The following is a 144,179-nucleotide window of genomic DNA, read 5'->3' as shown; positions in this document are numbered from 1 at the left end:
CTATATTCACAATTCTTTCACTCATTTATTCAACAATTTTTAAACTAAATTCCTGCTATGTTCCAGTCATTTATAGGCTTATAAAGATATAAATGTGAATGGTGGTTTTCTTCTCTTAGCTAAAAGTTTAGAGATAAAATAATTACAAACCAGAGTAAATGCTATGAAGGAAGCAACGTATTGAGATTTACAAAATTTAGAGCAGACTAGGTCCTTCCATGCCTCAAAGCTTTCTGAGCTCTGCACTGCCTGTGCAATGAGGCCAGACTCCTCAGTATGACATTCAAAGCTCTTCACAATACAGACCCCGCCTAATGTTCCCGGTTTCCATTTTCTCCCATACTCCAGGTTACATGAAAGCATTCACCTCTCCCTAGGCATGGATATACAGTTGAGCCTTGAACAATGTGGGCATTAGGGGCACCAACTCACCACACAGTCAAAAATTCATCTATAATGTTTTCTCTCTCCCCAAACTTAACTACTAATAGCCTGCTATTAGCTAGAAGCTTTACTGATAACATAACAGTTAATTAACACATAATTTGCATGTTAGATGTATTATAGTCTGTATAGTAAAGCTAGAGAAAAATGGTTTTTAAGAAAAATTTTTAAAAATAATTTATTTATATGTATTTTGCATCATTCATTTTTTTACAGTGTTTGCTTTCTTAAGAAAAAAGTATGTAGTACTATCCTGTATTTATCAATATCATAGATTTATGCCATCAGTTTACAAGAAAATCCACAAATAGGTGGACCTATGTTGTTCAAACTCAAGTTGTTCAAAGATCAACTATAATGCCAAGAAGCTCAGAGCTTGAATAACCTGTCAAGAGGGAATTTGTTGATTCAAGCAAGGCAGAGACAGTCTCATGCAATGTATGCTTTGGATGGTAACTCTGCAGAGAGGGATGTGCAGGATGACACCGTCTGGTGGAAGTATAGGACCTGTTAGGAAGCACTGACAAGGCTTCTGCAAGAGAATGGCATAGACTGAAATGTCCATGGCAGTGGTAGAGCTATGAGAAACTGAGATGGTCTGTTTTCTGGGACTTGGTCATGGATTGACTGTGAAGAGAAAAGCAAATGACTCTTGCCTCCTGACCTTGACGACATTAGTGAGTTGTCAACAGAGGCAGTAAAAGTAGCAGTAAAGTGGTGTTAAGGAGCTAACATTACTTTAATCAATATATAGATTCTTCCAGAGAAAAGTCAGAAATAATTTTTTCCTCTGGGACTCACCAGAATCTTACAAGAAAATGATTCAGACTTCTTGGAGGTGGTACTCTCACATAAAGGACATGGTGAGGATTATCTCATAAGCCTCTAACCTGGGGTCTCAGAAGGGTGCCACAGAGGCTGAACTTAGCTCCAGACCAAAAAGGTACTTTATTTTCCACAGAATTTTAAATCAGAGAGTTCCTCACAAGATTTCTGATTTCCAGCTTCTTGTTAAAAATAAGATCTGCTTACGGTCTTATATGACAATTGGCTAAACTGAGAGGTGACTCTCTCCTTCCCAAAGCATCTGCCCCCTGGTTGGCCATAGACCCCACTACTGCCTAATGTGCATCCAGCTGCAGACTGAGAAGTCCTCCTACAGAAGTACTTTGTAGAAGGGTCCTTGTGCAATATATCCAGGGTCTTCTCAGACTGAGACTCCACAGCATACAGTGAAGCTGTAAATACAGTCCCTGCTTGGATTGTAGTGGCGCTGATGTGCTACCCCAAATCCTCCCCTGGGTGCCTGATCATTGAGTGCTCCAAGTCATAGCTGTTCTTCTGTGTTCCTCTCCACCCACGAAGCATGTGCCAATGTGTTGGAATCAAGCCCGACGCTCTACCCCATTGCAAGGAATCCTGTAGACTACCTGCAGTCTATCCATTATTTGCATGCTATTGGTAATAACTTCAACAACATTAATACGAATAATTTTAGAGCAATTATCATGGTCCAGACATTCTGTCAAGGATTTTATATGAATACACAACTCCTTCAGTGACTCTGAGGGGAGATATTATTATTCTCATTTTATAGATGTGGAAATAGAGACTAGGTAAAATTCTTGGTTTCTACCTTTAAAGAACTTCTGGTCAATGGTATATTTTAAAATAAAAGTGGATGTTTCTTCTTATGAGTTTTGACTCCTTTCTCATCTTTGCCAATTAAGGTCCCTGATCTGAAAGCTTCCAGTCCCAATTTGTGTGTGTGTGTGTGTATTTCTGAGATAGTATTGATTTTAAATATTGTTAATTTGTGTAAAAATCATGAATTATTAATTCATATTATTTGTTGTGTTTATAATGCTTTGAATTTGCATTGTGAATTTAAAAAATTGGACACAAGTCTCCTTATGAGATAGAGAAGTCTTTTTTTTATTTTTTTTATTTTTTTAAAATAAATCTTATTTTTATATTCTCCATACAATTGCAACCCCCTCATTCTGACCCCAATTCCTCCCCTCCCGCCACCCACCCCCCCAAAAGTGTCTCTGGTTCATAGTTTTTTGTTGATTTTGATTTTCACTTTCTTATAGTTATTCATTTTCTTGGTCCCTTATTTAAGTTTTCTAGATTCCTGCTATGAGTGAGACCATCCGGTATTTTTCTTTTTCTTTCTGGCTTATTTCGCTGAGCATGATCCCTTCCAGCGCCATCCATGTTGCTGCAAATTGCATGTATTTATCTTTTTTGAATGCTGAGTAATATTCCATGGTGTATATGTACCACATCTTCTTGATCCAGTCATCTATTTTTGGGCATTTGGGCTGTTTCCAAAGCTTAGCTATTGTAAACAGTGCTGCTATAAACATAGGGGTGCAGGTGTTCTTTGGAATTGATGTTTCTGTGTCCTTTGGGTAAATACCTAGGAGTGGAATTGCTGGATCCTATGGAAGCTCTATGTTTAGTAGGTCCAGAAATCTCCACACAGCTCTCCACAGTGGTTGGACCAGTTTGCACTCCCACCAACAGTGCAGAAGAGTTCCTTTTTCTCCACACCCTCGCCAACATTTGTTGTTGCTAGTTTTTTTAATATGTGTCATTCTCACTGGTGTAAGATGGCATCTCATGGTAGTTTTGATTTGCATTTTCCTGATTACAAGTGATGTTGAACATTTTTTCATATGCCTGTTGGCCATTTGCATTTCCTCTTCGGAGAAGTTTCTTTTTAGCTCTTCTGCCCATTTATTCACTGGATTATTTTCTTTGTTGTTGTTGAGTCTCAACAGCGCTTTGCAGATTTTTGTGATCAGTCCTTTATCATTAGTGTTGTGTGCAAAAATGTTCTCCCAGTTGGTGGTTTTTCTCTTTGTTTTTGTTATTGTTTCTTTTGCTGTGCAGAAGCTCTTTAATTTGATGTAGTCCCAGCTGTTTATCTTTGCCTTCAATGAGATAGTGAAGTCTTAAGAGCAAAAATCACATCTTATTCATGTGACTGCTCCAACCAGGCTAAAATGGTAGAGCATACTGCAGGCCTTAGAATAATGTTGTTTAGTGAGACATCATTTCATTACAATGTTGATGAACTGAAGTTATTCGAGGACTCCTTTCATTGTACATCTTTTTGTTTAAAGTCATAGTTTTCCAAGAATGTATGGAGGACATTAACTGAGGACTTACTGTGCTGCATGGAGTGGACAGTTTGTCTTGTACCGTCTAGATTCTGGGTCTGTGCCTTTTGCTTAAAAACATGGCAGATTCCTTTTCCTCTGTGTCCATCAAACTAGTTTGGATAATATTATGGAAACTCTCTCTGAGGCATCAGAGCTGATGACTGATTTTTAGATACTGGATCAGCCTGCGTCCAAGGCCTCAACTGATAACTTCCATATAGAAAAGGTCAGTCATCAGAATCCCACAAGTGTGAGGACAGGGACATATTCAAACAGGTAACCATGGTTAGTTTAGAGCAGTGGATCTGAACCAGGTGTGACTCCCCTTCCTACACCAATCCCTCAGATACTGTCTGCATATATTTTTGGTTGTTACAACTTAGGGAGGGAGGATCTACTGACATCTAGTGGGTAGAGGTGAGGGAGCCTATTAACCATCTTACAATTCAAATCCCTAAATGTCAATTCCATCCCTGAATGTCAATTCCATCCCTAAATGTCAGTAGTATTGAAGTTGAGAAACTCAACTTGAGCTGATTTTCTATTGCTGCTATAGCAAATTTCCATGAACGGTAGCTTAAAATAAGTTTATTGGGGGTGGGGGTGGGGTAAGAATGAAGAGGAAAGGAAGCACAATGGATTATAGTAGGCTATAGTGGGTAGAGGTAAGGGAACCCATGAGGATCTACCCACTTCTACCCACTATAGCCCAGGGGTGATTTGATGGTGGGTGCACTAGAGTGTTAGTACCTGATGGGGGTATCCTAATATTACCTCAATTAAAATAAATTAATTTTAAAAAGACACAAGAGTATTATCTTATGGCTGTGGGCATCAGCAAGTGTCAGCAGGGCTGCATTCCCTTGTGTTTACAGCTTCTGCAGGCCACTCAGAATTGTTGACTGGCTGTTGCCATCCTCCATCTTCAGAACCAGCAATGTCAGGCCAAGTGTTTGGGCTGCCATGTTTTTGTTCTCCCTCTCCTGCTTCCCTATTTCACTTATGGATCCTTATGATTATGTTGGTTCTACCTCACAATTTTCCTCTTTTCAGGTCATCTGATTAGCAACCTTAATTCTATCTGAAATAATCCCCCTTTGCCATTTAATGCAACCTATGTTTGGAGATTAGGACATGGGCATCTTTGGGGGCTATTTTTCTACTGGCTGGAGAGGTTCTATCCTATCCTACAAGTATTGATCACAATCTACCCTAAATCAAGTGCATTTATTGGCATTATTAAGATCAATCTTCAAGTCATTTAAATAATGTTCAAAAACCATGATATGACTTTGAGAACTAGGTGTGTACTTCTCAAACTATGAAATTTACTTAATTATTTCTTCAATTACAGTTATTTAATGACCAAGGCCTGCTATATAAACTTCAGTGGCATTATTTCCTGAGACTAATAGTTAAGGGCTCTAGGATTAATCACACCTGCTTCCCTATGTAGTGACCAGGTGAGGGGACTATACACAAAGATCAATAGACAATGAAAATCAATGTGCCTCTTCACTGGGTACCAGATGCAATGACTCCCAATACAGAGATAAGCGATCCAAGAGAGACTTCAGTCTGCTTCCCAGAAAATTCAAGACACTATTAAAAATTTCCTACCCAGTTACAGGTACAGTGGTGGAGGAAGAAAGACCCTGGCTGGGTCTTTCCAGAGAAGAATCCTCTCTTCCCGCCTCCCACCCAGTTCTGCCTGAAACAGGGAACAGGGTGTGTACACGTGAACAAGCAGTAACTGTTTTCTGCTCCCTTGGACCAACACAGAAAATTAGGCTTTAAAAAAAGGCTAGGGCCTCCCTGGTGGCACAGATGGTTGAGCACCACACTGTGAAGCTGTCTGCAGCCTGTGCAGGGTGGATTCGATCCTGGCCAGCTGGGGAGAAACCCACATGGTGCAGCAGACCTCTCCTGCCTCACCCGCTGCTCCCCTCAGCAGTGTATTTCAGTCAGTCTGCCTGTTCTTTTCCCCGCTGTCTCCTCTCACCCTCCTGCACATCTGGCCTGTACCCCGGTTCTTGTATAAATAAATAAATCTTTAAAAAATAAAAATAAAAAAAGGCTAATGTCAGTTTAGGGCCTGCTGGAGAGCCATTCTAACCTTAGGAAGCAAGCTGTAATTCAGGGACCAATGGCAAAGGAACCTCGGTTACCCTGAGGTTACCTGTGGTGGTACAGAATGGGGGTGGGCAGGGCACCCGTGGCAGAATAGGGACTGAACTCAGTACTGTGGCTGGAATCAGGGTATTCCAGTGCTGGCTCATCTCTGTCTGGGGCAGCTGCCTCCCACACCTTGCTCAGGCCAGGCCTGAAGTCCCATACCTGGTGTCCCATAGCCTGGGGTTCCAGTTCCTTTCAAGTAGGGCAGGTGCACACAAAGTAATATTACCTAGAAATGCACCTGCAGATCAGTGGTGGTTATTTTAGGAACACGTTAGGGAAATAACACTGATTTCCAGCATTCTCTGGCTTTTGGTAGTAAAACCCTAGTGCCTGGCATGTCACACAGACCATGGTGCTGTTGCCATCTCCTGGGCTGTCATGTGAGCCCAGAAATAAATTTGCCCTTGGAGCCAGCAATATGATTTATCTGAAAGAAAGTCTATAATGAGCATGTGCTTCAAATGAGAGAATGTGGATCATACTGCCAGAGCCCAGCCTGTTACACTAATGCTCTGGAGGGAGGTAGTGTGAAAATCATTTTTATTAAGGGAATGGAACACACAGGGTGGAGAAATGGAACTTGCTAGCAGCCAAAGGTCTCATATCCCTTCACCTTCAATTTGCAAGTGTCTGGGATGCCAGGCACAGTTGGCAGGGACAATTAGTAGGGTGGTGATGCTGGTGATGGCCTTGTGGACTGTCTGAGCCTGTAGAAAGACCTTCCTTACATCTGTAATTTGCCCAAACTTGCTTTCCCTGGTTCTCTTTGCTCTGCATAGATGGGCATCAGGATGGACCAGACTCTAGTGCCTCCACAGTGTTGGCAGGTAGTGCTTCAGTTAAGAGGCTTGGTGGGGGTTGGGTGGGGGGGACTGCTGCCTTCCCTCTCCCTGTCATTGTTCAGGCCCCACCCTCCTGATCTCCACCAGCATGCTTGCGTTTTATTTGCCTTGGTGCTTTATATCAAATCACTGTGATAAATATACCAATAGCCTTCTACCTAATTTCTTGACCCTCCCTTGGTGCCTGAGGAAGAAAAAGACAATCCCTGACAACTGGGATCTGGTTTAGCACCCACACATGGAGCACCCACATCAGACACAGGCACTCTGTGGCTGTGATGGAGCTAGACAAAAACAAGGTCACTCCACAGTCATGGCCGAACACAGACAAAAATAAGAACAGTGTTCAAAATGCAAAAGGGACTAAACATTCATGTACTCTGAATGAGTGACTGCTACTTCTTTACCAATTGCATTTCTAGCCTTTCTGTCTTCTCACCTTCAAGATGAGAATTATAAAGATACACAGTTATATGTTAGCTGGATGGTATCTAATCTAGGGGGAAGACCTGCTTCTTTAACTTTCAACTCACCTAACAAAGTTCTAAGTCCCAAGTTCTGCTGTAAGTCCCATCACCCTTCCACTGAGCTACCCCACATTTCTGCAATGGTCAGTACAAGCAAACTACTGGGTGCTCCCTGACTGGGACAGCTGCCATGTGCTACAGTCTGATCTCCACGCAGCAGCGCGCAGATCCTCCCAGTGCAGGTCATGTCGCTGTTCCCAGAAGTTCTGGGACTTCTGATCTTACTTTGAGCAAAACCCAAATTCGTTACCATTGCCCACAGACCCTATGTGACTGATGGGAGACAGAAGACCTCTTCCAAGAATTCTTTTTTTGGTTCTTTTCTCTTCTAGGTCATTGTTTTGACAGAAGATGGCAGAGGAGGAAAAAATTGGAAGTAACTGCAGCCCTGGAGCCACAGGCAACTAATTTAGAGTATACTTGGCCCTCAGATCCATGTCCTACCAACTCCCAAGACCATGGCCACCTAAGGTTTCACACAGCTAGTAAGTAGTTAGATGGGATTTAGATCAGCTTCTCTCTTCTTCCTGTCCCAGGATGAACAAGAGCAAACCCAGCCTTGCCCTGGCTGGGTTCTTATATCAGAGGGTCCAAGGGGAGCCCCAGGAGCCTCCGCACAGCTGTAGCTGCCCTTCCTCACATGCACTCATGTTGATTTCAGCCTCAGTTTCCATGTTCGCTTCTCCAAATTCTTGCTACTGGAGGACTCTCCTGGATGCATGTCTATGTCCCTGACTTCTTCCTTGAGTCCTGTTTTTCAAAAAAAAAGTCAATCTATCTATCTAACCCAGTGAAATGAATGTTTGTTTACAAAAGCCAGCCCTGTGGTCCGCCAGTCAGAATGAAGATAGTGTATTGAAGTGGACACCTGTGAACTCTCTGGAAGAAAAGAACAGCCTGTCTCTCTGGGAGGCATTGTGTTTCTAGGAAACCCACATGGAAGCTCCAAATATGTCATTATCTGCTCCCCAGCATTTACCAAAACAGACATTCATTACAAAAGGAATGCATATCTATTGTAGAAAATATAGGCGTTTGATAAAGGAATAAAGAGAAAACGCTGGAATCCTATCACTCTACCACAGATATGTGTGTGTATTTACAGCACTAGAGTCACACTACTTCCTGTGTACAAGGTATATACATAAACCTTGTACATAAACATGCAACTGGAGTTATATGTTTTATATATTGGCATTTAAATATATTTTGCTAGTTTCATTTTTAATAGCTGGCTAATGGCATTATTTTGTATAAATCAGTACTTTCTAAAATTTGGGTATGCTTTATAATTGCTTGGGGGAGCTTAAACATTTTTGTAAATTCCTGGGCTCTTTTCCACACATTACTGTGTCAGAATGTCTGGGTTTAGAACCTTGCGTTTTTATTAAACTCCCTAGTGATTCTGACACAGCCCCATTTTCAGAACCCCCATACCTGTGTGCTGTTGTGAGCAGTCAGAGGAGGAGGTGGGCTCAGCATTCCTGCAGAGGCAAGAGCCAGATCCCTGGGAGGTCTGGGTTCTTGCTGCCTTTCTCCTGGAGGGTGGTGCAGAACCAACATCCTGGAGTTCACAGAGGAAAGAAGACCTGGAAAAAAGGAAAAAGTTATTGAAATAGATTAAGACCTGCTTCTTCCTACCTGTGACCTCATTTGATAACTCCTCAAAGGACAACTCCACTGCTGTTTTGCATGTTTAAAATAATTCTACCACAAATGCCCTATTTTTTTTTTTTCCTGTGAACACTTCTGCAATTTCTTTCATCTTTTCAACTCCTTACTGAAGACTGGGTCCTACTGCTGTGTCTGGGTGTCTGCTGTGAAAAGACAAGTGTCATCTTTGTCGATGCCAGCTGAGAGGCTCCCTGGAACCTCACCTTGGAGTGCTGGGATGTCAGCTCTAAGCTACCACGGGGCTTTAGATTTAGCTTAGTGACTTGAGGTGATGGCCCCACCCGCAGTGCTCTGCCCTGCCTGTCCTCCCAGCTTATTCTCCTTTCAGGGTGTCCCAGCCCCATTGCCTGTGTGAACGTCATCTTCCTGACCCCACCTCATAAAGATTGTGACTCATCAGAGCTTGGTGGCTTCAGGGGATTCCAAGACCCAGGTCATCTTCGGACATCAAGATGAGTTTCAACCCCATCCTGTGGTACCAGTACTGAACATGGAACTTTGAATTCCCTGTTCCAGTGAGGACAGGGGCACTGGTGCCTGCTGGCCTGCAGCAGGGGGAGGCCCAGGCTGTGTGGCCTGGGGAGCCAGGGATCTGCCACTTCCCCTGCAGCCCAAGCCTTCCAGGCTTGGGGTGCTGACTCATGCCTCCACTGACCTCACTGTACAAGAGAAACCCAGCATTCTAAGTCCACTTCTGCTTTCAGAATGTTTCATTCTAACTTCACTCAGTGGATGGTGGATTAAGCCCTTGTTCATGGCCGCAGGCAGACACTGAGTAAGAAAGTAGCTTCTTAAATGTTGTGCGTCAAGGGCTATCTGCCTAGGCCTTTCCCAGCCGGCTCCAGACCATCTGCACGATTAGAGCTTTTTTCTTTGAGTCAGAAGCATTGGCTCTTGCAGAATTTCCACATAAATACCCACATCTTGAGAGGAATCATGCCTCGGGCCTTTCTCACCAGTGCATCTGGGGGTGACAGCGCATTAGTTGACAGGCAACAGAAAGCAATGGCTTTTTGAATCAGACCTCACAATTTATGTGCCAAGTACTAGGTATTTTCATATGCTTCATTTCATTTAATTTCATCATTTCATCCCCTCATGAGGCAAATGTCAGTATCTGCATGGTGCAAATGAGGAAAATGAGACTCAGAAAGTAAGCAGAATGCCTGACACTGCTCATGTGGGGTCTGGGTTTTGCCCTGGGGTTTTCTGACAACTTATCATATGGGACAGTGGTGACATTTGCCTGCCATCACCTACTTCTGCTTCCTTTCCTCTCCTCAAAGTCCCAGTGCTACATTTACTGTAACCAACATCTTCTCCCTAAAGTTGACTCTAGTTTCACCCCCTTTTTCTTGAAAAGAGATGAACTGAAGTTGATGAGTAGGAGGCCACGGTATTTCTGAGGGAAGGCAGTGGGCCCAAGAGGGGCCTATGTGAACAATAGCTGTTATAATGGGGCTTTCAGGGCAGGGTGCGCACAGTGCCTTGCATTTGTCTCTTAATCAGCCCCTGGTGTATTTGGCTGGTTCCTGCCATTGAAATCTCGTAACACCCTGAATAAAGAGCCATTGTGCTGCTTTCCCAAACAGAATGGGGCCTGTCATCCCAAATACAGAGAGGAGACTTGCCTTTTCTGTACAGAGCCACTGTCCCTGCTGGTCCTTATTCTCCCACAACAGTTGCAAGCAGGTGCTACCAAGGGCATGAGGTGATGCAGTTGGCAGCCCCCAGAAGGTGCTGGGACTTGATGCCCTCTTGGAGAATGGCCTGATTACTTACTTTAAACTTAAACCTTCAATCAAGTCCTTGAGTGGAGGGCACCTGAAGCAGCAATGCTCTTAAATAGGGCTTCTCAAACCTCGGTATGTATAGGAATCACCTGAGGCTCTTGGAAAACTATAGGTTTGGATTCAGCCTGTGATTTTGCATTCCTAACAAGCTTCCAGTGTTACTGATCTGGGGCCATGTTTTTGTTTTTTTTTTTACGAGAAAGGACTTAGAGACTTGTCCAATAACGTCACTTTGACCTTCAATCATTTATGCCTGGAGCTGCAGTCGAAATTACATTGTCAAGAAGAGTAAGTTTCATTCAGAAATGATCCACCTGATAAACATGCAAGGAGGGTCTACTAGAGTTTGGGAGTGACGATATCACAGGGATGATGACAGAATGTGCCTGACTGTAACTATCAGGTCTGGGAGGCAGCAACTAAGCTAATAACTTGGGCACAGTTGTAAATGAGATAAGTGGAATAACAGGGAAGTATTTCCCAGGAGCAGGATCTTGGCAAGTGCATACACTGCTGAAAGAGGGGTAATTGGTGGGCATCAGAAGAGAAAGAAAGGATGGGCAATGACCTGGGCACCCCAAAGGAGCCACAGAACCAGAGGGGGATGGGAACTGCTCTGTTCCTGTACTTGATATTTCACACAGAACCTGGGTTTTTGATTAGTCATCATGCAGAGTCTCTGTGGTTTTACTCAGTTTAAATACCTCTCCCTACTCCCACCAACTTACCAGTTGTAACACCAGCAAGACACAGAGCAGATTCTCTATGGATCCGGGCAGATGGGTAAAGGAGGATTCCTGGAGCCTTCAGTGACTTTTTCAGGCTTTTTATGATCTTTCTACACCATTTGTAGTTAAACAACCAGGTACTGGGCAGGCAGGGAGGCCTGGGGGCCAGTAGGCTGGCAGGCCTCCTAGTCCCTGCAAATCTTCACTCTTTCTGGGCTCTCTGGCGCTCTCTCGTGGTCTCTTTGCCAGTCTCTACTGTGCTCTGTCATCCAGTCCTCTGCCCTCGTGCCTCTGCTGCTGCCCTCTGTGATGCCGCCCTTATATATGCTCAGTCGCGCCCACTCACGCACGCCCACACCATGCTGCAGGTGGCGCCATCAGCACTGCGTGTAAGACCACAGGTGTCAATCGTTGATGCTAATGGTGGGAGGGCAGAAAAAACTCAGTAATGTCCATTTATCCTACACCATTCCTAGGGTTCCCTGAGGTTGCCAGAAGAATTGACCTGGTTGCAATATTAACCCTACCCTTTCAGCTCCTACTAAATTCATACATCAGGACAAGATGTTCTTGTCGCACCACTGAACTTCCCAGCAAGCAATCTATTTTTGACTATTGAATCCCTTGCACAATCCCAGGGGTAGGGCCTGGGGACCATACAATGATATCACCCACAACCCAACATATCCCCTCCTTTTTTTTCAGAGAATTTTCCTCAAGCTCAATACCCAGAGGTATTTTCCTTCTCCCTGAAGCAAACTTATGGTAGGGTGAATCTATGGGTGATTAGAGCTCAAACAAAATGCTGCCGTGTTTTAAAATACTAAATAAAAATTCTTTAAGAAGATCCCAACTGGCATTATTATTCTTTCCACTCAAAATATGAGTAAAATGGGGCACGGGTATGTGTTGTAACCTCCCTAAGATCACTTGGCTGGTCATGGCCAGGCCTCCGGGGCTCCCTTCAGTGAAAGTGTTAGTATGCCAAGTGTTAGTATGCCTGGGCTGTGGCTAGGAAGCTGGGAGACCAGTGGTGTCTTTAAGTTTGTTGGGAAATTTACTCACCTTCTGGGCCCCAGTGTCCTCTATAAAAGGAAGAATGTGGCTCACTAGGGCTCTAACTCACAAGGCCCTGGCAGGCACAAGTTGTAGCTGTGGCTCTTTATCCATGATCGCTTAGGGTTGGGTTCAGGCCCCCTTGCTACACTCAGGGAAAGTTATGTTAAAAGAACTGCTTTGTTGAGGGCTGCTTCGCCTCACATCATCTTCCTGCCTGTTGTCATGCTTCATTCTTTCTCTCTTAGCTTTTGCCATGGTTACCTCTGAAGCCCTGAATGCTGTTTCTGCTCTCTAGTCCAGCCATCTTGTGACATTCATCTCACATGCCACTTCCTCCCTGAGACAGTCACAGCCTCTGCTTTCAGGGATTCGTTCAGCAGAATAAGGCACCTATAGCCAAAGATGACTTCTGATAATAAATCCTGAGGATTTATGGCAATGATGGGACACTCAATTTTTTAGAATCCTTGAGTAGGGCTTTAAATCCATCTTACCTAGATGTGAAAGGATAAGGTGGGTCAATTTTACATCTTGATCGGGGAGGAGAGGGTAAGGGATGGATGATGTAAAATTGAGCCACATATTCCACTGAGTGAATTCAGATTAAGGATCACGTTGCCATTTTGCTCGTGTTCTCCCTGACCTGCAGCCTGTCTCCTCAGTAATGGGGCTCAGCCACATTCCTTAATATTCACCACCCAAAATATTCACATAGGGTATTCATATTGTGAAAGTCTGGTAAGTGGGGATTCATTTTAGCACAGAAAAGCAAATTTCAGTGTTATATAATTCTCTACCCCCAAAAAATTTCAGGGTCATTTCCACAATTTGGACTCCAACAGCAGCTCAGCTCACATTTTTTTTTCCCCTTCAAATTAATTGTGATAACAGTTGTGGAAATAAGATACTTTAAAAATTTCTAGGTTCCAAATGTATTCATCAGGAATACATTTTACAGTGGTCCAAGATCGGGGCTGGACACTGCACTCGTGGTTGGGGATATTGGTGAGTGAAACAGGGTCTTTGGCTTCAAGAAATTTATAGATAAAGCAGCACAGATGAGGGTTCCAGATTTGCACATGTGTGGAGGGCACCTCAGAAGAGGAGGAGTCAACAGCACCTCTTGTGTCTAAACAAGTTTGCAGAGGAGGTGACATTTGAGTTACACTCTTGAAAATAGTCAACAGGCACAAAAGGAGAAGAAGAGGTTTCCAGGCACAGAGCAACAAATAGTTTGTATTATTAAAATGTAAGCAAGGGGAGTTCCTTTTTCTCCACATCCTCGCCAACATTTGTTGTTGCTAGTTTTTTTAATATGTGCCATTCTCACTGGTGTAAGATGGTATCTCATGGTAGTTTTGATTTGCATTTCCCTGATTACAAGTGATGTTGAACAATTTTTCATATGTCTGTTGGCCATTTGCATTTCCTCTTCAGAGAAGTTTCTTTTTAGCTCTTCTGCCCATTTTTTGACTGGGTTATTTTCTTTGTTGTTGTTGAGTCTCATCAGCTCTTTGCAGATTTTTGTGATCAGTCCTTTATCATTAGTGTTGGGTGCAAAAATGTTCTCCCAGTTGGTGGGGTTTCTCTTTGTTTTTGTTATTGTCTCTTTTGCTGTGCAGAAGCTCTTTAATTTGATGTAGTCCCAGCTGTTTATCTTTGCCTTCACTAACACTGCTTTGGGTGATGTGTCTGTAAAGATGTCTTTGATATGCAAATCACGTAGTGTTTCACCTATATTTCCTTCTATGTATTTTATGGTTTCAGGTCTTATGTCTAGTTCTTTAATCCATTTTGAGTTGATTTTTGTGTATGGTGTGAGGTAGTGGTCAAGCTTCATTCTTTTGCATGTAGCAACCACTATGGAGAGCTGTGTGGAGATTTCTGGACCTACTAAACATAGAGCTTCCATATGATCCAGCAATTCCACTCCTAGGTATTTACCCAAAGGACACAGAAACATCAATTCCAAAGAACACCTGCACCCCTATGTTTATAGCAGCACTATTTACAATAGCTAAGCTTTGGAAACAGCCCAAATGCCCAAAAATAGATGACTGGATCAAGAAGATGTGGTACATATATACCATGGAATATTACTCAGCATTCAAAAAAGATAAACACATGCAATTTGCAGCAACATGGATGGCGCTGGAAGGGATCATGCTCAGCGAAATAAGCCATAAAGAAAAAGAAAAATACCGGATGGTCTCACTCATAGCAGGAATCTAGAAAACTTAAATAAGGGATCAGGAAAAAGAATAACTATAAGAAAGTGAAAATCAAAATCAACAAAAAACTATGAACCAGAGACACTTTTTGGGGGGTGGGGGCCGGGAGGGGAGGGATTGGGGTCAGAATGGGGTATGTGCAGTTGTATGGGGAAATATAAAAATAAAATTTATTATTTAATAAAAAAATAAATAAATAAAATATAAAAATAAATAATTAAAAAAACTGTAAGCAAGGGACTGCTGGTAACGAATTAACAGCATGTTCTCAAAAAAAAAAAAAAAAGAAAGAAAGAAAGAAAAGCCTAGCATCTGCTGATTTTTGTGTTTGCTGATTTCCATGGTATAAATGCTCCCAGTATGGTTAATTTCAAGCTAAGTAAGCAGTATCACTGAATATTGGCCTGGTTGGCAGGAGACATGCTTCTTTGTTCTTCATAGGACAGTGCTAGCTCCACAGTATGCAGGGTACAGAAGAGGCTGAAGGGTGTTAAATTTTGCCAGTAGAGTAATAGTGTAATCCCTATAAGAAGGGGAAGTTCCAGGTTCCCTGCCCCACCTAAGGAAGGGTGGAGCTGAATAGCAAGGGGAAGCTCAAAAATACTTAAGAGAGAAGGAAGAGAGAAGGCTTGGAAGAAGCATGTGGAGAAGAAATATATGAGGAAATCGATTTCACTTCTTGACCTTGGACTTGTACCAGGAATTTGGGGAACATGGAAGGAGCGCTTGGAAGAGATGTGGGTGAGAGTGAGCAGTGGGGAGTCTGACAGTGGCAGCCTTTGAGTTGTGTTTTGATTTTGCTCTTTTCCTTCCAGATTTCTTTCCACCTTCTGCCCCTTTCCTATGGTTCCACACTAGAAGGTGCCTTAGACTTGTGGCAGGCTTTTGGGCCTCAGTGGTCCTGCTTTGGGCCAAGCTTTTTTTGGATGGGCATTTACCCACGAGGGGATGGGCAAATTTGGGTGTTTAGATGAAAACTATTATCTTCCAATTGCACACTAATTCTATTTAAGCTCTTTTCTATTGAAGATCTTATGTACTAAGAGTAAAAAAGATGCTATTTAGGGTGTGCAGGTTTAGGGGTCCCGGGGTACCCCTCAGTCTTCCACTAACACCAGACTGCAACTTCACTAGAACACAACTTTAGTGCAGGGAGTTTGGTCTTTATATCCCTGCACGTTATCATCAGTCTGGCAAAAAGTAGGAAAGCACTCAATGAATACTGTTGAAAGAAAGAATAAATGGAGGATAGTAAAGGCCTATAAAGTGTTTAGATTTTAGCCTCCATGGAATGTTTCTAGAGCTGAAGAGGGCCATGATTAGTTTTGAGATTTATAAAGATTGTTCCAACAGCAGTAAAGGGGAGTGGCAGGAGGTAAGACTGGTGGCTTTGGGAAGTACTACAATTATCCCAGTAGTAGTTAATTGTGAGCTGAACTAAGGCAGGGTATATGGGAATGGAGAAAAAGCAGTGATTTAAAACAGGATCTGATGACTTCATTTGCATTTGAGAGCAATCACTTTCAAGCAATATGAACAATGGGACTTTGTCTTCCCCCTTGAATTATTTTATTGTTTCACTTGAATTGTTTCATTGTCTAATCCCCAGTTCACTGATTCTTGCCTTCACCTGATCAGAAGTTTCTATGGCTCATACTAGGAGGGTGTGCATAACTTTTCTCACAATCCATTGGGCAAAATTCACATGATCAGAGCTAACTATAAGAGAGGCTGAGGAATACATAGTGCAGCTGTGCCCAGGAGAAGGGGTGAGGAGGGCTATGAGTGAGCAGTAGCTGTATATACCAGAGAGGGGAAGTCTAATTCTAGACTTCATTATTAGTAGGCTCACTTGCCTGCAGGCACAAGGCACATTTATTAGTAATAAGAGTGTTGTTTTAATCTCCCTTCTGTCATCCTTTGTTTTAAAGCTCTGTTCAAAGCTCTCATGGGGAAGGGAGAGGCTATTTTTGGACCCCTCAACTCCAACATTTGGTGCATGGCCTTAGAACACTGAGAAATAAAACATAGGAGTTGAATAACAATTGGGATGAGTTTTAGATTTTAATTTCCTTTGAACCTTAAATCAAAAGGGGAAGAAAATGATTTTGGACTTGAAATCCTTTGGACTTTAATATATTTGGACTTTAACTTAATCACTGAATTTAATCATTGAACTTTTTCTCAGAAACTTCATGATGAGAAGGCGTTTATATTCAAATTCAGGATATCTAATAACTGGTATTTTATTACTGGAACATCTTAAAGACAATTAATTTCATTGCAGAACATATAATAGTCTTTATTTAGAGTGACCATATAATTTATCACCCAAACTAGGATAGTTTTGAGAAAGAATGGCGGTTCTATTAATTTCACTGCGACAACAGGTATAAACCCAGATTACCTTGCGTGAACTGGGATGTACGGTTCTTTAGCTATGTTAGACAATGTGGAAGGACATACTTAGGAAAGAGAAGTGGAACAGGGAATGAATTTCCACTATCGTAGTAGACTTAATTAATGAAGATTTTCTGATCCATATAAAATCCCTGTGGGGATCAATTCCAACAGGTCCACTAGGGGAGGGGACATAGGAGGTCTCACAAAGGAACTGTACCAGTCAGTGATCATCCAGGCAGGGAAAGAGGATGAACAGTAGGCACTTCAGATAGAGAGAACTCACAGCAGGAAACTGGTTACATACATGTTGGAGGACTGAAAAAGCAGAAGCCAGGGGCTTTCTGGGCAAACCAAAGGGTTGAAAGCAAATCATTGGGAAAGCCGGTAGTGAGTGCTTCTTCTCCACTCTTGCTGTTCCTTTCACGTGGAGTTGTTACATTTCCAACTTCGATTTGTATTTCAGTCCCCCAAAGTGGGTGGAAAGGACCGATTAAGAATTTGGGGAGAATAAACTAGGCATGCTCAGCTCAGCCTTCCCTTTCTTTTGGGTGTGGGCTGCTCGTAGGAAGCTGACATGCACCTTTGCCCTTCCATGTGTAAGTCTTACCACTTTACTCATAAACCTAATACTTGTTGGTGCCTGCTCTATTCCAGGCACTATTCTGGTCCTGGGGATACAACAGTGAACAAAACAGAGAAGCTTGTCTCAGGGGAGATATAGACAAATGATAAACACACCAGTAAGCACATGACATGATGTGTCACAAGGTAAGAAATGACACGATGTGTTACAAGGTACAAAAATGCTACTACCAAGAAAACCACAGAGAATGAGGAGCATCAGAATCACGGGGCTGACAGCTGCAGCATTCAACACTGGGTCCCGAGGCTCACTTAGAAGGTGCCATCTGAACAAAGATTTGAAGGTAATCAGGAAGTTAGACAAGCAGATATCTGGGGGAAGTACATTCCCAGAGGAGCAAAGGGATGGGCAAAGGTCCTAAGCTTGTGTATGTCTGGTGTTGTCAAGGTTCAGCAAGGAGCCAGGGCAGCAGAGTGGAGCGGGCGATGGCCAGAGTGAAGGGGCTGAGGCCTGAGTGTAAGGGGGAGTGGCACGGAGGTCTGCTGAGATAAATTTCTAGGTTGTAGATGGAGCCACTCCTATCTGAGGCGCCACATCAGCAAAACAAAACTTCTGTGACTTTCTTGATCCTGCAAATTCTCCCCTAGACCAGAAAAACAGCTGTCCAGTCAGTCACTCCCCAAAGTCAGGGCAATTTTCTTGTTCCTTATTTTCTCTTTTTCTTTTCCTGTCTTCCTATTCCTTATCCTGCAAAAAATTCCTGTCTTCTGCAGCTCTCTGGGCCGTTGAGAATGAAGACAGCCCCCACTTCATGAAATATTCAGAAAGTTTGTTTGCATCATTTAAATTGTCTTCTTTAATAATTTTTAACAAAAGCATGCCAAAAAAAAAAAAAAAAGACGTGCTATTTGTCATCCACACTCAGAAACCTAATAAATGCCATCGCTGTACTTCTGTACTTCAGTTCAAAGTACAGACTAATGATGCTAGCCCCCAGTCCTGGGTGTCCCAGGGGGTTGTATGGGGAGGACTCCAGGTTTCTGGCCCCAGCAGAGGCAGGAATAATCACCAGGTTCATCTGCTGAGGTGTTGCCTGCAGCAAAGTCTCAACTAGCATTGCCTATCACTAGTGCTTTAACCAGCTTTGCAAACAGGTGCCTATGGTCCCTGAGCCTGCCCACCTCGCCTGACTTCAGCTTTGCCCAGGACAGCAGCATTACAGCAGTGACTAGTGCTGTTGGCAAATATGGGAGCACTGTTTCCCTTTAAGGAAGCAACCCTCACATGTGACCCCTCTGGTGGGTGGAGGGCGTGCCCTTGAGAATTCTTCAGAAGGTCTGCAAGGTCACGACTGTTTCTATAGCAGCACTAAGAGGCCATTTGCTTTTTCACTTTAACTCTCATGTATATAGTGAGATTTTTCAGAGATTACGTGGCACATTACAACACAGCAGATTGAATGTAGAAGCATATTAAAATACCCCCCTTTTTGCTAACTGCATATTTGTGTGAAGACTGATTTTCTTTATATATTTCCATCAAAACAACATATTGCAACAGATTGAAGGCAGCAGATACGAAAATCCAGCTGTCTTCTATTAAGCCAAACTTGAAGAGATTTGCAAAAAGTTAAAACAATATCACTCTTCTCACTACATATTTTTTGTGGGGGCAAATATAGTAACTTCTATATGAAAGGCATTTGTGTTAATACACAGTGATTTTATTATTATTTTAAATTATTGTTATTATGAATATTTATATTATAAATTATATTATAAATTATTGTAAATTTATAAATTTATAAGTACAATTTTTTAGCTTTAATTTTTATTATAGTCAATATCAATGGATGGGATTCATTCATAAATAAACACAAAGGGGATCCTGAGACCAAAAAGGTTGACAAAGCTTTTCTGGAGAGTTTTGATGTGATCCCTCAGGATGGCACGATACAACCTCAGAACACCTACTTCTTCAGAGATGCCCTTGTCCCAGACTTCCCGGACACCTGGCCATCCTTCCTGACTTGATTCTCTTTGGGTATTTACAAGCTTGCAGAACTGCTTTAGTTAAGTTTGTCTTCCTGGAAAAAAAAAAAGTCTACTCATTTAATCCTGAGTAGAAAGAATACAAATTAAAGTGACCCTAACAGATATGTGGACAGTTGCAAGAAATGATAAAGTTGGACTCCTGTGAACATACAGTTGTCCTCAAGGACAACCCAGAGCAATTGGATGGAGGCAAGCAAGGGGAGCCTGCACAGTTTGTGGCCATGAGGAATTTGGGTTCAAACCACCTGACAGGGCTTGGATCACTGGCTCTTTACTTCTGGTTTGTTGAAGAGTAGCTCTAGAACCACCTGTGCCGGAAGTCTCTGTGTTGCTTGCCACACACAGATTTCCTTGGTAGTCCCACGACCCAATGAATCTGAATCTCTGGTCTTGGGGATGTAGAAATACTGCTTTTAACTCCTTGGGTGATTTTATGTTGCAAGCAGGCTTGGACCATTTGATCAGCCTCCTTAAAAATCTGTCAGGTGGTTATGAAAATGTGTGCATTATGGAAATGCCCTTGGCTGGGTCCACATATTTCTCTTAGCCATGTTCCAGGAGTACCCAATTCTGATTATAAGTTCTTTGAGATTAGGACAGCAACACCTCCAATGCTTTCATTTGTTTGCAATTCATTTGTTTGCAATTCATTTGTGCTCTTGCAGTAAACTCTTAGCAAGGGCATCCTATGCTTCTGCACCCTGAGGGATAAGGATGGCAGACAGGATGGGGACAAGGAGATGAATTTTGGGGAGGATATGGAAGTGGGGGCCAGGAGTAAAACCTAAGAACTCAGGTCCCCTTGACAGGCAATAAGAGAACAGAAGATGGATATTGATTTCTGCCAATCCGCAAGGCTCTGTGGAGGAGCCAAGATGTTTCTGCAGATTTTGAAAAGTGTGGCCATTAATATTCCTACTACTGGATGATGATGATACATGCTGCTCTGAATGATGAAGAGCAACCCAGAAGGTCTCTGTTGTCTCAGGTGTGTAGCTAAGATCCAGCTGATGACTTTCCTGTTTCTAGCCAGGTTCTCTTGTCTATGCTGCTTCCAGAAAAATTTTTCTAAAAGACCGAAAAAAAAACAGTTTTAGAAACTTTTTATTGTGAAATATAACACACATTCACCAAACTACACAAAACATACATATATAGTTAAATGATTCACTGTAAAGTGAACACTATTATAACTGCCATCCAGAACAAGAAATATATAGGTCCCTGCCAATCACTCTGCCTCATGGCACCTCACAAACTCAGCTCTCCCCTCCCACAAAGGTGCCCAGCCTTGGCTTTTAGAAAAACTAATTCCCTTGCTTTGCTTTAAGAGTCTTCGCAGCTATGTATGTATCCCCAAACAGAGTAGTTTGAGTTTGGTGTTGTTTGAATTTTATATAACTCAAATCATATAGTATCTTTTGATATCTATCTCCTTTGCCATTATATTATGCCTTTAAAGATTATTTTCATGTTCTGGCTAGCAATTGTGTTTTTTTTTTTGTTGTTGTTGTTGCTATAAAGTAAACATACATCCCATTGTATGAAATATACCACAATCTATCTATCAGGTGTATTGTTGGTGGACATTTGTTTTGCCTCCCATTGAGGGGTTATATAATCAATGATACTATGACCTTTCTTTCATATATTTCATGGTGATGCATATACACCTCTCTATATGTGTACTCAGAAATGGAGTTTTGAATCATAGGGTATATACTTCCTTAATTTTATTATTTACAATTTTATCATTAAAGGAACATACTCTTACAACAGAATGGTTGTATTTATTATTCACCTACCAGAATAGGATGAGCATGATCAATGCTTCACATCCTCGTCAGCACTTGATGTTTTCAAAGTTTTAATTTTTTTGCAAATTTGGTGAATACATATCAGTATCTCATGTGGCTTACTTTCTCCTGACTTTAAAAATATAAAGTATCTTTTCATAAGTTTGTGGCCATTTGGAAAACTACTTTTCTGAAATGAAGTCATTTTTCTATTTACTATTATTTTTTTCTAATTGATTTCATGAGTTTGTATACATTCTAACTAGAATTTGATTAGGTATATGTGTTGCAAATATTATTTTCCATTCCTTGCCTTTTAAATGTTTTTTAAAAAGAATTTATTTATTTGTTTGTTTGTTTGTTTGTTTATACAAGAACCAGGGTACAGGCCAGATGCACGGGAGGGTGAGAGGATTCACCAGAGACAGAGCAGGGAACAGAACAGGCAGACTGACCAAAATACACTGCTGAGGGGAGCAGTGGGTGAGACAGGAGAGGTCTGCCCCCGATGAATAGAAGTTTCTACTCTTGTGATCAATTTTATCAATTGTTTCCTTTAAAAGTATTTTTTCTTTGCTTATTAAGAGTTCTTTTCCTATTTAAATATCTTAAAGATATTCTACATTATTTCTTTAAGGTCATTTTTGCTTTATTCAGTTAGGCATATACTCCACCTGGAAACAATTTTGCCTATAATCCAATTGGCTTCATTTTAATGTTTTTCCATGTTTTTTGCATTATGTGTTGAAAAGAACACCCTTTCCTTATTCCTCAGAATGTTACTTCTGTAATAAATCAAGTTCTCTTATAGGTGGTCATCATTTTCTAGACTCTTTCTGTTTCACTTAATAATTTGTCTACGCTGGAGCTAATACCACAAACTTTGTTATTATTGAACAGCATTTAATTTCCTCTAGACTTACTTGCTATTGTTTCATATGAATATTAATATTGAGTTGCCCCTGGGAACCACTTAGGTGTCCATGAGCAGTCTGAAAACCATAGGACCAATTGTTCCAAGCCAACATTCATGCCAACATTTTGTAAGCATGGAATTGCACTTTCAAGATGTTAACTGAAGCAGCCCCGTTGTGGATAATGCATTTTTAAAATGCAATTGCAAAGAAATGAGGCATGGGTTTTTCATGTTTCCAAAGTTAGGAGATTGGAATAACCAGCTCCCTTCAACCAAATGCAATTGAAAAGCTACAGGGAACATTGGTAGAGCTACATCGAATATGAGGTATATTCAAAAGATGATAAAAGTACTATAATTGCCAACATGTTTGTAGCTCACTTAAGATATTCTGGAGAAGAATTTTTTGCTAAAATTATTTTTGTTTTCGTATTTTTTCAGCAGACCCAGACTGTGATCTTTTTCATTACTGTGGGTGTGGAATAAAGAGGAAAAGTCATTTCTGTTTTTCTGTATACAGAGTTGTATAAATGAAGAGAGGGAGAAAGTTTAAGCAGCATATTTGTTTGATTTAAAAGGAATACTTTGTTTCTCATGATTGATCACAAATTAAAGGCAGTAAAAAGGTGTTACCATTGTTTGAGATCCACATTGTCCTGAAAGCACAAAGATTTTTACCATTCATATTTGAGTTAGTTCAATAAAACGGAAACACCTATCTTCTTTAGTAGTGTGGTTAAATATATTATGCCCTCTACTCTTGTGATCCCACATTTCCACCTGTGCCCAAGGTCGCACGGTAATGTGACCATAGATATCTGACTTGGTGTGGTTAAGTAAGCACCTGTATGACATGTGGCACTGTGGTGGCTTCTCTGAGTCCACTGGGTACCCGAGGCTACCAACAGTGACATGACAACACTAAGCTTCTCATTTTCTCCAAGAGCTCAAACTGTATTTTGCAATTGGGAAATGATGTTTCTCTGACTTCATAGTGATAGATGACAAGTTACACCTTTTAAAGGGCAAATGACTAAGCACTTGATCAGAGTCATCGGTATCTGGGGAAGGCGTTCCAGAAGCTCTGAGTCTCTGGATGTAATTTGAGCTTTTGCAATCTCAGAGCTTATATCTGCAAAGATACTTTGCTCTAGCCATACTCTTCCCATCTGACAGAGGACAGCTGACTGAAATGATTTGCCCAAGGTCATAAGACTAGCAATTACCACTGGTCTCATAATTTAAACCATGCTTAGCAAATATATGAAGTGAGGGTTCCAGAATCCACACCAACGCAAAGCAAGTTCCATTTTGATGGCAGCTTATCTTGCAGCAACTTGTGCCATGATCTTGTCTCATTCTCAGGGAGTGAGACATAGCATTACAACAACTACAAAATCACACCCACTGCTTTTAAAGAGCACAAAGCCCCTCACTCTATTCTCTCCTTAACTTTCAAAATCTACTGATGGATACGGTAGACATGTAATATCTCTTGTAGATCAGAACTTGAAAGAGATTGAAAGCATCTGTCAAGAGAACCCAGGCCCCCTGTTTTGCCATCTAGGATACCCGCCAGATTTTGCACTGTTAATTGGATCCCATGCAGGCAGCTATTTTAGCAACAATTCTGTGGGTCTTCAGTGGCACATCTTGATTTAAAGTGAAAACGTTGAAAAGCACTTCTCAGCCACTCAAAGCTTCCAGTGTTGCTCATGTTTGGCTGATTTGACAGAGGGGAAGCAGCCTTCAAAACTGTTGTATAGACATAAAATGAGATTATTCAGGTACCTCAAGTTCAGAGAATAATTTTCAGAGAGATGGTGAGTGAGGAGTGTAGTTTCTGCCTATAGAGATGCTTTCCCTAAAGTCAGATTGAATTGAAAATAGAGTTTATGGAAAAAATGCCACTGTGACCTTAATCATGCAGTCTTTGAGTTGACACCATAATGAGGAATGGAGTGCTATTAAAATATACTGCACATTTTAATGAGTCTACTAGCAGTAAGCCAAAAAAAAAAAAAAAAAAAAGATTTAAGCTCTGAATAATTCTGGGAAGGAGGACTTTGCCAAGGAGATTTTAATGTCAAGAATGTATGTGAGGCTAAAAATAAGAAGCTCACATGCATCCCAGAATTGTGGGTGGGGATGTATATATAATCAAATTAAATTATGCTATTTCCACTTATAGAAAAATCTGATGGCAAAAATTGACTAGAAAACATTTAGTCATATTTCACTTGGATTATGCTTATAAATACCAAACTCTAGACTTGTCAAAATAAGCCCACCAGCATTTTCCTGCTGAGGTGTGAGATAGACAATGATGCAGCATGCAAAAACTATAAAGAGCTTATAAAAACATTGTGCCTGGAAAAGCCACAGGAATTCAGTAACCAACTAAGAAGCAGTAGAGAGTTCAGAGGGGAAAAAGTGTTGCTGAGGAGTGAAGAATGGAGTGAGGAGCCCAGAATGATTTATATATTGAATGCAAAGGGAGGCACTTACAGAGAATTTCAGATTCATGAGGCCCAGGTCCCAACACTCAGAGACCAGGTCAAGGGTACATGACTTTTGGGCACTATTTATTTTCCTAGTAGAGAAAGTACCCTTCAATTTTGACTTTCCCCTGGAAGGCCAGTAATTGTGCTCTTTTCACTAAGAATTTGTTGATACAATGGGCCTGTGAGGTTGGCAGCTTCCAATACACCCATCTGCCAACCAAGGCCATCTGCAGAGGAGACACTAAGCTCCAATGCCTGAAAATGAATTTGCTGGCATATCAAGGACAAACATCTTCTTGGCTAGACCTACTGAAACTCCAACCTAAGAATAGGAGGAAAATCTAGGCCTAGTTAAATCTTTTATTTACTTTTTAAATTGTAAGTGGAAAACTCATGTCAACCCTGCTTCTTTAATCTCCTTCCCTTGCCTGTTGCCTTAGCTTGCCCAAGCCTAGACTCTGGGCCAGTGATACCACTGTTCATTGGGTTTGGTGCTGACCAGTGAGAAGGAGGGCTGGCAATGGTGAGGACAGAGAGGCCACCTTTCTTGGCTGGCTTGAATAGATGGTGGCTTCATATTGGCCAATATTTGCTGAGACAGGCGACAGACACACTGTCAGGATGTGTTCTTTGTTCACCCCCCAAGTAATGACAGGAGCAGGGTGAAAAAGTCAGCTCAGCTTCCATGCACATGAACAAGGTGAAGAGAGGAACCCAAGCCGATGGGCCTCAGCCAGGCTCACTGCTCCAGCATCTAGATGAATTCTGGCTTGGACAGAACCTTCATCTTGTGCCTCTCAGTTTTCTCCCAACATGTCATTCTGGAATCCTGTGATCTCTGTTCCCTAGAGAAAGAAGACAGCAAGGAGGGAAAATAATGTGTCCTGATGAAAGGGAAGTGGGATGTTAGGAGAGATAGTTATGAAAAATGTATTAAGGATCAGACACCATGCTAGGAATTTTACATATAAGATCCCCATCACTCACAAACCTCCTTCCCACTGGTCAGTATCAACTCCCAGTGGACAAAGACATTGTTGTTCAAGAGATAGGTATTAACCCAATTTTAGAGGAGGAAATTTAATTTTAGAGGAGGAAATTGAAGGTTAGGGAAATTATTATTTTTTTTAAGTTTTTTTTTATTTTTAAAGATTTATTTATTTATTTATTTATATAGCACTGGGTACAGTCAGAAGCGCGGGAGGGTGAGAGAACTCACCAGAGCCAGAGCGGGGAGCAGAGCAGGTAGAAGGACCGAAGTACACTGCTGAGGGGAGCAGCGGGCAGCAGAAGGGATCTGCGCGCCATGTGGGACCCTCCTCTGGTGGCCGGGAAGCAGCCGGGGATCGAACCGGTGCTGCAGAGGCCATGGGCAGCTTCGCAACCCAGCGCCCAACCACTGCGCCACCGGGGAGGCCCAGGTTAGGGAAATTAAATAACTTGCCAAGAAAACACATAATTATGAATCAGCAATGTCAGGATTTGACATGGCCACTAGCCTCAAACCCAAGCCTTAAATCATTCTACTATTCTATTTCCAGGATTTCCCCATCTACTGCATATCCCTTGTGCAGGGAAACAACTGAAAAATAGCAAAATGACTGAGTAGTTGTGGGAGGGATCTAATTTCAGCTCTGCTATTCACTGTTCATATAACAGTTCATACATCAGTGTTCTATAATATCACTTGTGAGTCTCAATTTGTAAAATGGTAATAATGTTGTATGTCCTGCTATCACCCAGCATTTTACTGAGGCAATTTATGGGGCAAAGTTTTGATCAAAAGAAAAATCTTCTATATGTGACCTAATTAAGATGGTGGTTGTAGGTGACCTGAGCTTGGGTTTGAAATTGTTATACTTTTCTAACCACATTTGCGTCATCTATGACTTTCTGGAGAGGTCTGGAATGACGAAGACACATGTCTGAGCATGTCTGAGTCCCTGTCTGTGACCATCAGCATGTCTGTCCCAGCCAAGAGAGCCTCGTACCTTAAGGGGAAACAGATGGAGCGGCTGAAGACACAGTAGATGAGAGGGTTGATGGCACTGTTCAAGGCTGGCAGGTTCTGGATGATCACAGAGGCGTAGAAGCGCTCCCTGGTGTCTGGAAGGAGGCTGAAGTTGTCCAAAATGTCAAAGAGGAAGTAGGGACTCCAACAGCAGATGAAGGCTGGGGGAAGGGGAAACATTAACCTGATAGCAAGCGATAGTTTGAGGGGTTTCCCTGGTTTGCACTGACTGGACTTCAACTAGTAGGTTACTAACCACCTGGCATCTATCAGAAATATTTAGTACAGTTGTGTGTGTTCACATTAATGTCACATTTGTTTAAACACATGCACATATATACATACACCTGTACACATCCACAGACACATTTCTAAAACAGAAAATTCTCTGGAGTTTCTCAATCTGTAAAAGTCACAGTTGTGACTTTTTATTAAAAGTCTGGGACTATGTCAGGTGTGGCCTTAGCCTCTCATCCCCATAGTGGAGAAGAAAACCCAGCAAAATCCTTTGGAGATTCTCTGGAGAACAGGAAGCATTTTGAGCAAATAGTGACTCCTCATTTTAGGCAAGTGGGGAAAGGCAGTGTCTAATGTTTTTGAAGCATAGTGTAGCTTAATCAGACTGTTCTCAATTTTCCTTTTCATTTCTAAGTTAGCCACTACAGAAAATACCCACCCAATACCTTTCTCCACATCCATTAGCATGTGTGAGATCTTATTTCTGTTTGGCTCTAAATCCTCAGAGAAAACGGGTGGGAAGCGGAGACCCCCCCAGTGTGACAGTTTACTTAGTAGGTCACCTTGATTAGACTGTAGGATGCTCAGACAGTTGGCTAAAGATTATTTCTGGGTGCTTCTGTGAGACTATATCTGGAGGAGATTAAAATTTGAATTGCTAGACTGAGAAAATCAGATGCCCTCCCAATGTGAGTGGTGGACCACATTCAATCCATTAGAGGCCTGAATAGATAAAAGTCTCTAATTGACTCTGTTCCAGCGAGGCATGATCTCCTTCTTCCTTCAGACTTGCTTTCCCATAAGAATTACTCCATCAGCTCTTCTGGATCTGCAGCCCTTGGGACTACTCAGTCCCAGAAATAGCAATAGATACGGGTGGTGGGGTGTGTGTGTGTGTGTGTGTATGTGTGTGTATGTGTTTTCCTGGTTTTCCAGGGGCTGCCAGTGGCGCTGCATTGGGCGGCAGTCCTCCTCATGTCCTGTACATCCTCTGAATGCTCAGCCTTACTTATAATTACCCCAGTCTAGAAAGCTAACTCTACTTTATATACGAACACAAATGGTTTTTAATAAATACTGATTTTTCCAGAAATGCAATCCCCTTGTAAATAGAGGAAAGATTGCTTTAATTTGGAACTTTCCCAGGACTTGTTCACTTGCTCAGAAAATCAAGTGACTGACAAAAATAATCATTAGATTTTTTATATCTCCATGAAAAACAGGTGTATTACTTTTCATTTGCCGTTTTTATGACCTGCAGGTGTAACCATTTGAGTCTTTCATTATTCTTCTAGTGTAGCTGGGCCCAGTTATTTACATACTGAAATTCACATTGTTTTTCCATAAATTATTTCCTTTCTATCCCTCTTTTAAATTATTATCTATTGAACTTTTATGAATTATGCTAGGTAGATAGTATTATGTATACATTTCAATTTAGGATGGTAAAAGGCACTAGGAATTATTTACCATAGAAGTGACCACTTGGGGCTGATGAAACTAGTGACATGGGCTGACCTTCTTGGGCACATCCCTGCTCTCTGACTGAACGAACCCCCACTGCCTGGGCATATGGTTCTTGAACACCAAGGTATGTGCTGCCTCTGGAACACATGTATGAGATAGATTTTTTGCTTAATATCCAGCAAATGTGTATCTGTGTTTCTGACCATCTGGGAAGGCTAGGGGGGTCTTTGATCTACTTCAGAATCCTCTGGGAAAGGATTTTGAGCCTGGTGGGTTGTATAAGATTTATCCCTGGTCTGCCCTCTGAGCTGTTTTGTACCTCCATTCTGCTGACTGAGTCACACTGCTTGTGGTATAGTTGGCATTTTGAGTTGTGTTTTATAAAGGTGCGACCTGCAGCTAGCCTGGGACTTGGCTTTCTCAGAGCTCCAAGCGCTGCATTAGGGGAAGGCAGGAACACTATTTGAGCTAAATTAAAAAGGAAATAGCACAATTCCTTTTCTTTCTTATATATCCTCATTAATTTATTCGACAAATATTTCTTAAGCACCTAGCGTGTGTAATCCTTTAAGGTCTTGTTGATAATAATGTAATGAACACAAAAGCAAAGTCATTATTCACATGGATTTGTTACACCAGCAGGGGAGACAGTCAATAAGCAAATCAATATGTAACCTGTAATGTCAGGTGGAAGCAGGAACTATGAAGAATAGGGCAAGCGCTAGATGAAGGCTCTTTAAGACTTGTCAAGGAGACCTTTCTGAGGAGGTAACATTGTTGGGAAACAAGACAATGTTGGGAACAAACTATACCACCTTCTGGAGGCAGAGCATTTCAGGTGGAAGAAGCAGTGCATAGTCCCCAAGGTGTGGAAAAATAGCAAAAAGACCAGTGCAACTGGTATAGAATGAGAGAAAAGGAGAGTGGTGGGAATGGGGCTAGAAACTTGGCTGGGGTCAGATCACACAGGTCTGGGAATATGTGGGATGGGTAAGGTTTCATTACCAATGTGTGAAAAGTCATAGGCAGATTTGCAAACTAGTGGTAGTAGTAGCATCTGATTCATGTTTTTAAAAGATTTATGTTGGGGCTTCCCTGGTGGCGCAGTTGTTGAGCGCTGGGTTGCGAAGCTGCCCGCGGCCTCTGCAGCGCCGGTTCGATCCCTGGCCACCAGGTGAGGGTCCCACATGGCACACAGACCTCTCCTGCTGCCCACTGCTCCCCTCAGCAGTGTATTTTGTCGGTCTGTCTGTTCTGCTCCCTAATCTGGCTCTGGTGAATTCTCTCACCCTCCCACACTTCTGACTGTACCTAGTGCTTGTATAAATAAATAAATAAATATTTAAAAAAAAGATTTATGTTGGCAGTTTTACAGAGAAGGAATAAGAGAAAACAGAAGACTAGTTGTAGTTTTTTAGCAAAAGTGAGTGGCAAGAGCTGTATAAATGTTAAGATAAGGTTGGATTCGAGATCTGTGTTTAGACAGAGCCCTAGGCTTGCCTATAGACTAGGTATGTGGGGTGTGAGAGAAATGGAGTAACAACTGATGACCTTTAGGTTTCTGGTGTGGACCTGGGTCAAAGATGGTGTTGTTGACTGAAATGGGCACAAGAGAGGAAGGACTGCATTACAGGGTGGAGGAGAGCATGCCAAGGCTTCTGGTGTGTCATGTTGAATGTGATCAATATATTAGGAATACAAATAAAGATCTCAAGCAGAAATCATAGATAGAATTTTTAAACAAAGGAAGTGTTCTGAGAAGGAGGCACTGGTCATGTTTTGCTTGGGAGTCAGTAAGATGAAGATTGAGCATTGTCATTTGCCATTTTGGAGGTTATAGTAACCTCGATAAAGGTGATTTTTATTGAAATACCAGGAAAGAAAGGTAATAGAAATCGGTTACAGAGAATGAGAAGTGATAGTGGAAGAGCTGTTCTCATAAAGAGAACAATAAGGTGTATCTGTTACTGAAAAGTTCATCGAGGGCCCTAAAATAATATGCTTACGTGCATAAGATCCAGCCAAAAGGGGGTTTGCATGGAAGAGGAGACCATTGGAGGAGCAAAGAAAGAAATGGGGCTCAGGGCTAAAGTGAACACTTTGGATTTAGAAAGAAGCAGAGACAGCTTATCTATAGCAATTGGAGAAAAGACAGAGCACATGGTAGAGATGCAGGTAGGTGGGCGGGTTTGAAGGAGGGAGGATGAAGAAGTTGTATTTTAATTACCTGTATACTTTCTTAGTGAAGAAGGTCATTAGCTGAGTGAAACTAAGAGAGAGGAAATTTTGAAGGTTTGAGGATAAGAAAGAATGCACACCAACCTGACACATATTAGCTGGTCCAGAAGCTATATTTTTTTCTGAGATGAGGGTCTTAATATTAGATAAAAAAAAAGAAGGGAAAGAAAAGGGACAAAGAAAGGAGAGGAGAGAAGAGAAGATGGCCATTAGGGGGGGCTTTATAGTAACCCTAAAATCAAACTTCTCCTAGAGATGAAATGCCACTGCTGTCTTCCTTTTGTTCATGAACTTTAGCCCCAGGGGCAAGTATGTTATAAGGAAAGCAGCAGAATCAACAGGGTGAGGTTAGTATCAGCTATAGGTCATTATGTCCTAATCATATTTTCTCTAAATTATCTGCCTGTGTCCTCGGTGGGAAACCATATTCACAAAGAAAGGGATTTGGAACCAAATGTTGGAACTTAAAGGAGTCAAAGAAGGACTGATAAATTCCACAAGTCCATCTACAAAAAGACAAAGGTAGATATGCCCACAAATTCCTTTCTTGTTTGGGCTCTCTGTCCCCAGGTTCTAGGAACAAAAGTTGCTTTTGAAAGATTCACACAATTCTGCAACACAAGGAGGGTCGTTGCTTACCTAGAATGATGACAATGCTGTATCTGATGGCCTTGATTTTTGCCTTTGAGATGAGCCCTCTATTGTAGCTGGTGCACAGCTTTCCATCTGTAGATACAAAAGGTGGAATGACCAAATTGCTGTTTCTGCCAGTAAGAAGGTTAAAGACACAGCTGCCATGGGAACACTGTCTCCTGTTCACCTATAACCAGCAGACATCCTCAGATACTTTCGGAGTAAACATGGCTATGGGATGGATACCAGAAACAGCTCAGTTTGCAGCTTCATATAAGCAACTGCTTTGGGACATCTAGACTGTCTCAAAAGGCTTGGCTGGATGCCCTGAATCAAGTGAAGTTGGAATTAGCCATGTGGCCATAGGAGGCAAAGCTATAGCTGTTCAGCAACCTCAGACAAAGTCACATTCCAACAAGAGTTACCCCAGGCCAGGCAGAGATTTTTGTATATATTCCCAAACAGAAACCTGGATACAATTTTAGTCCTATGTTGGTGGTTGCCTGATGGTAAAACATTTGAGGAGTAAATAAATCTTAGAATACCCTAGAATATGAACTTGATGAAGATAGGGATTTTATATCCTCTAAACATAGAGAGTGACTAACAAATATTTGTTGAATGAATTAATACAAACCTCTCTCTAGCTAAGAATAAATAGGGAAATAAAGGTTGGTTAGGATGGGCAAAAATAGTGCAATGACTCCTAGTAAAAGGAGTGAAAGGATAGCAATTTGGGGGATGGAGATGCTAGGTGGAGATGCTCTTTATATTTTACAAGAACTTTACCATCAGGGATACTGTCAGCCCATGTGGCACCTTTGTGAAAATTGAGGCAAGGTTACCTTCCTCTGGAAGGATGCAGCTCTGCCTGAGAGCCCATCCTCAGTGGGAAGCATGGCCAAGATGCCAGTCCTACATACCCTCAGTTGGGTGCCACTGATTAGGGCTCAATGGCATAAGCCTAGGGGTGGACCAGGTCAGAGGCCCACCCAGGATGCCTGAGTCAGATGGTGCAGGACAGCTGTCCACTAGAGGCCATCTGCTGTGCTCACTTGTCCTTACTACATTGTCTAGATTCTACATTTGACATTTATGTTTTATTGAGGTAACATTGGTTTACAACACTGTATGTGATCCAAAGGCATAAGATCACACCTCCTCAGAGGTATGTCACCACCGAGGCCCCCTGAGCCCTTCACCACCTTCCACTGCGCCCCTGCCCTCTTGCTTCCCCTCCATGTCCCTGCCTCAATTTTCCAGTCAGTTGAATAGGTTTGTTATCAGTTTGGTTTGCTCTGATCTTTGTTAATCCACAATGGAAGCTGGTCTGAAGTTTACCTTTATATTATTCTACCTCTTCTCCAACCCAATCCAAGGAGCACAGCATGTCTATAAGAGATAAGAACTGAAAAAATAGGCTTAATTACATTTCATGTTGTCTAGGAATTTCAGTCCAGAAGGAAAGATAACACTCCCCACAAGGCTGAGTGAGATGACAGGGATGCTAACGAACTCTGCAGGGAGGAGAGAGCCATGTCTCCATGCCCACCGCTGCTCAGGGAGGCTGTGAGGCAGGTGCAGAAATGCCAAAGGCAGAGCTGGGCTCTGGGCGTGGGATCAGGAAAGACAGAGACAGCAGGAAAGGCCTCAGCAGAGACACAGTAACGAGAACATGTAGGTTGTGTTTGAGCCAGGCTGAGTCATCTCATTTGAAGGGGGCCTGAAAGGACGTTAGTTGAAGGGTAAGGAAAAGACCTAAGGACAAAGAGGATAGACCATGAATATCTTAGTGAGGAGTTTGGGTTGAATTACTGAGGCTGCTGTAAGCCAGGAAGCTTCCTAGTGTTTTCACAGTGTAAACATTGACTCATGGTAAAGGACAAACTATCACCAGGAATAATGGGAATAAGGGGCTTTTTATGTGCAATGAGCTGATGTGCTAATTATAATTGACTTTTTATTTCTTAATGTATGCCCTATAAAGTCCCTTGTAGGCACTATTTGGGCCTTCAGATTATTCTTTGCATTTTTAAAAAATTTTATTTTTATATTCCCCATACAATTGCAACCCCCTTATTTTGACCCCAATCCCTCCTTTCCCTGCCACCCCCCACATTGTGTCTCTGGTTTATAGTTGTTTGTTGATTTTGATATTTTCTTTCTTATAGTTATTCTTTTTCCTGGTCCCTTATTTAAGTTTTCTAGATTCCTGCTATGAGTGAGACCATCTGGTATTTTTCTTTTTCTTTCTGGCTTATTTCTCTGAGCATGACCCTTCTAGCTCCATCCATGTTGCTGCAAATTGCATGTGTTTATCTTTTTTGATTGCTGAGTAATATTCCATGGTGTATATGTACCACATCTTCTTGATCCAGTCATCTATTTTTGTCCCTAGGTATTTACCCAAAGGACACAGAAACATTAATTCCAAAGAGCACCTGCACCCCTATGTTTATAGCAGCACTGTTTACAATAGCTAAGCTTTGGAAACAACCCAAATATTCTTTGCATTTCTCAGAACATGAAACCTCAGTTGGATAAAGGAAGCAAGAAGAAGCATTGACCAATTTACAGCAGTGGTTCTCAACTGGGGACCATATGCCCCCTCCCCCCAGAGTTACATTTGGCATTGTCTGGACACATTTTTGGTTGTCACAGTTGGGGGTGGAGGTACTCCTGGAATCCAGTGGATAGAGGCCAGGAAAGTTGCAATGCCTAGAACGGACCCCACGATAAAGAATTTTCTGGTCTAGAACACCAAGGGTGCTGAGGTTGAACAACCCTGATTTCTAAGGTGGTGTTTTGGAAAGGACATGGGTTTCAAGCCAATTGCCTACCATTCCCAGCCTCAGTTTCCCTACTTAAAAAAATGATATGCAAAATACCAAACTCATAGAGCTATTTTGAGGATTAAATGAGAATAATATATTCAGGATGCTGATTCCCATGCTGGGAAGGTGATGAATTATTAATTGGGATAAATGAGGTTTAAACAGTATTTCAGGAGTAATATGAACTGCCTTTATCCAACTGAACAGAAGGTACTGGGTACATTCAGACAGTCTATTATACAATGCTGTTACCTGTATACATGAATTATGTACCTCAAAAAATGATTGGGGTGGGATTATAACCATGGGCGGCAAGGAAAAAGGGCCTCAGATCAAATTATATCCTTTCAAAGTGTCCCCATTTGCTGGAGTAACAGCTGACTCCTATAAAGTATGGCTCAGAAGTCTTGGTTTCCGAAAACTTCTCAAGAATGACATTTGTGCTCTGAAATTTATTTAAAATAGAAACTTGTGGTACTTTCCACAGGGCAACTGGGGTGACAATATAATCAACTACCTGCCCTTCGATCTCCCAATGCGATCAGTGAAGAGTCTTTAATCTGACCACTCTGGGAAATGCAAAGCCTCCAGCTTCTAAAGATGGCTCTTCAAAGAGAGCTGAGCTACAAAATGCCATAATTCTCCTTTATTGGGAGATAAAAGGATTATTTCTACTCAGGCCTTGGCCCTGAGCTGGAGTGAAAAGCAGTTAAATTCAGCCATCACTGTGCTTTAATAGCTGGTGTAGCCTGGAGCCTGCAGGTTCATTAGATTTGGACTGGAAGCAACACGCTACCTTTGGATGTTTTAGTTCAAGGGTGCATCCCTAGTGGGGGCTCCTGCTGGAAACGTAATCTCCAAGGACCAGTGCCTGCCCCATCACTTTCCCAAAGCTCCATGCCCCTTGCAGAGACATCTTTTTGTGGCCATGAACACCTGATGGGGGAGCGGTTGATATCTTGGGATCTTAAAATGAGGCAAAATTTATTCCGGGCTGTGGATCTATCTGTGGCCTTACAATGACTACAGGTGATTTGTTTGTTAACAATGAAGTCTAACAGGCAACATTTTAAAATAAATATTTCTTCATATGTTGGCAGGTTTATATACTTCAAGTTGATTAAAAATACATTTTATCAGTCTTGCCTTATTTCTAAAATTTTTAAAACTTGAAATTCATTTTTGAGATTTGATCATTGCTGTATTCTCTATCTACAAATATAACCTGAATGTTAAATATTTTAGCACATGAGCTGCTTAGCTGCGGGATTTTTGGCTGCTTCCTTTCCTTGTATTTTTTTTTAATCCTTTGACCCTCTAGCAAACTGGAGGTCACAGCTACATATGAAGATTTGTGACATAACTCACCTAACTTACTGCCTTTTCAGTTCTTCATCTCAGGTGGCGCCAAGAACTCTGACAAACTCATAACAATTATGGCAGACAGCTTAGATGTTCATCAAATTCATTGCTTTTCCCTTGGGCACACAGCTAGACTACATTTCCCAGGCACCCTTGCAGCAAAGTGTGGTCACATGACTAAGTTTTTCTTAGGAAACATGGGAAGAATCCATGTGTACCATTCCCAGGCCTGACTCAGATAATCCATCAGAGTAATGGATTGATCTCATCTTGATTGTCGATGTTGAGTGGTGCCTTATCTGCCATCTGTTAAACACAGCCGGAACATCAGCTCAAGTCTCTGAATGATGGATGTGGGACAGTGCCCTTCTCTTTCACCTTTGTTGTCAACTGGATTTTAATTGAGCAAAAAGTAAAATTCTATTTTGTTAAGGTTATAGATATTTGGGGGTTTTCTATGTTATAATTGCTAGTGTTTCCTTAATAAAAGCAGAAATTGATACCTCATTTGCAGTATTGTCCTAACAAGAAGCCAAAACATGTGGCTTTGGCTTAAAGTAGACAGGCAGCATGTGAAAAGGAAACTGACACTGAGGCTGGGACACTAGAGAGCCATTTGATGGAAATGTCGCATATGATGCTTGGGAAGGCAGGCTGTGTCTACTTTGCCTAGCAGCCCAGGAATAAAACTGTTGCATCAGTCAGGGTTCTCTAAAGAAATGGAAACAACAGGAGATAGAGGAACATGAGGAAGTTTATTATCGGAACTGGCTTATGTATTATTGGGGTGGAGAGATCCCATGACTTGCCATCTGCAAGGTCTAGGAGAAATAGAAAAGTTAGCAGTGCAATTCAGTCCAAGTCTAAGGTGTGAGAACCAGGGGAGAAGATGTGAAAGTTCAATCCAATGGCTGTAGAATCAGGCAATGGAAGGTGTAAATCTTAGTTCAAAGGTTCAAGAAGCAGGAGTACTGATGTCAGAGGGCAGAAGATAGGAAGATGGATGACCCAGCTCAAGCAAATTCTCCCTTCCTTTGCTTTTTTTGTTCTATTCAGGCTCTCAACAGATTGGATGATGCCCATGTACATTGGGGAGGACACTCTCCTGCTCATAGTTTATGGATTAAAATGCTTTCAGAACTACCCTTGGAACATACCCAGAAGCTATGTTTTACCAGTTACTTGGGCATTTCTTAGCCCAGTGAAGTTCACACATAAAATAAATCATCACAATTAGTAAACAAAATATTAATAGTATATGCTGATTGTTACCACTATGTCTAGCAGGGTATTAGAAAAACAAATCACCTCAGACAAGCACTGGTTGGTTTTTGAACAAAGCAAAAGCAAGTTAAAAATTCTAAGATTTAGAATCTTGCAGAGTTGAAACTGTCAATTGCTTCTAGCCTCCATTGTACCAGCTACATACTTTGTGTAGCCCAATGCATAATGAAAATGCAGACACAGCATTAGAACAAACCTGTACACCTTCTGAGCATGTGGGCCCTGTGCCAATGAGGCAGATCCCCCAAAGAAGCTCACCCTGGCCCTCAAGTTAAACTATAACATTGAAAGATTTTAACCAGCAACGACCCATTAAAATTCATTCCTGAGATGAGATCAAGCTAAAGATGTGGCCTCTTGTCTATTATTTCAAAGGCCTCAAACTCTTCCATTAAGTTGAGAGGCAGGGATTAGGAGAGGAGGCAACGAGACGAATCAGACCTGAGAATTTTGCTAAAAATGACGTTGTGTATATGGTTGCTGGAATATAAAACTGATGAAGCAACTAGACCAGGAATCTATTAAGTTGTTGAAGAATGATATTGCCAAACAAACCTTGAGTTTTTATTTCCGTAAACACTTCAGAAATATCAAACTTTAAAATTTTTACCAATCCTGTGGGTGGAAAATTATATGTAACTAAGGTTAAAATGTGCACTTTCTTGACCAAGGAAGTTGAAAATCTTATTTTTGACTATTCCTGTTTTCTGCTCTGTGAAATATCTGTCATATTAATTTTTTATCTGTTTATCATTTACATCTTTTAAAATTGATTTTTAGGAGTTCTTCATATATTTTGGATACTGATCTTTCTTGAGGCAGTTATGTATTGCAAATAGCATCTCCCAATTTGTCATTTGACCTTTGAAATCAAATGTATCCATCATTTCTTTTATGCTTTTTTAAAAAGAAATCCTTCCTTATTCCAATGTTTAAAAATATCACCCTAAATTGTCTTTTAAAATGTTTGAAGTCTTATGTTTTACATATTAGTCTCTAGTTTCCCTGGAATTTCATTTTGCCTGTGGATTGAGGTAAAGATCTGATTTCATTTCTTTCCATACATTCTGACACATGTCAAGTTCTCATATGTGTGTATGTCTACTTTGGGGCTTTTTTATTTTCTATTTATCTGTTGTATTGTGTCAGTACCACATTCTATTAATCATTCTGACTTCATGACAAATCTTAACATTCAATGTAGTAAACCTCTCCTATCTATATCTCTCTGTCACTTCTACATCTCTAGGAGTGTCTTGGTTATTCCTGACTCTGTTTTTCACATATATTTTAGATTTGGCCTGTCAAGCTCAATAAAATATCCCATTTCAATTTTCAAAAAGCTGCAATAATCTGTAGACCAATTCGGGAGAATCTACATCTTACTACCCAAGAATATGGTATAAGCTTCATTTATTATGTCTTTTGCTAAATGTAATAATTTTTAAAGAAGGCTTTTACTCACAATGACTGATAAAGAAAGGCTCTTTATCATGGGAATTATCTTTTTTTTAAATTTTAGGTAGCTGGATGTAAATAGGACTCTAATCTAGTTCCTCACCCCATCTACCTCATTTGAGACATGTAACGTGGCTATAGCATGGATCACAGCACATCTTCCAAGCCATAATGACCAGATGCTATTGTACATTATATTTTGCCTGTTTCACAGGTACACCCCCTCAATCCACTGTCTTCATGCAGTCAATGCTCTGTTTCTAGAAGTGGACACCTCTGCGCATAAAGAGCTGGCTGCTTTATGATTTATAACTTACAAGATAGGAAATCTCCTCGTCTACATCTTGCCCTCCCCTCTTGTTTATGGGAAAGTCTTTAGATTATTTATTAAATAGTTCTTATTTATCATTCTTTGTGGGAGTAAAAATAGACACATTTTCCAATAATAAGAGTGATTCTTAAACTAATGATGACTTGAATTTTGCAGCTTGTGTTTACAAAGTGAGCTTCTGTCCACACTAATCACTGTTGATGTCTCCTTGCTGATGAGTAATAATCCTGGGAAGCTAACACAACTGGAGATTCTATTTACCAGCCAACTCCAGAGCTGCTGCAACAACAGCCAGAAAATCAAGTAAGCTCCATTTATGAATAAGATACTGAAAGTACATGGACTTTTGAGACTACCATCTGCCTCTTTGTAAAAAGGGGTCACTGATGTTGTTATAATGGTGTAAATTACTAAAAATTAGGTGTAATAGAGATAGAAACTTGTATTAAAGAATAAGGACTGAATGTAGCTGTTTCCACCTCTCAGCCAGGCCTGAGTGACAGGGGAGATGCTTGGATTCTGGCTCAAAAACAATTCTGAGGTACTCTCGGCTGGCAGCTTGGTGAGGCCCAAATCCCCCTTTTCTTTGCCCAGTGTTTAGGGGGACAAAGTGGAGAAGACAGAGGCGACCTGGGACAGCTTTAGGTGCATCTGAGGTGCTGACTGCTCCCTGATTTAACAGTGCAACACGATTATATCCAAGAAGCCCAAGCTCATATTTGCTAGAGGAAAACCTCTGCAGAAGCAAAATTAGGCAACATTTGGACATTGCAGACTGGAGACGTACCTGAGTAGTTGGAAATCACCATCTCTTGGACTTTGCTTTTAACCCAAATAGTTCGGATCACAATGGTATAGATGACACTGTGGAGAGGATGAGAAAATGTTAAAAAACCTGAGGGTAATATTCCATTGTGTATATGTACTCAGCTATCAAAAAAGATAAACTCATGTGATTTTCAGCAACATGGATGGAGCTGGAAGGGATCATGCTCAGCGAAATAAGCCAGAAAGAAAAAGAAAAATACCGGATGGTCTCACTCATAGCAGGAATTTAGAAAACCAAAATACGGGACCAGGAAAAAACCTAATTATAATAAAGTAAAAATCAAAAGCAACTATAAACCAGAGACACACTACTGCGGGGGGGGGGGGGGTTGGAGAGAGTAGGATCCAAACAAGGGGGGGGGGGTGGGAATTGTATGGGGACTATAACCAAGATGAAAATGCATACATTGTGCAAAAATGACAATGATGTAAAAATATATATAAAATAAAATAAAATAAATAAAGTTCAGATCAGGAGGCACACACACACACACACACACACACACACACACGCCGGGGGGAGCCCTACTCTGAAGACACAGAGAGGACTATCACTACTTCCCTGAGGGTGAGGTTTTGAGGGAAGGGTCTCTCAACCATGCCTGCATCCTCTACTTGCAGGTTATAAAATCACAGTAGAGTGCAGCTTTTTAAATGAGTAGGCAATGGCCTTGTGAAGTTAAATAATTCTCTAATATAACTCAGATGGTTAGAGGTATAGGTGGAATTAACATCCAAAAACAGGATATAGGGTCAGAAAGATTTAGATTTGTAACCAGTGCCACTATTTGCTGGTTTTATGACCTTGGCTTCAGACAGTCTTCACTGTGGCCCCATGGTTCCCTAGTGCTGTGTTCATGCCTTTTTATGATTTTTCTCCTTTTCATTTTGGTGGGGTCGGTGACTTGTTTCTAATCAACACATTGGGTTGAAGGCGATGGGATATCTGTGATTACATGAGTCCAGCACCATCCGGCAAGTGTCCTCATTGCTGGCTTTGAGTAAGCAAGTGCTCTGTGTCCTACAGTTCCAGGAAATTATTTCTGTAAGGAACCCATGGGAGCTGGAAAAAGATCCTTCTCTGGTTAGTCTCTGAGGACACCTCACCATCACCTTTTTGGTGGCCTGACAAGCCCATTTAAACTATGCCAAGACTCCTGACTCACAGATAGTAAATATATGTTGCTTTAAGTTACCAGGTTCATGATAATTTTTTACTCAGTGATCAATAACTAAACAGTGAGTGATGTAAGCTGAGTATTTCTGATAAATTTATATGTTGAAATACTAATACCCATGTGATGGCATCAGATGGACCTTCAGGAGGTGATTAGGTGATGAGCATGGAGCCCGTGACTGAGACTAGTGCCCTTATAAGAAGAACACTCACTGAACTCCCAGCTCTCTCTACCGTGTGGGGATACTGAAAAGATGGTAGTCTGCCATGCGCAATCTCGCCCTCACCTGATCTTGGACTTGCAGCCTCCAGAATTGTGAGAAAAAAATTTGCATTGTTGATAAGCCCCCCACTCTATGGTATTTTGTTAGAGCAGTCCAAATGGATGATGACCCTGAGCCTCAGTTGTGACTGTAGAATGGAGTGAATCTAGAAACCTTTAAAAAGGATTTTGTTATCAAATGGGACATACAAAGTGCCTAGCACAGTTTGAAAATTAGCAGATTTAATGCATGTCATTTTCTTTTCCCTCTTCCCAATCTTTCACATAATATCATACCTATGCATGCATGACATAATATATGCCTAACATGAAAACAATGTTTATGATTCAAAAGCATCACCAAAATTTGTATCTTATATGCCTTTAGATAACTATGAAAGTATATACCCTTCTTTAATGTTATGATATTTCAAATATATTAAGCATTTTGACTAAAAATTTTGGAACAAAACACTGCTTACTTTTAAAATTGTACAAACTCACCTCTTGAGAATCACTGGTTTAAAAAAAAAAAATCAGAGCACTAGTTAGTAGTAGCTGACCAAGCTCTAATTGCTTTCAATGATCTTTGGAATATGACTTCATCACTGTGTGAAATTCATTTTTATTCTCACTCAGCAAACCACTCTGAGTGCTTCAGGAAGGCTCAGGTTCTTTATGGAGCACCCCACACTTTTTCATGTACTTGCCTAGGAATTTTCTGCTCTTTTGGAAGAAAAAAATAAGAAAAACATGGTGAGTCTATTCTTTACAAAAAATTGATTATTTTTAGAGGAGGGGAACTTCTTCCCAGGTAAATATAAATACAAGAAAATGTTATAACTAGCATGAAATGCAATTACCATTGCAAACCCAGGGCTTAATTAATCAATAATTCAAATATTTATTGATCATCAACCACATACACAATGGAAAATTAAGAAAGGTCATATGTGTTAGGGGTTTAGAGAAAAGTCACCCCTTCTCATCTACTTAGGTCCAATTAGGCAAGTGGAAATTCAATAACAGAGTTACTGTTAGCCCAAAAACTCTTAACAAGTAGAACACCACTTTCTTTTATTGCCCAAACCAGGCACATATCAGCTTGTAACTCATGCATCAGAGACGTCACTGAGTTTTCTTTGTTGCCTTCTTCTCCCTCATTTCTTTCATCTAGGTAATCAGTAAGCTTTGTGGATTGTCCCTTCAAAATGTCTCCCTAACCTGTACCCTCCTTTCCATCCCTGCTCCTCAATATCAGTTCAGACCTTTATAATCTTTTTTAAATATTTTAAAAAAAATTAATGCTTAAAAAAATTTTTTTCTGTAGATTTTTTGTGTGTGATAACATTAGTTGACAAGACTGTATAGGATTTAGGAGTATAGGCCCACAGCTCCTCACAGGTATGCTACCAAAGCATACCCACCACCAAAGCACCTATGATCCTCTACCACAACCCAGTGGGCCCCCTCCCCCCTCTTCCTCACCCCTAACCTTTTTTACATTTTAATGATTTCCATTGCAGTAAAATAAACACAACATAATATTTAACAAGTTTAATCATTTTTATGTGTACAGTTCAGTGGCATCAATATTTGGACTGTTGTGGAACTTCACTGCCATCATCATGACAAGCTGAAATCTTATACACCATAATACAACAATACAAAAGCTTCACTAATTTAAATGTCAGTTTTGCACAGAAGCCAAACTAACCTTCTCTGTATTGTCCCAATTTTGGTATATGTGCTAATGAAGCCACCACCCCTTACAATCTTTTGCCTGATTATTGCCACGATGTTCTCACATGTCCACTCTGCTTCCATCTCACCACTGGAACTCCAGGACAGGAGGTACCCCTTGACTCAAAATCCCTCCAATCCCTCTGCTTTCCTACCAGATGATATCCAGTCTATTAAACAGAACCTCCCACAGCCCACTGCTATCTTCCTCACCTTTACCATGGTCATTCTGCCTGCCTCCCCCTCCAAGTGTCTCAATGTCTCTTTCCCTATGTTGACAGGAACAGTCAACAGGAGCAGGCTAAAGTCAGTGTACAGTCTGACTCCACAGACTGTACACTGTTGACTTTAGGTGAGTGTGTATTCCAGTATTTCCCATCTCTTTGTGTCTGCTTTGTTCTTTTCTTGAAATGAATTTTTAAGCCCATTCTCCATGCATCCTTTCGCATTGAAACTCTCCAAGTTGCCTCTGTTCCCCAGTGATAATTAGCTTGCCTTCTTTGAGACCTCCATGATGGCATAACACTAGTTACACTTATTGAACTGGTGAAAACACACACGCACACACACACACACTCACCTGCACATCCATATATATAACATGCATGAGGGACAATGTGCATGATGGTCAATAAACTGAAAAAGCACTGTTTCTTTTCTCTACTTAAGCTGGAAATTAAGAGTGCACTCTTACTGAAAAGCAACAAAATCAAATTCAGGGAGTCAAGTGTGATTAAAAAAGAAAGAAAGAAAGATCTGAACCTTAGCTCTGAGAGGTAGGAACTTGTACCAAATCTTTCCAGGAACTAGTTAAAAAACAGATTCCTCACAAAATTCCCTCCGGGCCTGGAGGCTCAAGGAGGAGTTGCTGATAGAGGCCAAGTTCCTTAGAGAGAAGCTCTTTCTTTCACAGGTGCCTGACCATGGAAGAGTGAAGCTAATGACCGCACTGGGAGGAGATGCTCAGAGGAGCTCAAGGACAGAAGGAGGTCACTCTAAATTGCCATGGTTCTGCTCCCCTGGAGGCAAAGAGCAGGATTTAAGGAGATCTTAGTGCAATGAGGGCTGAGTGAAAGCCACTTGTAAAATCATCCCCTTAATCATCAAATGATACTTTGCTTTTTCCAAGGACACTACAAAAAGGTACAGGTTTGGCTACAGGCACATTTGAGAAATCCTGGTGGGAAGCAGCAGCTTGAATTAATGGGGGCAATTTCAGACAGTGAAAGACCCACAAGATAGAGCTGGTGAGACAGCACATTGTCAGCCACGTGGTTCACAAGCTCTATCTGCCCTGCTGAGCAGGAGTTTTGACTGATTTTATGAGCTGATGGGAAATCAATCAGGAGAGAAGCAAGGACACGCGCTGCCACTGGAATCGATGCGTCCATTGCCTGTGACAATCTGGAGCTACTTTCTTCAAAATGTTTTCTTACCATTGCAACTACCTTCTTTCCGCTTAGATGTGCTCCTTTTTTGTGACTTTGATTGGTTGCCAAAATAACCTTATTTTTCCTTCACATTTCCTTCCAAAATGACCATGGTGGAGAGGAGGGCAGTAAGTTGAAATAAAATGTAGATATTAACTTGTTGACTCAGCAGAGATGACTGAACCATCTCCAACAAAGTTAGTGAGCTGCCTTGGGGAACTGTCCGGCTTCTGCTCAGTTTCACCTCTAACGACAGCAAGTCATGCAGCTTCTCTGTTATTCCAAGTTTACTGGGTGAAAAGTTCAGGGGCTGTTCTATGTGATGGATAACTTTTTTCCAACTTTAGTATTTTATGAGACTAAAGATGAGGAAAGAACAAATGATTCCTGTAAGGCCAGAAACACTTGAAAAATATCCCACCCTTAATAATAAATAAATAAATATTGAAACAACAAGATCTATTTTTAACCTTTGGTCCACAAAGACTTAATGGAAAAAATGGTAGTAACTGCTATTGAGTTGGGGGATGGATGGAGCACACCTTTTCTAGAGGGCCGTTTATGAAGATGCATCAAAAGTCTTAAAATGAACATCGTTGGTCTAGCAATTCCACTAAAATGAGTTCTAAGTAAATAATCACATACTCAAGAACATGAATTTTAAGTAGAAAAATTCTTATCATAGCATTATTTGTGATATCAAAAATCAAAGATTGATGGTCTTCACCTAGGGGAAATTGTCTGATACCACATAGCAGACTAGGGACCCTGGCAGAGCACAGGACTGGTGTGGCTCATGTGCACACTCAACATGCCAGGTCCTGCAGTCCCCTGCCCCACCCACAGACATAGAGGCCACATGACCAAGTCAGACCCTGTGTTGACCAGGTGGATGTGGTTTTATCAACTTAAAGACTATTTATGTCCCACCTTTGGCTTCAAGATGAATGGAATGTCCTATGGCTTGGTTGCGAAGGCCAGCCTTTTACCCTTGCCACTGGAAAGAGCTTATTGCTAACTTCTCCCTTGTTGGTATTTCTGTCCTTTTCATTCCCCGTCCTCACACCCACTCTGACCTCTGGTCACAAGGAAACCTGCTTAACAGCATAAGTGTCAGCCACCTAGCATAATGCCTGTCAGTTTTCACACTCAGCAAATGTCAGTGCCTTCGTTTTTATACTACATTGGAGACATTGGGCTTAGCACATTGTAGCTTCAGATAAAATTGTGTGGCCTGGCCAGGTACCCCAAGGACTCTGAGAACAATGAGTGACTATAGGAGAGGAGAGCAGTAGCTGGTGAACCAACAAGTTCTTTCCACAGGCCTTGCTGGCTGGCCTCTTACCTGATGATTATCAGAGGGATGAAGTACACCAGGAAGGCCACGATGGTCATGTATGGGGTCCAGTAGGAGTCATCAGGCCACAGGGCCCAGCATTGCACTTCACCATTGGAAAGTTTCCTTTTCCCAAATATTATCAGGGTGGGAATGGAGAACAGGAAAGAGAGGCTCCAGGCAATCATGATGAGGAACTTGGCTTGCTTTTCTGCTCAAAGGAAAGGGAGGGATGCCTGGGTATCTGGAAACCCACAGCATACTTGGAGCTCACAGCAAAAATGATCACTGTCTGGGAGAAACTAAACCTTTCAGGGCCTCAGTTTCCACATGTGTAAATGGGGTTATCAGGACCTGCATATGGGACTAATACAAAGAGCAAAGAAAATACTCATTCAGAGTTAGCACATTGCCTGGCACCAGATTCCATGCTCCCCAGTTTCTACATTCCTTGTTCTTCTATGATTTTCCTGACTTGCAAGATTGATGTATCCATTGTTATAGTATTAGGGAACTCAGTTTGGATCATACATATTTGATAGGCTACTGTGCAAATGTGGTCTCCGGTTATCTTGCCCATGGATGGAGTCTTTGTTTTGTCTGAGATCTTTCCATTGTTCTGGGAAGCATGGTGACAGTGTTTGAAATTTGTTTGCCAAATGGTAAGGGACCTTCTTTTTTTGAACAAAGAGGTAATTGTAGAACAGAGAAGGAACACTGGGCTTGGCTTTGGAGAGCAGGATTCAGTCAAATCAAACCCTAAAGCATGGTAGCTATGACCTTTCATAGTACATTTGGCCTATTTCAGACATAACGTTCTGACCTGACTTTGGGAAAACCACTAAGTCTCGGTTATTTTCTATAGTGGTATTAAAAAATATACTCTACAACAAATGGTATACTCTTCAACAAATGTTGTTGAGAAAACTGGAAAGCCACAATCAAGGAAAGGAAAGTCAGACTACAATCTATACCATACACAAAAAGTAACTCAAAATGTATGGAAGATTTAGATGTAAGACCCGAAAGTATAAAATATGTAGGAGAAAACATAGGCAAAATACCCAAGAGCATGGACTTTAGGGATGTCTTTGGGGACTCAACTACAATGGCCAGGGAAACAAAGCCAAAACCAGACAAACTAATACATCAAACTAATACACTTCTGCAACGAAATTATCATTAACATGAAAAGACACCCTATTGAATGGTAGAAAATACTTGCACATCATACATCTGACCAGGGGTTAATATTTAAGATCTACAAAGAACTCATACAACTCAACAAAAGGAAAACAAATAACCTAATAAAAAAAGGAGATAGGATCTAAATAAACATGTCTCCAAAGAAAACATAAAGATGGCAAACAGGCACATGGAAAAAGGAAGGGCCAAATGGACTGAGATGCAGGTTTATGGGTGCTCTGGTGCTGGGCATGTGTGATGCCATCCAGCTGAGAGTGTGTGAGCCTATATTCCTAACTCATATATTAGTGCAAATCAGTGTTACCTCAATAAAAAATTATACAATTAAAAACAACTTTGGTAATGCATTCATATGTAATATATTGATTGCATATATAAAAATGAGTTTATAATATATATGCTGCTTTATAAGCCAATTAATTATTCTATAAAAATAATTGTGACAATCTTTTTCATGTCAAATCTGCATCTATGCGAATGGCAGTCACATTTTTTCATACAAGAGTCTTTCTTCCAATATAATTTTATCTTAAACCCAGTGCAGGACATCCAGTCTGAAGCTGGATGACAGCCAGAACCTTCCAAAGGAAGGTTGGAATAATTCCACCTGCCCTGGAATAATTCCACAAAAATGAGTCCTCTGGGGATCAGTGTGTGAAGTGCAATTTGAAAACCACCCATAATAGAACATTTTTTTCCATGGTTACACCAAACTCCATTTTTATAGCCAAATAATATAGCCTGTTATTTAGTATTTAATAGTTTCCAATTATTTTTTATTATACATAACCATATGCATCTCTTATGTATCCATATGTATCATCCTAAAGTTATTTCCTAAGGAGGAACATTTAGAAGATTTTGACAAATGTTGTTCAATTTCTCCCAGAAGAGTCTACAGTTATGATTCCCACCAGGGTATCCTTCCCAACACTAAGAGGATTGTGCCTCTGAATCTTCTTTTCAGGTTTGTATGTTTTCTTATCCTGATGTTTAATCCTGCAGTTCCAGCTGTACAAAAGAGCACTTCTATTACTTTTTGTTTCTTTTTTTCTTAGTAGCTTCTTTTATGACCTCTGCCTTCATATGTTCTTATTTCTTTGCCAGAGTTACTTATATGAAGGATATTAGCTTTTTGCCCTTTTATATGCAGAGGTTTCCTTTTCTGTCATTTTGCTTTTTTTTTTCCTAATTTTTTTTTTTAATTTTATAGAGGCATGTTTATTTATTTGTTTGTTTGTTTTTTGTTTATACAAGCACTGGGTACAGTCAGAAGCGCGGGAGGGTGAGAAAATTCACCAGAGCCAGAGCGGGGAGCAGAGCAGGCAGAAGGACCGAAGGACACTGCTGAGGGGAGCAGCGGGCGGCAGGAGAGGTCTGCGCGCCATGTGGGACCCTCCTCCAGTGGCTGGGGAGCAGCCGGGGATCGAACCGGCGCCGCAGAGGCTGCGGGCAGGTTCGCAACCCAGCGCTCAACTGCTGCGCCACCGGGGAGGCCCTCTGTCATTTTGCTTTTTAAGTACATTTACTATATATATCATTTCTATAAAGAATTTCAAATGTTCCCTGTAGTAAAACTATATACATTACCTTTACTGTTTTTGCTATTAGTTTTATTTCTAGAAACATCTTTTCTTACTCAAAATCATAAAACATTTTATTAATTCTCATATTTTTTCATGTTTAAAATTTTTACTTTTTTTGAGACTCTACCCACAATATGGTGGAATAGAGAGGTTGGGATTACCCTCTCCCTTATAAACTACTATAAAGAAATTCACTCATGGAAGACCCAGATGCCATCCCATTGATAAGAGTCCCAGGACTTTCCCATGGATATCTTGAACTAAGATTGATATCAGAAGGAAAAAGAAAAAATATTGGATGGTTTCACTTATAGGAGGAAACATAGGGGAACCAAATAAAGGATTATGAAAAAGAAGACAAAACTAACAGCCAACTATAAATCGGAGACATTCAACAGGGGAGGGGGAGGGAGAAGGATTAAAACAGGGGCAGGATAAGCACAAGAGACCATGGTGATGGTTCACGGGAGTCCTGATGGTGGGAATTTTATGGAGATTACACCTGAGAGGAGGAAGCAAACTGCACAAAAATGAATAATGACATAAAATATATATAGAGAAATTAAAAAAAAAAATTGATGGTCTCTGAGGAGAAGTGAGAGGAAGTCAAGGTTGGGTGAGTGGATACCCCAGCAGGCTGGGGTTGACTGCAGAAGCCACTTGTGAAACTCTAAGGAGTTCTAGGAGAGTGGGCACAGACCTGCCCTGGGGCAGTGAAAACTCTGAGGTGCAGACCTGGGAAATTGGGATCTCTTTAGTCCAAAAGGACACTGAAACCTCCTTTTCTTCTTCCCTCCCTTCCTCCCCTCCTCTCTCCCAGAAGAGATCAAAGAGAAGTCAGGATGAGCCAGGTCAGACTCCAGGAAAAGCCAACAGCAGAAAGGAGGACTTGTGAGATAACTCTTGAATGCCTTGGGGAATTACACAAACAGCAGGCAGTTATTGCAGTCCTGCAGAAGTGGCAGCAGAGTGGGGGTGGGGTGGCAATGGCCAGTGCTGGAAGCCACAGTGACAAGTTAGCATATGCTTGTCTGCCACTCTCTGGCATAGCACTGCCTCCTGGCCAAGCACAAATTAGACCCAGAGTATGAGCCTGGTAGTCCAGACTTAGCTCCTCTCACTGGGAGATCAGGCAGAGAGAAGCAGGGAGGTGGGGTAGGAAATTAAGACAGCCTAAGCACAGAATACAGCCTGCTGCAGAATGAAAGAAGAGGAGGTAGAGGTGACTAATTCCATTCCTCAAACTGAAATTGAGTATCAAAGCCCCAGATTCCCCAGCTGACCCTTCCTTAGGCCTAGGTAAATAAAGAAGAGAAATAAACAAAACTGAATTCCCAGTACCCCAGACACGTGCGTGTGCACATGCATGCACACACAGACACACACATGCACACAGAGTAAATAAAGTGACACACATGCCTAGAAGCAAGGGACATCTCAACACAAGATGGAAAAGCAAAATGAGGACAGAAGTCCTGGGACAAATAGACAAGCTACAGAAATAGAGGTCCTATCAGACTAAGACTTCAAAACAATATTGAAAATACACCAAACAAGGATTTCCCCAAATTTAGCCCAGACACTCCGCAGGCAAAAAGAGGATGGAAAAAAGTGTTCAGAATCCTACAAGACAAGAACTGTCTTCCAAGACTATACTCTCCTACGAAAGTGCCATTTAAGTATGAAGGTGAAATAAAGGCTTTTCCAGACAGAATTGATGGAGTTTACCACCACCAGACCTGCCCTTCAATAAATGTTGAAGGGAGTTCTACAAAATAAAAGAAAAAATGAAACACAAATTTCTGAGCAAAATGGCTAGCAATACAAAACCCAAAGCATGAGCAAGAATATTGAGTCAACAATAAAACACTAAGGGGGAGGAAGAAATGGACAAAACCTTCATAGTCAAATGTCAGAAGGCAGACCAGCTCATAAAGGACTTAGGACACAGGAATTAAGTAAAATGCCCTTGGTAACAACTAACTAAAGATCCACAACACAGATGCACAACAACAACAACAACAACAAAACAAAGAAACTGATAGAAAAACTAAAGAAAGCTACCCAGAAAAAGCAAGGCAGAGAGAAACAAAAGAAAAAAAGAAACAAACATAAAACAATCAAAAACAAAATGACTGACAATAAACAGTTCATTCAATAATCATCCTAAATGTGAATAATCTGAATTCACGGATTAAAAAGACTAACAATGTGGGTGAAAAAGTTTTAGGTAGAGGGGGACAAGAAATGGAAGGAAGTGAACCATTTATTAATGTAACAGGGTGGTCCCCAGGAAAGGGGGAGTTTCCAGGTTCCCTGTCCCACCCAAGGGAGGGTGGAGCTGAACAGGGAGAGAAGAAGCTGCAGAGGAGACTGAGGAAGGAAGCAGGATGGAGCCAGAGGAGCCCTGGAGGAGGCACATGGGGCCAAGAGACATGTGAAGAAACTGCGCTTGCCTTTTGTTCGTGGACTGGGTGACACAGATGTGGGTGAGAGACCCGAGGGGAGGTGACAATGGAGGCTTTGATTTTGATTTTGATTTTGCTCTTTTCCTTCTGGGCTTGTCTGGTTGTTTCTGACCCTTTTCTGTGGGTCCCCACTAGAAGATGCTTTGGACTTGTGGCAGGCTTTGGGGCCTTGCCCTGGGCCAATCCCATTTGGATGGACTTTTACCCACGAGGGGACGGGTAACTTTGGGTGCTTGATTTAGAAACTAGATTCTTTGCCTTTCCTGTATTGTTTCCTAATTGTATTAAAGTTCCTTCCCATTAAAGTCTCATGTTTTGTGTTAATGCGGCAGATGGCAGAACCCTATATAGAATAGAATAGGCAGGTTTGTGGGGTTTGGGCTGCCCCTCTCCCTGCCCTGTAACATTAAGAGGATAATAGTAGGGAAAACAGTTTCATCCATACCCACGCCCGCTTACCTGATTAAGCTAGCTTACCTCCTTGCAAGAACTTCATGGGGTAAACGATGGCATGGTATCTGTCAATGCTGAGGGACACCAGGACATAGGTAGAGGCATAGAGCAGCACAACCTGAAGACAGGAATAAGAGGGGGTACATGACTTCATAGAGGTGAGGAAATGCATGTAATGGGAAGGATATTTGTGCTTTTTAGAAAACCTCGACACTGAACCGAATGAAGGGTGAGCTTTGGGTTAGGAAGAGTCATTCCACTGACCAGGAAGCAAGTCGCTCTCCTTGGTGTGGGAATTTCCCTTGTTAGTGGTGACGGGTGGGGGTGCTCCCCACTCTTGCTCTTTCATTCTGTTGGCTTCTTGAGGCTCTACATTTCAGTATCAGTCCCTCTTGACATTTGCATGGTACATTTGTTTGCAAATGACTTTTAAAGCTTCACTAATTTTCTTTGCTACAATTGACATTCCACCGTAATCAGAATAAAAGTTCAGTTTCCTTTTATCAGTGTGAGTTGTTGAGAGGTGATAGCATGGTTCCAGGAAACCCATATGCTGTTTGGAATCATTTATCATCATCTGTGTGTCACCCTCCGAGCTCCCCTCACCACTCACTTCTCTAGCAGAGCTGCTTGCTAGGGTCAGTCCCTGGGTCTCCTCTTCCTCCTCCCCACTCTCCTTTTTATTAACCTCCCCCATGCCCTTTAATTATCCTGTGTACAGTGCTACTTGCATATTTCTGCAGGAAAGGGAAATGGGATGTAAGAGGTAAATATCTCTTGCGGAAAAGGCTACTCAAAATGCAATTAAATGAAATACCTCTAAAGGGTGGTCAAGGTTGGAAATTTTCAGGTGACTCTGAACCTCATTTCTATCAACGATATTTCTGTTTTGTAAACTTTAGGTCAAATATAGAAGATAAAAGAGTAACTCACAGGCTTATGTCTTAAGTCTAAGGATGAGTGTCTGAATTTCTTCTAAAATGAAATAGAAATATCAAAACTGGCAATAATTTTGTGTTGAATTTGTACTTTTTGTTCTTTTCCTGGCTCAAATAGTAATTTGCTACATTATTGTTCTTTATTAATCTTTTTATATAACACTATCACAAACACACCCCTGCACTAGTGTTGTGGAAGGTGCCACAGGAGGGGGTAACTGTCAGAGAGTGAAGATTCTCTTTGGGGATATGAAAAGACATTCTTCTCTTGCTAAAAAGGTGACAAGTTGACAGAGAGAGAAGTGACAGCCAAATTTAACAATAAAAATATCAGACAGTTGTTCCCTTAGAGATAACGGGACCTTCTATGTGTGGCTCATGAATTCACTAAGGCTGCCCACACGCAGTTGAGGAGGTGGCATCAAGGAAGTGGGAAAAGAGTTCCTGACGGCAGCAGAACCCTGTGGAGTAAAACTTCATGGTGAGAAGTTCACAAAAATCTGTGCCATCGCCACTGGGTTAAGCCAGGGGCTCATACAAGTTTGGAATCTGGAGCAGGAGGAATGGCAGCAGAGGGTTGCCCCAAGGGCAGGGAACAACAAGAGATGCATTGGAGACACAGTCAACAAATGCTTAATTTCAGGGGTCTTCAAACATTTAAGCAGAGTGAAAAATTAAGATTAAAGGTGTCTCAGATTGTCTTTCCTGTCTTGCCTCTTCTCCACAAAAATCAATGCCAGAAAACAGCACAAAACATGTTTAGAGCTCTGAAAGAAAAATTATGATCCAAGAGTTTTATAAATATCATTTCAGTGATAAGGAACAGAATAATTTTCTTAGATATAAAAAAAGGGATGAAAATATAACATTACACTCTTTATGAAAAATTTTCCTTGAGGAAATATTTCTGCTGATGGAGAGTAGTTTCAATATCAAGAATTCAAGAAGAGGGAAAAAGACAGAATGGTAACAATTATGGTAAACAATGAGTCAGAAATACAAGATACTTGCAAAATAACTGAATATGCATTTCAAGTAAAAAATTGGGGGAGTTACATGAAGGGAGAGTAAAGGAACAAGTCATTTTAAATTTCCATTTAAGCATTTTAAAGATCACTTTTGCTTTTTATTTTGAGATATTAAATTTAAAAATTAAAGAGAAGTTATCACAGTGAAATAAAAATGGAGAAAAGTAATGTATTAGTTTCCTATGGCTCCTGTACCACACTGCCACAAACTTTGTGGTTTAAAGCAACTTAAATCCATACTTTCACAGTTGTGGATATCTGAAGTCTACAATCAATTATACTGGATCAAGAAAAGGTGATAACAGGGCCAAATCTATCCCTTCCAGACAGAGGCAGCTGCCATCATAAATGGGGACATATCAATTTCATCGCCCCTGTCCTTGGTTACAGTGTTTTCTCCTCTTGTGTCTGTGTGCCAAGTCTCCCTGGCCTTCTCTCTTGTAAGATACATGATGATTACATTTGGCCCCAAATGGATAATCCAGAACAATATCTTCATTTCAAAATTCTTAATCACACCTTCAAATCCTTGTATGCCATATGAGGAAATTTTTTAAGGGTAAGGATTTGGATAACTTTGAGGAGGCCATTTTTCAGTCTACTACTGTTAATAACAAAGTAGTCAGGGAAAAAAATAGGAACTTTTTAAAATATTTTATTTTATATAATTCTTACATCATTTTTCATTTTTGCACAATGTATGCATTTTCATTTTGGTTAAATTTCCCATACAATTGCACCCACCTCCCCTACCCCCGTCTTTTGAACCTAATCCTTCCTCTCCCCGCCCTACCCCCCGTAGTGTGTCTCTGGTTTATGGTTGCTTGTTGATTTTAATTTTTACTTTATTATAATTAGGTTTTTTTCCTGGTCCCTTATTTAGGTTTTCTAAATTCCTGCTATAAGTGAGACCATCCGGTATTTTTCTTATTTCTGACTTATTTGCTGAGCATGATCCCTTCAAGCTCCATCCATGTTGTTGCAAACTGAATGTGTTTATCTTTTTTGATTGCTGAGTTATATTCCATTGTATATGTACCACATCTTCTTAATCCAGTCATCTATTTTTGGGCATTTGGGTTGTTTCCAAAGCTTAGCTATTGTAAATAGTGCTGGATAAACATAGGGGTGCAGGTGCCCTTTGGAATTAATGTTTCTGTGTCATTTGGGTAAATACCTAGGAATGGAATTGCTGGATCATATGGAAGCTCTAAGTTTAGTAGGTCCAGAAATCTCCACACAGCTCTCCATAGTGGTTGGACCAGTTTGCACTGCCACCAACAGTGCAGAAGAGTTGCTTTTTCTCCACACCCTCGCCAACATTTGTTGTTGCTAGTTTTTTTAATATGTGCCATTCTCACTGGTGTGAGATGGTATCTCATTGTAGTTTTGATTTGCATTTCCCTGATTACAAGTGATGTTGAACATTTTTTCATATGCCTGTTGGCCATTTGCATTTCCTCTTTGGAGAAGTTTCTTTTTAGTTCTTCTGCCCATTTTTTGACTGGATTATTTTCTTTGTTGTTGTTGAGTCTCATCAGCTCTTTGTAGATTTTTGTGATCAGTCCTTTATCGTTAGTGTTGTGTGCAAAAATTTTCTCCCAGTCGGTGGGGTTTCTCTTTGTTTTGGTTATTGTCTCTTTTGCTGTGCAGAAGCTCTTTAATTTGATGTAGTCCCAGCTGTTTATCTTTGCCTTCACTATCACTGCTTTGGGTGATGTGTCTGTAAAGACATCTTTGAGGTGCATGTCATGTAGTGTTTCGCCTATATTTCCTTCTATATAAAAAATAGGAACATTTTTAAAAATTCAACACAAAGATTAAAGCAAATTGGCAGAAATAACATCAAACACAATTTGTCACAATAAATATGCATGGCTTAAGCTTCTTCCCAAAATCCAAATATATACTAATTAGAAAGTAAACATCTAAAACTAAATGATTCCCAAAGCTTAAAAATAGAGTAATGGTCAAAGATGTATCTAACAATTAAAAGCTAAAAGGAAGCATTCATTAAAGTCAACTAAATTAAATTCAAAGCAAATAGCATTGCATGGGATAAAGGAATAATTTATATAGATGAAAGATACAATGTATAATAGCAGTGGAATATTAAGAAGCCTACATGACAAGTATATGCAGATACTACATGCATATCTAAATACATATGTATAATTAAATATATATCTTTATATATATGTATATAACTCAATGATCAGAATTTTAGAGGGAAAGTAAATACCTAGATAGAAATAATTTTTAAGAATAATACATATTATTGTTGAATTCTAGATAACATTTTAAGAAATTGTCATATACTTAACAACTAAGAAAAGAGACTCCAAATAGATTCCAAAAAGTGGAACTTAAGCTATTCAGATATTTTAAACAAGTAATGATAGTTGAAATTAGTATCATGGCTATTTTCTTTAACTACAATTTGGAAATTTAAACATTCTTGTAATTAACTTGAGTGAAGAAGGAAATCAAAGTACAATTATAGTCAATTCATAAATGTCAACAATGAAAATTTAAAATATCAACAACATATGGGATGCCATTTGGAGAACAGATGGCAGATTTGGGACATATGTCTGAATTTTCACTATCCCATCCCTAAATTCTAACAAAAATGACCTAGGAAATATAAAATAAAAGAAAATCTTGCAGAGGTGTGAGGCTTAAAAGCAGGAAACTTGAAAAAAATTACTTAGAAAAATGCTACATTGGATTCCTTTAAAGAAAGGATCCTTGGACTTTCATAAATTGGTATAACTTATTCTTTAGAACAATTTTAGATGTACAGAAAAAATCAAATAGATAGTATAGAAAGCTGCCATGTTACCCTCCTGTCCCTTTTACTAACATCTTACATTGGAGTTCATTTATTAAAATTGATGAATCAATATTGACACTTTATTATTGGTATTCCAATTAAAGTTGCTATAAGTTTCACTCTTTGTGTTACATTCCATGGGTTTTGTATATGATGAGTCACTTTTCTTTTGCTGCTTTTAAGATTCTTAATTTTTTTTTTGCTCTTTTTATTTTATGACACATTTAGATATGGATTTTTTTCAAGTTTCTCTTCTGGTGTTTATTGAGCTTCTAGAATAGGTAGATTGTTATTCTTAAAGTTTTGTCAGATTTAGCCAGTAGTATTTGAGATATTACATCTATCATTTGCAATAAATGTTAAGCATTTCTAAACCTTTTCTTTCTTTTCCTGTGGAATTCCCATTATGAATATATTGGTATACTTGAGGCTGTCTTATAGGTCTCTGAGGCTTTATTCAGATTTCTTCATTCTTTTTTCTTTCTGTTCCTTTGGTTGAATAATTCAGTCCAATGGGCTCATTTTCAAGTTTGCTGATTCTCTCTTCAGCCTGCTTAAATTTGCTGGCAAATCCCCCTAGTGAAATGTTTTACTTCAGTTATTATACTTTTCAACTCCAGAATTTCTATTTAACTGTATTTTATAATTTCTAAGTCTTTATTGTTATTCTCTACTTGGTGACACCTAGTTTTCATAGTTTCTTCTAATACTTTACACAAACTTCCTTTAAGTTTTTGCACATATTTAACATAGTTGATTAAGAGTTTTTTCAAGTATACCAATGTGGGGTTTACTTAGGAACAGTTTCTTTTGATTTTCTTTTTATCCTGTGAATGGATCATACTTTATTACGCGTCTTGCATTTTGTTGTTGAAAAGTTACAATTGGATTTGTACCTCTCTCTGGGGTTTGTGGTTGTTGCTGTTTTATTATTATTATTATCATTATTATTAGTTTTTATTTAGTGAGTTTACTAAACAAATTCTGTAAAGTATGCATTCTTTGTCCTGTGTGGTCACTAAACTCTCTACTTAAGCTTAGTGATTGGTTAATAAATTGAATAGCAATTTTCTTAAGTGCCCGGAATCAATGTCTCCTAGTCATTGCAGAGTGACTTGTGTGAGTGTTAAGGCATAATTTTATCACTCAGTCAGGTGGCTGACAACTTTGCCTTTGCCTTCACTTTTTGCCTGCACAAAACCTCAGGTCAGCCAAAGGTGATTTTGTAGGTGTCTCTGTTTCTTCCTGAGCATGTACACAGTCCCAAGAATACATTCAGTTTTCTAGAATTCTTAATATGTCAGAGATTTTCAAATCCCCTATGAATATTTCACTACCCAGTTTATGTTTTCAATTTTCTATTAGTTTATTGTTTTCCCCAACTTTTATTAATCCTTTTGACATCTGTGGAGTTAATCAATTGCCTGTAATTGTTTTTGACAAATGTCCCCAGGGAGGAGGTTTATCATTGAGTCAAATAAAATACAGACAGCCTTGCAAGTGGGGTCTTCCAGAGAACCACCAGACATATTGAATTATGACACTTTACTGGGAATGAGGCTTTTCAATCCTCTAGTCCTCTTCTTCTCTGTGTAGTGGTGCCAGACTCTGTTTTCACTGTGAGCGCTACCACAGAGCTGGAGACTGGATGATGAGACTAGTACAAGCTAAAACCCCACAAATAATATTTTTCTTACTGAGATTCAGGCATTTTATTGACTAAATGCTCCCTGGATTATTGAAAACCTTTGATTAATCTCCAGAGTGGTTAAAAATTGGATTCTGAAAATTCTGAAGAGTTTTCTTGTTTCTTTTATGGAGAAAAATATTGCCGTTTCTTATTCTGTCATTTTTGCTATGTCATCAAAATATATTTTGTATTATTTTAATACTCATTGGAAATACTGTTAGAAGAATGTTACTGGCATAAATAATTCTGAATCAACATTTTAATTTAGTAATTAGGAAAAAAACAGGTTTTGTTTTTGAAAAATGGGCAGATAAATGTGGTAACCAGCTTCTAAGATGTCCCCAGTGATCCTTGCCTCTGGTTTTACTCTCTTTTATGACTCCCTTCCCTTGTATTAAATTAGGTGTGACATGTGTGAGTAATAGAATAATGTGGAGGTGATGATATATGACTTTACAGACTAGTTCATAAAATATATTGCCGTTTCCGCATTGGTCCCTTGAATTTCGTATCCTTGCGAAAGCCAGTTGCTGTCTTGTGAGAACCTGTGGATAAGAATACCTGCAGAGAGGCCCATGTGAAGAATGAGAACTTATCCAAAATCAGCAGGAACTTGCCAGCTTCATGAGGAAATGACCTTGAAAGTGTGCTCAGGCACAGTCAAACCTCCCAATGACTATAGTCCTACACAACACATGTAGTTCTCGTGATAACTGTTCACTAGGCCTGCCAAGCCACACTGTTTCTGAACTCTACTCTTGACCAACAAAAACTGAGATAAGAGGTATTTCTTTTTCTAAGCCACTAAATTTTGGTGTGACTTGTTTCTCAACAAATGATACAGCAAGCAATTGATCACATTTACTTAAAAGGGAGCACAAATCTTCAAAGAGAAATTGAAATATGTTCTAAAAAATTATCCCTGAGAAAATACCAGCCCCGGACAATAGAGGCAGGTCTTTCACTTCTACCCAATGTTCAAGGTTTTGTTCAGAGCACAAAGAAGATTGCAATTGTAACTATTCTGTACCATTTTCTGAGGATGGAATAACTCCATTACCAAGATCTGAAAATGATAGAATAAATGAGAAACATAATCTCATTTATGAACATAGATGCAAAAATTCTAAAAAAAATCTTATTAACAAAAGGAATCTAGGAGCAGATGGTTTTTCTAGAAATGCATTATAGGTCTACGAAGCTACAAAAATTTAGACCAGAAATACCGGCATCAGAATTGAAATATGTTATTGAAAAATAACTTTAAGAACCCAGAAACAGGACATAATAAACCTAATACCAGTTATAAAATAGTCCATTCTTTCCATTCTTAGTCAAAGTATCTTAACCTATATTACATACATATGTGGTATATTAATGCATTTAATTATGTAATAATATTTATATGGCATATATGTAATAATTTACACCAAATATATTTGCCTAGTTTTTATATATTTCACACTGAAACATTTGACAGGCAAAGCATAAACACATTCAATATAAAAAAATAGAGTACAGCAGTAATTCAGAAAATACCAAGTTTCTTGGTTATACAATAACTGAAAGTAGATAATTTAGATAAAAAGGCAATTTAGAGAAAAAAAATTAAAATATATTTTTAAAAGTCCAACTCAGATGGTAATATGTGAAAAGCAATTTACAACTACTAGAGTATTTTAACTATTAGAGCTAAATTTGAAGAGTTAAAGTTAGAACACCTATTCCTATTTTCTAACAAAATGCCTAAGTTCATCGAAAAGAATGGTACCTGGTGTCAGTTACTTTTGGGGAGTGGAGAGATGGTAAAAAAAAAAAGCGACAAGTTTTATGAAGATTATTTACCTGAATGTTTGTCCTCTCAAAATTCACATTGGAATCCAACCCACCAAGCAAGAGTGTTAGATGGGGACTTTGGGAGATAATTAGGTTAAAAGGATGGAGCCATTCTGCTGTGATTAATGCTTTTAGGAAAGGGCCTGAGAGAGCACCAAGCCCCTTCTGCCAGGTGAGGAAGCAGGAAGTTTGCTACCTGGAAGACAACACTTACCTGACCATGCTGGGCCCTGAGCTTGGACTTCCAACCTCCAGAACTGGGAGAGATAAGTGCTGTTAGTAAGCCATTTGTTCGATGATATTTTGTTATTGCAACCCAAATAGACTGTGCTTGCTTCGGCCTCACATATACCAAATAGACTAAGGCAGAAAATGTCAAAAGTTTAATTTTGACCCTAAAATTTTACTTACTGCTTAAAATATGAATGTTTATGTCTTGTTATTGCTTATTTGGCTTCCTCTATGTATTATTTTTTGGCAAAAAACCCCACATTTATAAATCTTACAAATTTTACTTGTCTTTTCAACTAGGAGGGAATGAGCAGTTTTCTTGCATAAAAGTGCAGGATTTATATTATTTTCCTTAAGAAGAATATTAGAGCTAATTTTGGTGTCAGTTCGCCTCATCACATTTGGAAGGTACTACATACCTGCAAGTAGCGGACCCCCCGGCAGACCAGGTCGGGAGCCAAGAAGTCTCCGGTGACTCGCCAAATAATATCTGTCAAGATGTTAACCAATCCTGTGAAAAAGTCTAACACAAACACACAAGTGGTTAATTTTAGTCTCTCAAATTTGCAGCTGTGCATAATAGAAATGAATTCCTGAGGATTTTTTTTTCTGATTTATCAGGTGGCTGTTAATGAAATAAATTAAGGCAAGGCAGGAGTTGCTTGGCTTTCATTGGGTTTGTTACACCTCAGATGTAATCACTTCAGGAGCATTTGGTAGTGACTGAAAGAAAATCACACTAATCATAGAGTTAATCTTTTTAAGTCACAAAAGAAGTTTTAAAGGGATTTAGACCTATATTAAAGCCAGGGCTATATGCGTATTGATAAAAGCCAAAATGAAAGGGAAATGTCTAACAAAAACCTCTCAAAGGTCCCCTTTCTTCACCCATTAGTTTATAACTTGGACCTCTTGTCACCTCTCTATCATGAATTGTAACTCCACTCTCCCCAGGTTCCCTTCTTCCTTCTTTCAACATATGCCTTTGGAAAAAGTTTACTGGATGACCTATCAATTGAATTAACTTAGTTGGTTAAACGAAGGACCCTAGGCCAAGATCTGATGCCAGGATCAGAAATTTTGTGTTCCTGATCATCTATACTCATTTCTATAACAGATTTTGTAAGTTGTAAATATTTCTATAATGAAAATGATAAAATATACTGCTCACCTAGAAGCTCTCTCCTACCCTCCATGACTGATATCACTTGTGATCCAGAATCTTCTACAAAACACAGCTATAGTTATTCTCTACTGATTGATGGATAGGACTGGAACTTAAGAATATATAAGCAAGAATTCACTGACTTGGGGTCACTTTTTTGGGACGTGGGAAGTACACCCTTTCCATGACGCAAGAGGGCTGTCACACTCATTGCTAGGGTAGTTTTTTAGAAACCTGGAGAGTGATGGTTATTACTGAGAAAAATAGAAATGGCTGAGTTGTCCTGGTAGACAGTAGAGAAAAGAATAAAAAGGTGGAAGGAAGTAGGCATGCTGCAGTGGTTACAGTATGTGGTCAGAAGATCCACTAGAGAATTCTCTTCTATGGCAGCATTCAGAAGACACATCTTTCATCAAGGCTACCAGAAATACACTGGTGAAGAAGCTCAGTGGTCACTTGTATCTGCCTGCAAGGGCAGATGGTAGGAGAGGTGGCCACAGAGTCAGGGCTTATGACACTATGGGAAATGTGTGCCATGATCATTATCCCCCATTATCTATGGTTATTCATTTGGGTGACTGGACACTGAGGAGAGAGAAATATTTAAAAATTTTGAGGAATGTTAAGCACAAGTATCTATGTTGACATGATACCTAGAGATCGGAAGTGTCATTAAGCAGTTATTATATCCTTGGTAAGGATGTATTTAAAGTATCTAAGGATGATTTAAAAACTATGAGATAAGTTCCCCATTTTATAGATGACTAGACTAAGTGAAGTCAAAGAATTTTCTTAAGATTTCATAGAAAGTTAGAGGTTACCCAGTTGTAGTGCCAGCAAGGCACAGAGCAGGTTTTCTATGGTCCGGGTAGACAGGTAAAGGAGAGCCCTGGAGCCCCAGGCTTTCAATGATCTTTCTACACCATTTGTAGTGAGGCAACCAGGTTCAGGGCAGGCAGAGGGGCTGGGGGGCCAGGAGGCTGGTAGGCCTCCCAGCCCTCAGTAAATCTTCACTCTTTCTAGGCTCCCAGGTGTTCTCTCATGGGCTCATCCTTGGTCTCTACTGCACTCCGCTGCCAGGCCCTCTACAACCATGCTCTGCTGCCCCACGCCTGTGACGTTGTCCTTACATGTCTGGCCTACCGGCTCAGGCACGCCCACTCACTACGCCCACACCACGCTCCAGGTGCCGCTATCAAGCCTGTGTGTAAGAACACAAGTGTCGATATTTGATGCAAATGGCGGGAGGGCAGAAAAACCTGATCACTTCCGTTTACCCTACACCAGGTTTATAACCCAATTTCTTAGATGCCCATGTCCATGGTCTCCAGGCTATTCTCTATGTGCACTAGCAGAAACTGTTAATTCCCCTAGTGAGGGAAACCTGTGGGGCAAAGGGTATTCTGGTTTCTTGTGGCCAGTGCAGGGAGTCAGGAATGTTCCCACTTCCCCACAGCATATTCTCTTGGGCTTCCCCTGAGGCTCCCAACTTGCTAATTTTGGAAGAATATCTGGAACAGTAAAATGGGCTGACAAAATATCCCCACAACACACAGCAACTTGAGACCTCAAGGGAATATGATACCTGTAGGGTAGGTAAAAGGTATCAGGCTTTTCTGCCCTCCCGCCATTAGGATGGATGATGGAACCCTGTGGTCCTGAGTGCATGCCTGATGGCGGGCACCTGGAGTAGGGTGTGGGCATGCGTAGGTGGGTACACCTGAGCTAAAAGAGACTGGTTTATAAGGGTGGTGCAGCAGAGTGCGGTGTGCTGGTAGTGCGGTGTCGAGGGTGGAGGAGTGGAGTGTACGGAGGAGTACGGCGACTACAAACAATGGCGAAGAGCATGTGGCTGCTAGAACTGTTCATAAAACTACCCGGAATGGGTTGGTTGCCTTACAATACCATAGGAAAGAATGATTCCACAGAATCCAACCGCAGATATGGAAGATCTTCCTCTCAAATAGAGTTCAAGGGCCTCCCCTGGTGGCGCAGCTGTTGAGTCTTGATCTGCGAGGCTGTCCGCAGCCTCTGCAGCACTGGTTTGATCCCCGGCCACCGAGCGAGGGTCCCACATTGCATGCAGACCTCTCCTGCCACCTGCTGCTCCCCTTAGCAGTGTATTTCGTCAGTCTGCCCGTTCTGTTCCCCACTCTGGCTCTGGTGAATTCTCTCACCCTCCTGCACTTCTGACTATACCCAGTGCTTGTATAAAAAAAAAATCTTTAAAAAAAAATAGAGTTCAAAATTGCCTTGATAAAGAAATTCATTGCCCGTGGTCATCACTACACTACACTCCCTGTGATTTTTTTTCTTTTCTTGTCTCCTTCTCTCTCTTCCTCTTTTCCTCCCTCTCTTACTTTCTAATGCTTGTTCTATCTGTTCTTTTTTATTTCCCAGATTAGTGTACAAGTATGAGGCTCTGTCCCCTTTTTATCTCCTCACTCTGGCCATGGCTGCCCTTTAATCTCTTTTGGCCCCTTCTAATTACAGAACCACTCTACCCTTAGAAATTGCTTTTACTCTAAGAACTGAGGAGGCAAAACTTCCCTGTCTGGATCTTCGTAGATAACACCATCAAGTCTGAGCCCTCCAGCTCAGTGTGAAAGCTTTCCACACCTGGCAGTGTCTACCTCCCACCAAGTGAGCACCTGGCATTTTTATATTAGACATCCTATCAATCACATCTTGTGTCTTTGATATGCATTCCCTCTGCACAGAATGGTCCCCCTCCATTTATCAGCCTATTGAATTCTTCTTTGTCTTTTGATTTACAGCGAATATAACCCCTCTCCAGGGCTTTCCTTGACCATGAATGTGGTGTGGTCCATCACAGATGGTGTGTGGCCTTCCCAATCTGTCTCTTCCTTTGGTTTCTCCATAGGTAACAACAATTAGAAGCATTGATAACCACATAGGAACTAGAATAAAAGTGTTAAAAGGTGAAAAGAAATCTCATGGCAGTTTTGGGGAGTAAGAGAAGTTCTAATGGAGAAGCTCAGGTTTCAACAGGTTCATGAGAATTGTGGGTTGCAACCTGAACAAGTGGGAATTTCATGAAGTGTTTTCCAGCAGGAATAGCAGAATGAGCAGAATGCACATTGGCATTACTTGGCTATTCTCCTTTAGTTTACGTATTCCTTAACTTAAAAATAATGGGAAATAAACTAAACATGTGTCTCTAAATTTAAGTAGCTATATGAACAATTATAATGTATTCCAACAAAATTTCTTCCTTGCCCTGGAGCTCAATCTTAAATAAGCCCATATCTGTGAATGGAATTGTGCCATAGCATTTGTTATTTGCTATTAGGCAAGTGATGCTTTATCTGATCAGTAAAAAGCCATTTAGCTACCTAAGTAATTGAGTATATTGCAAATAAGCTGTTCCTAAATGGTAATTAACAGGACCTTCGGAACAAAGGGTACACTTTAAAGACTTAATTGCCTCCATGTAGAACTCCAGCTTTAAAAAATCAGTTCAGTGAAAGATTCTAGAAAATGATAATACTCAGAAAAGCCAACACAGGCTCATAGCAGGTTTATTCCTTGGGTGGTTTCTTAAAATATAAATGTGGATTCGTAGATGAAGCGCTACTATGGGTGGAGTGGGGAGCAGCCAAGAATGAGGTAATACCTGAGTAAAACTCTGAAGGATTGGTAAGGATACATCAGCTGAAAAGGTTGTGAAGGACATTGATTGTACCGAAACAGCAATGAACAAAGTTATGGAGACAAGAAAAATGAGATGAGAGGGTACATGATTTATGTATGTGAAATAAGTTGTTGAAGATTAAAATAGAAGCTGGAAGTTCCAGGAAAGGGACTAGAAAGACATGAATCCAGACTTTTTAGGGTCTCATGTGCTAACTAAAGGATCTTGCCTTTTCCCTATATACTCTGGGAGATATTGAATGCTTCCATATTTAAACATGTGTTTTAAATAAATCTGGAGTTATTGTGAGGTAGTTACAACTTGGTGGTTACAATAATGGAATTACCATTCAGAATTGTTAGGAAACAGTGCAGAATTCAACAAGAAGATAATTAGTACCCGATTTATGTCAAACAGGAATAAAGATATAGAGAAGGATAGAAATTTGAGATACAGTTTTTAAGATAGACTAAGGAGGTTTTGGTGACTGAGTACCAGATGTTTAAATGGGGGGTAAAGAGAGTAGTCTAAAATGTTTTATGGGTTATGGGCTCTGACTTGGATGTGTCTGCTAGATTTTGGTGCCTTCAACTAAGTCTGAGAATAGAGGAGGAAAACTTTACTATATATGGGCAGTTTTCAGTTATTCCAAATAAAGCAGATATGAATATTCAAGTATGAAATTTTGCATGAACATAAACTTTCATTTTGCTAGGATAAATACCGGTAGCCATATCCCCTCCATTTTGTAACAAAAATATTTCCCTAGCCTAAACATTAGGAATAAATGGTATTAAACTCTACCCACACTTTGTTCTCTCTTTTCCCTACTTCTCTTCATGGTTAACTGTTAGCTGGCTCCAATTGCATTTTTGGGAAACTGGGAAAATTATGTTACATTCCTAATAAAATTCTCTGTGTCTCTTTGAGGTTGGTAGTGGTATGAGACACAAACATCTGCTGATTGCTGAGAAAATACCCTGCTGGGAAAGTCAAACACTTTGACTCATGTCACACAGGCAGCCCTGCACCTCCTTGAACCCGAAAATGCAAAACCCCATAATTACCTCACATTCCTTCCCCTCACCTTATACAATCACAGCATTTCTGTTGTTTGGGAGCCACTTCATCAGGGTGCTAACCTGATTCCTGACTCCCTTGATGGCCATCTTGTACAATAAATGTTTCTGTGTGAAGACATTTCTCATGGTTCAGAATTTGGTTTTCTGGACATGAGAGAAAGACCTGATTTGGTTGTTTACTTACCCAAGAGTAAGACTATTGAAACATAGCTAAATACATGTTCAACATAAAAAACTGCTCAACAGTTTTCCAGAGCCTCTGTACCACTGTGTATTCCTTCCCAAAATATATGAGAACTATAGTACTTCTGCACCTTTGTCAGCACTTGGTATTGCCAGTCTGTTTTCTTTTAGTCATTTGACTAGGTGTATAGTGGTCTCTCATGGTTTCAATTTGCAATTCCCTAATGGTTAGCTATGTTGTTGCTTTGGTCATTCTCAGTCTTTCACAGCCTTTGAATTCTTCTTTGGATACTTTATTAGGTGTGGTCTGAGGGTTTGAATGCTCTCCTTTTCTCTTTCAGTTGCCTCTGTTTTCCTGCAATATCATTACTGCTGTGCTCAATGCTCAATGCAGCAATTGGTAGTTGCTGAGCCCATTTTGTCCCAGCTCAAGCTTAATCTTATATTAAACTATTTGCCTGGGCCTTAGGGTGAAGCATTCTCAGTGTTTCTATTTTCCTTCCATGGCAATCAAACTCCTGCCTGTATCTGTGTTTCGTGTGGGAGAGAGAATGTGTGCCCTTCCCCAATGGTTGGGAGACCTCTAACAGTATTGAAGTAGTTTCCTGAACCCAGTCATTTTACACCTCCATCACCAAGAGTTGAGAGGGTCTTACTGATTGCTAATGTATGTTTCTGTATGATTTGGAGGCAACAGTATTTGGTCCCACAGTGGCTTAGGGGTTTTGATGAGAGATGTTACTGGGCAGGGAGCCAGCATTTCATGTCTTTCCTATAGTCATGGTCTACAGCTTCCTGTGTACCTCCATAGTCTCTGTAGCAGCTCCTCAACCTTGCCATCATGGTTTCACAGAGAAGACCCAGCCACATTAACCATCTCCTTCAAATGTAGAGTAAGATAATGATTACAGAATGAAGGAAGTGGACCATTATTGGACATTTTGATCTCCAAGCAGATTTCAGCAAGATCTCTACCAGATTGTAAGCTCCTGATTGGCAGTGGCCATGCCTTCCCTATGTGTAAAATATTATTCCTTTTCATAGTGCCTGTGGAGATACTTACTGATTACTAGTTGAAGGAGGGAATATTGGCCGTTTAAACAGATTTGCAAACCTCTTTAAAATGCAAAGGCCTTTGATGTACAGAGAACTCAGCAGAGAAAAATTAAGTCACCATTTTCCACATTTATACTTGTTCTCAGTTGCTGCTTGTTTTCCCCTGCAGAACAGAACTATAGGAATAATGGGTACCTAGCAAACTGAGAAACTTTTTTTCTTGACAAGTGAGCAGCACAAATGTTTGCAGCACTGGATAAGACACTATTGAATACAAACACAGTTTTTATGGTGATACTGACATTTCTGATAGTGGAAGAGCCTTTTATCTCTAACTATGGTGTTATGGATGAGGTATGTTCTGGCTTTCTTCGAGGTATGTTGGTTGAACACAAGACTGTATTTTTTATATTGTTAAGGGTCCCTCTCTCTCCACTTTTCTATTTGAACAATAAAATGCTTGAGCATGCTTTAAATGGAGCAAGATTTGAACACCTTATTTGAAAATTTGCTTAATGATAGAACTTGCATTGTCCAACCTGATGTCAGATACTTAATTGCCAATTAAAATGATTTCTCAAAACATGAAGTTGTGTCTCTAAGTTTGGGGTTCATTTTACAATACTAATATGACTAGCTAAGTTTAATGATTTAAACGGTCAACTCCTTAGCTCTTTGTTAATCCCAGGAAAGTGGCCTGCACCTCAGCCATTACTGCTCAGTTAGGTAAATAATCATCACATTTATTCTCATTAGCACACTCTCTTCATAAAAAGCTTTGTTACCAAGATTTTCAACTGGTCTTAACAAGTCGTAAATGTCATTAGTGTCTCCCTTTCTCCATTGGTCTACCAAGCAAATAAAAATCAAGTGTCTAATTAAATAAATCCAAGTCCTCCTAAAACCTATTCTCTTCACTTATATACTGTGCAAAAGAATCTCAGAAGGTGAGGCAAAGTGTCTGGTCTAGGTCTTTAGTCACTGTTAGATGGTGACGAGTTTTAGCACACATAGATGCAGACATCAGGTTAAACAAGAACAAATCTTTCCTTGAAATATGAGAAAAGAAGGCATTAAGTCACTACTACTTTTCTCCTCATTACACTTTAAGGGGAATTCTTTGGTAACATGGGGGTAGGTATCATCACTGCACAATATGGGGCACAAACAGACCTGCTGCAAACATAAGAAAGTGCAATTCAAAACCACAGTGAAATACCACTCATGCCAGTGAGAATGGGCCATGAAGAAGACCAGAAACAACAAGTGCTGGTGAGAGTGTGGGGAAAGGGAAACCCTCTTCCACTGTTGGTGGGACTATAGCCTGGTTAGCCCTATGGAAAGCATGTAGAGGCTTCTCGAAATATTAAAAATGGATCTACCATATGACCCAGCAATTCCAGTGCTAGGTATCTAAACCTGATGGATATAAAAACACTAATTCATAGGGAAATATACATTTCTATGTTCACTACAGCACTATTTACAGAAGACATGCTCTGGAAATAATCTAAGTGCAGAAATACAGATGAGTGGGTCAGGAAGGTGTGGTACATTTACACAATAGCTTTTTAAAAAAAGAAAAACTCTTTCCAGTTGGAACAACATGGATGGAACTGGAGGGAATTTTGCTAAGAGAAGTAAGTCAGAAGGAGAAATATAAATACTGATGGTGTCATATGTGGACTGTAGAGAAGCAAAACAAAGGGTCAAATAAAGCCAAACCAATAAAAAAAAAAACCAACATAGAAATCTGTCTGTAGAACTGAGACTATCAGATGGGGAGGGTTGAGAACAAAGTGGGGAGGGCGCTCAATGGACTATGGTGGAGGATTAAGGACTATGGGTGTCTTTGTGGTGGAGGTGGTGTGGTAACAATACCTGAGGGGGGAGATCCCATACTTCTAAAACACAACCAAAGTTCTACATGAATGTTACATCAAAAAAAATTTTTTTTAATTATCTGGAATATTTAGAAATTCAAATGAAGGAGAGGAGAAACCATTTATAGTTAGTCAAGAGATGAATTCTTTGAATAGACTCTTTCCTTTGCGGTTCTTGTTCAAGGAAAAGCGTGTTGTAGCAGATTGAATGGAGGTTGCACCTTGCGGTATGGCATTCTCTCATCTAATTCTGCTGCAACCAGGTGTAAGTCTGGCAATAGGAAAGTGAGGCAGACATGGAGATACACTGCTCAGATTCCTCTTCAAGACAGAACTCACAGGCCAGGTGCAAGGAATGTAGTTTACTGGCATCCTAGTGCTTTTAGATTCCTCAAGGTCTCCTTCAGCTTTCTAGTTGAGAGCATGCTATTTTTAGTCTAAGCTCTGCAAATGATTGTGTGAGGTGTAGGTAGAGGCATCTAGTCATTTCCATCTAACATGGGAATCCTTTAATGAGCTGGCAAACTGCAAGTTTGCCATTATCCTCCAATGAATCTTCTTGCCCAATCCTGCTTCCTCCCTTTTCTTTTCATAAGTGTTACCTCCACCCAAACCTTGGCATATCTAATTCTGTTTCAGCACTGGTTTCCCAGAGAAACCAACATACAATAGGTGGTAAGGCAGGAAGGGGCACAAGATCATTTCCTTTTCTAAAAAAAGATGGTATTTATGGCTGCCTCTTTGCATATTCTGAGGTCTTAGCAAAAATTCTCTTTGTTCGAAAATAAGGCCACTGAGAAAACAATCAGGATCTAGAAACTACTATGGATGATGACATTTTGCTCAGTGTCTGTCTGTCATGCAGCCTCTGTGCCTGTGCTTGGGGAGTTTGGTTCCTACTCAAGGTCTGTCAGAATCACTGATTCACTCCTTGGAGGATGTCTTTCAGGACATTTTACTGATGTAAATGTCCTATATGTAAAGTTCCACAGAATCACTGTTCTTGATGAGGAAACATCTTGCTGTGCATGTCCTTCAAGATAAGATAAATCATATCTGATCAGTTTTTGCTTTTATTTTCACCTCTAGGGATCCCAGAATGAAATATGCTCAGTTGCAGTGACTTTGTAGTACCTCCATGTCTAAATTTGGGACTCGTCTTTCTTTGTAGTTATGATTTAATATTTTACACAACCTTCATATTTTATTTCGTAATTTGCATTTTACTGAGTCATTTTTACATGTCTGCAATGTATGCAGAACGAGTCCTGGAGTTCAATGGCAGGGTTTTAAAGCTGCCCTGACACGTGATCTCTGTGCAATCTTGGGCATGTTACTAGCCACACTGAATATATTTGATATCCACTAAGAAAACAATGATAGGGCCTCCCCGGTGGCGCAGCAGTTGAGCGCTGGGCTGTGAAGCTGCCCGCAGCCTCTGTAGCGCCGGTTCCATCCCCGGCCATTGGCGAGGGTCCCACATGGTGTGCAGACCTCTCCCGCCGCACCTGCTGCTCCCCTCAGCAGTGTACTTTGTCACTCTGCCTGTTCTGCACCCCGCTCTGGTGAATTCTCGCACCCTCCCACGTTTCTGACTGTATCCAGTGCTTGTATAAATAAATAAATAAATCTTAAAAAAAAGAAAACAATGATAATTAATATACTGACTGGCAAAATGGAACCAAGCGAATACTTGAGTGAATAAAACACAACAAAGGTTAGTTATTATGAGTGGTTCAGGGGTTGGGCCACTCTTTGTTAACAGGTATGTTGTTTGGGGCAATTCTTTGCATTCCAGGAAATTTGACATCCCTTTACTGAGTGATAACTCCGTATGCACTGCCATTTCCATATGTCCCAGGACCACCTCTGGCAGAAAATCACTGAAGTGTGGAAGGACATCTGGGCTTGGATTGAGATCTAACGTGGCATTCCTAGACTAGTCTCACTTAACACTTATCATGATTATGCCTCTGACCCTTTCACACCAATATATCCTGGTCTATACTCTCATTGTGTTTAGCTAATTCCATACCTGGGGCTGAAAATACAAGATAAGCCTGGAACATCTTGTTGAACATGAAAATAAGGACGTGTCCAAAGAATGTTGAGAAACATTTCCAAAGGAATAAAAGCCAGTGGTGGAGCTCTCTGGCCAAATTGGCAGTCTATGCATCAAAATTGATAGCAACAAATTATAACCCACTGAATACAATAAAACTCTAAAAGTACTTAATGATGTAAATAAATAAATGGATGAACAGAGAAAGCTCTTTCTTACAGGAGAGGTCAATGAATAAATATAGTAGCAAGACAGAATTAGAAAATTATCATTTGGAAACTTTCATAGTATTGATTCAGGCAAGAATCTATCCTAGGTGTTAACGGTTTTGAGTGCAGGTTTGAGGAACTACAGGAAATTTATGCAGTCTTAAAATATCTGTTAACTGCAAAGGGAAAAATAGTATCTTAACTTTGGATAAACCTGGCAATAATATCACTAGTACTGAGACATATTCTGTTTCTCCTGTTATTTTATGCTAAGAGGAAACACAGCAAAGTGTTACTATTCAGGATAAGTAATTTTGTAGTATTCCTCCCAAAAGTGCATAACGTAAATCTAATCAGGAGAAAATATAGAACAAACTTAGATTCTAGACTTTACTGTTTAAAAATATTTATGTCAGGCCTCCCTGGTGGTGCAAGGGGTTAAGACGCAACCTATGAAGCTATGCGCGGCCACTGTAGCATGAGTTCGATCCTGGCCAAGAAGCTACCCACATGGCACAGCAGACCTCTCCTGACTTGCCCGCTGCTCCTCTCAGCAGTGTACTTCAGTCAATCTGCCTGTTCTGTTCCCCACTCTGACTCTGGTGAATCCTCTCACCACCCACACCTCTGACCTGTACCCCAGTTCTTGTATGCATAAATAAATTTAAAAAAAGTTATGTCAAAAAGCACAATGAAAGACTAAAGGCTTTTCCAAATTAAAGAAGATTAAAGATATAAGACAACTGAATATGAAGCGTGATCCAGGATTTTGTTTGCTATAAAAAATACTCTCAGGACAACTGGTAAAATTTCAAGCAGGTTTGTAGCTTACACAGTAGTGCATATTTAGATGAATATATGGATGGATTAATGGATGGATGGACAGAGATAGGTAAGTAGGTGATAGATGAATGAATGGATGGATGGATGAATGGATGGATGGGTGGAGTGAGAGAGGAAGAGAGAGAGAGAGAAATGGTAAAACAAATGAGAAAAATGATGATAATTGAAGAATATAAGTATAGGGTACATGGAGATACTTTATACTATTTTTTAAAATATTTTCTATAATCTAAAATTATGCCAAAACAAGAAGCTACAACACAGTGTCCTAGTTGGAAGGACATGTGAGTGGTTTCTCACTCCTCAAGGGGCAGACCCTATTCAGCACTGTGAATCTGGCCCAGTACTGTATATGTAGGAAACATGATGAACAAGGCTATTACATTAGAAAATGAGTTTTATGATTGTTTTTTTTTTTCTTTTTACACTAATGTAGTCCTTATTGGCAAGTTACTATACAATGCATATGTTAATTACAGACTCAGAAAACGATTTGCAGGCAGTCAGATATTTGTTCCTTAGGGCCCAAGAGATACTGTAATTTCACATTCTCTGGTGGTCTGGCAGGCAGTTTAGGATTCAGATGTATAGATGCTATTCAAAAACAGTCACAATGGCTAATACATTATGTTTCTAATGTGCTAGGCATTGCTCTAAGCATTAGGTATTTTCTTGAGGAAATACCATGCATTGTTGACCTCTTGGTGGCTGGCACTGAGCCATGTGCTTTAAGTGCTTTACTTAATTGAATCCTTATGGAATGTCCCCAAGATGAAGAAATGATATTATTGCCTTTCTTCAGACAGCTTCAGTGACTGAAAGAAATTATGTATATAATCATGCCTGACCTGACCTTCATTGTTTGTTGAGACTGTGCCTGACTATCAATTGCAATGTTGGTTCGATAATAATGTCCCTGCTTCTAAGATTTCTGTACTTTTTTTTTGAGTTTCCATGGTTGTACAGCACCTTACAACAAATCCTTTTTTTTAACTAGGATTACAATGCATGGTATTTCCTCAAGAGAGAAATAAAGTTAGTGGACTTTCAGTAATGTGTCAGAAACCACAGAAATAATAAATGGTAGAGCCAGGATTTGAACCCAGCCCTTCAGAATTTGTCATTTGGTTTTGTAGTTTTCAAAGAATAATTTTTAAGTGTTTCAATGGTTGAAAATCAACATAAGAAAAATATTTTGTGCCACAAGAAAGTTATATGAAATTCAAGATTCAGTATCCAAAAAATAGATGTTTATGAGAACACAGCCATGCCCTTTGCTCTCATATTGTCCATGGCTGCTTTCAATGGGTAGCTGAGACACAGATCGTATAGTACAGATAGACTGACATGTTTAATATCTGGCCCTTTTCAGAAAAAGTTGACACATCTCTGCTCTAGATCTTAGACCCATGCATGACTTTTCCATTATGCCCAAGTCCTGATTAATCAAGATTGGTTATGACTTGGCAAAAATTCCAGCGTTCTTGTGGAATTATTAAATTGCCATGAAGGTTGCATTGCATTGGCTTACATAGGACAGTGTTGAAGGTACCAGATGGGAACAGATTCCTTCCTTTAATATTAACAAAAATCCAATCTCACTCTCTTTCATGTTCAAAAGGATTTGATTAATTATGTCATGAAGGGGGAAAGCAACTCATGCTGTTGGTTTGGGCTAGCTGGCAAGTTGAGCAGCTGTGATTACAACTCCTGTCCCCATGTCTGACAGCCTCCCTAAATGCCTGACCTTATCTAATGGAGGCTGCAGAGTTGGAGGTTGAAGCTCAAGTTTTTGAATCAGAGACCTGTGTTTGTACTGTGGTTCTGCACTTGCTAGTTAACTGACAAACTAATTCTCTAGCGCTGATGCCTAAAGTCACTTATTCATTCGACAGTATTTTCATTTTAATGGGGATATCAAACAATGGCTCAGGACAGCTTCCCTAGTAAAGGGATTCCGGCAGTGTGGAACAGAATGGGCTGGCACCTTGCCGAGGTCACACAGCAAAGAGACGGTAGAGCTGTGAATAAAACCCAGTCTCACACCCCTGCCCCTGCCTGAGGTTGCTGCCATACCAGGAACTTCTTGCCCCATTTTTGAGCTGTGTTAGCCCCCATGGGCTGAACTGAGTGTGAAGCAGCTGTGGTGTGAGAACTAAAGAGTGTTTGCTCACTGCCAGAGCTGGTGTGAAAAACAGCAGCCCCAGGAGGCTTGATCAATAGATATTATGCAAATACCTACAGCAATAACATTCTCTTCCATTACCAAGCTAACAGTCCCAGTGAAGTGCATGCCTGGATTATGACAGTTTTATTTTTCCTGGTTTGTCAGACCAAAATCAGGGCCTGACTGATGCCCATATGAAAGTATAAAAGGTACATGACTGGCAGAGGCCCAAATCCTTTTTCTCTGAATTAGAGGCCCTTGCTCCATGAACTGGCAAGAGCCCCAGCTCTGTGCACATCAATTATGTTCTCTGGCCGAGAGCCTTGCTGAGCAGAGCTAGGCAGTAAACATGCTTGGAGCTGTAATGAGCCTCATTTGCAGTGCTGTCCCTATAGTAAGGAAGCAGTGAGGCCATGGTACTCAGATTCTTCCCCTCCATCCCTTCTTTCCCTCCTCTCTCCTTCCACCTGTCACATCAACTGAAGGATCCTGGAATGTCAGCATTTATTACACTTTTGTTTGTAGTTTCGCAAAAAAAAAAGGAATTCTTCATCTTCTAAAATTGAAATTAATTGCCAGTATGAACACTTACTCTGCTGGATGTCAAAACTTAATTGCATCCAATTAAGTGTTAATTCTTCTCCTGTCTCTATAGCCCTCTTTAAATTCTAGAGAGCTTATGTAGCATAAAATTGTGTGTGTGTGTGTGTGTGTGTGTGTGTATGTGTTGTTTAGGGGTCTGGTCCTTGGTGTCACCCCTTATCTTCCTTGGCATCTACTGAGATTCCCCCTATCCCATCTTGCCTTTGTCATCAGATTAAGGCGACACATCCCTTGTTCCGGAGGAAGGGGCCTTGAGGCCACAGGCTCTCTGCCACAAAAGCACAGCTCTTGGTCACTTAGAATACATCCTCTATCCCTGCACCAGGCTGCAGGGGGCAAAGATTGTGTATGATTGTTTTAGACTCTGCGTAAAGACACACAGAGACATTTCTTTTCACTTTCAGTTATGGGAAGTAGGGAAGCTCCAGGGCCTCCCTCACTGCCTGGACCTTCTCCTGAGAGAGTAGCAGAGTGAGTCCCAGATCCGCTTGCTCGTGATTATCTCTGACTGGTAGGTCCCCTTCCATTGCCACTCCAATATTTGTCCTGAGTTGGTTCAGGGTTCAAATTCTCTTCAGCAGTGTCCCATGGCTAAGCTGTAGTCTCCTGCACATGCTTTCCTCAGTCTGTCCCAGTCTGGATTCAGGAAACCTGACTTCTTTTCTTGCATATCACTTGAAATTCAAAAGCCAAGAAGTATTTTCTTTACATATTCCTTTAATAACCTTTCATTGTGGCAATGAAAGCCTCCTAATATAGTTGTCTAAATGCATGATTATGTAATAATTGAAATGTTACAAAATAAAGGGAAAAAGCATTGCTTAAGAAGCAAAAATATATGACATTACTAGATTTGTTTTTTTACTGCTTGCAGTCTTTCTTAACTAAAATTCTAGAAAAAAAGAAAAACCCTCTGTGGAAAATGATTGGAGTCCTCATCTTTTCCATTTTTCCAAGATTGGTACCCTAAAGAAGGTGCCAAGGATAATTCTCAAGGGTAATTCTGGCTACATAGGTGAGATATAGTTTATTACATCAATAGATTCCTTAGGGAAGTGATTTTTGGAGTATGGTCTGAGGGCTCCTAAGGGTCCCTGAGACCCTTAATCTATAGGGTCAAAACTGCTTTTCATAATAATACTAAGAATTTATTTGCACTATTTGCTTTGTTTTCTCATGAGTGCACTGTGGCCTTTGGAAAAATTTGCCACACAAACACCAACAATATGTGTACACATAGAAATCAGATATACAAAAATTTCAGTATGAGAACTACCAGATAAATGGTACTATATAAAATTTAAAAGTATGTTTTAAAAAAATCAATCAGAATTGTAATTTGGTGAGATTAAAAGATCACTCTCTAACTGACCAGTTAAAACCAGAACAAAATAGAACTTTTAAAAAAGAAAAAAAGTAATAAAGTTAGACTCTCAATAAATGTTCATTAGAGTGTTTAAACAGAAGCTTAGAACCAGATGAAAAGAGAACTAGTAAGCATGAAGATAGATCTGAAGAAATTACTCTAAAAATAATAGGGGAGACAAAGAGGTGGATCAAAGAGAAGTTAAGAAACATGGTTAATAATGAGAAAGCCCAACAAAAATCTCATTGGAACTCTAGAAGGGGATGATACAGAGAATGAATGGCTATGAGTTTTCTATGATCAATGAGGATGTCACTCCTCAGATATAGGAAATCTGACCAACTCCTGGTTTTAAATACCCAGTACTATTTTGAGAAAATGCCTCAGCTTTAGGATGATGAAATGATTTCACAGAGGTAATGGATGTTTTGACTCACAAACCAAATGGTCTCACAAACAGAAAACCTTGGGGAACAAAGCTTTTTGTTGGGGCACCTAGAATTTCAAACACAAAGAAGTCATGGGGAAATTTTATCTGAGTCCAAGATCAATGCTAGCAGGAAGGCCTGGCCATTTAATTCACTCTGACAGTTTGATGAACATTTGTGGAACCTGTGCCAGATGCCAGGATCAGAACTTTCCCCAACTCCTCTGCTCTCCCTGTTCCTCTTAACCTGAGGTTTACTGCTCCGTTGTAACAGGTGTTCAACTCACTTCCAGGACTAAGAAGGTGAATACTGGCTTCAGAAAAGAAGAAAAAGAGAGCACTTAAACATAAAAATACAAAGTGTTTGCACTCCCACTAGCAGTGCAGGAGAGTTCGTTTTTCTCCACAACCTCGCCAACATTTGTTGTTGCTAGTTTTTTTTTTTTTTTTTGCCTCAAATGACATTTTTTTTATTAGATAATAAATTTTATTGTTATATTCCCCATACAATTGCAGCCCCCCCATTCTGACCCCAATCCCTCCCCTCCCGCCCCCGCCCCCTAAAAGTGTCTCTGGTTCATAGTTTTTTGCTGATTTTGATTTTCACTTTCTTATAGTTATTCATTTTCCTGGTCCCTTATTTAAGTTTTCTAGATTCCTGCTATGAGTGAGACCATCCGGTATTTTTCTTTTTCTTTTTGGCTTATTTCACTGAGCATGATCCCTTCCAGCGCCATCCATGTTGCTGCAAATTGCATGTGTTTATCTTTTTTGAATGCTGAGTAATATTCCATGGTATATATGTACCACATCTTCTTGATCCAGTCATCTATTTTGGGGCATTTGGGTTGTTTCCAAAGCTTAGCTATTGTAAATAGTGCTGCTATAAACATAGGGGTGCAGGTGTTCTTTGGAATTGATGTTTCTGTGTCCTTTGGGTAAATTCCTAGGAGTGGAATTGCTGGATCATATGGAAGCTCTATGTTTAGTAGGTCCAGAAATCTCCACACAGCTTTCCACAGTGGTTGGACCAGTTTGCACTCCCACCAACAGTGCAGAAGAGTTCCTTTTTCTCCACACCCTCGCCAACATTTGTTGTTGCTAGTTTTTTTAATATGTGCCATTCTCACTGGTGTAAGATGGTATCTCATGGTAGTTTTGATTTGCATTTCCCTGATGACAAGTGATGTTGAACATTTTTTCATATGTTGGCCATTTGCATTTCCTCTTCGGAGAAGTTTCTTTTTAGCTTTTCTGCCCATTTTTTGACTGGATTATTTTCTTGTTTTTGTTGAGTCTCATCAGCTCTTTGTAGGTTTTTGTGATCAGTCCTTTATCGTTAGTGTTGTGTGCAAAAATTTCCTCCCAGTCGGTGGGTTTTCTCTTTGTTTTGGTTATTGTCTCTTTTGCTGTGCAGAAACTTTAATTTGATGTAGTCCCAGCTGTTTATCTTTGCCTTCACTATCACTGCTTTGGGTGATGTAAGACTAATCAATACAAAGTAAAAATCAAAATCAACAAGCAACTATAAACCAGAGACACACTATGGGGGGAGGGGGAGGGAGGGGCAGGGAAAGGAAGGACTAGAGTCAAAATAATGGGGGAGTGCAATTGTATGGGGAATATAACCAAAATGAAAATGCATACATTGTGCAAAGATGAAAAAAGATGTAAGAATTATATAAAATAAAATATTTAAATAAAAAATACAAAGTGTTCAAATAGAAAAAGAATATATCAGACAAATACTAACTGAAGGAACAATGCTATTGCTGCATTAATATAAGATAAAAATCTTTGAAGCTAAAAGCATTACTAGAGATAAAGAGAGTTAATGAATTTTGATGAAAAGTTCATTCATCAGGAAGATGTAGTTAGAAGTTTTATCCTGTTAGAATAAATAAAACATTAATATAATTACAGGAAAAATAGAGAAATCTACGACCACAACTACAAACTTTTAGCTATTTATAGATCAAGTGGAAAATAATTACTAAAAAGAGTGAATCATACACAGATTTTGTGATTGTGGTGTATACAAAGCATAACCAGTATTGCTGAATTGAGTGGACCAGGACATTGTAGATTTCATTATTGTTTTATGTATTCATGAATTCATAGCTATAAGATTTTATTTTTTTTTTTTTTTTTTTTTTTTTTTTTATAGAGGCGTGCTTTATTTATTTGTTTGCTGGTTTCTTTGTTTGTTTTGTTTATACATGCACTGGGTACAGTCAGAAGCGCGGGAGGGCGAGAGAATTCACCAGAGCCAGAGCGGGGAGCAGAGCAGGCAGAAGGACCGAAGTACACTGCTGAGGGGAGCAGCGGGCGGCAGGAGAGGTCTGCGCGCCATGTGGGAACCTCCTCCGGTGGCCGGGGAGCAGCCGGGGATCGAACCGGCGCCGCAGAGGCCGCGCGCAGCTTCGCAACCCAGCGCTCAACCGCTGCGCCACCGGGGAGGCCCGCTATAAGATTTTAGATAGAATATAATTCCCTGTCCTGTTGATATTGGTCTTGGCCATGTGACTTGCTTTGGGCAATAAAATGTATGAAGACATGATATGATACAAACACAGTCTTGAAACATACTTCTGTAGTTGCTTTGTCTCTTGAGCTTCTACCACCATGAGCACACACCCCAATCTATCCCCCTCCAAACAAAGTGGGAGACATATGACACATACTGAAATCACATCCTGATGCTTAAATCCAAGTCCAACTTAGTCTAGACTCAGCTGACCGCAGATCATCATAAAAATAGTTACCATTTTAAACAACTCAGTTTCAGGTTTGTCAGGTAGCACTGTTGTGCAAAAATTTTTATCAGCAGTTTCAGATAACTTCCTAAGGGTACATTATCAAAACCTTTGCTATTATTTCAAAGAAATGAACAGAGAAAGATGTTTCAGTATTTTGAAAATTAATTCATAAAGCATTACTTTTCACAAGCCCCATTATATTCTTTCTCGATACTAACTGAGAAAGCTTTCACTTTTTTTAGCATCTATATCCCAATCATCACTCACTTTATCTTTTGGGGGAAAGAAGGGAGATTGGCATGGAGTTTGCGGGGAACGTGTGTGTGGAACCCCAATATATTCATCTCTTCAAGCATTCATTTATTCATTTATCAAAGTCAACAAAACAGAGGAAAGGAAAAGAGCTCTGGGATCAGAAATGAGAGGAATGGCCTGACCATGAAGAACACAACTATTTGATCTTTGTTTTAGCCTTGGCCTCCAACGTGGTCTTTTCCCTCAAACCTCTAAGGTCTCCCCAAGAAACTTGGCTATCTCTGCCTCGATTATGGCTATGCAAGAAGACTGGGAAGGAAGGATGGTGTTCATACAACCCAGTGAGCCTCAGTGGAATGGAAAACAAGAGTCCTATTAAAGTTTTATTGATCACCTATTGCTTTTCTTTCTCCTACATAGATTTCTGCTACTGATGACAATATCTAAATTACTCTTCACCAAGTAGGTCTTAATCGACATGGTTTAGGTGGTGTTGGCTCTGTTCTCCTCTCCTAGAATGCTCTCATGCCTCAGGATTGGCTAATCAGAGTAGCCCATCTCATGACCACTGTGATTGGTCCCTCGCTCTAAGGATGACGATATAAACCTTGTGCTGTTGGAGTCCCTCGTGGAGAGAGGGTCTCTTCAACATCATCTCAAAGGAAAAAACAGCTTTAGCAGGGAGAGGTCAAGCAAGAGGAAAACAGATAAGGACAGAAGTAGATGACAGAGAACACAGCTATAGGTGGATGTAGGTTTTCAAAGAAACTGAAATCTAATTGTGATGAAACTTCATGGCTATTTAGTCCAATTTGCTGGGAAATACAGTCCTCTGAGAAGACTTATTCCATCTCATTCTAAAGGACAAGAAATGAAAAATCTAATTTCAGATTGGAGCAAACTCTAATGGGATGTTGCTATTTCAATTTCCACATCTTTCCTGAGGACAGTCATCTATAATCAAGCCGCTTTTTCTTGTGACTTTTGAGAGAATATACTTTCCCCAGTACTAGCAAAGGTTTATTTTTCAAATATAGAGATTTGGCATGCCAAGGCTGTAGATTTGTAGGGTGAGTTAAGCTTTGAAGAGATTGCACATTGTCGTGTATTCAAAGCTTGACATGTGTTCAGCTTTGAAATTGCCATGCATATTTGTCATCTAAGTGCCACCTTATCCTCCATACTGTCCCAGATCTACACCTGCAAATTAGACTACTATTTCCATTAGTCAGTTGTCATCAAATTCTAGCTCTACATAATTTTTTGAATCTGTCTACCACCTCTATTGCCATTGTTTGGTTTAGAGCAGCATTCTCAGCCCTCACTTTGCATCAGAATTATCTAGTCAACTTCAAAGATATACTGATGCTCAGGAGTCACTCTAAGAGTTCTAGATTTAGTTGCTCTAGAAAAGTATTCAGGAACCTGTAGATTCAAAAGCTTCCCAGCTGACTCTAACATCCAACCAAGGCTGAGAACCGCTGGATTTGAGGCTAACTTGAGATCTCCATCATCATTTTAGGATTATTCAAATAGTCTCTCTCTTATGTTGCCACCTTGCCTCCTCTAATCTGGTTTCATACCTATATGCCCTCAACACCACAGCCAAGGGAATCATTCTAGAGTATCAATCCTGTTCTATTACTCCCATGACTGTGATTCTGCCTTGACATTAACCTTTATGTATGGCTTAAAACATACTTTATAGTTGACTTCTCCCCTCCCATCTCCTGAATATCATCTCTGTGCCCCTTCTCTCCCAAGTTTATCCTATAACAGTAGCGTAGCAAAGCAGTCTTTGGATTTCAGAGGAAAAATAGCACAAGACATTTGTGAAACTGTTTTCTTGAATGTCATCTAATTTCTTTCCATATAATGCAGTATATTATAACTGAAAAATGTTGTGACTTTTTCACTCTATAAAAGCAGAAATAAGGTAATTTAAATAGTAATTGTAGTACTTTGTCATGGAAAAAATCTCCATAAATATTGCCTTGTATCTCTATGGTAACATTGACCACTAATGATAATAATCATTCTTTTAGCAGGATATATACATCTCTATGTTCATTGAAACATTATTTATAATAGCCAAGCTATGAAAACAACCTAAGTGCCCAAAAAGAGATGAGTGGATTAATATGACATGGTTTATATATGCAATGGAATACTACTCAGCTTGAAAAAAATAAAATCTTGCCATTAATGATAACATTCATGGAACTAAAGGGATTATGTTAAGTGAAATACATCAGAAGGAGAGAGACAAATACCAGATGATTTCACGTTTATGTAGAATATAAAACACAAAGCATTCAAGGAACAGACAAAACCAGGTCCAAAAATACCCTTTAAATCTGGCTGAGGAACTGAGGCTACTGGAATGAGAGGGTGAGGGTGAGGATGGAGATAAAAACAGGTAGGGGACCAAATGAATCATAGTAGAGTATTATTTGGACTTTGGAGGTGAGTGTGGTCTGGTTACACACATTTGTGGAGATGTGAATTTATATCCTTAAAACATATACAGTGTTGTAAATCAATAACACTCAATAACAATTAAAAATAACAGTACTAGAAAAAAGATAGTGTAAAAACTTCACAATTTAGAATTTTCTACTTTAAATTTCTTATACCTTAGGTTTTTGCTGACTCAGTCTATTTGAAGCATAATGATAAACAATATCTTCAGAGAAATTTGGGAACAACAGTATTAAATTCAATAGGTTTTTAATATGCTCATATGTATATGAACATATATATATATATAATATATACATATCTACAGTAAAAATGGATGAAATAAAGATATGTGCTACTTGAAAGTTCTGGAGATTATGGTGGTGATGATTGTACAACAACATGAATTTACTCAATAGCAATGAATTATATGATTAAAATGGCAAATTTTATGTCATGCATATTTCAATTATGTTCTGCAAATTTTACATTATGCAGAAATAAAGAATCATTTAAAAATTTAAAACATTTCTTAATGGGTCAACATTTGTAGAGATGTGATTAAGAAATCCCTCTTCATAAAGCCCTATTATTCAAATTCTGCAAAGAAAAACTATTTCCTAAAATTTCCAAACAAATTTTATTTTTTGGCATATGTCCCTCCAAAGTCTTAATGATACTTTTGCTGTGCATGGATTCCTGTAAAGAGTAAGACATCTGCTAACACTCTAAGTTAGACACCATTTCATCTTTTTTTTTGTTTGTTTCAGCTCTAACTGGATGAGCAATTCTTGAATTGGTTCAGGCAATCATTAAAAGTTTCATGAATCACCTTTACTTCTTTCTAAATGTTGGACTTGTTATTATTCAAACTTTAACAGATAGATGAGATAATATTTCTCTTCTTTGTCATTTATTCAGAACTTTTCCTTTTTCTCCAAGAACTATTAATCTCTCTTTTTTTTATGGCCATTACTAGCATTGACAGTTAGCACCCTTTTGTGGCTACTTTTCACAAAAATAACCACCTCATTGTAAAAGTGTATTCTAGTGCTACGAATACACTAGAAGAGTCTAGTAAAGCCGTGACTCCTGGGGTCTGCTAGCCTTGCTGTCTAGTTTAGTAATGTGCTCTGCATGCTACTCTGGCAGCATGAATGAATCAAATCCAACCTCAGTTCAATTAAATGTAATAACATATCATGGTATGAACACCAGAATAGCCCAGAGGCAACTTTGGGATTTTGTTGCAGATAAACAAAATAATCCAAGACAAACCTTGGGAATTCTTGCTGGGTTGCCTGGATTATGAACCAGTGAGGACAATGGGTTTTCCCCTTGTTAGGAGCTGGGGTTACAAATGAACCCAATTTTTCCAGGGTCTCAAGACAACAGCAGGCTTTCCTAAACAACCGCTATAAACAACTGACACCCAAACCACAGTGCCTAGTGCCCATTTCCTGACACCACCCACCCTACCTGCATCGTCCCTTGATAAATAAAAGGTGACTAGAGAAACTGGCACCCTCTTCTGGAAGCACATGCACTCTCTGCACTCCCCATCGGAGATCAGATAAGCACACACTACTCACTGCCCCCTCACTTCATAAATTTTATCACAAACACTTTTGCCCATCACCAACGCAATTAACTTTGACCTCAATCTTGAACTTGGTAGAGTTTTAGTCTCAGTTGTGAATTTTGGAAGCTGAGAACTCAGGATCACGTTTGTGTTAGGACCTTACTGCACCCATGCTCTCTTGTGCCCTTCCCATTTGCACATCCTATTCTTCTGCTAGAATCCCTTCCTCCAATTGACACAAAGCAGCAAGGGGCACTAAACCTGGCCAAGGACACTGCCCAAATAGTTTATCAGTCACTGTCTGAGTTCTTCACCCATGTGCACAATTACAAGACTACTCAGGTTCAGAAAACAACAATAATGGGATTTATTTAACAAACCAGGGAAAAACAAAGAGTTACTAAGGCTAAAAATGGCCGTTTACCTCACTTGATTCCAGATTCCAACTCAGGAAGACAACAAAAGACATAGAGAGGCTCCTGGAGCTGCCGCGATGGCCCAGCACAGCACCAGACAAGTGACTCTCAAAACAGCAGTTGCAGCAGCTAAACAAGCCAACAAACGGGCACACTCACGCAGCTCAGCGAGGCACCCAGCCTTCCCTGCCAGGCTGTAACAGCAGCAAAACCAGGAACAGTTTCAGATGCTCCACTATTTGCAAAGCCTCCAAAAATTTTAAAGCCTGCACCCGACGCCAAAATGGGATATTTTTTAGCATTTTCCCTGGGGCTATCTATCCTTACCAGCAACCCCCCCCACCTCCAGGGGGCACCACCTGTAACAGTCTTTGGCTTCAGCCATGATTACACAATGGCCACCTGGAAAATCTCACCTGGGATTTCAGGATCCATCTGTGTAGTATTTACCTGTATTCCCTAGTCCTCATCTAAAGTAGAGGAAAATTGAGGTCCCCGGTGGCGCAGCGGGTTGAGCACAGCGCTGTGAAGCTGTCCGTAGCCTCTGCAACAGAGGTTTGATTCCTGGCCGGTCAGGGAGAAACCCACATGGCGTGGCAGACCTCTCCTGTTGTGTCCGCTGCTCCCCTCAGCAGTGTATTTCGGGCATCTGCCTGTTCTGCTACCTGCTCTGTCTCTGGTGAATTTTCTCACTCTCCTGCGCCTCTGGCCTGTACCCCAGCTCTTGTATAAAAATAAATAAATTAAAAAAAAAAGTAGAGGAAAATTGCCCTCCATCTGTGCTACTGGGAGATGCTATTGTCCAAGGCAGTTCTTAATACTAGGGTATTATTTTCCAGAATCTGCTCACCCTGGGAGCCAGAGGTTTGCCACTATGATTTATTTTTTATACGTAATTACTTTGTATCACATAGTGATTTGTACTTGTGAAAAATTAGAAAGCACCAAAAAGCAAAATATGACCCAGTTATACTTTTGACAATTTGTTGATAATCATTTAAGATATGATTTAATAAAAATGGCCATAAATATTACCAATTTCTTGAAAACTACTTTCTTTTCCTTATATGCAAATATGGCTGCTCGTTGTTAGTTTTACGGACATTTATTTAGTGGGTGACATTCAATGTCTGAGGTACGTTCATGAGTAATCACATTTCCTTTTAGTTTTATCTTCCTATATGTTTGTGTTTATTTCTATTAGATATCTTGATCTTGATTTGTAGGTAGTATTTATTCAGTGCATATATTAACTGTCAGTTACATAAAGTACTTTTTACAATGTAAACATTTAAATTAATTTATAATTTTAAATTTAGAAATTTAACTTAAAAATTTAAATTTTATCCACAGTTTTAGGCAAATCTATTGGTCATTATTAATAATTTCTACCTTGATGTCACACTTAGAAAAATACTTGCTCAGCTAGTTAATTGGCTTTTTCCCCCAAAAATCGTTTTCATGTTTATAATGGAATCTTTAATCAAATGGATGCTTATTTTAGTGTAGCTTCTCCTTCTTTCTCCCCTGCCCCAACAGTGTTTATTTAGTTCCCATTCTGTTGAGGAACTCGATTTTTTTGGCACTGAGGAGATAGCAGTAAATAAAGATGACACAGTTCCTAATTTCATAGAGTGAGCATTTTAATGCAAAAAACACATCATATCACAGAAACCTATATTATAATGTCACAGAGTGCTGAGTGCTATTACACCATGTGAAGTGGGCTAAGGAGCTAAGGGAAGGGTAGGAGTGTGTTATGTACATAAGCCCAGGGAGAGCTCTGCATATTGTCTTCCAGGTTGTTTACTTTTGCACAGCAGGCTGAGGTCTGTTAGCTCAAAAGCCCACTGCTGCCAAAGTCAAATTTTTACATCCAATTATTTAAAATACTGTCTAAACAAACTATTTTCTAACTATTTAGAGGCTGTCTGCTTTATATACCCTGAAAAACTGTCTCTAGCATCTGCTACTGATGGATAAAATAAATGCTGGGACTCTAGAGACCCAGGCTGAAGCTGTGGCTTCAGGGCTCCCTGCTGTGCTATTGGGTAGTGTCACCTGCACACAGAACCTCTCTCTGCTCAGTCCCCTACACCATCCTCCCTTCTGAGCAGTGACCCCTGCACCTTAGCTCTGGCAGGACTTCCTGAAACGTAAACTCGTTAAAGTGGTACCTAAATAAAGTGTATGTGTGTTACTGGTTACTGCCATTCCCTGGTCACAAACTTTTTTTTTTCCTCTGCTCAGACTTCAAACTCCTTTCAGCTTTCCAGCTTTCTGCAGGTGCTATGCTACTTAGGGGAGCCAATGCAGCCTCACTGGGGAGGGAATATTGAGCAGAGACTAGGGTAGCTTTTATGGGGGCGGGGAGTTCAAATCAGAAGGATGAACCAGTACCCACTGCAGATGGCACATGTTTAGAAACGAACAGAAACACCAGGCTACTGGAGCCATGATTATCCTGCCACTAGTTATTCAACCATCCATCCCGTCCCTATTAATTTCAAATGCACTTTTCTTGTATCCCAAATTCTTATGTGTATTTGATTTCTTTCTGTCCTTTCTTCCGTTCCTTCACTTCTGAGTTGTTGGCCAACATAGCCTTGTTTTAAGGTGAGCAGCTGCATTTTACTCATTGTTTTCTTTTTCATAAAAATCTTAGAAAATATAAAGTGTCTATTCCCAAATGTGACTAAAATATTATCTGTTAGTTTTTAATATTAAAAAAGTTATAGTTTATATCTGAGTTTCACAAAACTAAAATTTTGATTTGGAAACAATTGGATGCTCTCCAAGACAATGTCTTCTGACCAGAAGCATCGAATGGATTTTTAATTATTAAATTTTCAAAATGTCACTCAGTAATTTTCCTTATATAAGTTACTACATTTATTTTAAAGTATATTCATATGCATTTTTGTGCGCTGGTAGCTACTGAAGATTCAATCTTTAGTTTTTATTATATTTGCTAATAGGTTATTGCAATTATATAGAAAAGCTAATTGCTTTTTGTATTTTTTGGTTTTATAATCAGCTACTTTAATTAAATCTCTTGTTAGATCCAATGGTTTTCAAAACAATCTTGTGCTTTCTTCTTAATCACATCATTTGCTAACTGATAATTTCACTCATTTCCCCCCCACTTATATCTTTTATTATATTGTTTCTTATTGGGTTGAATTAGGTAGTTCTTGAACTATGGAATCTTTGTGTGTATTCATTGATTTTTCTGTCAGAATTTGGATTTTGTTTTTCAAAATGTTTAAATCTTGCAAAACTCAGGGGTACATTTCTATTCTATTCTGGTACTGAGCATATTTTGATTTTTTTTTTTTCTTTACAAGGAGATGGAAATTTCTGGACACAAAGTGTTAAATAGACATCAGTCAAGGGGTTTTGTTCCTCCTTTATGTCGTTTCACATATAATGATAGATAGTCTCCAGTATTGCCCACACTACCAGGACCATTGGTCAGGGTGCGACCTAGGCATAGCCCGAGTATACCCTGGCCCTGGGGCCTGAGAAGATTCCCCTGGACAAGGATGATGGTTCCAGAGAGGTTTGCTCAGAACTGAATTGGTGGGGGGAGAAATGGGTGATGGTTCTTGCAAAGGGTGGGTGAGTCGGGTTTTAAACCTAATAAATTTCCTTAGGCCAGAAATTGTGGAGACACTGAGATGTAATCAAAATTTCATTTTTCACTTGACAGGCAGAGGAGTGAGTTGCTCTCCTCTTGTTAACAAAAATATAAAAAGCAAGTAAAAATGCTTTCTAAACAAAGAGGGACTGTAATGAGGAATTTACAACATTGTATATTCTTCCTCCGCTCCTCTTGGAAGCTTATCTAGAAGAGACACACAGAGTTGATTGCCACATTCTTTAGGACTCTCTGTGAGAAGAAAGCCAGTCCCTATAGTTGCCAGGGGTCTCAAGTCCAGCAGAGGGGTTTTTCCTGAGTCTTTCATAAAACCAGACTTGGAGCCGAGATATTTCTTTCAGAGATGATATCACTAGCACAAATATTTGGATGGTTTCTGAGAAACCTAAGGTAACCAAGAATTTTCTCCGGTTCCATTTGGCTAGGTCAAAGTCCAGTTATTTTTAGAGACTAAGGCAAGACCATTACCTCCAGCTGGAGCCTTCAAATTTTATTGGGGCTATAAGCCCTGTGCCATCTCTCTAATTAGCATCTCTTCCCCAGGTAAGGCCTGGCTCAGCCAGCACACTCCACCCAACTCCTACACCCACAGCCCAGGCTCCTGTGCGCCTCCTTCACCCATCATAGGTTGGGAGGATGACATGATTCAATGTTGCTTTCCTAAACCTGGTGCATTTCTTTGGTCCAAAACTGACACCTGGAATAGCTTTGACTTCCAACCCTTGGTTTTCTGAGTTCTGTGGTGGAGAATTGGGTCTTGATGAGTATCCCTTTCAGGTACTGCAAAGGCAAGTTTTGTTTTTCTTCCTTCTTGGTGGTTTTCTATTTCACCTGCTCAGAATCTGGTAAGAATGTCTCATTCTCTCCCTCCCCTGCCTAGACCCTGTGTCTGCCTGTTATTAGCCACTGGTACGTATCACCACTCCAGAGATTCTTAAAATATTATTACAAAATTGACAGAATAACTTTGAGAGGTAGTTAGTTTAAAAAATCCAGTTTCCTGGACCCCACCTCAGACCTATTAAATTAATATTTCAGCTTTTTCTTCATTTCTCAACACACCTAATCCCCACAAATGTGTTATGCTTTATCAGAAGAAAGAAATCTTCCAGATCCTGGTAGGAGAGAACAGATGTCAGGAAGTGAAGCTGCGTAGGCTTATTGGTAGAACTGAATGAGTTTATATCCAACTATGAACAAAGGCTGCCAAACTCTAGGGAAAACTTATATAAAATGCTTTCTTTCTCTAGATCTCTCAGTCTTATTTTTTCTGAATCTATTTCTGTGACAATATGGCTAAACTGTTTAGAGGTTTGCATCCTGCCAGCTTTACCCTTTTTCTAGAATTAGTTATAGGAGGTGATGAAAAGATATCAACATTAATTATACTTTTGGAGAAACCAACTTGAATTCAGATTTGAATAACTTTGAGAGCAAAGGTCAAAGGGAAAGCACAAAGGGCTATATCTCTCTTGAAAACAGCATAGCCTTTAGAACAAAAGTCTAACTTATGGGGGAGATAGATGGGTTTTTGGTCAAACAATTGAAGTTTTCTCTTTGACATCTGTAGATATCAGGTTACCTTTTCATGTTACTGTTGTAAACATAAAATGAGATGTTCATAATAGGATCATTATATTATTATAATCATTATTAACTATAACTGGTAAAATATGTTGAACAAAGTGAAAAAGATCCCTTTTGATAAAGAATTTAAATGAAGGGCCTCCCTGGTGGTGCAAGGGGTTAAGCACTGCACTATGAAGCAATCCGTAGCCTCTGCAGCACGGGTTCGATTCCTGGCCGGCCAGGGAGATACCCACATGGCACAGCAGACCTCTCCTGTCTCGCCTGCTGCTCGCCTGAGCAGTGTATTTCAGTCAGTCTGCCTGTTCTGTTCCCCACTCTGTCTCTGGTGAATCCTCTCAGCAGCCCCCCCCCCCCCACCATCTGGCCTGTACCCCAGCTCTTGTATGCATAAATAAATAAATCTTTTAAAAAAAAAGAATTTCAATGAAGATTTAAAATGAAAACTGTGAAAATTCTAATGACCTACTCTCCCTTTAAATGTCTGCTGAAATAGGTTATTATAGACCACCTTACTTTCTGCCATTTAGGAATTCATGTCCCCTGAATCCTGCATACAAGAGGATGGTGTATTCAAATCCTCAGGTACTTGGAGTCCTCAGAGAAAAACTGTCAGTGTGATGACTCCTCATGTTCTGACCAAAGCGCCTCTCTGTTACGTGCTACTCTGGAGCAGGTCCTGGGGATGTGCAGTTCAGCCCCTGGAAAGGTCATCATAATTATTATTGGGCAATGGAACCTCACTCTGCTATTCTAAGTCATTGGAATCAAATAAAAATTTCCTAGAAATAGTAACTGTGCCATGCTTGGCTGATCCAGGATTCCCAGGAGTTCTCCTTTCAGGAGTAAATGAGGTGCTCAGTGGAGAATAACCCCTAACTGCAAAGCAGCCTTGGGCAGCAATGTCTGGGGACTGCCACAGTCGGGATGGATAAATCTGTTGTGACTTAACATGTGTGCAGGGTCTAGAGGGTACAGTGCTTTGCACTCCTTTTGAAAATGTTCATTGAAATTTGGTGAGTGTGTCCAAAATTTGGCTGGGGAAGGCCACCGTGAGACAGGTCAAAGAATAGGACACACTCTTGGCTGTAATGACATTCCCTCCTCTCCATCCGGCTGCCTCTTCCTTATCCTTTAAAACTGAGAGGAAGCATGATTTTTTTTTTTACCTCACTGTAATTATCTGGAGCTCACTCCCATATCTAACCAATCTCAAGCCCATTAGTTTCACGTCTTTGGAATCGCCCGAGTCACCTACTTTCGTCCATTCCCACTGCCACTGTCTGGCTTCAGGCTGCCATCATCTCTCAGCAGATAGCTTTAATTACTGTATCTCTTACACTGGCCCTGCAATCCTGTCTCTACCCTTGACAATCTAATTATATCACAGCCTTGTTTAAATCTCTTACATGTAACTTGCAGAAAAAGTAGGAAATCCATTTGTGCCAAAAATAAAACAACATAAAACAGAAAATAACAAGCATGAAAAATCTTCCCATTCAGATATAACAGCTATTAACAATGAACTGCAAAGATTTTTCAGACTATTTTTAATTTAGATGGCATATATATCTTTTTCCAAAGTAGGATTATATTGTAAATATTGGGTTTTAATTTACTTTCTTGACTCTCAACATATCACAGCTTATTACCCTGTAAATGAATTTTATCTACATTGTTCTACTGCATTTAATTATAGGTATAAATTATTGTTTATATTACCAATGACACCAGTTATATTGCAAATCACAATTTTGCTTAGAAATTGTGCCGATCTTTAAATGATTCCTTGGGAAATTTTTCAACTAATAGAATTATTAACTGTATAAACATTTATATGTATTATTTTTCTAATATAATAAATTCTGTATTTTTTCAGTTTATACCAGGTATGTATATTTAGCTGTAATTTAATAACATCAGGACTTCTATACCAGATGTTTCATCCTTAGGTTTTTAATTCTACACGGAATCTACATTGGTTGTGGAACACCTCTTGGCATATTTTTAAACATTCATTGTTAATGCTATGGTTTTAAAAACAGTGTATATCTGCACATGTCTTTTGTTGCCTTCATGCATGGAAGGTAACTTGGCTGCATGTGAAATCCTTGAGTCATAAACGATCCCCTTAAGGCTATAGATGTCCTTCTAAAAAACAAAAACCCAAGTAAACAAATGAAAAAGTTGAAGCCCATAGACACAGAGAACATATCTGTGGTTGCCAGAGGTGAGTGGGGGGGTGAGCAAGATGGGTCAAGAGGTACAATCTTCCAGTTATATAAAATAATTTTGGGGAAGTAATATACTGCCTGAAGAATACAGTGAGTTATATTGTATCATGTATTTGAAGGTGGCTAAGAAAATAGATCTTAAATGTTTTCATCATGAGAAAAAGAGAAAATTTTTAAACTATCTGTGGTGACAGATGATAACTAGCCTTTTAGTGGCAATCACTTTGCAATGTGTAAAATACAGAATCATTATGCTGTACACCTGAAACTAATATAATATTGTATTTCAATTATATCTCAATTAAAAAAAACTTAACTATCTTTCCATGATGCTTTAATTTTTGGTTCTGCAAAGAAATTTAAAGTGACTGTGGGTATTAGAAGTAAACAATTTTTGTGCTACCTAAAAGGCTGGGGATGTTTTCTCTAACCTTCACAATTGTAGTGCTGACACATAGTTGGCATAAAATAATAAGCAAATGAATGAAAATGCTAGGCTAAGATGTGACTAGATGATGGTGGAGGTGGGGATGGTATGGCATTGCAATTAGTGTGCCTGCAAATTCCCCCTGAGAGTCTCTGCATCCACAAGCCTCCTCTTTCTCTTTGAATCTCAGGGAGGATTTCTTTCATTCTAGGCTCAATTCCACTTTTCTGCCATTATTATTTCTCTCCCAGGAAGACTCCTTATTGTCTCCTATTCCTATCTCCTTTCACACTGTCTTGATTTCACTCATCTTTCCCTTGACATTCTGGAACTTTCTCAAATTTGTCCTTCCAATGACAGTTGGGTTTTTTTGTGCTAGGAATGGGGTCTTTTTAGGTTGTTTAGGTTGTCCCTGTGCCCACAACGGCTCCTTTCACACCACCTGTTCTTTACCCTCCCAGCCTTTCCGTTTATGACACTATTCCTGTTTATGCCTTCTGTATCTTTGGATGACACTAAAACATTTCCGTGAAATAGCTTTTTCTAGTCACTGAGGTATAATTTTTTCAGAGATATGCTTTTTCTTCTGAGCCTTCCAGATGTGCTTCCTTTTTCTTGGTAAAAAGTATACTTCTATAGTTCCAAATTATTTGATGACTTCCTTGTTTTCTTCAAAAAATAACCAGATTTCTTTTCAGATTTGATGATTGGAAGTAGATATCGCAAATGAATTGCTCTTGCTCCTATTTTATGTTCAGCACATGATGAACAAATACAACCTTTTTCCCAGATGTTTCTGGAGGTCAGGACTGCGCACAGTTCCAGGCCAGTCCAGGCTTCCAGTGGGGATTAGGCAAGGGAAGTCTCCCCTTCCCTTTAATTACCTAATTCTTTAGGACTCTTAATTACTGTAGTTAAATGAGTACCACACTCATACAGTACATACATGACATAAAAACATTCTCACGGTCACATATAAATCACACATGTACATTATTCACACCACATGTACATTATACACACAAACCACATACACCCATACACCACACATGCATACACACATAGACATACCACATGCACACCACACGTGCAATATACACTCACACCACACATACAAAGCACCCACAATTCCCAACATTATAGTATTACGGAGGACTTCTTTCATTCACACACCTGGCTCTATGTAGGGGGTACTTCTCAGGCATTTTATCCTGAGTCTGCTGTCACAAACTCTGCCTGTTTTGCCTGTGGGGCTTGTGGTCCTCTTAAGAAGTCATTAATGGCGTAAAGAGTCCACTTTCTTCTTGCCTTACAGCTGGGCAGCATATAAGGATGAGTTTCCTCTGGTCTGGTGGGTCAGATCAAGTCACAGGTGGTGCCTCTTTCTCGAAGCAGTTGACAATCTGTGTCTGCACAGCTAATCTAAGTGTGGCCTAGATGGTTCCTTGGTTTGCTCTTTCTCAGTGCAGCTCCATCTGCCTTATTAACAGTGTCAATTTCTCTTTGGTTCCAACATTAGATTGTCTGTCAGTGGTGATTTTCAATAGTAATAGAATTTTTCATTTTCTCTGATACTTTAAAGTGAAAAAATAGAACAGGTTGCATGGAGGGCTGTGAGCCAGGCACAATCTTGAACTGGAAGTCCATCTAGATATTTTGCATAAGAGAATGGAAACAATCTGTCTGTGATTTAGGGATATCTGGCAGCAGTATGAGAATACATTTAAAATCCTCATTAAAGAATCAGGTATAAAATATATATTTATTTAGTAAGTTGCCAGCTGCATGATAAATCCCTTTCTTGTTTCCCATAATATTTCTGAAATGTCTTAACAGTGCACCGAGACAGAATGTCATCATTATCCTGGGACAACATGCTATCATTTTTTTCTTAGGGCAGATCTTTTCTAGGTCACCTGCTGCTTCAGCATAGCTCTGAACACTCCAGCATGCTAACCATCTGACTCCTTACTCCTAACTAAATCATGAGAGAAAACCACTTTGCAGAAATTAAGCCAGGCACCAGCATCGAAATGAAAGGAAAGGAAATCCCCCTGCAGTCTCCCCCCTGAGAGGTGCAGGGATGGGGAAGTGTCAGCCTGCCTGGTGCTTGTACTCTGAGGGTATTTTCCGTCATAATCAGCCATGTTACCATCATATTTTCCATTTATTATGCAAATCTCCCCCATTATTAGGTAGTGAGTGCTCATCCTGTCCTTGAATAGTGATCACATGCCATGAGCTCTGCAGAGGGTTATAGAACAAACACCATGCCCCACCTCTGTGCTCCATGCTGACCCTGGGGGCCTTCTCTCTCACCAAGTCTGCAAGACTAAAAAAGTGGGTTTTAGTAGTTCTTTTGTCTCTTTATGTTGATTTCCAAAGATGTGTACCTGACACTTTTACAGTGTTGTAATGTAATGCTACTTCAATGTAAGGAAGGACAGAAGTGAGGGAAGGAGGGGGAGAGGAAAGTTAAGAGCTTTGAATCTGGGTTCAAATTAGGGCTCTATCATAGAGTAAACTGGGCACTTTGCTGAGCCTGTAATTTCTCATCTGTAAAGTAGGGTAACAACACCTCCTGAATTTGCAAGTCTCTGAGTGTGTGTGTGTGATGATAAGGTCACATCTGCAAAGTGCTCAGATGTTATCTCTGGTTTACAGAAGAGGAAGTCTCAGAGCACTATTCTGATTTCCCATGTGTGCTGTCAAGTGGCAGGCCAGGTCCTCTGGCCCATATGCCATTCACCACAGCTGCTCCTCCTCTTGCTCTTACATTCAGAACATCGGTGTTCAGCAAAGACTCCTGCAAGCATTCTATTCTATCCTACACCATAATTATTCTTCAATCTCCAGGATTCATTGGTGCCTTAACTGTAAATCTATGTGTGTTCTTAATCATGTCAAAACTGTTTCTCTCCTTTCCTTGGGCTTATAAGACTTGTATGAGGTATTTAGGAGCTGAAGACAGAAGGCAGGTTGTTTTAGAACAACCCAATCACAGAAAACAATCCTCTAAAAGCGGTTCTTGAGGTGGGGGCTATACTCTGGGGGTCACATCATATAATCAGGGTGCAAGCAACAGGACCCCATGGGCAGATTTTAAAGCACACTTTTCTCCTCAAGTCTATTATCTGCCAAATGGGCTCTGATATGAAATATCCATCTGTAAATCAAGTCCTGAACAGCTCAGTCTTGAGCACTGTTTGCACCATGTCCTGGTGTCTCAAATCTGGAGGCCACCCACACTTCATCACAGCTTTTCTGTGCCTCTTTCTTTGCTTTTAACCAATGCTGACATCTTCACCCCTCCAATCTGGACACGGAACTTCCCTACCCTCAAGCTGCACCCATTAAGTGACCCTCCATGTGGTGGTCTCAACATCGTGGTACCCCTGGGGCTACAAAGATGAGCCCCCAATCTCTGGAGTAACAGAATAGATGAGTCGATGGAGCCTGCAGTAAGCAAACAACCTGCAGAGACTCAATGATTCAGGTTGCTGTGGTCTAAAGACCCTGCTGTCCCCACAGCAGGCCTCTGCACTTGTTACTGAAAATGGAGAGACAGACTGGACATCCTAAGACAATCTGATAGAAGCCTTTTCATGGGTTTATCTTGAAAGTAATATAGCACTTCTGTTCACAGTTCATTGGCCTGAACTGTGACCTCTCTACCAATTAGGACCTCTGCACCTGTGTGTGTATAGCCTCTCTGCATGCTTGTGTGTGTGAAGGATTTGGATAAGGCACCCCTGCATGACTGCATTAAACCAATGGCCCACGTCACGAGGCAGCCAGGGACACCTAGGTAGCCATTGACTGATCTGCGGCCATGGTCTGAGGTGGTCTGGGAGTAGCTCAGAAATTACATCAAGTACATGCACAGGAAGTCCACCCTATAGATGTAGCTCACATGTCCCTTCCAGTTCCCCATAAAGTTGATTACCCTTTTTCTCCCCTAAACCCTGCTCCTCCTGCCATTTTCACATAAACAATCAAGCTTCTTTATTACTGCTAATAAATAGCAAGAGGGCTGCTCACGGAGCAACGGAGTCTTGCCTTGCAAACCTGCTCCATGACTCCCCTCAGTGTGTCCCTGGGGACGTGCTGACATGTTTCTGACCCAACTTTGAAAAAGGTATAGACCCCATCCAGAAAGGAAGAAGAGGAAATGGAATATATTCAATATGCAGCATTACTTTTGTCACAAGTTTAAGATAAGGCCACATAGAAAGTTCTGTAAGTGTGATTGGTAAGTCCTTGGTAGAGGCTCCAATGAAGTGGTCCTTTCCTGACTATCTTAAATGCTTTAGTGCTTGGGCAACTTTACAATCTGCTTAAACCTGATTGGCTGTCAGAAAGAGGATTTCTTTAGGAGAAGGACTTTCTGGAATCACATTCCCATTTGCTTATTACAACACAGTGCTGGCTTGGGATTGCATCACCTATACATGCGTGAGTACCTTGATTAAAATCATTTTTCTCCTCTTTGCTGTCTTGCAAGCAGCTGCCTTTCAAGCAGCTCAAATTACAAGGCCATTACCCCTCTGCTCTATTCTCAGCATCTGCCAGACAGAGGGGAACCTGCCAAGAAGCAGATGCCCTGACAGCCAGCTCCTCTGTCTTACATCAGTTATCTGCCACTCATCTTCTTCCAGGTAGAGGAAGCACAATGGACTTGCCATTTGTGTTAATCTCCCACATGTCTGCACCATGAATTGTACCAGCCTGGGGCGTGGGGTGGTGCTTCTTTTCAGAAACCATGGTTGCTGGGCTGAGGTGGAAGGGCTGTGATCCTACAATAATTTCTTATTGACATGAATGTGCATTTAAGTCCTTCAAAATAATAGGAAATCTTCACTTGGCTCAGGTCTCTACAGCACTTCTTGATACATGGCCGAAATCGCCGTGCAGCATATCTGCCCTTGTGGTCCTCACTTCAGCTCTGTTTCACACCTGAGGCTGGTCAGGAATAGCTTTCTAGGTCTCTGATGGTCATCCCTGTGCACTCCCACTTGTTCAGCCTTCTAGTCTGTCCAGTTTGGAACTAAGACACCAGTTTTGGTAAGTGGACACCTTCCTTCTCTCCATTTCCACTTATAGGGGCCTGTCATCACTAGGAAGTCTGAGGGAGTCTTGCAAGTGCTTTCATGTGTGAGAGTTTTTCTATCAGGTAGTTTATACTCACTTTGAAGGGTCCCATCAGGTTGTCTTCTTCTGAATCTGTGTTTCTATTTGACTTTTATACCAGGATTTTTACAATCTCAGCCACACTCTGGTACACTGCCTAAGTCCAGTTGTGTGGGCACTGGTTGTCACAGATGTGTCCCTGGACCCACCAGCCCTGTTCCTAATCCATGTCCTGGTGTGGTCCCTTTCTCTTGAATTATGGCTGCTGCCATGACTCCTGCCTGACCAATGAATGTGGAAGAAGTGAGGTTTTCCATAGGAACCCTTGCAACTTCTGCCTGGTACTCTTGAACCAGGTGCCAGTCTTGAAGGAAGCTCTGGAGAGACCACATGAAGAGGAGACTTCTCGGCTGCCCTTGCAAAGCACTTAGTCATGCCATTCTATTTATTCCTAACTGAGTCCCAGACTCCAAGGGGGAAAAGTAGGCTGTCTCACTCTACCCTTCCTGAATTCCGGCCCCCTCAGAAACACGAGGGACAACAAACTGAAAATTAAACCACTGGCATTTGGGACGGTATGTTACACAGCAATCAGTGACCGGGAATAGGGAATGCTGTTTTCATGACTGATGATCCCTGGAGGTATCCAGTGGGTGCACGGTGGGTTTGCAATCCTATTTCTTGTGGTTTCTATATCTGGAGGGATCTGGGACAAGGGATAGTTGATGGACTTTCTGTGATAAAGCTTCCATTTTTTGTTATAGACTATGCAGTTTCCCAGTTCCAGACTTTATTGAGGGAGCCCAGCTCTAATCCTGGAGGTGTGGCCTCCACACAGAGATGTGAAACAGAGCCCCTAAGTGTTCCATTTGATCCTCGATATGTTCTACAGGCTCAGCTCCTACCACCTTCCTGCCTAAGATGTGCCCTTCATTTCTGGTACCTGGAGATTTCACTTCATGCCTTTGAGATAATGACCTTAATTTTTCAAAAAAAGATTTTTTTTTCCCCAGAACTTATAATTTTGAATGGGGGTGAGGGTGAGATATAAGGGAGGAATTTCAGAGGATGACATTTTCACCCAAATTCCCTATCTTCTCTCTAGACAGTTTTTTGGCTTTTGCCCTCCCATCACAAGACCGTGCTCGCAAAACCATGAATGTGCTTGCTCTTTTGAAAAATGCATATTCATTAAAAAAAGTCATTATGTCCTAGATTATTAAATTCACAGTTGTAGTCTATTGTTCCACCAGGATGGCTCTGACAATTGAGATTCTGTTTGCTGTGGGGACAAGCTAGGGTAGTAACAGATCCAGGAGGTTTGCTCCCTGCCAGTCTGTGTGTCTTTTTAACAATGCCAAAGAGCTATGTCCTTAAGATCAAGACCACTAGTCATCCATCTCTACTGCAGACAATAGCTAATGGGGCCAGACTGCTCGCATGCCTCTCCTACATAATGTAGAATTTTTTTTCCCATTTAGATTTTAATAAAACTAGCAGATGGGAATTCAAGCTGTAACATTCAGCAAGTGAATTAATATACTGCAATGTGGCCCTTTGACAGATACTCAAATGAGTATAAGGCTATCAGGGCAAGTAAATGGAGACAAAAATAATTATGGCAGGAAGGAAACTGGAAACAGAACTGAGCTGATTACATAAGTCCTTTGAGAAATGAATAAAGCACTTTCTCAGAAGTAATTAAGTCTCCTCCTTAGTTAGGCTTGTACACTTAAACACATCTTTAAGTTTTACCTCTGATCAAGACTACAGCGATGACCCAATGCCCTATTTTATTACTTGCCACTTCTGGTCGGGTGTCAGGGGCTTCTGTAATCTGGCTTCAATAATCATTCGAGAAGTGGTTTTTAATCTTGGGTGCCCTTTTGAATCACTGAGGAATTTTATCAACTGTCAATGCCTCTCACACAAAAATGATCAAACGATGTAATTAACGCCTTAAATACATCATTGTATTTAAACTATTATGCCCACCACTCAGTTTCTATATTGGATTTGAATTCTGAAATGATAACTTGGAATACACTGTGAAGAAAGGACATAAAAACAAAGCACCAACAAAAAGATTAAAGAAAACAAAGCAATCTTATAGAATATAAGGCCAAGTTAGTGATTACCAAAAGGGGAGTGGGTAAGGGGTAGGAAACTTGGGGCTAAAGGGGTCAACTGTATAGTAAAGGTGTAAATGGACTTTTATTGGTGAATTTAATGTAGTTGATTATACACATGTTGATTTATATGATGTACACCTGAAATCGAATACACTATTACTTCAATAAAATTATTAAAGAAAATACGGCAAGTAATAGAAGTGGAAAAGTAGATTAGAGAGTTTCAGATCGGCATCAATAGCCTCAGATAAGTAGTTAAACATTTACTTAAATATATTCTATGTTAGAACTCTCCTGGGTGCTGAGTGCAAGGGGTAAGAGATTATAAAAAAGAACAAAACAAAGCAAACCTTAGTTCTTGATTTCCGAGGGCTCATGGTACACTGGGAGAGACGATGTGCACAAATAGCTATAAGGCACATGGTGATGATGAAGTGGCTTAGAGAACTAACTATAAGTCAGTTTTTTTTTTTAAGATTTATTTATTTATACAAGAACTAGGGTATAGGTCAGAGGCGTGGGAGGGTGAGAAAAGTCACCACAGAGAGCGGGGAGCAGAACAGGCAGACAGACTGAAGACACTGCTGAGGGGAGCAGTGGGCACAACAGGAGAGGTCTGCTGCGCCATGTGGGTTTCTCCCTGACCGGCTGGGAATCGAACCTGTACTGCAGAGGCTGCAGACAGCTTCATAGCGCTGTGCTCAACCTGCTGCGCCACCGGGGAGGCCCTATAAGTCAGTTATAATAGGGAAATCAAGATTAAATGATGTGGCAAATATTTGTAGAATAATTAATGGAAATAAGAATGATGCCTGAATCCCATCTCAAATTCTGACTTAATAGGTGAGGGTAGGATCAGGCATTGGTACTTTTGTCAAGCACTTTTGACAAGAATGTGCAGCCAGTGAGGAGAAGTAAGCTGTATGGTCTTTCCGGCTGCTTCCAAGCAGCTCTGCAGCCATGGAGAGGACACTCCTCTAAGACGCCTGAACCCAAATCTCAGATCTCCTATATTTCGGATTTGCACATCAAAGACATCTTTACAGACACATCACCCAAAGCAGTGATAGTGAAGGCAAAGATAAACAGCTGGGACTACATCAAATTAAAGAGCTTCTGCACAGCAAAAGAGACAATAACAAAAACAAAGAGAAACCCCACCAACTGGGAGAACATTTTTGCACCCAACACTAATGATAAAGGACTGATCACAAAAATCTGCAAAGAGCTGATGAGACTCAACAACAACAAAGAAAATAATCCAGTCAAAAAATGGGCAGAAGAGCTAAAAAGAAACTTCTCTGAAGAGGAAATGCAAATGGCCAACAGGCATATGAAAAAATGTTCAACATCACTTGTCATCAGGGAAATGCAAATCAAAACTACCATGAGATACCATCTTACACCAGTGAGAATGGCACATATTAAAAAAACTAGCAACAACAAATGTTGGCGAGGGTGTGGAGAAAAAGGAACTCTCCTGCACTGTTGGTGGGAGTGCAAACTGGTCCAACCACTATGGAGAGCTGTGTGGAGATTTCTGGACCTACTAAACATAGAGCTTCCATATGATCCAGCAATTCCACTCCTAGGTATTTACCCAAAGGACACAGAAACATCAATTCCAAAGAGCACCTGCACCCCTGTGTTTATAGCAGCACTGTTTACAATAGCTAAGCTTTGGAAACAGCCCAAATGCCCAAAAATAGATGACTGGATCAAGAAGATGTGGTACATATACACCATGGAATATTACTCAGCAATCAAAAAAAAAATAAACACATGCAGTTTGCAGCAACATGGATGGCGCTGGAAGGGATCATGCTCAGCGAAATAAGCCAAAAAGAAAAAGAAAAATACCGGATGGTCTCACTCATAGCAGGAATCTAGAAAACTTAAATAAGGGACCAGGAAAATGAATATAAGAAAGTGAAAATCAAAATCAACAAAAAACTATGAACCAGAGACACTTTTTGGAGGGTGGGGGGCGGGAGGGGAAGGATTGGGGTCAGAATGGGGCATTTGCAATTGTATGGGGTAATATAAAAATAAAATTTATTATAAAAACAAACAAACAAAAAAAAAAAAACAAACAAAAAAAATAAAATAAAATTGCTTTGGAAGCAGAACCAAGTGAAAGCGCCACTGGTCCCAAGCCAGAAAGCAGCAAAAAACTTGAAAAAAAAAAAAAAAAAAAAAAAACAAATCTCAGATCTCCCCAACCATGACAGCAGAGAACAGAAGCGAGTATTTCTTGACAGGCTCCTTACTAGATAGGCAGGCATTTTCTTAGTATTTCTCAATGCTGGCTGCATATCAAGGTCATCTGGGAAACTTTGCAAAATTGCTCATTTTTAGTTTGGCATCAGACAAACTGAATCAGAATCTTTGGTGTGGACGATAGACATCAGTGGTTTTTGTTTTGTTTTGTTGTGTTGCTGTGGATTTTTAAACTGCTCCTACAAATGATTCTTACCTGCAGGATGACTGAGAACCACTTGCTTTGGCCTGTAAGATGCTTCTAGTGCTTATATTTGTAAATGCAGCCCTTTCTGAAGTTCCTGTTCCCTAGTCAAGCAAGCCTGTTTGTCATGTTCTGAACACACACATACCTCTTAGTATCCTATTTTCTGTGCTAGAACAGCTCCCCACATATCTCTATGGGAAACCTACTTATCATTTAAGATACATTTCTTCCAGAAAGGTCTTTCTTATTTCTTACATGAGAATATAGTTTCATCCTCTTTGAAATTTCTTTAGCTCTTTACCCCAGGAAAAAGACTATTACCTGCTAATGTCATTCTTCCCTGCTGGGCCTAGCAGAGAGTCTTGTGTGTAGTAGATCCCAAATTAGTATTTTCCACTGAATCAGGCCACAGACCAAAGATAGCATTTCAATTATCTAACATAGAGCAAATAGAAAAGTCTTTCCCCTAATGGCCTAAGAACTTCTTTGCAAGCATCTGACTATTCCTGGCTGTTGAACTTCAAAACAGGAAGCACAAAGAACACTTAGCTACTAACAGCAGAATATAGAAACAGGTAGTTCAGAATGAGTAGTTTTCTTACCTTCATCCTTCTGCTTTTTCTCCTCTCCTTAAAGGAACCATTAAATATTTATTCTAGGCATGTTCACAAGAAAAAGAAATTACTGGGAATAACTGTTCTTCTGCAAACTAACCAAACCTCTCAGGTTTGGTCAAAAAGTTGCTTTTTAGGTTTTCCAAGCAGGAAAGATTTTAGATACAAGAAATTAGAGACTCAAGGCTCAGGGAAGCTTTGGTTTGAGTTCACAAAGTCAAAAATACCTGAATGCTAGAAAGCTTAATGTGATCTTAGCTACCTGCAGCACCAAAACAGGAAATCAAATGACTTCTAAGAACCAGCTTAGACAGCCTCCATGATAATCTTGTATTTGCCATCTGCTCCTGCTTTGTGAGGCCAACCATCTCTCTTCCAATTCCCTGTCTGTACTCCTCAGTGACAGAAACTGACCTGGAAGCAAATAGGGAAAATAATTCCATGTGTTGCATGAAGTCTTCCCAAAGTACTTTGTACTGCTCTGTCTCAACTTGAATCTGCTCTGTATATTTGGCTAAACTAGTCACTTTAGTGATAATTATATTCCATTGTATTCTTCCTGAACTCCTTCAACTGTGTATGTAATAATAAATTCTTTCTGTAAAGCAACATATCACATTTTATTTTGGTGTACGCGCCCACAGTGCTTAGTAGAGTTTTTGAACCTATAAATAGTTTGTATTAGTTTTCATTAATTCATTTACTCATTAACTCCCTCAATAAATATTTAGCAAATGACTACTCTGTGTCAGGCCCTTTTCTCAGTTCTAGTTAAACAAAACAAAGATCCCTGTCCTTCATTTTAAGGGCCAAAAATCAAGGATAAATTCAATACATAAGTAAATTAATGCATAGTAGAAGATGACAATGGCTGTGAAAAATGAAATAGGAAAAGCATATCAGAGTGAAGGAAATCTCAAGAACTCTAGGGCATGGGACAGGTATGCTGTATCAATTAAGTTGGATAAATAGAGTCCCAAAAAATAGTATTCATGATTTTTAAAGCACAAGAGATAGTAAGCCATATAGATATCTGGGGAAAAGTACAGCATGTCCAAAGGCACTGAGGTAGGATTATGCCTGTCAGGTTGAAAGAACAGCAAGCACTCCTTTGGGCAGGAGCAGAGCAACTGAGGGGGAGAGTGGCAGGAGAGGAAGTCAGGGAGGTAACGGAAAACTCTGATCATAAAACCTTTTGAAAGCTCCTACTCCCTAGGAGAAAGGAGAGACATAGAAAGGATGTGAGCAGAGGCCTAACCTGAGTTGACTGTCATTTCAGAAGGACCTCTCAGATTGCTGAGTTGAGAACATGGAGCTCAGTACATTTTTTCATTAGTGGGTTAGACAGTAATTATTCTGGGTATTGGGGACCATCCAACCTCTGTCACATCTGTTCAACTTGGCCATTTTAGCACAAAAACAGCCATAAACAATAAGCAAACAAATGGACCTGGCTGAGTTACAATAAAACTTATATTTATGAAAACAGGCATTTGATTGGTTTCACTTGAAGAACATAATTTGCCATCCTTGGCACAGACTATGAGGAGGGAAATATAGAAGCAGGATGACTTATTAGGAAGCTTTTGAAGTAAGCCAAAAAAGAGATGATTGTTCAAAACAGTGGAAGCAATAGAGGTGGCAGGAAGTGGTCAAATTTCTGATGTACTCATTTCAAAGTCAGATGATTTCATGATTTCGTGAGCCCCATGGTCTCAGGGGGAAGGCAGTTTTGGTAGAGCTGAGGAGAGCTGGTCTCAGCCCCCCACCTGTGAGCATTACCCCAATCCCCCACCCCACCCAGCAAGGCCAGATCCAATTGAGATGGGGAAAACTGTGAATGAAGAAGAGCATTGTTAGACATGGCCAGTAAGGTAGTAGATTTATAAGTCTGGAGTATTAGGAATTGTATTTGCCTAGAAAGTATGTTGTATCAATACATTTTAAACACAACTGTTCATTCCTTGAATTTTGATACAATGACCCAATTGTATAAAAACCTTGGGGATTCAGGAGGATGTAATGAGATTTTTGTGGCAGAAAAAGTTCATCATAGATCTTTTCCAATCTCTGTGCATATAAAAATTGCCACATTGTTGTTACTGACCAAGGAACCAGAATTATGTCACCGGAAGCTGTAAAATTTCCCTTAATTACCAAAATTAGGTACTGGAACCAGTTCTTAACACTTAGAGTTTTTGGCAAAATTCATCCTGAATGAAGCCGGTAATGGGTGGACCAGGGACATCGCTGCATGGGACAGAGTGGCCTCTCCTCTCACACTCCTGGGGATTCTCGGAGTGACTGCAAGTGGTCCTGGAAAGGTAGCAGGCTGCCAATTCTCAAAGGGGCCTTGAACAGATATGGGCACTTTTAAGTTTCTTTTAGAGGAAAATGACAATTTACGACTCCAAGTTCTTCATTCCTGTGTCAAGTCCAGGGGGAAGGTGAGGGGGCAGTGTACAGGAGGTTCTTGAAGGCTCATGGCAGGACACTTCCCCTTTCATTATACACATATGGAAAATGGGAGTATCTAGCTCATAAGTCTGGATTAAGGTTGGAAAGGATGATAATTGTAAACACCTTGAAGGTTGGTGGTTACCACTCACCTTTCCGTATGAGCATCAGGAAGAGAAACATGATTATAGTTTATCTGTGTTAATTCTCCCATGTTACATGGAAGAGGATAGCATCATAACTTTATAAATATTCCCTTTCTGAGGCAGTGTTATAGTGTTTTTAATCATTAACGATATCAGAAGGCCCCAACTCCTGGGAAGAAGTATATTACTCTTCCCTCTGGAATACAGGTATTAAGTGCCTGGCTGCCCCAGTCCTGAAGAACTGAAAAAAAATATTTTTCCCTACCATAAATAGATGCTCCTGAGGGTGAGGACTCTGTCTCTCTGTCCCTCTTAACATTTGTAGTGTGCATGGACAGCTACCACTGTGACATCTTTTGATAAGCACTCTGGCTTTTAATTCAAGTATCTCTCCCACCTATTTGGCCCATATGTTTGGGGAAAGCTAGATCTCAAGGAGAGGGACATTCGACTTCAGCCTCAGCTTATTGGTACAGCCATAAATCTAGTTCTCACTGGTTGATTCAAATAAGAACATACAACTAAAGTAAGTCAGTGAGGTACATGTAAATGTTTTCAAGAACTGTTCTGGGAAGGGTGCCTTCTTACACTGCTGAGAAAACTTCTAGAAGTCCAGTCTTCCTCCACCCACGTGGACAGGGGTTCTCCTGAGTTATTAGAAGGTGGGTGTCTATTATGGGTTGAATTGTGTTTCTCCCAAAATCATATGTTGAAGTCTGAACATCTAGTACCTCAGGATGTGACTGTATTTGAACATAGGGACTGTGAAAAGGTAAGTAAGGTCAAATGAGGTCATATGGTTGGGTCCTGATAACTTGCCCTTACAAGAAAAGGAGCTGGGAACACAGATATTTGCATACACAGAGGAAAGACCTGGAAAGACAAGAAGACAATTGTCCACAAGCCAAGGAGAGAGGTCTCAGAGGACACCAGACTAGCCAACAATTCCATCTTGAATTTCTAGCCTCCAGAACTATGAGAAAATAAATTTTGCTTGTGTAAGCCACCCAGTCTTTGGCAGCCCCAGCAAATGAATACAACAAGAAATGGGAGCAAGGTTTAGGATGATGCCTTTTACCATCAGGACAGGATCCTTGATGATACTGCTGAATTGCCAAAGCAAATCAAGCCCCAGGCTTATTTGACGTCTTTATTTGTTCCTCTCATGAACTTTACATGATAAAAACAAAATTATTCCCTTCACTGCTTTATTATTTGCCATGTTAATTATAATCAAATTTACTACCGCATTCTTAGCATAACAGTTCCCCCTTATCTGCAATTTTCCTTTTCACAGTTTCAGTTGCCTGTGGTCAGGCATGATCCCAAAATATTACCTATACCAAGATATTTTGAGAAAGAAAAAGACCACTTTCATCTAACATTTTTTATAGTATATTGTTATAATCTATTTTATTAGCAGTTATTTTTGTTAATCTCTTACTGTGACTTATCTTAAGTATATGTATACAAGTGGAAACATAATATACAGAGGGTTCAGTATTACCCAGTTTCAGGCAGCCACTGGCAGTCTTGGAATCTAGCCCCCATGGATAGGGGTGTGGGCACTATTGTACCTAGTACAATCTCTTATCATATTAAGTACTTAATATTTGTTGAATGAGGAAAGGAAGGAACAAATAAAGAAGTCAAATATGGAGTTGTAGCATATTGAAGCAGGAAGCCCAGGGAGCTAGCAAGCAACAGGATATGGAGTCAACCTTATTATCACCACATTCCATCATGTGGGTCAGAGCCCGATACTACCATTATTAAGCAACAGCCTCATTTATAAAGATGGCCTGTGGCACATGTTATAGTCAAAATAGTTTAATTAGCAAACATCTGAAGAGATAAAATTCCCCTGAACTTGTATAATCAGAAATTTCTAATTAGAATTACAGGGCTATTGTATCTAGATCACGTCTAGCCTCTTAAGATCATTCAGATAACCCCTTCATTTTAGAGAAGAGAGAAAGAAGGGTTAGTGAGGGTGAGTTCCTTTCCTAGTTCTCAGTGTGCTGAAGTAGAGGTAAGGAACAAGAGCAACCCAATTTTTCTAAAGAAGAGAATTCTTGAGGAAGTATTCATTTTCTTTTAATTAAATCATTCCCACAGTGATAAGATAATACCTTCTTTTCCTCTCAAAAATGATTTTCTTTATAAGCATAGACTATCTCTTGAAACGTTCAGCTTCTTTTGAAACATTTAGAGTAGGGAACAGTGATGGTATTGTATTGTGAAGCCACTGTAGGAACAATCTGCATGAAAGGCACATGCATTTATTAGATGTTAGCCAATTAAGAATACTTAAGTAGAGTAAGTCAGATAGTAGAGAGATTTTGTAGCATTAGGTAGAAAGGAGCACAAATGTCAGGAAAAAAGAATATACATAGGAAAACTGATTAGGCAACACTTAAATTTTTGGCGTCTGTCTTGTTTTCTTTGTACATTTTAAGAAACAGTGACATTATGAAATAAAAGGCAAAAGATGAGGTAATAACACATTAGATAAGTTGTGAATGGGAAATACTGAAAAACTGACAGAAATAAAAAGGCACTAGATATTAACAATGAATGTTTTGAGAGTAACCTTAAGAAAAACAACTTTTAGATACTTTGAAAATGATAAAAGTTGAGTTAATACTGCTGATAATGGAATCTAAATCGAATCAATGATTAGGAAAAGTTTAGATAATTCTTTCAAATGCAGAGGAATAGGACCAAGATAGTTAAATGATGAGAGACAAAAATCATATTTATTGCCTATGGATATTTAGTGTTCCTGAATCAGATCAGAACAAATGGAACACCATCAACATTCAGACATTAAAAAAAAAAAAATGAGCAAAGAAACCATTTTAATCTGATATCAAAAGATCTTATAAGGAAAGTAACAGAACTGACCTATCAGACCAGCAGATATAAGCAGGTAAAAGCATGAATCCTGAAAAGGGAAAAACAAAACATAACCTGGAAACAAAGGAAAATGTGACATTCTGTAAAGACATAATAAGATTGATTTTAGACTTCTCCTTCGTAAAATGAAATTTCAGTAGTCAATGGAGAAACATATTTGCAGATCTGTGTTGTGAATTCAAGATTTTTATGCACTTACATATTGTCATTTTTGTGGCTGCTAGAAAAAGATTTTTATAAGTGTCAGTTGCTTGAGAATCCAATTCAACCAACAATTGTGAAAGGGGAAAAATTACCAAAGTATTTCAGAAAATTGAAAGTTGTATCAGAATAGAGGTACCCAGAATGGGGAAGATAATCTTTGGTGTGCACTGAAATATGTAAACATAGAAATACTTGCTGGTAATCATTGCAAGCATAAGCACAAGGCAGAAGACAAATGCTATAAATATGTTTTAAAATACCATATTATTATTTTTTAATTTAATGCTTAGCAATCAGATGCAATAAAAAGAAAGTAGATGAACCTGATATTAATATCACACAAATAAAATTTAAAGCAAGGTCAAAGATAATACTAAAAGGATGTGTGTGTATGTGTGTGTGTCAATGGTTTAATTTTTTTTGTGAGTGTGTGTGTATGTGTGTGTGAGAGAGAGAGAGAAAGAGAACAGAGAGATGAAGCTCATAAGCTTACATTGAAGATATCCTAATGAGGAGTCTTTAGGAACCTAATAAAAATGATAAAAATTTATACAATAACTATTGAACAAAATATTAGTATAAAATATGAGACAATTGAATGCTTTTAATAGAAATTTAATTTACCTATGAAATAGGTGACTAGAGGAAATTTGTAGACTATAACTAATAAGGCAAATTTAAAAATATAAGGACAAAGAATATATTGAGACTGATTATAATAAGGCAGATACTGAAAGGTATATAAAAATAGAACTCTGGTCCACAAGCCCAGAAAGTCAACCTACATCTGCAATAACCAGTCCAGAAAGTCAGGAAATCACTGCTGCCTCCAGATAGCCAGGCCTTGATTGAAAATTGAGTTTCCTTAAATTTTTATCTTAACTTGGGCCGAATAAAGAAAGTCAAAGATGCACGACTAACAATCATGTAGAATGCTATCTATGCTTCTAGTCAGACTGCCGATGTCTTTCTTTGTGGACAACTTCCACTCAGGGTACCCTGCAGTTTTCCTTCTTATTCTGTAAGAGGGTGGTCCCCAGGGAAGTAAATAAGTGAACTGAGTATGTAACTCAAAATCCAGGAAATAAAGGTGAATGAAGTCAGCATAGGAAAGAGGCAGTGAACCCTACCTTTGGCCTTATGTACCTCAACACACCTGGCCTCACCTTCCTTTCTGAACCTCTCAATTTTCTCTGCTGGAAGGTAATTAACAGGAAAGTTTTGAGGGTGGTAATTTCTTTAGTTCAGTAGTAAATTGCTCTCCAGAAAGTGCTTCAAGCAAAGCTAATTTCTTTTCCCAATATGGGAAGATTTGGCCTTATCAGAAGAAGAATGTTATTTGAATGTGTGCCCAAAAAAATCTTTCTTTCGTTTGTTGAATTCTCAATGGGAGTTAGTCTCATTAGCTCCCCTTCTTTATTACATTTGAATAAAACCGACAAGTTAGTCTTCAAGATGATAAATGACTAATAAATTTTAATTGGCACTTTAACTCATAAAATATAAACAACCATTAAATTCATCCAGAAAATTGTTAGAATGGAAGTGCTAAAAATTGCAGAATGTGCCAAAATAGCAGCTTCAAGATCTGGTTTCTCTCCATTCTCAAGACTCATCTTAGAGGAAAAATTCATTATGGAATATGTAGAGAAGAGTAAGTTAACACTGTTGTTGAAGCAGTAAAAAATGTGGAAGAGAAGAGAATGAGTCAAAATATAGAGGAGCCAAATGAAAACACTCCCTCCATTAAAGTGTCTTGGTAAGTGAGTTGTTCTTTGTTTTCACAAATGAGTGCCTCCAGAGTAACAGTGGGAAACAGACAAATTAGGTGTGGATTCTTCTCTGATACACTGGCTAGAGTGTAACAGAAGTTTCCATTTTAAAATAAACAAATTATATGTGAGTAGCTGTGTATCATTACCGAAAAACAGAGAGAATCCTGTCCTAACTTTAGGAACTAGTATGACTCTATAAACCGATAGGCTTTTATTTTCAGGGACTTTTTAACAACACGCCTTTTCATTCTTCAGCAGGTGATGAAAAAATTTTGATAAAGTTGTTTCAATAAGTGAAACTACTACAGTGGTGACATTAATAGCTAGCATTTATCATACAATTATTCTAGGCTTTTTACTTCATAGATATGATCTCATTAATCCTCCCCACAGCTCTGTGTGGTATCCCCACTTTTTGCTTTAAGAAAATGATATCCGAAGAAGTCACTTTTTCAAGGTCACAGAGCTAGGAAGTAGGATTGCTGATATCTAAACTCAAGTCTGAATACCCTAAAACAATGGCAAAGCAATATATTCATCCACACTGTGGAAATTCTTGTATTATTTTAAAGGATAATTTAATACAATAGTTGACAGAAGAATAATTACTTGGAAAAAAAATCACATCTCCATTGGGGTGTTGATTAAAATCGCAAACTCAAAATGTTGCCACATTTAGCTCTTTACAAAATCTGAAACTGTTAAATTTTGTTTGTCTATACATTGATATAAAACCTCAATGCCTCCCCTTGAAGAATTTGAAGTGAAAAAGTTTGAAATGGGGGCCTGCCTGGTGGGGCAGGCAGTTGAGCACAGCACTGTGAAGCTGTCGCAGCCTCTGCAGTGCAGGCTTGATCCCCACTGGCCGCAGAACAACCCACATGGTGAGCAGACCTCTCCTGTCTTGCCTGCTGCTCCCCTCAGCAGTGTATTTCAGTCAGTCTACCTGTTCTGTTTGTTCCCCGCTCTGTCTCTGGTGAATCCTCTCACCCTTCCGCACATCTGGTCTGTACCCTGGTTCTGGTTTAAATAAATAAATCTTTAAAAAAAAGTTTGAAATGGGTGAAATTTGTCTATTTGTCTTCAGTGACCTTGGCCTCGTCCCTACTCCTTTTCATCCACTGGCCCCAGAATGCTTACCTTTCTAAGAACTCTCAGAAATTCACTCACTCTTGGAGGCAATAAACAAAAGTCAGGGATAAGTGTTTAGAATATTATCACTTTAACAGGCATCAAGGAAGCGTTCAAGTGACAGTCAATTCAGACATTTCACAGATTTGAGGGGCATTGAGATGGAGCAGGACGATTTCTGGGGGCCCTGTCCTGCCTGTCTGCCAGTGAGGCAATCCTGCTGTCACTGTGGAAGCTAGCAACCAGCCAACTGCTCAGCTATAGATATTTTAAACTAAATCACAGCACTTTCACCATCCTTTGGGGCTTGTCTTCAGTTCTTATATCCATCATCCCTAGTTACTCTTAAGCTCTAGCTGTTCAACCCCACTTATTTATTAAATATATGGCACCAGACTCTCCATTCCACTCTGTGTCACTGGGTTTCCATCCTGAGGTGGCTCAGTGTGCCCATGTGTCACTTATCCCACACACAGTCTTCCTGGGAAGGTGCATTTGGTATGGTTAAAAATAATATTATTGGAAAATAGACTGCCTGTGTTTGAATTTCTGGTCCTCCACTCATGGCATGACTTAGAGGAAGATCTAAACCTCTTTGAGCATTAACTTCCCAGTCTGTGAAAGGGGATTATGACAGGACTAAATTGTAGGATTAAATGAGATAATATAAAGAATTTAGCACAGAGTCATGTACATAATAAGCATTTAATAAAGCATAGCTTCAATTATTGTGGCCCTGTTTCTAATGACTTTCCATGACACTCAATTTGCCTCCTAGAACATTGGAAACACTGACTTTCACCATCTCTGCAACAATTACCTATAAATATCTTGCTTCTTGAGCACATAATTACTTCCAGCTTTTCTTTAGTTTCTTTCACTAAACCCACCTTAAGACTTGAGGAGAAACTACATCTAGGAAACTTTCCAGATACAGGAAAATAATTTCCTAAGTACATCCAGAAAATGACTTAACATCTCATTCATTTTATATTAACTTATTATGAGAGGGCGTCTGATTACCCACACCCCTGCGTGGCTGAAGGTGGGCTGTCAGGAACCAGTGCTGTCACAACCTCAGGAGCAGGAGGGCGGAGCCGCAAACAGCACTGGCAAAGAGCACAGGGGCCCACACAGCTGTGCAGTTCCCAGTGGCCATGGAACTGAGCACCCCAGGAGGAGGGGCAGGATTTTGAGGGCACAGTCCTCTAGAATTACTCATGGCACAGAGGCAGGAAGGACCCACACCCTTCTTCCTCCTGAGATTGGAGGCAATCATCAGACTTTGAACCTCTGTGTATTCTCACTGCCCACCAAGGAGCAGGGAAGGCTTTTTCTAGTAGACAAGTCACAACATTTACCACCCACAGAAATGACCCTTCTGCTCAACTCCTTGTGCTTTACAGTTGGATGGATGAGCTCCCCTTACCGTAAGAACAAATGGCAGCTGGCTTGGTGATGCCGAGAAGCATCAGCCCTTCCCCCATCTGGGCTTAACAGGCATTGGACAAGCCTAACTACTATGCATCTACAGTTTCTCCCAGTAGCATGTGGACCAAGTCCACAGGTTCCTGGCCACTCTGCTCTTGCCAGAGGCTCAGGAGAAAGATACTACCAGCAAAGCCTGCTGAGATTAGAATTAGACTGAAGCTGAAAGGTCATTTGAATTTTGGGGCTCCTAGGAGAACACTACTAGTGGTTTAACTTAATTAGCCTTTACCAGATGGTGAGTGCAGAGGCATATCCTCAGCTCACACAGCTGCAGCACTGAGGGAGGCTTTGAGTTAGATAGTCTACTACAGCAACCATCACATACAATCAGCTGCCCTACCTGGTCTACACCCTACAGACTGGAATCGTGGACAATCAGCCTGTGCTGCTCTTGAGTTTTGTTGATTCTGATTGGGTCGAGGTTTCAACCAACACAAAAACAGAAAGAACAGCATCTGAAAACAGCACCCTTGGGGTACAATTCTAAAGCAAGACCATTACAATAGGGCTGGGAGGAAAAGTCATGGAGCTCAATCCATAGAAATAATCACAGAACATCAAATAGAACAAGGAAGAAGAGGAATTCACCCCAGTCAATGGATCAAGACAAAACATTGGGGGAAATCTGTAATGTAACGGAAATAACCAAACTACTCAAAGATACTTCAGAGCAGCAGCCTGATGAAATTAAGAGAGCAATGGATGTGCAAGACAAGAAACACAAGGACAGGAAAAAAAAGTGAGAGAACTCTAAAGAGAAATCACAGAAATAAAGAATGCAATCGTTGAAATTAAAAATGCAACACAGGAAATCAGAAATATGCTCAATGAGGCTGAGGAGAGAAATATTGAGACAGAAAATGTGGTAATGGAAACCATCCAAGAAGAACAACAAAAGGAGGAAATAATTTAAAAAAAATGAAGACAACAAAAGAGACTTAGGGGACAGCATCAAGAGGAACAGCATCCAAACCATAAGGATTCCAGAAGGGGGAGAGAAAGGGGTAGAATTCCTATATGAAGATATAATTGCTAAGAACCTCTCCAAACTGGGGAAGAAAACAAATATCAAGATCCAAGACGTTCAAAGAACTCCAAACAAAATAAACCCAAACAGACACACAAGATACTTTATAATTAAAATGACAAACAATTAAAAAAAAGAAAATTCTTAAAGCAACCAGAAAAAAAAGAAGAGTCACACATATAGGAAGCCCTGTATGACTATCAGCAAATTTCTCAGCAAAAATTTTATAGATCTGAAGGGAATGGCATGACATTTTCAATGTGCAGAAAGGAAAAGACCTGCAACCAGGAAGCCTCTAATCTCTGAGCTAATGCTCAGAAATCAAAGGAGTGATAAAGAAATGTAGATAAGTAACAGCCTAAAGCATTGATCTCCTCTAAACATGCCTTGCAGGAAATATTAAAGGGATTGCTATTAATGAAAAAATGAACCCTCATTTAGTAGCAATAAGACTATAAAATCAGATAGTATAATGGGAGGGGAGAGTGAAAATGGGGACTGGTGGAAGGAGCTTAAAATTAATTTACTCACAACTAAAGATCGGTTGTAAGTACAGAACCAAACACATAAACCACAGGTAACATTATAACAAAAATACCAAGAAGATAAAAATGGAAGCGGATATTACATAAAAAGTAACTATCAACATGCAAGGGAAGAAAATAAGAGAACAAAAGAATAGAAACAAATTACAAATATACCCAGAGAAAAATAAGAAATTGGCAATAATTGTTTATACTGATTTCATTGATTTCCCAAATATCAATGCCCTTAGCTAATCAATTGAAAGGCACAGAGTAGTTGATTGGTCAGAAAACCAAATCCAGCTTTGTGCTGCCTTCCCCAGGGACGGGGTACCTGACCGGGTAAACACCACTGCCAGCTTGAGCCCCACCGGGCCTGCTCACACTGGGCAGGGGTGCTGGAAGAGCTCTCCTGCTTTGGCTGTGTTTTGTTTTGTTTTATTAATTTTTTTATTTTTTACATCACTGTTCATTTTTAAACAATATTTGCTTCCTCACCACCCCCTCAGGTTGGGTTTTGTTTTTTCAAGTGCAGCTTGTGCCAGCGGGCCCTCAGGCCATATATGATGGGGCCAATGGTGCCAACAAAGCTGCTTTTGACCGCAGTCTGTGTCCTGGGGATTGGATTTCAAGTATAGCTGAAAAAAATTTAAAGGCAGAGGGGCACACATTTGCAAAATATATGCAAATTAAGACTAGCTTATTGTTATCTTTGACATATGTAAATATGATTAATCTACTTTAGCCTAGATTAATATAACTCATGGTGAAATTTCAATTATTTATTCCTTTATCAGTTATTTTGACTATATTTTATGCTCAAAGCTCCCTTGCCATCCAGAAATACAGATTAAAAATGTGTATGTTTGTCTGATTATTATTGCAACTGGCTAGAGGTGATTTTTAAGGGAGCAACTTCCTTTGTTTAAAAAAGATGGCTGACTTTTTAAGAAAGATGTAATGTTCCCAAGGCCACAGTTTCAAAGCAGTAAGTGAAACAGAATTCCATAATTCAGATAAATAAACATTTGAAGGAGAAAGAAAGTAGAAAAGTAATAAGACATAAGGCTAGAGCAAGGTAAATGAGAAGTGTTTGATGGTAGCTGAAATTTTTGAAAATATATAATATTCAATTTCAACATACTGCTTTTCTGTGATGCACTATCCTTCTGTTGCCTGAAATATTTTAGTAAAGTATTTTAAATATAGAAATACATATTTCTAGAGGTGATTTTAAAGAAAATAAGGGAAAAGGGAGCCAAGTGTGTTATTAAGGACAGAGACTAATATAATTAACAATAAAAATACCAACTAGGCAAGGTAAGATATTCATGAGAGCAAGTAAAAGGTCAGTGGAATTAGGAAGCAAGAACCAGAAGTGATGAATAAGAATACAAGGTCTAGAACATTTGAAAAAATCCTGGGGAAGACATTAACATGACATAGGGGACTCAAGTCACATTTACATCAATCTCAAGGATCAGTTGACTCCTAAGCAAAGTATCTTACATTCTGACATTTTAGCTCCTTTATCAAAGGATTGAGATCATGGCAACATGTATATGGAATAAAAGTTAATATCTTATGTAGGAAGTTAGATCAACCTTAGACCATTGGTAAAACTTTCCTCTAGGAAATTAAAAAAAAATTCCTCAACTGACTTCTTGAACTTTCCCAGAATGAATTAATAAATAAAAAAGAGTAGAAGAACATTCATTAGAAATTAAACTTGGATTAATATAGCTGACTATGAATTAGAATAGAACATACACTTTTTGACATTATAAAATTTAATTCATTAACCATTATTGATAGCACTTTAACTTCCAAACTCATATCCTTGCCATCTTTAAATTCTTTTTTCAAAAAATTGTATGATTTTTTTAATTGAGGTAATGTTGACTTATAACACTGATATGACTTGGGTGTAGAGATTTGTTCCTCTTTAGGTGTATTACGAAACCACCCCTACCCCCACAGCACCCATAATCCATCACCTTTTAATTCTTACTCTCTAAAAGAATAGTTCTGCACAATGTGAGTTACAATGTTGTAATTGAAGAAATATAGTGAAAATAAGTTAATACACCCTCATCCAGCAATTCTGCATCTCAGTATTTTCTGGTTGATACTAATAACCCTTGACTCTTATAATTATAGGAGTGAAAATGGCACTCCTGCTCATAGGAGGGAGTAAAGGAGTTTTCTCCTAACCTAAGTGCCTCTGTGACTCAGGCTCCTCTTACCATCTCTGGATTTCTCAACAACGCCTTTGCCTTTCAGGCTGGTTACTGTAGTTCAGCTCAAGTAGAGGGACTTGCTATACGTTGTAGATACGGAGAGGGAATTTCAGGCTATCAACAATGGGTAGCATGGCTAAGGTCCTTTTATAATTTATAGTGTCATAATTTTGTATGTTGTGACTCAAGTCTAAATTCAAAGAACTTTCCACTGTTATTACTACAATTGAGAATACAGCACAAGTTGAGATGTACCAAAACAGTCGTTAAAGTCATCTGTCTTTGAACATGAACCCTACCAATTTGGATTCTACCCATCTCTAGGGGTGTCTCTGTTTCATAAATAATTTTGTAACTGAAGAATATCTTATTCACCATTCCCTCATGGCACAAGGCATTCATACTATATGGCCATCCCCCAAACACACATTTAAGTATCCTGGTCCCAGGTCGGATCTTATGTTCTTATACTATGCCCAACAATTATGGTACATGTCACTTACATTTCAAAGGCAATGCCCACAGACTTAGATCTACAAAGTACTTGACACTTTTCATTTATTATTAGATATAGGGATATAGGCCTTAGATTCATAGTATGGTATGATGTGGTGATATCACTGTGGTGAACTGTGGAGGCTGCTGTGGCAGGGAGAGTGAAACCCCAAAGAACCACTTGGTGACACCGATTATGGTATTCTTCACATCTGTTGTTAGTGTGTTATTTTTATAATGGGATCTTACGGCTATTTAAATGTATTAAGTTTGCTAAAAGAAATATTTAAACATGGGTTTTCTAATGCCTTTTGGCCTGTTGGTATACTATTTCTTTTGGTAAAATAATAAAAAGTGAGGAGCCATAGAATTTCCTCTCAGCTTGCTTCTCTCCCTCCTGCACTGTCACGAACCTGTGATGGCCAGCTGAGTCACAAAGAAGGTCATTCTTGACTTCCTCTTTCTCCTCCATGTAGAGAACAGCACAGTGGAGTTTCCAGCAATGGTGAAAACAAAGAGGACCCCCAAGGTCACCAACTGCTCAGTCTGTGAGAAACAAAGCGACATAAAGTGCCAGTGAGGACCAGGGTACTCACCCGCATGCAAGAGCCTGGCTTTGGTGCTGCAATGTCTACCCCCACACCTCATATCCCCACATGTCAACAGCCTCCTCTCAAGAAATCAAAGAACAGTGGTCCTTATTTACACTTATAGCTTTGAAAATTGAAGCAATGTTTAAAAAAAAATCTATCTGGAAATTTATGTCGAGTGACAAAAAAAAATTATATTTTTTAACCAAGCAATTTTAAATCTATGTAAAAGAATTTAAGGCATGAAAAACAACACTATAATCACAAAGATGTACATTTTTATTGCAAGAAGAAACTGGAACGTATTTAAAGATAACAGAATAGTTAAGTAAATAAAGCACTTCAATTCAGTGAACTATTGTGTAGTTATTATCAAAGCCAGCCCTGAAGACTATATGGCAACATTAAAAATGCTTATATACAATGTTAAGTGGAAAAACATGATAAAATTGTATATTGGGTATGATTACAACTTTGCAAAATTATATACTTAGGGAAACCCCTGAAGTGTATTGAACTGTTAAGAGTGGTTATTCTAGGGTGATGTGATTATGGGTTATTTTACTCTTTTTTCCTCTGACAGAATTTTATAATATAGTTATTTTGAAGTTTCACTGAATAGTATATAATTAGTAAAAATAAAAACAAATCAGGAATGTTACTTATTTAAAATGCCAAGTACTTCATAAAAGTTTTCCACAATCCCTTCAAACAGAGCTTTTCATCTGTTTAAAGTCCACAGCCCAGAGTAAGCAGAAGCTCAGGAAACTGGGATTAGATGGACACAGAGACAGGACAGGCTGAGCCATGGGAAAAGAACAGGGGACCAAGAGGATCCCGAGGCAAGTCTGGAATTTAAAGCCAAGAGATATTAGCCCAAAAGGTCTGGGCGTAATCCTGGCAACAATACACATGTTTAAGATGGAAACCTGTTATGGTTCTCCTATTAGGAGGAAGACATAAGAGCCTGAAGTAACACCTTGTGATGGTAAAATTTTATGTATCAACTTGTCTGGGCTATAGTGCCCAGTTAGCTGGTCAAGCAATAGTGTAAGATGTTGCTGTGAAGGCATTTTGTAGATTAATATCCACAGTCTGTTGACTTTCACTAAAGCAGATTACCCACCATAATATTGTAGGCTGCATCCTATTTATTGAAAGCCTTCAGAACGTAAACTGAGGTTTCTCAGACGAGAAGGAATTCTTCCTCAGGAATTCCTTAAAGAACACAGAAAGAAATTGTGGCAGAATTTCCAAACTTCTGCCCACTTTATGAATTTGCCAGTCTCCACAAATATGTGAACAAGGCCCTTAAAATTAGTCTCTCTCTAGCTGCCTCTCATTCTCTCTGTCTCTCTGTTCTCCGTCTCTAAATTTGTATAATCCTGTTGGTTCTGATCTCTGTATGATACAGGGCAGTAAGGGGCACTAAAACTGGCCAAGGACAGTGCCAAATAGTTTTCCGGTCACTGTCTGAGTTCTTCACCCACACGCAGGGTGGCCAGGGAACTAACTCACATATGGCACAGCAGATCTCTCCTGTGTTGCCCCTGCTCCCCTCACCAGTATATTTCAGTATATGCTCCTGTTCTGCTCCCCCCTCTGTCTCTGGTGACTCCTCTCACTCCCCTGCACCTCTGGCCTATAACCCAGTTTTTATATGCATAAATAAATAAAAATAAATCTTTAAAATATAAATAAATTCATTGTATATCTACAAATGAAACTTTTGAATATTATCAAATTATCTATATGCTAACTTAAAATTACCTTCTACTCGTAAGAATTCTTTTTTGTATTTTAACGTGATGTGATATTTTTTATTTGATTACTGCGTTATGTCTTTGCTACAGAGTTCATCTCTACTAGGAGTCAATTGCTTTTTCTGCACAATTCTTTTTGCCTTGAATTACCTTTGTCCTGACATTAATTTGTTAGATCTGATTTAGTAGTATTTATATGTTAATGTACATATTTGTTTACTTACATATTTGTAACCATTTGTTTCATTTTCTACCAAATATCTCCTGTGATTAGCATCCAATTTTTTTATAAGCCCGGAAAATATTTTGTAATTCATTGCAATGGACTAATTTCTAAGCTATATCAAGATGTTAATAGCCCACGAAGAAAGTGGGTAATGAAGATTAATATAGGTTAACAGAAAAGGAAATTAGAGGGCCCTTAACAAATTAAAAGATGCTGAATTTCACTCACAATAGCTAGTGTTCACTAAGCATATTTTATGTACCCGGATCTGTGTTTTCCATCCTCACAACAACCTTTGTTTGAAGTACGCACTGTTTGTATCTCCATTTTATAATTGAGGAAATTGAAGCATTTAGGAATTAAGTTTTCCCAAATTCATATAGCAAATAAATTGTATAATGAGAATTATCACTCAGGTAGACTAACAAAAGACACTACTACTATTTTATACTGTCTCCCGGTATAATAAGCACAAGGACAGATAAAAGCTAAAAATATAGTAAGATAGTCAGCTTTTAAAAAAGATGAAATAGTATCTTTGGGGACAAAAGTGATAGAGCTTGAGGTAATTATGCTAAGTGAAATAAGTCAGAATGTGAAAGATAATTACCAGCTGATTTCATTCTTTTTTAGAGTATGATATAGATAACCAAAGAAAACAAATTGGCAAAACACAGCAAGAATAACCCTCACACTCATTACCAGAGAACGTTCAGGAAGGGGGGAGGGGAGGGGAGAGGAGGGAAGCCCAGTGATGGGGCTGGACACTGGGGCTTGGGGCGACTGAAGCAAGTTCCCATGTTGAGGCATGAAAATTATGCAGTCTGGTAATGTTTGATTTTGACTTAAATTGAGACTGCTTTGGGTTGTGATTTTTACAAAAAAACTATGATTGGTGATATGTAAGAATTTACATGGTATTTCTCATTTTACTTTTCTATTTTTCAGCATTTACATTTTCTTTGCCATTGGTGTTTTCATTGTCATTTACCCCCCTCTAGCCACTTAAAACTTATCCATTCTCTTTTATCACATGCATTAACTACTAAAGAATTAATGTTATTTAAAGTTTAATTTTTAATAACCATCAAGAATTATTTAAACTTGGATATCACATTATGATAAATAATATATCAACCTACTTCTATAGCTTCCACTCCTCTTCCCCTCAGGGTCTATTAAAATAATTTGTTATTTTTCTATCCAGATGATTAGTAAATTTTAACATAATCTTTTTTTTTAGACATCCTATTTGGCATTTGTATTGAAATTTCATGGACATGTTATTAAGACAGATTTAACTCTTAGTTCCGTGTCTTCCTTACATTTTGATAGACTGTCCTTTCTTTTATAGTACGTGACCAAGTTTTTCTTGTAATTAATTCCTAAGTAAACTTTATATTTCACTTTAATATTTACTTTAGGAATCTTCTGAATTTTTAACTTCTGAATCTCCACACACCGGAGTGCATATTTCTGTGGCACCTTTACTGTCTTTAATATTTCAGGATTGCAATATTTTCCCATGTAGACACACATAGGGAATATGAGTGCTGTGTTGTAGAGGACACAGATATTTCTCTTGTCTTTATCTTAATCTATTTGAGATTTAGGTACAGATATTTGGTGGACTTTCACCCTAACACTCCCAAAATTTAAATACTAATTGATCTGAATTAATTTTATTGTCATTATGATTGAGCTTTTCATATTAAAAAACTCAAATTTTAAAGTCAAGTAAATTGTGTTTTACAGTTGTTTTTATTTTTACTTCTTCTCTGACTTCTCTTTCTGGCATTTCTGTTGTATAGATCTTAATGGGCTTTTCCTGCCTCTCTCTCTCATTAGATTCAGTTTTCCATTGTTTAGTGTAATTTTATGAGAATTACTTGAGCTTTCTTGTAACTAACAATCAAGTTATATATTCACTCTCTCAGTTCCTTGCAGTGACTGTATTTTCATGCTAAAATAATTTCTGAACTCAGGTATGCCCTTTTTATTCTATAATGTCTTTTTAAGTCCTGCTGAGAAAGCAAATTGAGCTTCTCCAAGATTTTCTCCTGTTTCTTTCAGGAATCTGCTTCATGGGGAGCGTTTTGATGCCTTAAAATAATTTCTTTTTTGAATTACAGAACACTGTATCATACCCAGCAAATTTTCTCATCTTGTGTCATGATGGGGGTGCTTTATTTCCACACTCATCTAGTAAGTACTAAGTCAATCTCTGGTGAGTTCTTTCAGTGTAAGATAAGAAAGGAAGGGAAAAGTTAGTTGTTTATGATGGTTCTGTGCCAGACCTGAAATCCAGATCTCCATAATGACTGGGGAGAGAGCAATGTCTGGAAGCGCTGAAGGAAACAAGGTACTCTGCTGGCGATGGCAGGGTGGCAGGAGGGCAGTGGTTACAGAGCTCTCTTTCTCAGTGACAGTGTCCCAGCACCAGCTGTCCACATCCCTTTAGCTGGGGAAAAGCAGCTGCCACCTGCCTCCACTATGAGGTCAGCAGATAATGATGAACTTCCTACAGAGCTCTGCTCACTGGCAGCCGAGCTCAGCCTCAGCCTCTGGACTCCTGGGTGTAGGAATTCCCCTGGGACTGGCCTCCCCTGTCCTTGATGCTCCTCAGAGAGTCTGTCTGTCTTGCTCTTGGAATGTCTCACCAGCTCTGCACCTTAAGGAATTACTCCAGTTTTCTACCACGCGGTAGCAACCTTCATATTTTCTACTCTGACACAATTTTTTAAACTAAAATTATACTTTGAAGACCTTTCAGATACATGTAAAGGAGACTTAATCAAGCAAACTCAGGTGATTCTGAACTAAAGTTAACTTTTTCCCCCAGAATATATGTCTCTCTTCATACTCCCCTTTCTCCACAGAACTATTGCCCATGGTAAGTGCAATTGGGCCACATTCCAGAAAAACAACACTGGAGTGGATAAGTAGCTTCCTTTTTGTATGACTCCTTGGTTGATACCAATATTCATGTTTCCAGAAATCAAGTTTCTTGCTACTAGAAGAGCCCTCTGGTGTCTGGTGGGCATAGAATGGCTGCTTTCTTTGTCTTTGTGCTACATAGTACTCCATCCAGACCCGGGCTTCTAAGCCCTGTGAAGCAGGCTCTGGCTCAGCTCTGCTCTGATGGAAGTGGACAGTGACAAACACTGCAAATCAAATTATCCTGGTGAGATGTGTCAGTGAATTGGAAGTCAGGCCTCGGGAGGACTGGTAGTCACTGCCTGTTTGCCTGAGACTTTTCTTAGGCACTCTGGTCACTGTGTTTTGTGCAAGTTACCCATGTAGAGATCCCAGTGGGGTCCTTGGGATTGAACGATGTCTGTGGGAGCAGGGTGAGAGAATTCTGTGAAGCTGGGTCCTTTCCTTCCCCTTTGGAGTTTTTTATTGAAAGACAATCTCCCCTTACCTCATAGGCTTCAAGAAATTTCCAGGTAGAGTTAGTCCCTCACTGCTGTTTTAAGGAGTCCTCCTATGAGCCGTGTTCATTTATTTATTAATTCATTCAAGATCAATTAAATGTCTGCTAAATGGAAGCAAGGTGTTGCTGTTGAAGGGGAAAAAAAAAAACCTCATAAAGTATAAAAATTACACTCAACCAAGTTTAAATCTTGTTTCATCAAGTAGTACAAGGGTCATTAAGTATGAAAACACTTAGCTGTGAGATGATTTATTCATAGCACTCTTACCCATGCATGTACACACACAGATGCACACAAAATCCCAGGATAATATGAGAATTTGGAAAATTATGACTTGGAAATAGAGGAAACAAGTGCACTCAAGTGAGTGATTTGGTAGGAAAGTGGGTAGGCTTTGGAATCAGCCTGATCTAGAATCAGATTCTTTGCTATTTACTTGATACATGATCTGTCCACAAGTAATGACTCTCTGAGCCTCAGTATCCTCATTTATAAAATAAGGGTAAAAACAAAACCTGCTTCAGATCTTCATGTAGGTAGACATGATGTTGAAGATAGAACTTTCTACCTGAGTGCCTGATAGCACATAAACCCCTCATCTGCAGGAGATATGTTCTAGCACTCCCAGTGGATACCTGAAATCAGACAGTACTGCACCATCTGTGTGTTATGCTTTTCCTACACATACATACCTATGAAAATTTTAATTTACATAATTAATATATAATTGGGCAGAATAAGAAATTAACAACAAAAACTAAAAATATATTGTAATTATAACAACATACTATAATAAAAATTATGTGAATGTGATCTCTCTCTCTCCCTCCCTCTCAAAATCTTATTCTACATAATATTTTTTGACTGTATTTGACCATGGGTAACTGGAACCACAGAAAGTGAAACTGCAGATAAGTTTCTCATATGCATAATAAAAAATCGGTTTATTTCCTTCCTTAGTTTTATAGGCTACCTATAGTTTTGAGGAGTGATTTATAAATAACTCACTACCTTTGCAGAACTATGCTTGACTTCACACTATTCATCTAATTTTCAGGTCCAGTCTATTAGAATTTCACCCCAGCCTAAAAGCACACCACCTCCAGCCCTTCCCCCAGATACTGAAGGTATCCCAAAACTGTTCTCACTATTGCAGAATATAGTTGGGGATTAAATGCCCCCTAGTGGCCATGTGAAGCAAAATTCTACCCAGTCGTTCAAGACCCCAGAATAGATGAATTCGGAATTTTACAATGATTAAAGACTACAGAGTTTCCAACTCAGTTACATGGTTGTAGGTTATGACTATTTGGTTTTCAGCCTCCAGTTAATGAGGCCATATGTGATGTCACCTGTCTGCAGACTCAGAGAATTTCAATCTGGGATTTAGAGGTATGAATTGCTGATTCCCTTGATGTTGGTGCTGCCCCAGAGCTGATACCTGGGGCTTGAATGCATCATGAGCTATGTGTCCAGAGCTAAGAGACCCACTGGGGCAGGCATTAGGTGTGGGTCACCATTCCAGCCTGGCATCCTGTCTTCCCCACAGAAAGTACTTAATAAATACATGTTTGGTAACTATATGGTTGCTGGCACCTGCAAGAGTACTTATGAGGATCACAGAAAAGGTTATTTGAAATAAGAGTTTTCTTAGGTAACACAGGACATTTGGTTGGGTGATTTCAGTTGAAGCTGGATATCTTTAACTAGTTTGGAAAGAAAGATGCGATTTATCCAAATCCAAGGAATGATGCTTCCCTTTTTCATAGAAGTCCTAGAAACTGGAAGACAAAAAGCCTAAAGTATCTTTAACAACATAGGGTAAATGGGACCCAACATTATTTGAGCAAATCACATTAATTTAGCCCCTGGCTTACTTAGTTTTTAATGTGCTTAATAAATGTTTTCTTTTGCTTGGTCAACATATACCAAGCATCATTTGATTGGCTTTACATGTTGTTCACTTGATCATTATAACGAGACCAAAGAGATATCACTATTCTCGATCTCAAAGGTCAGGAATTGGCCTCAGCGCATTTACTAAACTGGGGTACAAGGCTCATAATTGATGCTGTTGGGATGTAAACACAGCTTTGCTTGATTGAAAAGTCATGGCCTGCCTACTGCATTGGTTTTCTGTGCCAATGTGGGGCCAGAGATAGTGAAGTTGTCTTGTACTTTCAATTTTCAAGTGGAAAACAAAACTTCATTTTCCTTCTGAATCAAAGCTTGTCAGAAGTTGGTTTCTAGAGCTGAGTGAGTTTCATTTCCATGTCTCCCAGGACTGAGCATAAGATCAATGTTCAAGATGAGTTTGAATGGCCAGACACTGGCGTGCCATGTGGTTTCCACACAACAGTTACAAACGTGACACAAGATGCAGCTACACCATCAGGGATCATAGTGATCTCAGCAGCCTTAACATTTCCATGGTTTCTTTTACAATCATTGTTATTTCTGTGATAGTGAAGATGAGTATCTCAAACACAGGAAGAAGCAAATATATCTTACTTCCCAAGGAGGAAATGAAGTCTCAGAAAGGTTATGACTCAGCCTCAGCTCTCAGCAAGCAAGCAAAGAAGCTTTGCTCCTATCACTGAGATCTGAACGCTAACTATCACTCACAGTACCTGGCTCTGAAGTCTCCTCCAAGTCTCATTTACTTGCATAGGTGGGTTGGAAATATCAAAAGCAAAGTTCTGAAAATGACTAATTCCACTGAAGATGAATCACTATGTTACAGAGAGACACACAGTTTAAACTAAGACAGGCAGGAGCAGACTGTAAAGCTTTGGATTCCTGAAGGTGCTTAATTAGCCTGGGAGACTGAGGTACGTTAAGAGGGTCTGGAACCTCATTTTTAGGACTTACTCCCAATTTCTCCCCGTCTTGCCCCACCTGCTGCTACAGCAGCTCCGAAGTGGTTAACAGCCTGCAATAGCCAAACAAGAGGCATGGAGGTGGGCCTGGGCTTGCTCAGGAGTGGCCGCCTTTGCTTCCGACCCTAACCCATCTCCTCCTGGTGATGCCTCGTTTGAAAATTTGCATTTTTTTCCCCTACCATTCTACCTGGGAGACACCCTTCCAAATACAGTTTAAGTATTCTCATCACAACTACCTAAATGCAGTCATCTTTTCTAATTGTTTTACTTAAAGCTATGAGAATTCGATCTTGGATTACCTGGGATAGGCTTAATTTCTAATAGTGAATTCTGAAAATAAATATGCAAAACTTTCTAATTAGTCACGATTATAAAATATAAGAAAATTACATAAAACTACATATAGGTGTGAATGTTAACTTTATATATTTGTAAGGCTTTTCATGTCAGTTTAATATGGGTCAAGAACAGGAATATTATTGCACTGACTAGGGGCTGGCAGGTCAAGCTGATAGCTGCATGGATAGAGAATGTGGATAGGATGGGAGGTGTCACTGCTCTGGTGTGTTGAGGTTGACAGCAGGACTGTGAGTCAATCTGTGAAGCTCATGTAAAATAGGGGAAACATTTATCCCTAGGGGAGAGTCTTGGCGTATATGTTGGTGCAGAAATGATATTCAGGTCAGAAGCATGAAACCATTCTGGAAATTATGGAGCTGTGAACATGACTGTACACATCTGCAGGCTGTATAATCAAATTCATTGAGATTCAGTAGCAGAATTCAATATACTCTGAGGATAGAAGGAAGGCCAAGACATGGAGTTCATAGACTAATGGTAAAGGGAGATAAGTGATCAAACTATTCCAATGTGAAAAACTATACTGGAGACATAGACTCTCAAATAGGGGACTTGCAGTAGAACCTAAGGAGGGGATAGTATGGTTAGTCAAGAGCTGTACCCTGGAGAAATGACTGTGTGAGTTGAGATAGAAAGAAATGAATACAAGTAATTAGTGCCTGGAAACAGTGTAAGTGAAGAAAGAGGGAAAAACTCAGGTTAGTGAGCATGGGTAGGAGCCATTCATGTACACGAGGTGTGTAGTCACAGGGCAGGGAAAGGCTTATAATGAGAAACTGGACCTGTGTCCTGAAAACCAATCAGGTTTGGTCCATTCTGATCATTGCTCCAAATTAGAAGAGTTCACTTGCAGGAGAAAAGATTCGCCGTCATAGCCCAAAGTACCTTTGCCCTCCTCTCTACACCATCATGAAAGAGGAAAGAATACAGTACCTTCAGCTTCTTCATCCAGGACTACTATTTGTGTGACTTTCTGTCATCTTTCTGGCTACTAGTAAATCAGATTTCACCAGAAACAGAGTAGTCAAAGTTCCACATTTATTTCAATGTGAATCTCTACTGATTTCATTTTCAGATTAAAAGAAGACACCAGATTAATCACAAATAAGGTGTATTGGAAGCTTTGAGACAACTAAATTCAGGATTCCATCTGAATTCCCATAATATGCCAAAGCACAGATGTTAGAAATTATCTAAAAACCCACTGGGTTTCAAGTCTAGGTAGTAATTAATATTTGTTGAACAAACAAATGAAGCATCTGCTATAGATCAAGAACTGAGATTAACATTTAAATTGCTATTTGAGCTCTAGAATCTTGAAATATTGAAAACTAACATATTGGTAAATTAGGTCCAATTCTCTACAATGTAGCATAAACCAAAGTAACTACTATGCAACAAAAACACCAAGAAAATTCTTCCTGATAATCCACACATTTAAAAAATGAGGCTGCAGGAATTCATTTTCTGTCTGGAGTTATTAAAAAACAGGGGGAAATGTCTAAGAAATCTTCCTCCTGAATGACCATCTCAGCCGAAATTAACCTTCAACCTGCAGTTTCCAGTCCATCTAGGAGTCTCAAGTTCAAGTACCTAAAAGAAATGGGGGGAGGCGAGGGAGGACAGAAAATGGAAGAGCAGAAGTAGATGCAAGGGTCAGGGTGTGGAGCTGAACTCCGGATACATGAGAACAGGTAGGGTAAAGGGGCATGAAAGGCCTTCAGGATGAGGTTTCCAGGGATTTCATCTTAAACTGCTACTCCTGACAGTTTTATTTCCTCTGCATCTAACCTGTGCACTGGGTAGATGTTCAGCAGCGTTTAAAAGGCTAATGAATTACTGCTCACCCACTTCATTCAGCTGATCACCAGTCTTGGTTTCCATTTGCCCTCTGGTTGACTTCCCTGCATTCCACGTCCTACATGCTCTCTGAGTCTTGCAAGCCTTAGCTGCCCGGGGTCAGACACCAGCCCCTCCATCTGTGATCCGTCACTCCATGGAAGCCTCTTGGAGGCCAACAGTCTCCTGACTCTGAGCATCACTCTGACCTCAGTCTCTTGGATTTTGATGGAGTTGGATCTATGCCCAGGAGCCCTGGTTAACCCAGTAGGGGCCAGTCCCTGGGTCAGGATCCCCTGCCTTTCCTAGAAGGAAGATTATGTCTCTCTGCTTCATTGATATCTGATCTGACTATGAATTTATTTTGGCAAATGAATGATGGGCAAAGGTGATATGTGTCATTTCTGGGCAGAGGTTGAAAAATCCAGTGGCAGCTTCATTATTCTCTATTTGATACTGATTCTGATATTATGGAAATGTGTTGAGATGAAACTTCTTCAGCCTGGGGCACTAAGTTACTAAATAAACAGTTTCCTTTAATTTATAATAAACATGTGGCACAAGCAGGAAATAAATAATATTTTAACTCCCTGATAATGCTTGGTTATTTGCTTCCACATCATAACCTAGCTTAACCTGAGTAATGAAGGAGAGTGTGTGTGTGTGTGTGTGTGTGTGTGTTTGTGTGTGTGTGTGTATGTATAAAGCTTGGCAGGGCTAGCATTCAAGAAATTATTCTAAATTTTATTTTGCATTAGTAATTTCTGTATTCTTGAATACACATTTTTTATCCCAACGAGGCAAAACGATTCTCAAAAGGGACTAAGTTCATTGGAAAGGGAATTAGATTTACTCTCAATCAAGAGAGTATCTTCTATTTCATGGGTTGCTATGTGTCGCCAAGGGCAAAGATCCACAAAACTAAATGAAAGAAAGGAAATTTGCATTGGTCACTAACAATATTCCCTTTCATTTTTATTAAATTAGGAGTTGCATATAGCATCCTTGAGTAAACACTTTAGCTCAGTGTGTGTGTGTGTGTGTGTGTGTGTGTGTGAATGGAATTCTGAGTGTTATGGGGAGATCTAGCATTTAATGTGGAGCCTAGGGCACTGCAGGTCTTGCAGGAGTCATGGCTCCAGCCCAGCAGAGAAGCAAGAGGGATCTCAGGCGCTGGAAGCGGGGCGGAGTGAGTGAACCCTTCTTTCCTGCCGCTTAGGAACGCCACCAGCCCCTCTAGATCCTGGACCGCCTTCTTCCTTGCCCGGATGCTCTAGACAGAAGAGCTTTATAGCATTAAGCAAAGTCCTCTTTATAAATGCAAGTAGCCATGGACGGCTAAGGGGGCTGAGTCTCATTTCCTCAGGGTGACTTTTGTGCTAATATTTGGAATCAAATTATTGAGGAAAAAAGTTTTGAGATGAAAGGAGGACTGGGGAAAAGCAGGCAAAAGAATATATATATTTTTATATAGATAATATTTATATGAATTTATATAATATTTATATAAATTTGTATACTATTTTTATAAATTTATATATTTATAAATTTATATATATATAAAAATATATAAAATTGAGCATGCAAAGTCCAAACTGAATGCCCTGGTTGGGGTAAGGGTATGCAGAAGAGGCTGGGAAAGGAATGGCTTCTGGAGCAAGGGAAAGCTTTATCTGAATTCTTATGAATCGTGTCAAGGTTATGCTTACTTCCTATTCCTCTACAACCATTTCTATCTGTAGAACTGTCTCTTTCCTTCAAAAATAGCTCTCTAAAGGGGGAAAGTTCTGGAGTGTTTCTATTTTATTCACCCTGTGAACACTAAAATTCAGAATCCCATTTACATGTGTTCGGGAGTTTAGGAAGACAATGTGCAAACATCCAGAAGTCAGCAACCTATGGGCTCAGCATGTCTTGCATCCTGTCACTGAAGGGGTCATTAGTGCTCCAGAGGTTATAGAGAGGGTTTGTGCATCTGGGATTCTAGAAGGTAAAATGGCTTTCACCATGAATGCATTCGATCTGCCTACTTTTCTATTGTTTTCTTTCAGAATAAATTCTGCTTGTCTAAATCACTCAATGCTCTCGGTTGAAGTCAACCTTCAGCAGTAGGGAGAATCGTCAGGGTGGGTGAAGGATGTGGGAGACTGGGGAATCTGTGTGGAAGGAGAGGTGGAGGTGGAGAGTGCTGGTACTTACAGGGTGTGGAAGAGCAGAGTCTGGGGCGGGGGGTAAGTCTAAGAGGGCCAAGAGTCTGGGAAGATGAAGGATCTGTGTAGACAGAAGTCTGTGAGGCTGGTCTTTGTGGGAAAGAACATTAGCCCCTCCCCTGTCTTTCACCTTCTCTGGGCTTGGGGGTGATCCTTCCAGGAGATTAGAGGGCAGAAATCTTCCATGAGTGTCTCCTTCCTTCCTTCTCTATCCTAAAACCTCACCTCCCACCTGAGAATTGGCTCCTTCCTTACTTCACTAGCCTGCATGGACATCCTCATTCTTCTAAACCCACAGCAGAGCTGGCTGCGGGGTTCGGAGCCGATGTCTCCAACTCACACTTTCCATGGTTGTTTTAAACTATCATCAGTAAAGGATGTTATTCCTTATGATTGAAGGAAGGGAATTAAAAAATCTTATTGAACCATCATGAAAAAACATGAGGTAATGTTTTTAAAGTGCTTTTAGTATTTTTTTAAAATAAGATTACATAAGTGAATAGCTTTGTCATCTGGACTACAGAGAATCATTCTGAAAATTTTTCAAGCTATTTTCTTTGGGAAGAAGAGGAGAATTTCTCATTATTCAGGAACATGCAACCCAGTCTGACTCAATGTTTGTAAAAATCTATTAAATCCCTTTGTAATTTAGACAATGACAGAACAAGAAACTCTAGTGGAGCAAGTCCTGCGGCCGTGGCACTCATGTGTGGAGGGAGTGAAATGTGTGTTCGATTCTCTGTGGCCAACTTTCAAGGTCTTAACTTCAGTGCTATTAACATCTACTTTGCATTTGATATTTCTATCAATTAGAAAACTGTTTGGCTCAAATGTAAAAGAAACTCCACTTAATAGTGGCATAAAGAAAGACTTTTATTCTATAATTAGAAAACTGAAGGTAAGTGGCTACTGTCCTCAATTTGTCAACATTACTTAGGCTTTTTCTTGCACAAAATGGGTGTTGCCACTTCATGCATTGAGTCTGAATTCAAGGCAGAAAAATGGGGAGGGATGAAAAAGTCAGTCATATTTTTTTCTTTTTACCAGAAGAGTAAAAGTACTCTATCCACAGTCTCATAGATTTCCAGTTAAGCTTGCCAAACTGCAACCTTCGACTTCAAGAGAGACTAGAGCTATGAGTGAGAATTTTGCTGGAAAAATGAGAAGGAGATTGAAGTAACCATTGAGTTAACTGAACAGCACTGCTATCTAGAGGAATATACTCAGGACCTGTTCCTAAATACACCCTCCCCTTCTGCAAGCTCATCTAATGCCTCCTTTCAATCATGATGGTGTTTTCCAAAATTTTGATAACATAATAGTTATTCTTCATCAGTACTAAATATTATATAGTCAAAATTCATGGCTAATGCTTGAATTTAACTATAAGGAAGAATGAATAAGACCCCTTAGAGTTGTGTCCTAAATCCTTTTCCTATATTAATGCCTAGCACCATGCTCAGTGAATGAAACAGTTCATTCACTCTTCAAGAGGTTGTAAGGTCTAATCTGGACCAGGCATGGTTGCTGGCACTAGAGACAGCAGTGAAATGAGATGAAGCACCTGTTCTCATGGATATAGTCCTAGAAACTGAGATAGATAACAAATGCATAGACATAAACTATTACATCATATAAATCAAAGAAGATGTTTGAGGAGGTGACATTTCAACAGAGAACTATGTGAAGTGAGAGCTTTCACACTGTCCATTTTTATCCATACTTGATGCTTTTGGAACTCCACTCATCTTCAATTCTCTACAAATCTAAATCTATATTCCATTTCAGCTCCTCCTAGGACCTCATACTTTCACTATGCTGTCACATGGGGATTTAAAACTTTTAAAGAAATACACTTTGTTGAAATTAAGTTCATGACATAATTTTCTCTATAATACATTTTTTATTAAGGTACAATTTACACAGAGGAAAATTCATCCTTTTAATGTGCAGTTCTATGAGTTTTGACAAATGTGACTGTCTACCATGAAAATATAAACTAGTTCTATCATCTAAAAAGATTCCCATGTGCCCTTTTGTTAGCAATCCCTCACTCCACTCCCAGCTCTTGGCAACCACAAGTTTGTTATCTGCCCTTAGGGGGTTTTGTCTTTTCTTCAACATCATGTCAATGAAATCATTATAGTATGCATCACTTTGAGTCTGGCTCATTTCACGTAGCACACCGCACTTCAAATTCATCCATGCAGTTATGTGTCTTTGTAAGTTAATTCCTATTTATTATTATCCTTGTATTGCTAATTAATATTTTATTGTATGGATATACTACAATTTGTTTACCCATTTTCCTTGTAAGATGTTTGGGTGGTTTCCCATTTTTGGCAATTTTCAAATAAAGTCAGTATTCACATACAGGCTTTGTGTAGACACATGTTTTATTTCCCTCGGGCAAGTACCTAAGAGTAGATTTCTGGACTGTATAATAAATGCATACTTAACTTTATATGAAAATGGCAAAAAGTTTTCTAAAATTTTTTTTGACCATTTTGCCTTGCTATCACTAATATATGTGGTTCTAGATGATTCACATCCCTGTGAGTGCTTGATATTGTTAGCATATTTTTTTGCTCTAGCTATGCTAATAAGGATATGGTGGTATTTGATTATGGTTTTATTTTGCATTTTCCTGATGATGAAGTAAGTGGCGCATGTTTTCTTGAGCTTATTTTTTGGTAATCTGTTTAGCTACGTTTTCTATGCCCATCTGCTAATTAATTCTTGCCAGTGGAATCCAAGTCAAATTCATATGTCATTTCAGGCCAAAGTAGATAAGAGAAGGCTTGTCATCTCCCTTGGAAACCACTTGTTTTATAAGACAGGGTACACGTTGACCTGCTTGCAACTGTGAAGTGAGAGAGAAATAAACCTCTGATGTATTAAATTGTTGTGATTCAGTGTTTAGTTTTAGTGTTTCAGAACCTAATCTATTGTGACTAACATCAGCAGTTGCATCAGATTCCTTTTTTTTCTTCCTTTTTCTTCCTTCCTTCCTCCTTATTTTATTTATTTTTAAGGAAGTTTCACACCTTAAACTTCTGTCAGATTTCATGTTCACACCTGGTTAAAAGAAAAATGAATGCTACTTTTAGACTATCCTACAGTTGATGGGCGGTTCAACTGAGATCTGTGAACTGTATCATGCTGTAAACTGTAAAGTGCTAACAAGAGAAGAGATGTATCACTATAGCTTAGATGAGAAATAAAAAGCCCTGATTAGTCCTGAATGAATTCATCATGACCTTGGGTGATTTTGCCATCTTGTGACCTAGAAAATATTTTTGCCACAATAGAAGCCCATCCCTACTGTCTATGGAGAAGGTAACATTTCCCATCTCTGTAAATAATCATCATGTAGTGGGCCCTGTTGTATCAGAACTATAAAGGAAGAAATAGAATACCCCCAAGCTCTCTTCTTCCATATGTATTCTACCTATATATTTAGCTCTATATGTTCTATATTTCATATAGATAAAATAGTTATATATTCTATAGTAATTACTTATTTTAAATCTATATTCTATATTTTTCTGTGGTCTAATAGAAGTTAAAGGGATAGTTAAATTCACTACCACTGTTGAGGACTGTTAAAAAAAGGAGACAACAGACCCCCAATAGTCATTTGTGCTAAAATCCATGTCACCAAACGAGATTTAACATCTAATCTAACTGCAGTTTCTATTTGTCTCAGGAATGTAAACAGCAACTGGGAAACTTGGCATTTCCAGTTCAGTACTAACAAGGTAAACACCCTGGTAAACCCCTTGTACCCCCTTCAAAGGTGGGTGAAGGTAAACTAACCTGAAACAATTCTTGATTTTTTTACTGCACCTCTTTTCTGTCTGTGAAAGCCTTCTCATTGTTGTACAGCTCCTCAGAGCTCCTTCTACTTGCTAGATGGGGTGTCTGCCACCCAACACATGAATCATTTTATAGGGCCAATCAGATCTTAAAATTTGCTCATTTGGTTTTCATTCTTTAAGAAGACCTAAAGCATATTGTAGCTGTCCTGAACCACTTCAACCACAGAGATCTCTCTTCAAATCTTCAGAAGCAAATGGTGGCTCCTCACCTTTGAGGAAAGTAAGTAGCTTTGAGGAAACAAAGCAACTAATTACTGGGAATAGAAAAGCTAACATTTATTGAACACTTTCCTCCAGGCTGTTTGCTGTTCTTCACTAGCATTCGGCCACATAACTTTTCAAAACAACCCTCTGAAAGACACTTCATAATCAGTGTCATTTTCTAACGCAGAAGCCAAGGCACAGAGAGAAATGAACTGTCCAAAGTGACATACTACCTCGTGATGGCACTGTGACTTAGCCCCAGCAGTTTGGTATTAGAGCCTGTGCCTCACTAAAATGGTGGAGAAGATTTCAGAGTCTGAGTTAGCCAGAGATGACTAGGCTACCAATTCTGCAATCAGATGGACTGAGAGGTCCAGAGAGAAGTTAAGTTGAGCTACAGAAAAATAAGTTACATTTTTTATCCACTTGAGTGTATGGCTTGAAACATTCTGACCCACTATATCAACAGGAAATTATTTCGAGCATGACAGGGTGACATTTTCAAGCATTAATGGATGTGCGCCTTCCCACATCCTTGATAAAACCTCCCTCAGCCTAGGCAGCCAGAAAGCTGTACCCCTCAGGGTACAATTTTTACTCTATCAATGCAGACAAGCAAACATTGGCTTTCAGAATGTGTCATGGAGGATATCATAAATAGCTTGAAGAGAAATGGCTTTTTCCCTTGCAAGAGATTTTAGGGCATTCAGATCACAGAGCCTGGAATAATAAGTTTGGAAGAACAGAGGGTAGACAGTTTTTGTTTTCAAATTATGTTACTGAGATAAAGTTGGTTTACATTGTTCTATCTTTGGGACTTACAGGTTTAAACCTCTACAAATGTACATCAGTTTTCTGCTGACAGAGCAATGAGGATGTGGGTTAGATGGTACAGATTAAGAGGAAACTTCGACACTGATTAGAAGACATGGCATTGAGCCCTTCAATGCCATCTTTTGTTAGCACAAAAGAGAGGAAGAGACAATGCCCACTATATGTGGGAGCACAAGATTAGAAGACTGCTGAGGTTCACTCACTGGGTGGGGACCATGGAACGGCAGCCTCTGCGGTTTCCCCAGCTACCATGAGGCAGGTGTTGTACAGTTATGATGGCCCTGTGGCCCAGAGGCAATGACAGTGTTCTCTGCAGCCTAGGGTTGGGCTGGGCAGTAAGCAGACAAGTCTTTCATTCCCAGCCGCTACACAGAAATTCAGACAGGATTAACAGAGGGGAGGAGGGTAATGTGAGCATCTTTGTACTTGAAGGAAATGTGACAAAAGGACACTGCAGGAGCAAGCAATGGGCACTTGATCTGGGCTGTATGGGGATCTGAACAAAGGTCTGGAGCAAGGAGGACCACTTCTGAAGGCTAGATAAGATTCTTCATCTCAGCTGACATCAGCTTGCCAAGATTCTTCCTCAGGTTGAACCCCTGAGGCGGGATTGCATCCCTTCCAGCCCTTACCTGTGAACACACTTAAGATACCTCCCTTGAAACAGAAAATGGGAAAACTCTTTGAATGTTGAAAAACTCTACACTGACAGAATGTACTCTGAATTAACTCAATAAATTCCCTGCCATCGTAGTTTTAAACTTGTAAGTCCCAAAGATACAACAATGTAAACCAACTTTATCTCAGTAACATAATTTGAAAACAAAAACTGTCTACCCTGTGTTCTTCCAAACATGAGAGTGTTCTTTTTCACGCAGTAGAGTGCATAGCACGGGAGTTGCATGACATCCTGTGGACCCAACCAACTGCAGCTGGGCCCTTCTCAATGACATGGAATGAATTGCATGGTAGAGCTCACCCGGTGTTAGGGATTGGACCTCTAGCATAGCAGAAACACACAGCAAATAACAAAGCTTTAGTAATTATTTAACTGAGCAAAGCAAAGAGTAATTTCCTTTTGAACAGCAGCAATATTCAACTGTAGACACTCAGAAAGAATATGTTAACTGAAACTAAATAGAAGAGGACAAAGAAATGCATGATGGAAATGCAAGACCCCTTTTTGTCATTTGCAGGAGATACACTGAAAAGTCAGAAGCCAGAGTCTTGGATGTGAGGATGGGTGTCACTGACCTTGCTCTGAGATCTAAGGAGAGAAGAGAAACAAGCAAGTCTCAAAATGATAGGATGGGACAAGATGACAACTCAAGAAAGCAGGGAGGGGTTCTAGCGATGATCACTTTATTGGTCTAAAGGTTGGTCTCTGGTGATGTTCTCTGAAATGAGATGCACAGACCCTTAATCTTCTTCAACTGAGCTCTTACTAAGGCCCAGTATGAAATATTGGGACACTGGTTGAACTGGAATTTTTTGTGTTACAGTAATAGAGAAAGGTGTTAGGAAATTGAAAACTGTTAAGAAAATCAACAGTAAGACAGCAGGCAGGAGGGTACACAAACAAAGGAAATAAACTGTCCAGTCACCCTCAAGCACTTAGAAGCAACCGTTTACATATAAATAATAACCTAATTGTGTATCAGTTATACCTATCCACTGAAGGAGATTCAATAAAAGATCATCATTAGGTGCTATTTAGAAATCTTCATTCATGTTTCTCCCCTCACCTAAGAATAATAAAACTGAGTACATTTGCATTATTTTGTAATTTAGGCAATTTAATAATTCAGACAGGTTTCCCTCCCAGTTACTTTGAATTAATTTTCTCATTTTTAAGAATCAATGATTCCAGATACATTGCTAGCAAATTCACTGGCAAAAATTAAAGGCCATTGTGAAGAGTTTCATCTTTGTCTTCCATTTGGATAGCTTTCTATTCAGGTTCCCCACTTATTTTCTGATGATTCAGGTCCCATCCTCCTTGAAAATTTCTGGTAGTTTCTTGAAGACCATATTATTCCTTAATGCTGGTGGCTAGGAATGGAGGAGTCGAACTGGATGGGACCTTGAACATACGAGAAATTAGAAATTGTGAAGGAAACTGAGAAACTGAAAAACAGTTTCAGGAAACTGAAAGTGTGAAGGGTCTGAACTGAGAAACTTAAACCTAAATAAGTTAGTTTTATGAAGTCCATGATAGAGGAAGAGATTGTTGAACTCACCCGATAACCCCCATGCCGATATCCAAGGACATGCAGAGTAGGCTAGAATTGTAGAGGGGCAGGGGCAAGGATTGGGGGTTACAGACGGGAAGGTGGAACAGACCATAAGCGTGTGAAGGAAGGAATAGTAAAATCTAGAGACGGATGCCTTATGTCCTGCCACCAACAGAGCATTGGGGCTCAGAGGAGAACTGGAGTTCTGGGTAGGAAACCAAGCTAGAAGTCCAGGAATGTGGCCTGAGCAAGACAGCTAAGAGTGGGTAAGGCTGCAGCACAGTGGGTGCAGGTTACTCAGGGTAAACCAGACACCCACCCTTGGTATCACACTAATCCCATACACTGCCTGTGGAAATCTATAACTTACCTTGGTCACATTGGCTTGAAAAATGGGATAAGGATAAATTGAATGCAAATGTAGAGAATGTGCCTTGGTGCAGACAACTGGTAGAGACCAGGCAAGGCAGCAACTCACATGTGGTGTTGTTAACCAGACCTCCACCTCTGACACAGAGAAAGCCAGCTTTCTATTGCCTGCTATGGCAAAACAGAGGCCATTGACAAGAGCAGATCACCACCCTTGGTTAGACAGTAACTGTTTATTAAGCATGTCTGTTGCAGTGCCAGATTCTTGAGAGAATATGAAGCCGACAGAAAGCATTTCTTTCACACAGGAGCTTAATGACTGTTCCACTTTTGCCCAACACATACTGAAATAGCAGTTTAAGGTAAAGTTGGATAAAGTGGAAGAAAGAGAGGTACACTCCATGACATTACTGGCACTCAGAGGAGAGATGAATCCAGGAGGGCTTCATAGAGGAAGCAACCCCAGAAAAGCCTTAAAGAATGGTGGAATTTAGATAAACACAGATGAAAATAGAAGCCAATTCCAGGCGGAAAGATATACCATGGGTTGTGAGAATTCAGTGAATACGTTACATAGGACATTTAGCAAGATTCCTGGCATCAAGAAAGCCCACAGCAGATGAGTTATATGGCTATAGCTGCTGTTATGAGTTCTGCTACTTTTACTGCTGTTACCATTTTTATTTTTATGTTATGTTGACTGCTTTTGGTAAAGACAATGGGGATTATAATGACTCATTTGGGAGAGAGTAAAGCAGCACACACAGTTTTGACTTTTTTCTTGAGAAATTTGTGGGATAAAAGGAATCACAGTAAACAAGAGTTTGCAGAACTGTTTCTGTTCCAACAGTGTATCGAAACCTCTACTCAAAGGGAACCTTGCAAAAAAGTTACACCTAAGAAATTTAAACTGGCTTCTCACAAACACCACCTCTGACTGCCATGTAACTAAATATTACTGCTTTAGTCAATGAATGTCTCTCAAAAAATGCAAGGGAACAATCTAAGCCCCTAATCAGAAGAGAGCTTAATTCCTCTTTCTGCTTCTCCTCTTAATTCCTCTTTCTGCTTGCAGTTGTATTATTGCAAATGTATCAATAGCAGAGTGAGAAGAAAACAATGTGATTCCCTTTAGTTGCTAGAGGTGATGTTGCTAAGACAGAGTACACACTCTGGGAGAGCCCAGCAGGGATTTTTTTGTCCAAATATTCAAACCACACCACCTCAGGAGTTGTATTCAAAAAATGGCAAATGAAATTTCAGTTAAAAATGATTATTGCTTGAGTCTCAGAACTACTGCCTTATTGCTGATCATTATCTCTTCTGCAGCGGCCTGTCTCTTCATTCTGTTTGCTGTCATGTTCTATAAATATCAAAGAGCTGCAGAGGCAGCATAAGGGAGAGGAGCCATGTGCTTCCTGAAGCACAAAGCCTGCTTGCCCAGGATGGAGTCTCCAGGTCTGCAGGCTGACTTCACCGAGGTGCTTTTTCAGTCAACAATAAATGGCAACAAACTCCAATTTCAGTTTCTACTTTTTCATGTGGAGCTGGGTGTTGGCATACGTTAGGCAGTGATTCCAGGGACTGGGACCCTTGTAGCCAGCCTAAGTGGCTTGCCCAGGTTCTGCTTCACTACATTGTCCCTTGGTCCTTGAGAAAGAGCCAGGCTGGCTCCTGAGAGCTCTCCCTGCTGAAAGTTTCTTTTTACAAAACATCCAGAGGATTAAAAAAAAAAAAAAACTAAAATTTTTCTTGATTATTTTCCTTTCTTGTATAAAGGATCAGTTTGAGGTCTGGGAATTATTTTAACACCTTACTGCACCATCAGACAGTGTGTGAAACAACCTGAGGTCCCAGCATTCCAATGTAAGAAACTGTTTTAGTCCAGGTCTCTGGATGGCTCTGGACCAGAACCTTGTTGTGGAATAGGGAATAGTATTGGTTTAATGAGGGGCATTTCCTCAACATGACTCTCAGACACTTGGAAGCTGAAACTCACCAAACTCTATTCCTTCATTTGTTCTAGGAGGCAACTTATTACGAAGGGTGGCACCACCAACTACTATCCAAAAAAATCTATTTATCAGGAATGTTCAATGCAAAGGATTACCAGAGGAGTGTGGTCCCCCCCTCCTTACTAAGTGGGTACCTGTAGGGTAAATAGTTTTCCAGGCTTTTCTTGCCCTCCCTGATAGGGCACCCTCAGTTGTTACATTGTTGCAAGCTGCCTTATTTACTTCTGTGGGCCATGGGCCGAGTATTGAGATAGTCACCAAGAGAAGCAGAAGCTGTAGAAGCAGGAGAGGGAAGGGGACAAAGAACATCAGAGAAGCCCAGAATGAAGACTTGTGGGGGGGCTTGGAGGCCTACTGGCCTCTTGGCCTCCCGGCACCCCTGCCTGCCGTGTGCCTGGTTGCTGCACTACATGTAAGAGCTCAATAAAAGCCTGAGAAACCCACTGAGGGCTCCAAGACTCTCCTTTACCCGTCTGGTCTGCTGGACCATAAAAACCCTGCTCAGTGGCCCTTCCCGGCCCTACAGTGCCTCTCATTCTGCAAGCACTGTCCTGGGGAATGTGCACTTTTTCTCCATCTCTGATCTTCCTGACAAAACCCCACAGCTCCAACCTCTACAAGAAACAGACATTTCAAACACTGCAACGGAATGAATTAAAAGTGCTTTTACCTAAGGAAAAGAGGGAACATGGAAAACATTATCCAGGCACAAATGTTACTGATGCTTCACACATTTTCACCTATAGCAGAAACAAAATCAGTATTCAAATCTGAAACTATAACATAGGTCTATGCATAGTAAGAAAAACCAGTTTTACCTCATCATTTATTTTTTATTCCTTTCAGTACAGAAAGTAAACTATACCCATTCACAATATTGGCTACAAAAGAAACTTTAATTGGGTCTTCTAAATTCTACCTGTCTCATTATTGAAAATCAGTGTTGGGAGGGGAAGGCAGAGAACTCACCTTGAAGGAGTAGTAGAAGGAGCCCCATTCCTTTTCTACCCCTGCAGTAAAAGTCACTTTCAGTGCAAAGGGCTGGGGAGAAATCCAGGGTCTGCGAGGTGGTGCTGGCTTCAGGGCTGCCCTCTGTGAGGTTGGCTGGCATGGCTCCCCTGGAGTTGAACCTGGCTGTTCTTGCACCTGCAGTGGAATAAGAGGCCAGCTCCATCCTGAGAGCTGGGCAGCAGCTGCAGCTCTGCCCTCCTCTGCTTCCCAAGGAGCGGAGCTCAGCTGAGCAGAGGCTCAGCTCTCCCAGAGCCCACCTCATTAAAGAGCTTGCCTGACCACACAGGTCCACATGTGCCTCTCTCCTCAATAGCCCCCAGTAGCCGCAGAGCCTTATCACCCCACACCCCAACCAGAGCCTGGATTTCACCCACAGAATGGTAAGAGTCCCCCTCAGCCATCCATGTGGCACCCTGGACATGTATTCTTTCCCAAGGGTGCCTTACCTAACTTTCACATTGGACCCTTGATACAGAGCAGCAAGGGGCACTAAACCCGGCCAAGGACACTGCCCAAATAGTTTACTGGTCACTGTCTGAGTTCTTCGCCCACGAGCACAATTACAAGACTACTCAGGCTCAGGGAACAACAACAATGGGATTTATTTAACAAACCAGGGAAAAACAGAGTTACGCCAAAAATGGCCTTTACCTCACCTGAAGCAGTATCCAGTGTTTTCCAGTCTTAAACAAAAGAAGCTAAAGTGGCATCTTCCTACCATTGAGGATAGGGAGCTTCTCTCCCGAAGATAGGCCGTGTGTCCAAGGTGGCATCTTGCTGCCTCTGCCAACCTGGTGTACACACAGCCAGGTCTGGCTCACAAAGACAACAGAAGACGCCACAGGAGATATTCCCAGAGCTGCCACAATGCCCCAGCATACCAGCAGACAAGCGACACTCAAGACAGCAGCTGTGGCAGCCTAAGGACCCGACAAACAGCCACACTCATGCAGCTCAGCGAGGCACCTGGCTCTGGGTCTTCGCCATCTCTGCCAGGCTGTAACCACAGCAAAACTGTTTCAGTTGCTCAGCTAATTGCAAACCCTCCAAACTTTTCTTCTCCAAGGTCGGCTGCTGGAGGCCTCTACCTTCAGAGGCCCGCAACAACAGCCTTCTGGAAGATCAGCGTGGTGGGGGCCAAAATCTGCTGACCCCAAATGCTGAAGAGGCAAAAACCTTGAATCCCGAAGACTGAATCAATCCACATCCCCTTTTGCAGACACTTATATTTCTTATCGGTTGCCCCATCCCAAAATGCAATACTTTTTAACATTTTCCCTGGGGCTATCTATCCTCACCAGCAAACCCCTCCAGGGGGCACCACCTGTAACAGTCTATGGCTTCAGCCACTGGTTACACCATCACTTCTGCCCCAGCTTCACTGGTACACGGAATTTGGACCTGAATTGATTAATTCAGGTCATGTTTGTACTTCTGAAATCAAATCATAATTATGCATTTGTTTCAGCCGAAGTTGCCTTCTGACTTGCAGCTCTCACCTAATCATTTACTTCATAATCTGCACATTATTTCAGCAAGTGTGGGCAAATAGTACATTTGCGTTTCACGCCCATGTTCTACTCTAGGTTTTCACAGGAGAGTGATCAGAAAAGTTTGGGGTCTGTGCTTATCAGTAAATCATCACAGCTCCTGATATGATGGAGAGTGGTACCTTGTAGAACTTAATCCTCTGTGTATTCTTTCAACTGATACCCAAAGCAAGCCTGTGAGGTAGACAGGGAACTTAAATTTGTGTCCTCATTTTACAATAAAGAGGTTGCTCTCAGAGGTGAAATGACTTGTCCAAGATCTCACAGCTAGTGACAGAAATGAAATATTAATGCATTTCTTCAGAAATTCCTAGACAATGATGCTCTTACCATAACATACACTCAACTCTCAAATGCCTACAAGGACTGAATTTAATGTAAAGGTAGCAGGGCAGGTGTAAAACAATAGGAACTATCTGCTTGTATTGTGATCCTGCATCATACCCTACTATTTATATTGAAAACACTCTGTAAGCCAAATATGTACAGCAAAATAAATAAATAAATATTTTAAAAAATTAAGCCACTGGCAATGACACCTGATATAAAAGATATAGGTTTTGTGAGGATCATGGAAGACTTGCTGCCATGAAATATCTTGGGAAAGTTTTAGCATGATTCATCCAGCCAATGAATTGTACAGTGTGTTAGAGCAAGAATATATATACATATATATATTTTTTATTTTTACATTCCCCATACAATTGCAACCCCCTGATTTTGACCCCAATCCCTCCTTTCTCCACCACAACCCCACCGAAGTGTGTCTCTGGTTCATAGTTGTTAGCTGATTTTGATTTTTTTCTTTCTTATAGTTATTCTTTTTCCTGGTCCTTTATTTAGGTTGTCTAGATTCCTGTAATGAATGAGATCATCTGGTATTTTTCTTTTTCTTTCTGGCTTATTTCGCTGAGCATGATCCCTTCCAGCTCCATCCATGTTGCTGCAAATTGCATGTGTAGAGCAAGAACATATTAAGTACATACTGAAGAGGGGCAGCAAATAGAGGAGGCTTGCAGAAAATTAGTTAAGCTGTGGATTCCTTAGAAAAGAGTCAAAATATGATGACAACCTGATAGCAAAGTAAACAAAGAATATCCTGACAGGCAAATAACCATGAAAAGATGTTCAACCATATTAAAAACTCAAGGACAAACAACTTAAAACAATAAGATAATTTCTACCCACTGGCATAGTGAAAATTTGTGTATGTCACCACTGACTTCTGTCAAGACATCCTCGGACATCCTTTATCACTTGTGGTGCAAGAGTTGGTTACATGGTCACTTTGGAAAGAAATTTGGTCATGTCCAATAAAACTGAAATGACCTAGCTTATAATGCTTCATTCCTTTCTAGATGTTAACATTTTTTCACTTCATTGTCTGGGTTACTTATGTGTATTCAACTTAAGGAAATTCATTGCATTACAGACTTGAAGTGTATGTACAGTTTTTGTAGGTGTGTTTCACTTCAATACAAAATTTTTAAAAAAAGATTTATTTTTTTACGCATTCAAGACCTGGGGTGTAGACAAGAGGTGCAGGGGGTGAGAGGATTCACCAGCAATAGAGTGGGAAGCAGAACAGGAAGATCGTCTGAAATACACTGCTGATGGAGCAGCGGGCAAGACAGGAGAGTTCTGCTGTGCCATGTGGGTAGCTCCCTGGCTGGGGATCGAAGCCATGTCTCAGTGGTTGGTGATAGCTTGATAGCACTGTGATTTAATCCCTGCACCACAAGGGATGCCCTTCAATACAAATTTATAAAAGAGACTCTGAGAAGCTTCTGGGAGAGGGCAGAAGCTGGTTAAGTCATATGGTAGTGAGAGAGAAAAAATAATAGAAGCCATGAATAGGAAATAGCTGTAAAAAATTTTTCTGAATTTTTTGGCATCCACTCTGGTCCAGATGGATCATTTCTTGACCTGTGACTACTGCAGAGAAACATTTAAGTATCTTTACAAGGAGTCATGCGAGCAAGCAAACAAACCAAAAATGCCTTTTCAACAATCTACACGTTAGCTCTCCTGGTTCCCAGCTTGTTGCCTGCAGATGTTGGGCTCAGCCTCTGTAGTTACAGGAGCCAAAAGCTGACTCATTATTCTTTCTATCCCCTCCCCCTTAATCTATT

At 39.9% G+C, this 144,179-nt stretch overlaps 1 protein-coding gene and 1 non-coding gene across 2 annotated transcripts; both read right to left on the bottom strand.

Moving 5' to 3' along the window:
• Nucleotides 1-25,360: 25,360 nt before the first annotated feature.
• Nucleotides 25,361-140,597, bottom strand: NPSR1 (neuropeptide S receptor 1). The gene is given in 10 exon segments (XM_037517801.2): nucleotides 25,361-25,750; nucleotides 26,897-27,077; nucleotides 31,498-31,584; nucleotides 39,548-39,624; nucleotides 45,546-45,747; nucleotides 51,274-51,367; nucleotides 60,228-60,331; nucleotides 117,056-117,188; nucleotides 140,456-140,513; nucleotides 140,515-140,597. Coding segments are annotated over 10 exon segments (1,110 nt in total). The 3' UTR covers nucleotides 25,361-25,659.
• On the bottom strand, nucleotides 42,687-42,790 carry LOC119251787 (U6 spliceosomal RNA). Its single transcript, XR_005126603.1, has one exon. It is a non-coding gene; the product is annotated as a U6 spliceosomal RNA (small nuclear RNA).
• Nucleotides 140,598-144,179: the final 3,582 nt, after the last annotated feature.

The sequence above is a fragment of the Talpa occidentalis genome, unplaced genomic scaffold (genome assembly GCF_014898055.3).
Source record: "Talpa occidentalis isolate TD23 unplaced genomic scaffold, MPIMG_talOcc4v2.1, whole genome shotgun sequence".
Classification (NCBI taxonomy): domain Eukaryota; kingdom Metazoa; phylum Chordata; class Mammalia; order Eulipotyphla; family Talpidae; genus Talpa; species Talpa occidentalis.
Note: the sequence above shows the minus strand (reverse complement) of the source record. Positions and strands in the feature narration are given on the sequence as shown.